Below are 111,690 nucleotides of genomic sequence, written 5' to 3' on the forward strand. Positions count from 1 at the left end.
CCAACTGCCGGATAAAGCGCAGAGTAGGAAATTAAGTTGTCACCAAGTCAAATCGCTTTATATCCGCTTTCACTCCAGACTTTCTCGACCTGGCTCCAATTTCGTTTACCCACCTCTTCCATTTCAATTATAAACACTCTGCAAATGGCTTACAGACTTAAGCTTTATGGCCAGAACGTGACGGGAATTGGCGACAAACGGATGTGGCTGCTTGACAGACCTGGCAATAAGAAAATGACAGTCAATTAAAGTGCCGCTTAGCGAAAGGATTTGGTTGCAAGCTCATTGTACTACTTTTACTGTAACCGTTTCTATCTCAACTAAATCTAAACTTTCTGTAAGAATAATATAAGCTTTTTAGTAACTTATAAATAATACGAAGAGGTGATTGCAATAAGTATCTAACGCATTTAAGAAACTATTCAATTGGTCCTTTGTAGTACAAAGGTATTGGTTTTCCTGAAGAAACACGCCTTGCTTTATTTCGTTGAAGCAAGCAGTGCCTTCTTATCACAGAGAAATTTCCTGGCTTTTCCTCCTTCTCTGTTTGTTTGCTCTGCCACTGCTGCTTGTGGATTTTTCCAAGGATAAGAGAGAGGGGAAAAGTCTCCTGCCAACTGAGCAACAACTTTGGCCTTCCTGGCATGTATATGCTTGCTATTCGCCAAGGAAAGTAAAGGTTTTTTTAGCAGGACTAACATTGCAGCAGCATCGACACCGTTGTAATCCTGTTACGTTTTATGCGAGGCGCACTAACCCCATTGCCCTGAATAAGTGTTAACAGCCTCACTTATCTAGGCTGCAGCTCATTTTCCACTTTCACGTGCTGTATTTCCCGCCGTTCCTTCGTCAGCACCTTTTTGCAAAATATATTACTTCGCTCCATTTTGACTTTCCCGTTTGTCCTCTGGTCCGACAAATTGAATTGATGTCCTGCATGTACAATTTTACGCCCTTCGGCGAGGCTATGGCCCAGAAAACGGGTCCGCTTCATATCTCTGAGATACAAAACAAACAAGCAGATATGCTAAAGGCAAGTGCCACGAATATCAGATACCCGTTACATCCTACCATATCGTACAAGTAAAGGGTAGAAATACGGATATATGTATCTTTTCCAACTGCCTATCTTCCAAAAAGGAGCAAATATTGACCGGCCTTGGATTAGCATACTTCTATCTGAGTTTCGGCTTCCCCATTTGGGTCCACTTAATAGTCACATGTGATCTTATTAGCCGTCTCTAGAGTGTTTCCATTAGGCAAACATTGTGTCAGTAGTTGGACAGAAAACAATGGACTAGGCATTCAATGGCAAAAACCATCGATTAACCCAGAACAACGCGTACTTAGTTTTTATTGTATTGGACGCCCGAGAGAAAAGTCGCAAAGGGGAGAAAATGCCTTGGGGGTAGACAAGAAAAGAAGAAAATCTATTAACAAAGCAAACAGTGTCAACGAAATGTTCAGATGGGAAACCTATGGCTGCACAGAAAAATTAAGAGAAAAGATAAAGCAGATAATTTATTGTACATCGCTAAAATGGGTTGTGTTGATTCGTTTAAGTTAAGTCTTACATTAAATTCTGCACATGGTAATGGCAATTTAAGCCAAGAAAAAAAGATTCTTTAAATAATGCACTACTTGGACTATAAATGGAATTTTGGAGTTCTTTACTGCATTCGCGCATTGACAAACGATTCGTGACTCTGTAGTTGCCTTTGAAGTGTTGCCATATTTCTTGGCCCCTGCATGCTGGCCATGTCAATTGCGTCATTAATAATGGCAATGTGCCAGATGGACTTCTGGCATCTGGCCCACTTGATGGCCAGCAGCTGTAATTCCAAGGCCTTGTCTCCGGTCATATATTTCAATACGTGACGGACAAGAAGACAGGATTCCTATTGCAGAGTGTCTAAGCTCTTGAGTAATGGCCCGTTCATATTGACTTCCGAAAGATTTGCAGACAATGAACTCAACATACAATTGTATTCCGAGTATGGAATTTCAAATTTTTCCTGCTGAGTGCAGGTATTTAATACATGTTAATATTTTCAAGATATCTTGTATACTGAGGATGTGCCTTAAATAACTACTTTTAACATATACAGTACTTTAAAATTCCAAGCAGCTGAGCGAAGCCCTAACTATCGAGACTTCTGCTGGGCTATAAAATAGTTGTGGCCTACTTCTTGACGTTCCCATTAACGTGGATCTATTTAAATATTTAAAATACCATTTACCATGGGGAGCAAACGAGCCGAGGCGTCTGAATAATTCATCATGCGACAATAACAATGGCAGGGATGTGCCCGGGGTATCCTGTCGGCTAAAGTGCTTTGCATATTCCTTGAGCGAGCACATCGAAGGAAAGGTCCTGAGCCACACCAGGAGTACAAGAATATAGCGAGATGTGCCGGGATCACTATAAGGCGCCATCACATATGTAAATTAAAGTGCAGCTGGGCGGATTCGGGCAGCCAGTGAATGCTAATTTTCGGTTCGCCCACCAGCTTAAGGCGCCGCAATGTATGCACACATTTTCATACATTTTCATCAAACGGATAAATCGCTTGTGTTGCGCATACGCCGCGTGGTCCCAAAGAAGCGTAACCGCCGACTGCGGCTTCTCTTACTAGGTGAGTGTACCAGGCAAAGCCATAAATTTTCCCAAGCCCAGCACAACGAAATTCTAATTTACTTCCTCCGCAAAAAGAAATCGTGGGCAGAAGTGAAATGAGGCAAGAAAAGCCTTTGCAGGAAAATAACTAGAAAAAACATCCACATTCCACTGACTGTTGCTGCTTTAAAGAAATTTGAATTTGGCTTAAAAGCTGGAAAAAATAAAATTGAATAGGTGAAACATATACCTGTCGAGCTTATGAAACCTTCAAAAAATATAGTAGGTTCCTAAAAATTTGATACCTTAGTATATAAGTTCAAATCGTGACTCAAATACACAACGTAATTTAAGAAGCGTACGAAACCGTCACAACCTGTTGTATCCATTTGACTTAGCATCTGTCATTCCCAATATAAAAGCGGCACAAATAAATCAATTGCAATGCTTTGTGATAAGAAAACCACTAGAAATCCCATCTATACAATTCAATTTGTTTTGTGGCAGTCCCAAAAGGCTTTCATATTCAATCTGACGCCGATCAATGATGTCAATTTCTCACCTGAGTGGCGCAAACAATGTGGAAACATGGAAATCCAATTGCTGCCAAGACACAAACTCGCACATTCAGCATGAAAATCCTTTTTAAGGACGAGGCGGGCGAAATGCGGAATCCGTCAGCCTCACCTGCCATTTGCCCTCAGCCTGGTTTTTCTTTGCGTTTCGTTTCAATTTCGAAATCTATTTTGTTTCGTAAGCGAGGAGAATGGTGGGGGAAAAGCTGGAAAATTGTTTTGCACTTTGAAGCGCTTGCCATCAATCCTCAAATGGCTGGCTGTTAAAATGATAAACACGTTTTTGGTCTGGTTGGTAATACCTGGCAAGGCGATGCCTGTAGTTGTGGCAAGTCCAATGAAACTTTGCGAATGCGGCAAGGGCTTTGTGGTTAAATGGGCTGCAATGTTTCTATTTTCAAATTAAATGAACCCATTTAATTGAAAACCCCAAATTCAGCCCAAAGCTCTGCTCTCTGTTTGAACAGTAAACCCATGCCACAACCGATTCAAAAACAGTAGATGTAACTCAGACTAATGCCATATTAGGTTATTTTTTTCCGGCAAGTATTAGAAATTTCAGAAATGGAGCTTCAGCATTTATATTGTATTTCGCAGCGCATGGCACTGCAGTCAAGTCAAAGATAAAGAAAAGTCAAATCAGATGACATGGCAGAACACAAACAGGATGCGTAAACCAAGTGCCACAGCCGGGCCCAAAGAAACTGGCCAGACGGAGAGACTGGCAGACTGACACAGTGGCAGACTGACGCAATGAGAGCCGCACAGAACAACAAACATTCTCTGCATTCCTTCAAGCCATCTTGACACTGAGAAATGTGGCATTGTGGGTGCACCGTGCTTTCTACCCAGGCTGCGTGACTCCTCGCCTTGCTTTTTCAGGCAGCAACATCATCATTACGGCACAGAAAAAAGCCACAGCTGTTCCGTGGCACAAGGATCCGCGGGCTAGGAGCCACAAGCCATCGTGGCAGGAACTGGAGCTCCTTGTGCCGGAGCGATTGAGCTGAAATGTGGCAAATCAGCGCTGCTCCCTGCCACACCTTCTGCAGGTTCCCGTGGTTAATGATGATGAGGGCGACAGGTAGTGGCGCTGATGGTAATGTTTGTCGGGTTGTCACCAGCTAGTTGGCATTTTCCGAGCCATGAAATAAATGGGGTTTCGGGTGACAAAAGTCTGCGAATCATTCATGAAATTTCGTCCATTAAAACAATCCGATTTAAAAGCATATTTGAACACCTTTTTTAAATTTTCCTTAAATTATATACATAAAATGTCCTTTCATTTTGGACATGCGTTGATGGCTCCAATCATGCACCCAATCAGTCGGAAAAGTCGGAGCCTTAATTTGTTGCATTGTTTAACCAGCTGTGATGACCGTACAAAAATAAATAAGGTTTGTAATGCTGTCGAAACATTTATAGATTTTAGTGGACATTTCCGACATTTCATGCCGTGGTTTGCGGCAACATTTTTTGCTGCCGTTAGTTGCATCAAATATGCATGGAAAATAACGATACGGTGTTGAACTGAAATCATGCAAATTTAATTGCAAATAGAAACCAGAGAAAATCCAGTCCCGAATCGGAAATCAAAATCATGTGGATGATGGCAATCAAAATGCACATCATGTTGTCATTTGAAAAACATTTCAGCAAATTTGCTTGTCATGACAGCTAAGTGTGCAAGTAATTACTTTCATAAATATACATTTTCAACTTGGTCGTTTCGTTAATTGAACTCAAAAAATAGTATATAAATGTATACCTCATGCATTTCTTTTGTTACATGAACTACACAATTTATATTAATCAACTTAATTTTATTTATTACTATTGAGGCACATTAAAATAAAAACTATTAGATAAATTATTTGGGTTTCTTTATTAAACTAATTTAAATCATTTTATTATCCATAACTCCTTTATTTTTATTACGCATACATAAAATAAAATCAAAAATGAATGATGTGGTCACTCCCACTTGTCAACTCGTAAAATGGCAGATAATTTGTTTGGGTGAGTGTCTTCACGTAGTGATTCCTTAGAAAGCCGCATAAATACTAAGAGTCTCATCGGGTCTATGGATTCTATGGTCTGTTGCTTCGCTCGCAGCGCTGCCGACTGAATCGAATCCTGAGTTTGCGCAGAAAATGCAAAAATAAACCATAACACCTTTAACCCGATTACGGTGCCTAAAATTTCAATATAAATAATAAGTACGTAAGTTTGAAAGTAATACTATAGGAAACATATTGTATTATTTTTGTAGTACCTTATCGTACCTTAAATACGTCATAGTACCTTACTAGAACTAGATAACTTGAACTAGATAAATTCAGAAATCACATATAATCACAAATAATTAACTTCCAGTTGTATTCAATTCAGCTTGCTACCAAAAATTAGTGTTATGTGGCCACAGGAATATGTTATTCCCAGCCCGTGACTGGCATGTGTCGCCACATCCGTATCCAAGGACAAGTGTGACTTCAGACGTGGACTGACATATGTCTGTGGCATTACGACCACGGACAGTACGAGGACAAAGCGGGCTCTGAACATGTCAAGTGGATGGTGACAGGAGCACAACCAACTTTGGTTGTCATCATCATTAACAACAGGCGACGACCGACGACCGACAACCGACAACCAAACAACCAAACAACCCGACAAAGGTGGGGCTTTCGGCTGGGAGCCACACAGATTTCAGGAGATAGTGTTCTGGAATGTCTATCGTCCCGATCCATAGCAGCTGCCTTTGCTGCGGGTGCTCCCTGAATGGCAAATGCTCCAATGCCCCAAGGACCCTGCTCCCCCGACGATAATGTCCTTGTTTCTTGGGCCGGCACTTGCTCACATTGCTCAGTGTCAAGACGGCTCGAAGGAATGCACATTGTACATGATGGGGCCTGTTTGCTGCGCTCTGTGACTGTCGACTGAATCCTTAAATTTATGCCAGCTTGTACGGAAATTTCAACAATTTAGCTCTCAGCCTTCACAAATGTTAGTGCTGTTAATTGTCCAAAACATCATATAATGTAACAACATTCGAACAGCTGGCAAGTGAGTTATGCTTGCCCAGATAAAGCAAACAAATGTCGAAACTTGGTAAATTTATTTGGGTCAGGCTTCTACAACAAGTGCTATCTTCATCTAAAATGTATTGCTTTGCTATAATTAATCAATACTTGATTACTATATCAAATATATAATACTGAAAAAGATTGTACACATAATCGTATACAATTTTTTTCTCATTCTTTTCGAGTTATTTTACGAGAAATGCGTGTTTTCACCTCTCTGCTATCGCGCAGGTGAGAAATCGTCATCATTGATCAGTGTCAGATTGAATATGAGAACCTTTTGCTCCTGACACATAACAAATTGGGTTTCACTTTAACCTACAGGTAGACTCAGGTTGCAGGTGATTGAACATCCTTGTTGGCCTCATTTTAATGTTTTTAAAGTCCTTTATCATCGGCAATTAAGTGGCTGAAGATGTAAGCCGAGTAAACTGGCGATGAGGAAAAATCTAAATAGGATGGGATCCAGTCCATTACAAATCAAAATCACAATGCCCGAAAATGACGACTGGAGTGGGACTGGAATGTCCTTTGCTGTCTGGAGGAGCTCTTTGTCATCAGCCTCGTGGGACTTAACGAGCACGTCCCTGCTCTTTGAGGTCAGGGACCCTAATCTGCTTTATGCTCAGCGGCAATCTCAAGTTTGTTCTTCCTCCGCGGAGGTTAACAACGTGAAAATTAATTTAGCTTATTTTCATGCGGTTCCAGCTTGTCTTTTGGCTCCGGACCGAGTTTTTCTTTTTTATTGTTGTCCCGGGACAATGAGTTTATAAAATTGAATGAATAATTAATGAAGTTCTGATAAATTAATCTGTGCTCGTACGATAAAAATATAATAAATCATCGACTTCAGACTATGGTTTTTACCAAAAATTAAAATATCTTTAAAATCCTCGCCGACTAGACAGACGCTAAAGAACTTAAGGAATATCCCATTTGTCGAACTGAATTATTCAGTTGAGCAACTCCACCCAACTGGACTTTGCCGAAAGGTAAACGATATTTTAAATATTAAAATGGTTGAATGCTAGTTCCAATGAAAAGACCCATCGTTTGCATTTGCTGTTGCCAGCTGGATTTAAGCCAAGAGCGACAGAACATATTTCCATTTCCATTCAACCGTTTCTGCCACAATTACAGGCACATTGTGCGATGTCTTTTGGCCAGATGTTACCACAATCACGAGGCACAATAAAAGTCCCGACCAGACTGTACTCAGAATAATGAGGCATTACAATGGATTCACTTTTTTGAAGGGCTTCGCCTTATTGGCTGCTAACAGGATATTTGCTGAAGGACGCTGTTTGGCGCTTCATTTGTATTCCAGACAGTGAGAAGTTTGACAATTTCGCAGAAAATCAGGCTCAGATTATGTTCGCATCCAATTTAAATCAATTCATGTCAGTTTTTGTGGCAACAATTGTCAGTATATGCAAGGCAAAGCTTTTGATAACGGCCACGGATTTCTTGTATTCGGGAGTTTTGGTCTAAGAACTGATAATTCCATTAAAGTTATACCATTAAATGAGAAATTAATTTATGCGCAATCTGTAAATAGACGACATGTGCTGGCTGCAAATATAAGAAAAATATAAACGGACTTTGTGAACCCTTGTCAAGAAAGTGAAAGCGAAGGAGGCGGCTCAGCTGATGCCATCCATTGTTTAGTGCTTAATCATTGTGCCTCTTGTCGAGAGGGAAAAATCGTATAATGTGCAGATTATCACAGTCGAGTCACTAATAAATCAATTCAAGACGCTCGAAAAGAGCCCCATTGACAGTCAATGTAAATACTTGCACTTGAAAAAACGTACTACAAAAAATAAGAGTAGATATCAAGGGAAATAAAAATGACTAAAATAATACAATACAATTAACGATAATCAAGATATTCTCATGCCTAATCTGAAATTATAGTCCTGCAACAAGCAAAGCTGAACATTTCCGCAGGGGCAGAAGAGCTATTCAATTATGTTTCTGATTTTGACAAATATTTATGCGACCTCTTGCAGGAATATTTTTCGCCCATATTAAACCTCCAATCCCGCATAGCTCCCAGATAGCCCAGCCAGAAATTCCAGCACCCGCAGTGCGCCAGTTTTCCTCGGAGGCCCGAGGCACTCGGTTGTTGACAGCGGCGTCTGTTTGAACATCCAAGTGGAGTGGGTCAGACAACGGACTCCAAAGGATGTTACTTTGCTTTGGCTAAGAGTTGGCCAAAATGAACGTAGAGAACGCAGCGTCATCGCATTTGGGCCCAACTTGAATTCCAAACTTAAATCCCATGTACTCTTACATTTTTCAATATTTAAGTAAATTGAAAATTATGCACATCTGACCAATTTACGCTTATTTGCTTTTATTTCTGTCGCTTTTAAAATAAATCCCCTTTCTGGGCAAATTAAACATAATACGTGTATGCAAACAACATCTCAACCACTCTCATCGCTCCAATTTTCAATTGCTGCAGGCCAAAAGAAATTGAAACATAAACAGGGTCCAACGGAGTACTTTTTTCATTTTCTAGAAAAGCACGCTTTATTACGTGTCACAAATATTTATAAACATATACCCAAGACTTAAAAGAGAAACTCTGCTAAAGGAAAATTATGTTCTACAGTATGTTTGCCACTTCCACACTCGACGTCGCGCACGTTAAAAATATTTTCCACGCAACAAAATGGAAAATGCTGCCTCTTGATGAAACTGTGGTTACACCTTAGGGTTGGTTGGTCACATCTTACGGAAGGGCAATTTGCATTAAGCGACGGCCTTCTCGCGAATTGTTTCAACTTTATTTTGCATATTTAATTACAGCCTGCAGGTAAATGATGTTCATTTATTCGCGCAGAAACTTAACAAATTTCAACACGGAATCACTTTCAGCCTTCTGTTGAGACAGTGTCAAGCACTCGGAACTAATTCCGGAGAATTCGCTTTCATCTCGGGGGATTTATACTTGCACCTCATTTGTATGCGAGTTGAATAAAGGTTCATAATTTAACAGCACTTTGCTTTTACTTTCCCTTAGTGATCGATTTAATCCTTAACTCAGGACTCACTTTGCTTTATTGATTGTCAAGTCCTGTGAATGGAGATGGGCAAAGCTTATAGTTAGTTCTAATAGCTTTGACACTTTCGATGCGCAAATAGCCACGTTACCTATCTCGAAGGTTTGCCAAAAAAAATTTGCCATGACACATCATTATCGTAAGAGCGCATAAGGACCTCTTTACCGGTTCGCATAAAATTTGCCAAATGTCGTGGCATTAAAATGTAATTAGGATGCCAGCAGCACAATCACAAAGTGCCAGTAAGTGCCTCAAAATATTTATGGCTGATGCGTGTTCAAAGCAGACTCAAGGGTTCACTAAACTGGAGTGAAATATCCTTACTCCTAAACCATTATTAACGACCACATAAGCTGCTTCACATAGCAGCAGGCAGTTGATGTCGCATTTACCTGTCGGGAACAACTGCCTCCGACTGCCTAATTGGCCAAATTAAATGCTAAATCAGTTAAATACCCGTAATTAAAACATTTAATTATAACTTCGGCGCAATAATATGCAGTAAGTATCATAACGCTGCCGACGCTATTTATCACTTATCACTTAAACAATTTTTCTAACACTGTATACTCTTTTCCATCGAATGCTGCGAAGGTGAAACCGATTTACAAACAAATTAGGCTCTGCACCTAGTTTGTTTACCCCCAGCACTGTCCAATTTCATTTTCAATCAAACCGCTTATCTGCTGGTCGCTTTTCCTGATTTTCCATTTCCTCAAATGCTCGTTGCTAATTTCCTGAATGCGCTTTTCACCCGTCTAATTTTGCGTGGAAAAGTCAATAGGCAAAGCCCGCAATAAAAGAGCCTAAAACAGACACTGAACCTATTGACCCATTGATAATACAACAGATAATGGCAGCACAATGGGATGGTAGGAAAATCGGAGTACACAATGGTAATTTTTTTGTAATTTAATATCATACAAGCTTAAACGATAGCTAATCTGATTATTTCTCCAATAAAATAGGTTTCTTCTTTTAATTAAAGACTTGACCAAGTAGAGTGTTAGGCAAATACATCTCAATGTCTTTCCTCCAGCTTTCAGACCTGTCAGCAACCGCACTTTGCTGATGAAAGGCTTAAAAGGTTTGAATGTTGGTCCTGTTTCGGGCAAAGCCCCTCAAAAAAAGGCTGCATTTGCATCGGGAAATTAATGAAAAGAAGCCGAGCGACGAGTCAACAAAGGACCTACAAGGGTTAACGCCACCTGGGCCCAAATGAAAACAGGACGGATTTGGGCACGTGTTCGTGAGTTGTGGCTACCGTAAACATGCAGCCGAAATCCCTAATTTAGAATACGGCAGGTAAATATTAGCTTTGGGCCTTCATGTCAGCAATCCGGGTCGAAAAAATGGAGGCAGAGTTTCGGATTCGAAGGCTTTAAGCTTTTACCTAAGCTAAATGCTTAATCACGGTATATTCAGCAGTAGGATTATTAAATTTGAATTGATTATTAATCAAGTGTCGGTAGAAACGTTTAATAAATAAATTCTCTTTAATTCTCTTTAACATTGTAGTGATTATTAGAGCTTAAGCAATATTTATAATATCTAATATTATTTCCACTTATATTGTATTCAAAAGCAACAGGCTCCTATCCTTACGCATCTCGATAAGAGAAGGCTATAACCATGAATTAGCCATAAATTAATTCGAGCAGCAACACTGCACGGCCCATGTCCAAATGGCAACAGTCGATATGGCAAATATGGACACCCGGGACGAATTAAAATAGGAAATTACCATTTATATTGCATTATGTCCACACCAGAAGCCAAGCGTCCAAACGGATAGCAAATTTTGTTGATTGCCCCAGAGTCCGACGATGGTATTGACCAATTTTCCACACGTCCGCCTATTAATTTAGTCAAATGTTCGCCAATTAGACAAACGAGTGAGATTGGATATGCTGTTAATCACCCAAAATCTCGTCAAGCAAATCATATGGGTATTGTCGTGTGCTCACTGAGCTTTGGCATTTATTAGCCAGCACAACAGGCAGTCATAAATAATTCAAAAGTAATCCCAGACACGCATTTTTTATGGAGTTAATAAATATAACCATTAAAAGCACCAAAAATATGCGTACGTGTCTGCGGAAAATCCCTTTCCGAGGGCGACAAAATACTCAACGGAGTCTCTGCATTAGCCGAGTTTAAAACTCAACAATAAAAAGAAACCAATATCCGCAGAGGGCATCAGAATGCTTTGGTTTTGATTTATGGCCTTGGAGTCTGATGGCGCAATTTGCTGACTCTGCTTAAATGTGTTATCCTAAAAGCATGAATTTCGTTTCGCCAACAAGATAAAAGCCACATGCTTCTCGCAAAATCTTAAAAGGTTTTTGTTCATAAATTAGATTAAATGTGGTGACAACCCCTTTTGCAACTTCCTTAATTTGCACACAATTTTAATTAGTTAATGGCTGTTTTTTAGGATTATAGGAGCTGGGCTTGCAGTCTTCAATTATATTTTTGTTTTTAAGGCAAAATCAATGTCATAGTAGAGTGGCAAGCTTATGCCAATCACTCAATCAGCCAGTTTGCCTAAGCCAAACAGTGCGCCTTTTTTGTTGGCCTCTCAATCAAAGTTTTTGTGGAACAAAATGTTCTTTGATGTGGCCGTCAGTGACAAAAACTTTCTCCCAACGCATCTACAAAATGTTTGTCATACCTTTGAACTTCTGACAGGTGACTGTCATTTGGACAGCTGAAAGGGTAAGATTGTTTGCAAAAAGTCGAATTTAATTTGAGGTACAATGTTCCAGTCTAATATCTAGGCCAGTCCTAATCAGTGAAGAACCATATGTTAGTATTTCAATCATGTACGATACTGTTCGCAACGTGGGGACAAATTTCGTTAAACTTTATTCGAAATCGATACAAGCAGCAGTGTTCTCATCTAATATTTTATTTATTTCAAACCTTTCACACAGTCTCGATACTGAAGGAGGCCTCCTTCAACTTTGACTTTCTCTGCCACAGCTCTCTTCGCCGTTTTATGGCTCCGTTTTTTATTGCCAGCCATTACTTGAATATTCCGGTAGCCTGGTTAGTGCCAGCTCCGATTTCACTTCGATTCCCTGACGAAGAAATCGATGAAGGAGCCAGCGAGTTGCCTGTTGTTTCAGCCAGACAAGGACATTTCTGGGCCAGGCTTTGGGCTTTGGGCTCTTGGCTCAGGGTTCAATGCTCGCCATTAACCGCTGCCAGTCTCAGGCGGCATGGCATTAATGTTTTTCAATTATTTTTATTGGCTTATCATAAATTATAACGCCCTCCTGGCCTAGGAGGCCATATTTTGCGAGCACTTACCGCCTTGACGTGTACTTTGCCAAGTGAGTTTGACTTGAAATGCCTCGTAAACTCGCCAAAATTCAGCAGACATTGACGCCAACATATGTTTGGCCAATTTCCCGAAATCAGGAGAAAACTTTCTGCGAAAGTGTGCAAAGTTTCAGTTTTGTGCGGCCCATTTATAATAATGGAACGTAGGACTTACTGTGATTTGGTTATGCAGAAACGCTTTGAAATAATTTACCCATTTAGTCACTGTGACAAATTGAAAAGTCTTTCCTTATCCATTACACTTTAATGCAATTAGTCGCAACATACCGCAACTTGGGTGAAAAAGTTTCGCTTCTTGTGCGCATTTAATTATCGCGCCAGAATCCCTTTGGATTCTTTTCAAGGACTTCTCCTGTTGCAAGTGCAATTTCCGTGCTAAATATTTGCACACAAAAGCAGGAAACTTTCTTCCAACTTTTCTGCTCCCTTTGCTGTTTTTTTACAGGCGCAAGTTTTTCCTTTCCTGTAAGCGAAACATTTTTAAAGTAACTACTAAGCCGGAACGCCTTACTCCTTTCATTAAACCTTTGACTGGTCAGTTTCTGAGACCTTACTGGCCGCTTTTAATTTTTTTTTTACCAAGTTTACAACTTCTCAGGCTTTGTTGCATTCTTCGAGGGCTTCGAGCACTTTTGCAAATAAGCCATGCAAACAATGCAAAAAAGAACAAGCTATTGGAAGAAAAAGTTTAACAACTATAGGAGAAATAGTTTTGCTGCTGAGTTTTTCTATACAAATATTCATAATTCGTTGTATGGGGCTCTCAATAAGTTTCGGATATACATATACTAGTAATTGCTTAAGTAGCATACAATATCCCTCCTAATAAAAGACAAAACGGAAACATAGTGTTACCCGCAATTTAGCTGATTTTATTTTATTTAAACATCTTGCCTGCCCTTCAAAAGAAATCGTCGATGGTCAACGCAGCATGTGTAGAAAAAATGATTCCCTACATAGAAAAAATTGCAATGTAAAATAGCTGGCCCTGATTGCACAGTTCATGGAGCATGGCATTATATGAGCCATTCACTCGGCGTCGCCTTCTCACGTCATGAGATTCCTAATTAGATCAGCTGTGGAAGATAGGGCAGAAACTCAGTGAGCTGCTTTGCATGCAATGAAAAGATACAGACGTTTACCCCTCCGCTTTTAAGTGCAACATTTCCAGTCTTATCTTTAAGTTACTCCACTTGAGTGACATCCGTTTTACCAGCTTTTTACAGCAGCAACAGAGAAAAAGCAGGTATGAAACGTGGGCTAGAAGAAGGTTTAAGAAAGACTTGAAAAGCTCCGTGTGAAATGCAATGCCTTTAAATTGACTTTATTTTTTGTTTTTTACTAATTCTCCAATAATTTACCAATTCACCTGCTCTTTTTCATTGGGTTCCGTTTCATTATTTTGGTATTTTCGAAAACAATTAGCTCGAAAATTGCAGGCACCAAGCGCGTAATTGGATTGTTTTGTGGCTGACAGCGTGTATTGCGAATTCGAGCTCCAAAATGTCGCATTGTTGACCTATGACCACAGGCACGGGCAACGCCGTAATTTGAATAGGTGGGCGAATGGCATCAACAGACATCCCGGTCCGCACCCGCAGAAATATTTCACCGCAAATACGCCAAATCTTGCCCACACCTGCTCTCTACAATTCCGGTCTGTTAAGGTTGGCTTAAATATTTAAGCAATGCCAATCAGTCGAAAGAAGGTAAAGTTGAAGCTGAAGGCAAAGTTTTTGCTTTTGAATATTTCTTATATAAAGTATGCATTTATCAAATAATTCCGTTAAAAGGGCCAGCTATTTTACATTAAAAGTTCTGCTGGCAATTGTAAATCTCCAATGATAGAATACCACGAGCCTGTAATGACAAGCATTAGCTCCCGCCTACGATTTAAATATTTAATTAAGCTTATTCCACATACGCCACGTGGCCATGGCGCGCACATACAAATGCGTACGAGCATGTGACCAGACAAAGTGGGTTAACTTTATGGCCGGGTTAAGGAACCTCTAAAACGCAACGGTTGCTAGGCGGGAGCTTTGTCTATGCTTCTATTTTCCCAAGGGGGGAGGTCAGCAATTACCCGGCCAGCGGTCATTAAAAACAATCCTCAGCGGAGCACGCAAAGCCATTGGTATTAGCCTCTTGCTGGGTCTCGTTTCCCATGTGAACTAAAATATGCCTCTGCGTGACATTGCTTGTTTCGGTAACAGAAGAAGCTACATTTCGGGTTAGCCTTAGCTAGCGGATATTCAAGTATTCGATATTATGATTTAAGGTGGAATTTTGCAAGCATTGCCTTACGCCGTCCGTTAGACAACGCAAAGCTAAAAACGTTAAGCACGCCATCTCTTACGTTTTCAGCAGTAGCGCCACTGTTCTCTACATGTAAAAAACGTCTAGTCTCGAGTAAAATTGAATATGGTTATGTCGAGCTAGTCAATATTTACATACAAATAAAATTGTATAAAAAAAGAAAATAACGTCATGACTGTATTAATATAACAACTTGCAAAATAGTCCTGTCAATTTCGTTTCCGCCAAAAAGCTTCAAATCCCAGGGTACAGAAGTTGGTTGATATGAAAGGCTTTCAAAAGCTTTTTAGTCTGGCGCAAAATTTAAAATACCGAAATACACAACAGTCACAAATGGTCAACCAAATTAAATTTATTTTAAAGAAGAATCTTATTTTTTAACTTCTTCGCTTAATTAATTGTTTAAAAGATAACCCATTGAGACAATAAGGAACGCCTTAGCTGCATTATAAGCTATCACATGAGAACTTAACCTAATGGCTTGTGCGACAACTAAATAATAAATAACAATCTTAATGGTACACTTATGAGCTCAAGGGAGTGATGGGCATGCGCCAAGCATCCTTGATCATATCCGCCGCCTTTTCGGCGACCATGATCACAATGGCATTGGTGTGACCAGCTGGTACATTGGGTAGCACAGAAGCATCCACAACCCGCAATCCACCGATGCCGTGGAGCCGCAGTTGGGCATCCACCACTGAAGTATTATCCGTTGCAGGACCCATTTTGCAGGTGCCAGATTGATGCTGCAAGCTGGAACCATATCTTCTTAAGCAGCACTTCCAGTACTCCTCGCTGGCGGGTTTCAGGTGTCCACAGCCCGGAAATGGGCGGTCATGGAAACGTGTACCCATCTTCACCATGGGCTTCGATCTAGAAAGCTTGAGAATCTGGAAGTGAGACAAAAATTAAATATGTTTCGGATTAAAGCTGATTAATTCTACCATTTCGATTCCCTCGATCATGGCCCTCACATCATCGGGATGCTGCATGAAATTGGGCTCCATTCGGGGCCAGTGGAAGGGATTGCGACTACGCAGCGATATTCTGCCCCGACTTTTGGGACGCAGGAGCACTGGCACCAGGCCGAAGGTCTCCTTGTTCTGCAGATCTGCAAACATGTAGTCGTAGAACTCGTCGGTGATGCCCAGCAAATTTCGCATGGTGCCAAGTCTATCTCCACTCAAGGATCCGGCTCCTAGGACAAGTTCCATATCCGGATAGTCCTTCGCTTTTGGGTTAAATATATGGAAATTAAAAAAAATTCAAGCAAATGTTTACATTATGGTCATGCTTAATACTTACCAAATTTGGAACTGGGAGTCCGCACAAAAGCGAAAGCCTCAGCTCCACCTGGAATGGTATATGGTCCCTGTCCTGCAAAGATGTACCTGAATATGTCCGTGGGATTCAGCAGTCGAGCATCGTTAACCGTCGAATCATTGACCACAAACACAAGACCATTGAGTGTTATGTGATCCTGTAAGTTGTAACCCACTGGCAGATCCTGCATTACTGTTATATTGTGCTCCCTAAGATGCTCCGCTGGACCGATTCCCGATAACATAAGGACCTGGGGACTGGCAATGGTGCCAGCCGAGAGGATCACCTCTTTTCTGGCCCGCACAATGTAACGCTGGCGTTGCTTCACGAACTCCACTCCAGTGGCGGTTTTAGTGATCGGATCGATAATCAGTCGCGTGACCCAACTTTTCATGGAGATATGGAGGTTCTTTCGATGCACAACTGGCTGTATAAAAGCCTTGCTCGTACTGCACCGCCTGCCATTCCGGATGGTGGCCTGCGACCTTGCAAATCCCATGAGGTGCTCTCCATTTGGATCCGTAATTTCGTAACCCATTTCCCTGCCCGATTTCAGAAAAGCTTTCAGCAGTTGTGACCTATAGTCCGTGTACTGCACATCCAACTGGCCATTGCGTCCATGATAGGGGGATTTGTACAGCTCCGGGATCCCAATCCTCTCCGATTTTCGAAAGTAGGGCAGCAATTCGTCGTAGGACCAACCGGAGTTGTTGGCCGCCGCCCACTCATCATAGTCCCTCCGATGACCACGTGTATATAACATAAAGTTGATCAGACTGGTGCCACCCACGCCACGCCCCTTGGGCCAGTTGCAAACGCCTCCTTTTAATCCTTGACAGGCGTGCTCCGTGGGCTCCGCCTTGTAGCCCCAATTGTATCGAGTCATTTGGGTGAGAGCCGCTGTCAGCGGGACGTCGCTGATGAAGGTCTCCTGATCACCGGCCTCCAGGAGCAGAACGCTCGCCGAGGATATCTCGCTCAGCCGATTGGCCATCACGCATCCAGCACTTCCTGCTCCCACGATGATGAAGTCATATTCCGGCAGGAATCGATTGGTGTCCGGGATCCTATTGTTCAGCAAGGAGGTCTCAAAATCACGAGCCAAATCCACAAGTAGTTGGGACCTGCTGACTTGTAAAGACCACAGGCAGAAAACCAGCACTTCACAGACTCTCATCTTGGCTTAATCTGCAAGGTTGGATATGGCGTTAAAAATGAAAAATAAAAACATTTTTTACGATTGCATGTGGGTAATCTATATTATTCTTCAGTGAAACGAATTATGGTGACAGTCTTGTTAAAAATCAACGCATTTTCTTGTCTGTTGTTAAAGTGTCAAAAGCGCAGTTTTTAAAAACTTTTTGCATGGCTGCGAAATGAATTATTTTACAACATAGTTTATGACTTTTTTAATAAAAAGTAAAGCTGCCTACTAAAAACACTTCTACTAGCGTTCAGAAAAAAGAAAGTCAGAATATTCTGAGATAATTAGCATTCCCATGCGAGTGGCGGCGACCTTGAGAACGATTTCACTTTTTTCTTTTCATGTTCTGAGCCCTATTCATAACCGATGCACTCCGATTCATCCTGAACGTGTTTTGAGCTCAAGTTCAACAGGTTTTGGGGCTGCAAGACAACGAAATCAAAAGTGCCAATAAAAATAATGACTTGCCAAAAGGAGCGAAATTAAGTTAATGCTAGCCAACCGGTTCGTGGTCAAAACAAAACTAAAATGAAGAAGAAACCAAATCAAAGCACACATTGCAAATAAAATCAAAATAAATCGATCGCGAAGACGCTGCAAATATTTAAGCGTTGACCCATAAACCGCACGCGGATGTTCATAAAAAACAATGTTGCACAAAAAATCTTCAAAAAAAGCTTGAAATTAAATTACTTAAAGTTGTGGGCGCCAAATGTTTTTTTATGCAAATTAACTCAATTTGGGAATTTTCGAAGCGCTGACCGAAATGGCACAAATGCTAATAAATCATTTCAATTAACCTCAATAAAGCCGGCAAGTAGTTGAACAAGACGAAACAGTAGCCAAGTTGAAAACTGGTTCATCGATCGTTTAACATAAACCACAATAATGAGATTCCACGGCTTTGTCTTTGTTCAGTGAAGTTCTATATCTTGGCCATGGCCTTGGGGTCGGATTCACTCGATCGGTTACGACGATTAGAGGACTACTTAAAGCCGGTTTCACTTTAGACACACCTTCCGAAGGGCGTTGTATTCATTAAGGTTCTGGCTATCAACACCAAGCCAACCAATGTGGGTCATTAAGCCGAACTTAATTGGCTGAGACGAACAGGCTAAAGATCTTGATAACTGTTACATGAAATTTGTTAAATCTGATTTGGAAAATAATGATGGTTGTGAGTAATTTAGTTGACCAATAGGAGGGATTAGCACATTGTGGTTGGGTTGCCCATAACAATATCTCAAAACAAAATCACCAAGCTAATTAAGATGATATTGTAACACAAGACATTTTAAATTTAACTTCACTTAAGAAAGTTTGAGTAATGAAATGAAATTAATTAATTAATTAGATATTTGAGAAACTGAAACTAAAACTAAAACCAAAGGTGCGCCATATTTTGCACAGCACTGATGCATTTCATTAGCCAAAAACCGCAAACTACATTTTTGGTCGATCTAGCAACTTGACAAGTTCTCAGTAAAAACCACTGCTAAATGCTTATAGAGTTTACATCAGGAGACCAGATTTAAACACACACACACGCCACAGCACAGATTGTCACAGATTCTGTTATGAAATTCTAAACACGTTTGCCAACGCAAAATCCATGCAAATCGATTGGCGATAGAATGCACTTACGAAATGCTCTGTATATAGAAATGGGCCACTAAAATTCACAGATACTCCGGATCGATTCACCAATTCACTTGACGACTGCGCATGCGCGCCCGCTGATGTCCGGCGCCTAAATGAAACGTTGCTGGCCGGCCTGCAACGTTGAAGCCTATGCGAGATCAAAAAGTAAAAAAAAGTTTCAAAAATTCAGTTAACAACACAGGTAGCTGCCGGGCTAGTCGGTCAATGCGCTACGTTCGAGCGATCACGAAAGAAAGATACAAGATACATATGAGCGCGGGATTTACGATGGACCATTTGTTTTCAAGTTCATCGGGTGAACTTGCAAATTTTTTCGTCCATTTTAGGGCTATTTTTTGGGAATTTGCTGCATGTTGATTAGCACCACGCTGATCGCAGATGATGATCGCAAACCTAATCAAACTGGACAAGTCGATGATCAGCGATTTGTCGCCGACTTTTTAGCGCGGAGGTGCGAAAGATCAAGTAGGTGAATTGAAGTGCTTCCGCTGTTTACGGTTTTCGATCTTTGATTTAATATAGGAACCACAATAATGGCACGAGTCATTGGACTGCCCGTGGTGAAGTTCAATGTCAAGATTTGAATCGGTGATACGCTTTTCCGGCTGCGCTAACGACCTTACCAGATCGTCTTGGTTACATGGGTCTGCTGATCATTAAGATGGCATTCAGCGGATTACAAACGCTTGACCCAGACTCATTTGCATACAAACAACAGCCAAATCGTTTCCCTAATGGGCAACTGAACACATTTTTGGCTCTAGCTCGCCCGATTTCGCAGTTACTTTCACAATACATTTTTTTATCTTATTTTTGGCGATTTTGGTGAATCGTAAAATCAGTGACCTTGAGTACAATACTCGTACATGTGTTTCTTTTTATAGCTACAATCTCAGCACAACGGCTTGAATGCATTTTGCATTGCTTTATTTGGTATTTGCCCAGCTTTTATGCATATTCATTTGGCATGACTTGGCAAGTGTAAAATAGCCAGGCTCATTCACTTCTATGGAGTTCAAACACGTACTCCACAAAGCGCTCAACCACTCAATTGGTGACCTGATAATTGATTATGGATCAGAAAATAATGCGTCTTGCTAATTAAATTTTAACAGCTAAACAAAGGTATACATGGGTAATCGCTTAGCTGGAGTTTCCAAAAAATAATTGCTTAGGGCAGAAAGTGAGACCGCAAGTTTTTAGATTTTTATAAAAGATATTTTATAAATTGAAATCAAACTACCTGCCTGGACTGCTGCTTATGTGTTGCACTATTCTCAAAAGAACCTTCCCATAATTAACACAGAATATATGAAATGTTTGCTAACGAATTCACATTCTACATACTTGATTTGCAAATTAGCAAACTCAAATAGCTTTCAATGCCAACGTTTAGTGTAAAAATTGGCTCAAACAAACAAGTAACTCAAATGCATTATTCCCAGCTAAACTGATGCCAGTGCGAAAGTTATTTATAGGCCAGCTACTTCAAGTGACTCACTACTAATATTATAAAGTTTAATCACTTGGACAAACACTCCCCAAACGCACTTGAGAAACGACCTTGCCATGGCAACCAGCTCAGAAATCTGAGTTCATACAAAAACGCTGACGATTTAACACTCGGCAGCCAAAGACAACAAACGGTGGCTGCTCAGACGGATATCAAATAATACAAATTACCAAATACGAGTCCGAATCACGGCATCAAAATAAACCAAATCAACAGTTTCTGCCCCGCTTGCCGGGTGGGCAATGAAAACTCTTCAGTGTCAAGTGGGCCGGGTCGCCCAGCACTTGGGCCTCATAAATCACGTGTCTCAAACAGATGAAGACGTGACCGGAGTGCGTAAAAAACCCAATAAAACAATATAATGCCTGTAAACTAACAATAATAATAGCCCCGATGATGGAGCACCCACAATGCCATAAACGCAGCTCGATGATTGACCAACGTCAGCTGCGCTTTGGTAAAATTATGATTTCGCATCTGAGGGCTGAAATTGAGCCAAGTGCTTTGAGTGTCAAGAGTGCGGTTAAAAATAAAATTTAAATGCTGAGTGGAGACTTGGTCGACGTGCAGACAAGGGTGTACCACCATCATCAAAATCTAAACCCAAAATGACACTCAAAAGGTCTTAGCCAGGCTTAAGAGGACCGGCTTAATTGAATGAACTTGAAACAATTGCTGAATAATTTTTTGTCTACTGAGTGGATATGCATTACAACCAACAATTGATGGGGAGTTCCGAAATTCTTTGATTTATATTACTAACATGTTATCCCGAAAATGTATACAACTTTTATAAAGCGAAAAAATATATATATTTTGTGCCTTTTTAAGTTTTCAGTAATGCTAAAGCTTATGAGCCTAGTAGTAAATTTTGTTGTATCTAAGTACTTCTTAATCTTTTTCCGAAGGTTCAATAAACTTTCTTAATATAACCTCAGCCTTTTTCAACGGTTTTCAGAACATCCATGCCTTCGTGACCGACTCGATGACAGACTCCATGTCAAATCTGTGCAGCCGAGACGGTCTTTGAACGCTTTGATTGGGTGCTATTGACACGACCAAAGTACACACATAGCCATGACTTGTTTACTTTACGAATATGTCGGGCTTCGTGTGAGCCAAGAAACCCCAAAAAGAAATAAGATAAAATATGTTTAATTGGTCGCTAATTTTATTGATGAATTATTTTGTTGTGAGATGGATGATTTGTTCCTTTAAGTAGGTGGAATATGCCAGAGAGGTTTATTAAAAGTTTTAGAATTGGAAAGATTTGCTTTTAGTTGGTATTTTGGTTTTGCTTTGATTTGTGTTGCTTTGCAGCGTTTTGATAGTTTTGATATACTTAGGCATATTCATTGAAATATATCGGTAAGTTTAATAATACCGAAAATAATTTACGTATTTTTGTTCAAACCAATTGCTTTGCACATCAATTAATTCTTACTAGATCTATTTGTTGTAAAAAGCGAAAAGCGTCGTAGGATTCCATTGATTATGCTGGGGTTTTCTAGATATATGTATTAGATAGATTTATTATAAATTAATTCTTGAGTGTAGAAACTGTAAAACATAAATTTTTCTTACTGACTACAGATACACTTTTGGACTTTTTGGATTCGTATAAATATTATCTTTTTTGTAAATGTTAGCATAGCGATTTCTTTATTATTTGTATATTTAACTTGTTAAACTTTGATGAATATGTTTGTAAATTTAATCAGTACGAATTTCTCAAAACTAAGCCCACTAAAAATGGGATTTCTGGACGCGTAAAAAATAAATTGTGGTAAAATTTAAAAATACATTTAAAAAAGGAACTTATTCGATTATGTTAATAATAAATTAAAGTATAAGTATAATAATTTATATTCTTTTTGCAAGCCCCATATAAACGCCAAAATTGGTAACAAGGAATTTCGAAATTATAGGCAGAGAAGCATTTACAACTTAATACACGATTTTCATCTATTCGGATTTGACATACATTTTCCAGTAATTTACATGCTCAGCCCATAAGCTAGCAATATATTTTTCATGTTGCCCAGAATGTTGCAGCAACATTCCAAGCAACGCTAATAAATACGAAAAATCTGTAGGCGACGGATTACAAAATCCCTGAGCGCATATATAAAAAATCAAATACAATTCGCTATGGCTTAAAATAGGTTTTTAAATAAAATTCTTATCACGTCCAGAAATGGGGCTATATTGTTTTGATTTTTCCAGATCAATTTAGTGGCGCAGCAGCATGCTGCTGACCTTGGCATCGGCCTTTGGCGACATTTTATCCCGGAATTGGCGGTTTTCCGGATTGGCCAGCACCGAGGCAATGAACTCCGAGGTCTCCAGCTGCAGTTCGGCCAATCGCTTTTGCAGCAGCTGGTTGCGTTGCACCAGCTTAATAGTCTTGATGGCAATGGACAACAGGCCCTCGCTATTCCGGTGGTACAAGTGCTGCTCCTTCACGGGATCCTGGCTGTACTCGTACCCACTGTCGCCATCACGGTCATCCTCCACCTGGAGCGGCACCTCCCGATCACACTTTTTGGCTCTAACCGATCGGTTCTGCTTGCTACTAAAGCCGCTAGCCGTCGTCGGCTGTAATACTGTCTTGATGTTGTCGCTGCTGGAATGTGGCTTTTGCTTCAGATCCTGGATCCTGTCCTCCGAGTAGCGCTCCTCCTCCAGCTGCATCCTCTGCTCGGAATCCATCTCCACCTCCGTTTCCACGCCGCTGCTCGTATCCGTGGAGAAGGAGGCCACGCGGGCAAGGATGTTAGGCATCCTGCGCTGCATTCGCGCCTGGCGACGGCGACTCATCGAGTTCATCGAACCTTTGGCCACTGCAAGTATAAAACAGTGCAAAAAAGAAACTTAATTAATTTGTAAAACAAAAAAAGGCCAGATAGCTGTACAGTGAATAGAAACTTAGCTAATGCTAAACTTTAATTAGAAAATCATTTGAGTGTGTAATTCGTAGCTCAAAGCTCGTAAACAAGTTTAAGTAATTCCAAACCTCGATTTAGAACATTGTATCGAAATACAATGATTGTAACCCATTTCATAAAATTTAAAATTAAAATCAATTCCAAATTTAGAAAAAAAAAAAACCGAAAAGCAGTTGTGGTGGTCAAGTGCTAAGTTAATCAGTCGATGTCTATAACTTTGTCTGCGCGCCAGTGGGCAAGTGTCTTTGTGTAGGTTTCTGGCATGTAAATGTGTTTATCGCGTGTGGGCAAAAAACGTGACCAGCACCAGGGTTAAGCGTTCCAGCGACAACAACGCTTTTCGCACCAATTAGCAGTCGCAACGCCTTGCAAGGCTCATTGCAAACATCAGCTGTTGGAAATCACGAAAAACGAAACACAACCAAAAATTTAGAGCTATATGTGCCCTACATTCAGAAAACGCACTTAGAGAAAGAAATGTAGGTCAAATGAAAATCATAAAATTATAAATAAAGTAATTTAACGCGCGAAGAATAGCTTAATGTATTCATTAGCTGGCTTTACACAACTAAATCATTCATCTTTAAAGATAAAGCTACACCTCTCTTATGAATAGGTCAAGGACTTATTCTCAGCTTTAAGCTTATTTCTCCACGTGTAGCCATATCTTTATGTAAGCTCATTTTTCCTGCGCACAACGATAGGAATTAGACTGTGTCTATGGTCAGGGTCATGACGCATCCCCCAGAAGTTAACGCTGCACATGGCACTGCAGCCGAGGAATCATTCAAATGGCAACGGAGTCGTTTTCCGGTTGGCAAAATAGAGCTTACGTGATAACGACATCTTGCCCCAGTGCAACGAAACGTGAGAGTTGCTCCGTAAAGGTGGCACTCAACTAATGACGCCGTCGTGAAAGGTGAAAGTAAATGGGGATAATGGGTTAAGACATCCTCAGACACTTCCTGCGCGTGAATTAATTACTTCCAGCCATTTATAATTAATTTGTATTATTTTTATTACCAATAACTCTTAACTCTTATATGTGTATTCAACAAAATTGATTTGAAATTTTGTACTTAACAATAATTTTTTTCTCATTTTTCATTTCCCTCCTACTTAATAATTTTTTTTTCATTTCTTTCTTACTTAACAATAATTTTTTTCATTTGTCTTCAAATTTCTTCAAACATGTATATTACTTTCTTGATGAGCAAATCCTAATCGACGCCGTCTTCAAGTTTTATTCCTGAATTCCGGAACTCATCGGAGAGTCTGACTGTCGCAGCCATGGAAGATAGAAACTCGGCTGGATTATCCAGCGATTTCGTGCGTGGTATTTCGAAAAAAGCCATCTTCCTATCCAGTTCCTTGTGCAGCTCAGCCATTAGAGTCTCAAGATCCTCCACCTCGTCAACGAACTCATCGATATCGCGTTTTACACGAGCTTTGGTAAGATAGGCAGCATTATATTTGAGGAATCGGGTGGAATGAATGAGCTCGGTTTTCATTGCCTCTCTTTTGGACATCTTGGCTTCAACTAGGTAATTGTAGCGTTCCTGGCACACTTTCATTTCCTTGGCAACTTCGCCGGACCAGGCTACATACTTTTCGGCTTTCGAATTTAAATCTATGAGATTGCCCTCCATGCAGCGAATCCTTTTCCGCATTTGGTATATAAACTCGCGGAGCTTATTATACCTGCAGATCACTTCGTCTATTTGCTGTTGAATGCGATTGTGGGCCTGACGAAGACTCCTTGCTTCGAGTAACTCATTGCCGCTCAGCGGTTGGTTTTTCGGGCATACGGCTGCAGATTTCTCTGGGATTTTAATGTCATTTCCCTGATTTTCCCACTGCTTGCACATAACTGAGGACTCGGTCAGGGTTTCCATCTCTTGGGCTGCGGATTCTTCGCTGATCTGTTCGCTACACTTCTTAACTTGACGTTTCCTGATCGCAATTTGCATACGCTCAATCTGTCGGATCAGACAGTCAATATCGTGTGCTATTTTCACTGGTCTATCATCAGACTGCTCTGAACGATCAAGAATTTCCATTTCCTCCTCACCTCCAACAGATGAGAAACTGACCTTCTCGTCCACGTCGAAAATCTCTAAAACACTTTTTCCACATTTCGATGTGCGGGATATGAGATCGATTTCGTTTAATGGCAACTTGGCACATGCAGCAATTTCGCCTACACTTGTAACGTTTTCGAGTTCCATGACCAAGCAAGAATCTTGATTCTGTTTTGTACTTTAATTTTTCTGTGAGTGAATTCAAAAGCCTATTAACCTACTATGCCTGAAAGTTAGTTAAACAAAATCCCTTAGATAAACAAAATTTGGTCTCGTATAATACTTCGATTCTTAGAATGAATTGCCAGAAAGGCAAAAATAAAAATAAAAACCTCTGCTTCAGTGGAATTTCTAATTTTACTGATAGCCAGTAATCTATTCGAAAACTACAACTTTTAGGCTGTAGCAAACAGCTATCGCTACACTTTAAAAGTACTGGAGTTCTCGCCGCGCATTTGCACGTGCCTCGCTTCGTTCTCGGTGAATTAGTCACCGGCGATGCTTGAAAATAAAATTTTAAATACCTTCGGTGAAGGCAGAGGGCGAGGGCATTGGCCAACATTCCAACCCTCTGGCGGCCACGCCCATTTCGAGGGCCGCCTCCCCGGGGAAGGCAGACGAGATGGGGGGTTTCGAATTTGTAGCGTCATGAGGCTTGCACGTGGCCTCGTCACACCCATTTTTATTTAAGGCTTGTGTCGGTGTATTTCTTTCGGTTTATTTTTGTGTTTTTTATGTGTTGCTGCAAATTAGCAGGCAGCAACGAGCAGAAATAAAAAGACAGCAACAACAGCGCTGCTTTCAATGAATTCACTTTGGAAATGGCACCAATAAAGTCAGCAGCAAAGAGCAAGGAAAAAATAGCAAACTTGGCTAAAAGCAGGCGGAGTGAATGTGCAAAACATGTAAATAAAGCCCCGGCAAAAGTGGCACAGCGGCAAAAACAACACTGGAGGTTATGACACACACTTATGTGGAAGCCCCCTATGCCGACGCCCCTGGCTACGTGTACTTGTGAAATATTTCTTGGAAAATATCTAGGTAAGTGTTCGGGCAATTTCACTTGGCTAATGAGTAATCAGTGGGCTTCATTTGACTGGGATGTGCAAAATGTTGTAAGAAAATCTTCTAAGAAAGTAGTAATTGCACATCCAAAAGAGACTAAACTAATTAACTGGGCAATTTCGTGGTCAGGTTAAGATACTGGACACTTGGGCCTTGACAGTGTTGGTGTGTCTAATTAAGTCTCGAATAAATCTTGATTATAATCCATAAATTCACAATCGGCTTGAGCTGAAACTTTCCATTTGAAGATACTTGTTAAGCAGTATGGCCTACTCGGCTGCTACTCGAAATCCATCCCATGCCACTGAGCCCATATCTATTTCGGTGGCAGTCATGCGGCCTTAGATCGCTTATATAAATGTGGCAGCCAGATTTGCGAGCAGAGTCTGTCTTACCCAACGACCAACGACGGCGGAAGAGCAGCTGGAGCCAATTGCTGACGCAAATTGTTGTGGCATAACACCGAACTCGCGTGCCTTCCATGGAACAACATTGGCAGTATCAGCATCAATGAAACACCGGAGACCAACACGTGAAGAACCCGATGCACACCCAATTGCGAACCCATCGCCAAACGCCCATTGCCCATGGCACGTGCATTCTCTAGTCGAGCCACACACATGCATGGTTATATGGCAATGAGGAAGTGGGAAACGAGGACAGAGCACTGAGGACGGGCCGAGTTTACATAAATTAATTAAACATGACCGAGTAACGTGAGCAGCTCGGCAACTGGCAACTGGCAACTTGTAACAGTCCCAACACCAACGACATCAGCAAATCAGCAGGGGATTCTGACTATAAGGGGTGTACCAAAAAAAAAACAATAATAAAGTAGAACAGATAAAAGACAAGGCGGATATTGCAATGAATGTGTAAGGCTGTGTTACGTATACGCCGCGTGCGCCCACCGCAAGCTATTGACACTGAGCCAAATTGGTTTAAGCTTTCACATGTGATTACTTACAAATTAAAGGATTTGAGTGCGCTCAAAGTAGTTGAAATTGAAATGTAATTCAGTTATATGAAACTTATGAAACAAGTCTAATAAGTCTAGCCCAAACTACGAGTATTTCCCTCACCGCCTTTTACTGAGCAATCCCAGTGTTTACTCACCATGGTTGAGCACCGAAGTGGCTTGTGTGGCAGCAGCTGCAGATGTCGATCCCGCGGACAAGGACGTCGACGAGGAGGAGGATGAGGACGAGGATGTGGTTGATGTGGTGGATGCGGTTGTGGATGCTGATGAAATGGCGGCTGTGGCCACGCCATGATGTCGCCGCGTTTCGCGCAGCTGCTTCTTCTCCGAGCATATGGTGGGCGCCATCTTCTTGAGTCCTCTTTTATTTGGCTGCGTGTATTCACACTGAAAGCAAATGTAAGTAAACGCGCAAATTAATTAGCCGTCGCATTGATTAATTGATAAAACGTTATTAGCGCGTAATTAAGCTGCCGATCTGCATGCGCCGTACAGTAAACAAATTAAATGCAGAGAAACGAATTCCCTCGGGTTCGTTTAACTTTGAGCAATCTGAATTGTATCTGTCGCAGTGCAGTGCGATACTGAGAGCATTTTGTGTATATTGAAGCAAAGGCAGGATATGACGTGGTCATTAATTCGTTTATACTTCGCGGTCGATAAGAAGTGGAACCGAAAACATGCTGGCACCATAAAGTTTAAATTTAACAACGCGTGCGTAGGGAATTCCAAGAGATAAGGAGAACGCTCAGTCTTCTTAAGAATCCGTTGATGATTTTTACATTTTTTAAATCAAAAATCCACACTTCTTCTACGCATTTCTATTAAGCACCAACAATTGTTTATTCAATCCTCACTAAATCCAGTTCAACAAATAATCGTTTTCGGCCAGATCAGATTTACTAATACATTAAAACTACATAAATCACCCAAGTCAAACAGAGGTTCAAGGCTCAGAACCCAAGTCCACGTCGTTCCCATCTCCAAATTAACATTTTGAAGCAGTCTGGATATAGAAGCTGACTTTAAGACGAAGCACCCGCTTCAGCCCAGCTGAAGCTCATTAGGTGGGCTCAAAATCCTGGCTAAAGACCAGCCATCGGCAAAGGTAAACAAACTCACTTGAAGTGGGTTTGCGGGGGTGGCCGGGCCGGAATATTGATGGGCTGGCATTCCGGCGGGCACGCAAATTTGCTCAAGTGCCGGGAGATGAGTGGAGATGCGTGGAGATGAGCCCCGCCTGTCGGCAGTCAAATTCAAATTGAAAAACGCCCCAAAAACGAGCGGCTGTTGGCGGCACGTGTATCTCTTGAGTGTAATTACATTTGGTAAAAGCGCTCGCGACGATGATGAAATGTTTGTGGCCCATGATGGCATTTTACCAACCTGTCTCCAAGCCCATTTGCCCCTGTCCGCGATGCAAAATACTTGTGGGCGGCTAAGACGATTTCCAGATCACCCACCCACCTCTTACGAAACCGACTGTCGCTTTCAGGTCGATGTCAATGCGCCAATATGCGCTGAAATTGCTTTTCATTATTTATGCCTTATGCGTCATTCGATAGTTAAAGTGCTCAGTGCACTAGGAGAAAAATCTTAAGAACCAGAATAAGATTTTATTTTCGAATTGAAATCAGTTGAGTGCGCGCCTAGAAGTATGCTATTTCAGAATATTTAGATACCTCTTTCCTTTTCTATATATCAAATGTATTATTTACTTATTACATGTTATATTGAACAAGGCTGAACCACTTGGCTATCATTTTTTGAGTCGAACGCATACTAATTATTAGCTAATATTCAAGACTCAATTAAAGATTGTCATTTAGATCCGAGATACCCTCGGTAAATTTATTTTCTCGGTGCCCATTTGTCCCTTAAGCGGAGCCCGGAAAATGTCTGTAACAAAGGACCGAAATGTGCGTAACAAATACTAAGCCTCAACGAATTGCCCCAGTGGCAAATTTAATGCGGCGCGTGCGGGCCTGAAGCGAAAACTAGGAAGGCAAAATGGTGAGGAGGAGCCAGAGAAAAAAGACATCTTCCTGTGGGAAGCGCCAGGAGGCAGGAAAATGTACAGGGCTTAAAGCTTAGACAAGATTTAAGGCTTAAAGGCAGATTGAGCATAAATTTCAGACACGTTTCTCCAGAAACACCTGTAGCTCTGCCACCTGCAAGCTGGAGGTCAAGTCAATCAAGCAACTTTGATGAGACTCACGGCTGCGTGCCTACAAATTAGCCAATAATTGTTCAACATGACACGCCACAAAAAAATGCGACAGGAAAACCAAAAACAAAAAATAAATACCAAAACACACGCACAGTTTGTCAGCTGCCAAAGCACGAGAAGTAAAGACAAAACAATGGAATCTGCGTATGGCAATGACTTTCCACACGCCACCAGAACGGAAGGGAAATTTGATTTTCTCTGTTCAGTGGAGTATCTTTTTGTTCCTTTATGTTTTGGAAATTGTCGTGGCTTTGTTGTGACCGCCGGCTACATCTCAGACACATGAGGCAGCCAAATATTGTCAACGTGTAGCAGACATAAAATTAGAGTTCAAGGCACTCGTTTTTTTTCATATATGTATTTCACAGGAACGTGTGCGCCCGTCTGCCAAGGCGTTGCCATTTTGAAATTTATTTGTCATGCGTAACGCTCAACGCTGCGGGCTCTACAATGCCCTCATTGTTCGTTTACATAGGACGCAGCACTCCCTCAGACATCAGCACCATGCACACATGGGTACACAGACAAAAATATTTCAGCTTGGCAATGAAAATAGAAAATCTATCGCTCCAAGTAGCAAAACAAACCAATTTGCTGTTAGTAATGGCTTATAAGCTCAAAGCGTTAAATACAAGTTCTAAAGCTAATGAAACTCATTTTTTCCTGTACATGAATACTTATAAGCCCCTATACATATGTGGTTGGCTTTTGTGTGCTGGCTAAGCGGTTTAAGTTGCACTGGGGTCTCGTTTTGCTAAATGTTCAGTTCCTTCATCTTCCAATGGCTGCATTAGCCGTTAGTCTTCAAATATTGATAACCCAAATGATCCGGCTTTTATTTACGAGGAAGGTGCTCAAGGCAGCTTAGATTAAAAACGCACGCTGTTGCAGATAATATTTGTAATGTGGCACTCGGGGCGTATACTTAATATTATGCAGTGCTGGTATCTGGCATTTCATTTCGCTTTCTTTTCTAATTGCAAGCCCGCACGTGTATTTCTGTTGTTCTAATCTCTAATGGGGAATTCCGTACATTTTTGACCCTATCTCACAACTTTACACGCGCGGCACATTTAAAGACGCCGCGAACAAACAGAAATCTCATCTATATACACGAATAAAACTTTCCGCAGCATGTTTACTTTATGACTGTGTCTTACATTTATTGTTTACACGAACCACGTTTGTTTAAGTTTGGCGTATTTATTATCTTATACTCTTCCTCTATTTTTCAAAGGGGTACAATCAGTATTTTATGATAATATAAGACAATAGTGAGTAGCCCAAAAGCTTAGGAAATAATAAAATAATAAATGTAATTCAGAGCCTCTTGGTTCACAAATTTCAAATAATAAAATTAAAGTTTCTAAGAGTATTTCCCGTTCAGTAAGCTTCAGATTTATTACCAGTGCAAAAGCGCTCATGTTTGCCCATTGGCAAGTCATCAAAGTGCTAATTTTTCCTTCTTATCTCAGCACATGCGCCTAAAAGCCAGACAGCAACAGTCACAACAGAAACTAAGCAAACTAAAAATGAGCCAAAAAGACTATCAAAATGCGTCATAATTGTATTTAGATATTGTTGGAGTTGTGATAAACATGCCAACTGTAGGCATGCGCCTTTTAAGAGGGAAATAAGTGACAGGTTTTGTTCACACTTCTTCTGCATTTCGTTAACGTGGCCTAGACGAACAACAACAAATGCGTTCTCAATAAGTAGATGAGATGATGAAATTTCGGTAACCCAATTGACGCCGGCGAAAATGGCAGTAAAAAGTGCCGATGGCCAACAACTAAATGAGGCACACGTGTGCCAAATTATGACTTCTCGATAACAAAAATTCAATAACACGCAAAAATGGCAGACATAAAACAACGACCCGGAACTACTCGAACACATTGGACCCAGAATTAAAGACGGACAGTATCTGGCTCCCATTCGCAATCCTGAGTAAAGTTCTACTCAAGACCAACAAATAATCATTCGCAAATCTTCAGCTAATCTCATCGCATTTATTCTAAGAACCATCCATCATTGGGCAATGTGTGTTTTTAAAAATTCCGGCTAGTGATGAAATCTTATTGGAATTTAAAATACAGATTCGGTAGCCGTTAAATAAACCTATAAACAAACTCTAAATTTCGATTATGTATGGAGCACAAAGTCTTATATCATTACTAAAAAACAAGAGTTTCACATAAAAATTGATCGAGTTTTTAAACCCATTTGGCGCAGAATGGACATTAATGTCTTTTGTTTTCTGTTCCGCTTTGGAGACCGACTTAAATTAATCAAGAACCTTATTAGCTAAACGTCTGACTGCCTAGAGCATTAATAAAATTTTTATTGTTAAGCCCACATGGCAAAACAAGATATCCCGAAGACATAAAACATGAATGTGATTGATACAGGTCGCGTCATTTCTCACTAAATAATAGAACGCCATGGATTTTTGCATATCGAAAACCCGGAATGATGATTCAAATTTTCGATGTCTATCGGAATATTTTCGATTTTATTGGACTCCATTGTGACGGCTAATTGGATCGTTGGTAAAGCACAGACACAAAGCTCGTTCATTGTATTATTAGGTTTGGCTCGAATTAATGATTTGCGGACATAAATTTCGCCTTTCAAGAGTGTTTGAGGGTTTGACATTTGGTCAGCAATAATAATGTTTGGCTCGTTTCATTGGCACGTCATAAAAATGTTAAGCGTGGCAATTAACATTAATTAATGACTTATGGGGGCACGTGTGGTTTATTCTGCCAGGCAACAGGACGTATACTTGTTGTCGCAAAAAAACTGAATTAAAATATATTTGTTGATGAATAACTTTACAATTCAATTATGCTTTAGCTCAGTCACACTCTACTCTAAAGTATTTATTAAACCAACTCAATTTACTTTGTGAATAACAAATCATATTTTGCAGGGAAGCCGCAGCCTGGTTTCTTTATTTCTGACAACAAAATAAATCGAATTAAATATAATACTCATATTGGCGCAATAAATTATTATCTGACAATAAATCATTTTGGATCTTTAATTAAACTATTTAGTTATCAAATGTTATAACATAATTGTGTGATACATGATAGTGATAAAATTCAAAAATCAAATAACATTACTTGATTACTCATTCCAGGAAACTTGAATAGCACGAGCATGAGATTGTGATCAAAACAAATGTAGCGCTCGTGGCGCACAATCTTTTTCGGTAGTGAGTCAGTCAGAAATCAACATTTTTTTAAGATAAGTGACTGGCATGACCCCAAGTTGGCCCAACAAGAGTGCCCGAAACAGTTCACTGACAGTAGTCGCCAGAAGGGGCATCCCCAAGAAACAATAAACAAGGGACCAGCAGAAGCGGCGCGTGTTGGCCCACTCCTACCGAAACTTTTGGCCAGGCTTTGTTTAATTTATGTTTGCCTAGTCTCTGCCTTTACGCTTTGAATGGCAGTGAAATATAATTCGCTAATGTGGTCATAAAACGACCGAAAAATATATGGCGGAACGGGAGAGGTAAAGACAATAGATACCAACAGACATTGAGCGCATATTGCTTGTCTCAGCCGCACGTGTGGCTCATTTATTGGATATATATGTATATATAAATACATATACGTAGTATATTGGGGATGGGCAGCGTCGGTTTACTTTTCCCGAATCGAGTGCTTCCTCATACAAATAGTGGCGCGTGCACTCATTTACGTTAACATTTATATTTATTAAGGCGTCGTATGTCTGTCGTTATTGGGTCAGCAATTAGTTATATCGCCGGTAACGAATCAAGTGTTTGCCATTGAGTTGGCCAAGTGCAAACAGCTGTTGTAGGGCATTTCAAGAGTCCACTTTGTTTGATAGCTACCACATGAATATGTAAAGCACTACACTTAATTAAACTATTGAATTAAGAAGTTCACAGTCGGTCATTCTAGTAACTGAATGGCTGAAATATCAGAGCTACGAATTCGGTTGGTAACCAAAAATATTTATACAAACTGGAGATTTAAATATTAAGCACTTAGTCAAACAAACTGATATGTCTCACTCTATATATTTGCGCCGCAGAATCCCAACAAAATCGCTTGGTCTATAAAAAAACATTAAGTTCCGACCGGAAGAGGGTAATTTATGGCGTGGGATTCGAATAAATCTCTATGGATCCCACAGTGTGATCCTCTTAATTAGCCATTAGCCGAATTAATTATAAGATAGGAAATTAGGCAATTAGGCAATTTTTATTGCTATACCTCCGTCTCATGTTTCACTTTTGGCATTCATGAGCGCCGTCCGAAGCCTATAGTATTTTCAGATGATACACTTTAAAATAATGCCCCGCACACGTGCGACCAAAAAACACAGACAGACGCCTAACGACTTGACCAAAAGCCAAGCGAAAAGAGAAATAATATTGTAGTTGCCTGCATAAATTAAAACCCCAAGCACACTGGAAAACAAAGAAGACTTTGTCATTCAGTCGCAGTCGGCGGCGACCGAGAAGCCGGCAGCGGTAGCCCACTTCGCGATAATTTCACAGACACGAGCCCCACGACAAGGCGAAACTCACACAAAAAAAACTCACACAATGCCACAAACTTGAGATCCGCACGGAAAAAAGGGAATATTTAAGATTAATAAATATTGCATTTTAATCGGTTTTGGCATTTATTGAATGACAACCAATCTATAAATTCAAATTGTGTTTTTTTCTGCACGAAATTAATAAAATAAAAAACAAGACTTTGTGGTAAGACATGTTTATGGTAAGATTTTAATTCATAATGAACAAATACTTCATTAGTGCATCCAAATATAGCCGTATTTCTTACTTGCGTCGGCACTTTAGGTCGCATTTTGCCTGAGTGTATTTGAACTAGTGTGCGGAAGAGAGATAAAGCCGCTCTCCCGTTAATCGGAGACACAAGCCACGAGAGAGCGGCATAAAAACAATGGACACAGACAGCACACCAACACAAGCAGACGGAGGAAAGCTCACATGCTGTTAATGAACTTTTATGCTATATCACTATCTCCCTCCCTCCCACACGCCCAGTGGCCTAGAGAAAACGCTCGAGTGGCCGTGCATGTGTGTGCATGCATATGTGTGTGTGTGTGTGTGTTGCTCTTGTTCTTCTGCTTTTTTTGCTGCTATTATTTATTATTTTTTTGTGTATATTTTTTTATTGAATTAACGACGCACGTGTTGCGCCGACCGAGCTGCGCGCGCTCTCCTTTCTCCTCATTTGGGGCCAAAGCTGACGATCCGCATGCCAGCTTTACATATACATTTTGTTGTATTTTTTATTTTGTTGGCTCTACCCGGGTTGCTGCTTGTTTATATTTATACATCGGATGGGACTAATATTTTTCCAATTTTTTACTGCTTCGTTTGTTGCTGTAATGCGGAGCGCGCGCGCTCGAGCAAAAATGATAAATCTACGATTATGGGCGTCATGGGGTGTCATGAATGGAGCGGCGCCCCCAAAACACGCGCAAGAGTTACCTATCAGATATATATGTAGATATGCTCGCTACCTGTCTAATGTCCACAACTGCCAACAGCAATTTCCGCTTAGCAATACGCCCTGAATGTCTAGGTTCAATAGTGCCAATGAACCGAAGGTTTAATACCCAGAACAAAACTTCTCTTTGTTGCACTATTTGTAAAGGACAAGTAAACGAAATCAAACTTAAATAAACCAACAGACTACTCCCAAGTGGTACGTATGATTTCGTATACAATCGTAGTAAAGCAAATGCAACGATTTCAAAGTGAGTAAAAAAATAAATAAACACACAGCTGTCGGTTGTAGAAGCCACAGCTTGATTCACTTTAGCTGAGCCATCGCTTCTCTTTAGTACGCCGTAAAAAAGCAGCTGCAAAAGTGGCCCAGAAATGCCCCCCTACTTTTCTATTCTTCCAAATCGCAGACAAAGGTCTATGATTACTTTGTGTTCATTTTAAGAATATTTCACACGACTTGACCGTTGTCTTAATGGCTGAAGTAAAACCGAAAACACATTTACGTAAAGGAAGGAAGTACTTTTTTATCTCAGTTCTTGGAATTTGCCAGTACAGAAACAAACAAAGGGCTAACACATCTACATGTTAAAGTTTTGTTTTCTTGAGGTTACACTTTGTTGCCCTTGCGAAAATTGAGTTTGTCTGGCAATATATGTAAACATTGAAGGTCCCTGAAGTCCAAAACATTCGAACTTTACGCATTTTTTTTCCCACGAGTATTTGGGGTATAAAATAAGACAGACATAAAAGGAGCGTTAATTTTGTATTGAAACATTTAGGATATGAGCGGTATTTAAATCTGGTTAACATAAGGTTGTTTCGTAATTTGTAAAATACTTTAAGGTCGAACTTTAAAGGTCGCAGTTAGTGAGCTTAAGAAATCAATATTGCGCATACGCCATGTGGCCCGCCGAAATGCAGATGCAAGCGCAGCAAGGCTAACCCAAATGCCAAAGGACACGCCATGAGTCATGTGATAGAGCCCACGGATCCTGACCTAAATTCGTCCTTCAGAAGGTGAGGCACGAAGCTCAAAAAAATCTCGCCTATACGGGGAAAGGCAGGCCAAGGGGGATGCAAAACCAACACGATGAACAGGAGGACAGCCACTCTAGTTGGCAGGAGAGCTTTCAGCATCGGAAGTCGGCTGTCAAATGCAATTTTCTTCTTTTTTTTTTGTTGTATTATTATTTAGCACCGCACGTGTGGCACACAAAAAGCAAATGATAATGCCGGGAGATTTATGGCAAACCTTTTCGCGACCTGCCGACTTACCCAGACTCCGAGGGAATGATGTTGATGTCGTGTTTCTTCCGCTCTAGATACCCTTAATTTAATGCACCCTCATTGGGAATAATGAACATTATCTCTTCTTTGTATTTTCTGTATTTTTTCTTATTTGTTTTCACACGCTTTTAATCTATTCTAGGTAAGGGAACGTGTGTGTGCAAATTCGCAGACGCCAATGGCAACACGCGCGCCAAACAAAACTTTCGCTTTCGTTGCGCGTGTGGCGGTCACACCACCACAGTTACACTCCACTCACACACACTGTGGCACACACGCGCGCTGGCAAACAACAAACGCGGATATGCGAAATACGTAAATGCTCGTGTTCAGCGCGAATTACAAAGCTCCCGTAGCTTTTCCAGTTTTCTGACCAAACTGCGAGACGAACACCTCGACCGCCCAAAGCAGAATGAACGCGGTCCGACGAACGAGCGTCGTTTTAATGGCAGCTCAGCAGGCGCTCACTGCGCACCCCACAAAAGTTGCAAAGTGATTTAGTAAAATATTATTGAAATTGCCAAAAAATTTAATAAATTATTAAATTATTTTCGGTTATATAATACCTCGATTTTGTGACATTTTAGAAACTATATTTGAAATGAAATGAGTCTTAGAAGTTTAAGCAGCAAGTAAATAAAAGGTTGACTTTGCTCGCAGAGTAATCACCAAATTACCATCGCTGACCTTATCGGCAGTAAGCGGTTCAAATCATTTATTTGCACACACTCATGCTCGAGCATCCATCAAAGTAAAATTATTTATAGACCCTGTGTAAAACTGTTGACACACATTCGCATTCAAAAGTCGCCAAAGCATCTCAATCAATCGAAATTTGTTGCCGCAACAAATGTTGCCAGCAACACGACCCGAAAATGGGGATTCCCAGGGGGAGGGCTTTGTGTTTGGTTCGGGTTTGTTTTGGTCGTGCCTTTCTGGTTGCCTAAATCCGGACCCTCGGGCCAGGCCCCACCACCTCCCACCACCTCCCACTTCCGCACCATACGCCACACCCCATACCCCACCCCATCCCAATAGAAGGCAATTTTGTCGCACGTGTCGGAAATTTTGTTACGGCCGATTGCTTTTGCTTCCTCTCCCTCTGCGATGCCTGTTTCAATGAGTTGTGTTTGCGCTGACGGGTTGCTATATATATAGTACACAGATACAGGAGAGATTCCTAAGCCATATAAAATAGATGTATACAAAATTTTAATTTAAGTTGTCATTTAATATATAAAACCCAATTGGGGGGTGTCTTGACAATAATATGACTCTAGAATAAGCAAAACGCTGTTGGTATTATTTTTAATGCCGGAAATGAAAGCATTCCATACGTACAAACTTAACAATACTAAAGACCTCGATTTAACGAGGTCCTGCTGTACAGCTATGCATATATTTTTGCCGCTCGAGGACCCACTGTCTGTGGGATTCATTTTCCGAGCGACCTTTCTCGCTGCTTTCGTAATGAAAAGGCAATTCAATGGCCTTTGGCTGTTGGCGGCGCCGCCGCCTGCGACACTAACGGTAAACGGGTAGTGATGGCTGACTTCCGGTTTGGCTTTAATCGTCTGCCGCCGTCGTAAATGGCAGCAAAATCCGAGCAGCGAACAATAAAAGAGAAATTAGCATAACACATGAGACAACGAAAACGCTCGTTGGGGCTCCCTTGCGGAACCTCTCTTTTTCCCCCAATTTCATCATGTTCTTTATGTGTGATTTTAATGGGCTCGTGGGTGTCTGGGCCATGGTCGCATTTCTATTTCAATTGCCGACACGTGTACGCCGCGTAAAACAAAGGGAACAAGACCATAAAGGCATCACGCACATGTCTGGCCATTTGCATTTTTCCCGCCCCTGAATTTCTGCACCCAAAGTGCCATTTAATTGCCATAAAGTGTGGGGGCGTGGTCAGTCTCTTGCGTCAATGCAAGAGTTCCATAAACGCGCTCGTTATTCTGCGGGCTGTCCACCCTATCACGATGGCCGTTAAATACAAGTGCGTAATCAAATCTAACGAATTTAGCCCGAGCAACACGCGTCGCTCACACGGCATTTCCACTGATAAGGAATAGACGAAAATAAACGATACCAAAATAGCCTAAACATCAAAAACAATACCATCTAAAGTCCACAAATATGTTATTTCTTTTATTGATAATGGCATGTTTATTTCACAAACACATAGTTGTTCACTTTAATGCAATGCCCACTTTTATATGTATCTCACTTATAGTTCTCATAGATTTCCTTTTGTATACTACTCTAAAAATATATACATAGATTGAAATCCAATACTGCGGTTAAAAGGCGCGATGTAAACACATTTATTTGTCAACACTTTTACGTTCAGTGTAAGCATCTGGTTCTGCCAAAAATAATACCTACATACGTATTTGTTTTGTTTTTGACTGGGAATTTCTTAGGACCACAATTACTAGGCAGCAAAGCGGTTATCAATTGATACGGCGGTCAGCAATGAGATCTTTTATTTTTAGACATTTCAGAGAATCGAATTTGCAAATGCCTTGACCGTGAATGTGTGTGGGTTGTGTGTGTGTGTGTGTGTGCGTGTGTGTGTATGCAAGCGTGTTCGCTGCGGTTGTGTGGGTAACAATAACAATAACAGTAACATGCGCCGACCGCTCGGTACTCATGGTGTTTGGTTTTTTATTTGGTTTTTTCCGTTTTTTTCTCCCGGCATGTGTCAGATTTCCAATACCCTTTAAGAGAGTGTTCCAAATTTGTTACGGCAATTACAAAAAATTAATTTAATTATAAATTCATTTTTAAATCGATATACACAAGAATATCAATGAAAAAAGGTTTAGAGAGCTTAATATAGCTTAATGTGAATTAATATGATTAATAGATAACCTTTGTTACCGAATAGAGTATATAATAATCAGCGCTCCGAAAGTATTTTGCTTTGGAGTTATTTAACTCCCTGGTGCCTTTTATAATTATTTTTATACTCCGCAGTTGCCTTTTGTTGTTTCCCCACACATGCCCCATGTCTAGGCCTTTTCGATACAATCGCGAAAAGTCGCCAAAAATACGCCTGTGAGTAAATTTGCATACAAATATTTGCATTAAACATATATAGTCGCTGCTCCAAATGCAGGGTGGAAAATGGTGAACACAAAAGGCAGCCACGCGCCTTTTTATGGGGAGCAATACGTAGGAACACAAGCCGATGGCCCCCAGCGGATTAACACACAAAAATACACACATATAATACTTACTGATACCGACAATTTGATAACATTTTGGCAGCGAAAAACAAAGCACGCACCTGTCGCAAAACACCTGGCAACACAACCGGTTATTAGGAATATTAAATTATATTTTCATTCATATTTTTAGTTAACTGACATATTGCTGGCCACAAACTAATTACATAATTGCAGGAAACTGCAAAAGAATATGTGTGCAAGCGGAAACTATTTTATATTTGTATGTATATGTATAATTATTTTTTGGGTACGAATGTTATTTACAACGATGTCTTGATGTCTAATTTTAACTCCTTATTTGTTTAACACTGTTTTACTACTTAGGTATGATTATATTTATACAAGATGATAAAGCTGCAAATGCGTCAAAGGAAGCCATATATGTATAAAAAAAACTAAACAGCATTTAATAAAAGATCGTGTCAAAAGACTCATAGGCTTATCTTTCAGTACAAATATATGTATTTAGAAAAAGGAAACCATAAAACTATTGAATACATATAATTTGAATTTATTCTCCATTTAAAATTCGCGGGCACAAGCAGTTCGAAGGCAGTTTTATTTGAACATTTGGTAGCAAACTGCTTATACACAAGTTTCGACAAAAGCTTGGAACCAGAAAGCTTTATAGGCGAACACTACTGCCTCTGCTTGCAAGCAGTCTTGCGCGGGAAGTTTAAAATAGTTTCGAGGAATGTCTTATTCACAATAGAAGGAACCATATTTATCAATATGGCAATGTTATTCAGGTCAAATTTTATTTACATAAGGTTAAAACATTTCTACAAATGATAAATATATATAATACAAAATAACTTGAACTGTATACTGACAGTATCTGTTTATTACAAATTCAAGCAGATAATTTTGAAATGAAATGAAAACCTTGTTAAATTCTAATTACCAGAGCAGTATAACCACATGATTGTCGTCGCCGCCGGCCCGTATAAAAGTCAATTGCTAAATTAAAACATTTCAATAAGTAATGCTAACAACATGAAATCTGAGACCAGCTGAAGTCATTAAACTGCCTCATCGCCCTGGTGAAAATCCGAGTATCCAACCGCGTCTGAACACCCAACAAACATCAATTTCGCCGCCAGCGATGATCGAAGGAGGGCGGGATCAGAAAAGGTGGGGCATCCCAGGGAAGCAGATCCCAGACAACAGCAATGTGAAAAACTAATCAAAGCAGAACTCATTAAGCATAGTAAAAAATTATGCTATTGTAATAAAATGGTTAGGGCGAAGCCGAAATCGCGCTGGCAATCGAATTAAACGGCCGATGGCCAAAAGGCAAACAAATTGCAGGGAAATCCCGGCCCTGCGCATCGGGCTGCAAGTTAGTTTTCATCGATAGCGAATTTATTATGCAAAGCAGAAGCGGTGAAAGATCAAAGCGCAGCGATAGCAGATAACACGCTTAGCTGTCCGTTCGCCAGCCTCCAATGCACTGAAAGAAGTTTTCAATTTTGGCTTTGACTAAAGGAAAAGATTTTGCAAAAAGGTTCAAATTTAATAAATAGGTTTCATTCGTTTAAATACATCATGTTTTGTGTACCTTTATTTAAGCACATATTTAACTGGTAATAAATTGTCTTATAAACAAGTGATGAATTTAAAATGTGTGTGCGAATGGAGTTTTCAGTGCTGGGGAATGGGGGTGATACCCGCGATCGCCGTTCGACTAGGCAGGCGGCCCTTTTTGCCGCACAAATAGATTAGTTTCACATGGCCGTGGAGCTGGGGTTTCAGGGCGCCATAATGCACACAGAGGGCCGCCAGGCGCTGGCCGCCGCAGAAGTTATGAAAAATTAATAATAATGTCGAATCGATTGATTTCAGAGTGGGCCGGGGTCGGCACCACCGCACCACCGAGCCACCAAGCCACCATGGCAAGAGCACCACCTAGACGGCTGGTCGTCGTCACCACCATCGTCTTCGTCGTCGTCGTCGTCGTCATCGTTGAAAGCCGGCCTCCGAGGATTGAGGATCTGAAGATTGTCTTGGCCAAGTCCCAAGATCCAGGCGACCCCGGGGCGTCTGCCCGGGTATCTTGTTCTCGCTCTCTTTGGGTGTGTGTGGAACTGTAACTAAATAAGAGGAATGAGATACTAGGTGTTCAGCGAATCCCTGCATGCCCTTTCCTTGCATTTACTTTATTTGACAACCAAAATGTTTGATTTCAGATAGGATGGCATGCTTATTCCAGAAATTAAAAATATTTCCTCCACGATCTCTACAAATCATTAGCATTTAAGTACCTATGGAATTTCGCAATCTTAAACTTTGAACCATGAAAACATTCAATAAAAATATACGACAAGCTTCTTGTTCATTAACTTACCACATGTATTAAATGTACTCTCCCGTTTTACTCATATTTTGAAATAGCCGTTTGTGCAATGAAGAGCAATACAATAATTGTTATAAGCAATTCGGTTTCATAAGCCAACAGCCAGCTCGAATAGCTTACTATACCCTTACCCGTCCGCATTGCCATAAAAAGTGAAATATTTTCTGTAAGCTCACTTAGCGCCTCGAGCGAAAGTCGTACATTTTCATCACCAGGCCGGGAACAGGATCAGTCTCCTGGGCGAAGACACAGGAAGGCAGTTCATAAGCCAGGTTGTGGCCAAGTTCTGGCCAAGTTGTCGTCGCCGTCGTCTGGCGGCTGCAAAACGTTTTATGGTCTGCGCCCTGGTCAAGTGATGCATTTTTCATGACCAGTTTGTACGATTTCCTTTCCGCAAACGCATCGAGCATTTTCATGTAATTCAATTCTGAATTTCCCGGCTTTGCGCTCCTTTGTTTTTATTTCCTTGTGGGGGCGATCATTGGCCCGATGTGTTTACAATTCTATTGGGATATTGGTTTCGAAATCCGAATCGGCTGTGGGGGATATTGAGGACCCAAGACACCGCTGCGTTAACATGACTTGAGTCTAATGAAATACGACATTTGACTCGTGCTGGGGTCTTGGTTACGTTTTATAGGCGTGGGACTGCTCTGGGCCACAATAATAAGGAAAAACAAAGGAAGGCTCTAATGGGATACGAGCAAAGTGGAGCAACAGTCCAGCACGGGAAGAAAATGCTTTAATTATCTATCTATATGAGATGTATCTCTTTAAAAGGAATATACTATATTTTCAGATTTAAAATTTGATTGTCAGCGATACACATTAGATACATAAGGAATTTGATGAAATGATTGAGCATTTTACTTCACCATTTACTTATCTAATGATGGAATAAATTGTACATATTTTTTTAAGTTGTTCTAGGGAAGGGGTGCCGGTACTTACAGCAATTATTTGGTCAGATCTTTTGCCGATCGATTGAATCCAAAGTCTCGAATGCAGCGCGTGCCTGACTGACTGACTTCCGCCATGTCGAGTATTTGACCCAAAACATTTCGATGCGGGATAGAACATTCTGTTACCTTTTCCCCTAGTTAATATTCAAGCCGTCTTCCGATAGTCCCGACGTGTTTGAGTCACCAAAAGTGCAACTGAATGACTCGTTCCTGAGCCACGCGACCGCCAAGAGTTCAAAGAGCAAGCCGAATGCCTTAACTACGAGTTGATATATGTCTACCCAATGACTCATCACAGCTGGTAAGTTTGGCTTTCTGTAAATCTCTATGGATTATACAAAATCATTTTACTTCCCAATATTTACTTTCCTTGGGAAAAATACCTGCAGGCAGTGCAATTACTTACGTTTTGAATTTTGCACCGAAGCACATATTCAAATATCAGCCATTAAAAGTAATGGACAAATTAAGGCAATAAATTATGCAAAATTATCAATAAACTGTTCCCAATTCAGCAGTGCTGGCAATTAATATAATAATTTGTATTCAATTGTTGGACTCTTGCTGCCTTACACCTCCACAAATCGATTGGACTGACAATTTTGGCTAATCGAATATTCACTGCATATAACGCACGACTTGTTTATGCTTCGATTGGTTAAATGGTAATTTCCCTACAAGTTCCATAGCTTAAATTCTTAGCCACCAGGTAAGAAAAGCAAAAAAGAAAGACACGAGTCCTGTTCCCAAGTCATTGACAGCAATTTGATGTTAAGTACGTCTGCCAATGATTTCGAAAGTCGTGATTTATTTGACTATTTAGGCCAGACATTTCAAGAAAAGACAAACAAAGTAACAAATTAAATGATTTTAAAACTTTTCGTATTTGAATTATTCATTTCAATGTTCTGGACGAGAAACTACCTAATAGATAATAGTATACGAGTATATAGAAACTAATAGCAAGATAAACTTATCAATATCTTTCACCAATCGTGATTAAGACGTTCTACATTTTCCACCATTATAATCAATCTAAATTTTCACATTGGAAGCCCAGATCAAAGTCGTTTAGCTAGTCGAATGCAATTAAGCGGGAAAGACTACAACTAAGTTGCACCCACACACACGCGCGTAAGAAATGAGAAACCAAGAAAAATCGGGTAAAATCTGATTGCGATTGGCTCGCACAGTTTAAGCCGCCTTTTGTGTTGACCAGAAACTACGAAAGTCAAGCCAAAGCAAAGCGAAAGAGGAAAAAAATTGTAAATAGTTTTTAAACAAGCATAGCCACAGGCAACCAATCAACGAGCACCTCAACACACACTCACGAACTCAAGTATGTGTTAGCCAAATAAATGAGCAGAGTTGCCAGCACATCTTAAAGTTCGCTTAAAATGTAGCCCAAGCTGACTAAGCCTCCGACTTAACTAGAAATTATGTAAAGTGTTCACAGATTTTATCTGTATTTCCCCCATGCGAGTCAAGTTTGGTTTGGTTTATTATAGTATTTATCGGCCTTAATTGATTTATGGCTAATTTGAATAGATTTACAGCTGAGTGGGCAACGAAAACCGGCAAGAGCGCCCCGCTGGGTGTTTGATTGTATACCTGTTGTTGGTGTTGAAAGAGGCGTCTACAAAATGATCGCTTCGCTGCTTGTATTGGTCAGTTGGCCAAATCGTTGAGAGTGTGCGTTAACTTGTTTGTGAGTAGCGGAGCATGGTGAGGCGCAGTACACTGACCAAAATTGGAGGCATTCATAAAACATAAATTGTTTAATCCCACCGGGTAGTGATTTCAACCTTTTTTCAACCCTTTTTGATATCAACCCTTGAAAATAGATTTTAAGTAATGTTATTTAGCAAACATATACTAGACATTACATTACATTACAAAAAATAAAAATTATTATTTAAAATGTTTATATAATATAACAAAAATACATCAAATTTATAATATTTTAGCTAAAATTCGACGTATCTAACATATTAAACTTATGAACCTGATGAAATGAAATCGTACACACCTATTCTAGCAGTGCATGATCAGCAATCTCATTGGGCGAGCACTCCGCTGGGCACCAACACACGAGCACTGCCAAACAGGGACATGCAGAGCCCGGCTTGGGATGTTGGCCAGATCGGCGGACTGGCTGAAACTGAACGAAAGCCACCTTACCTGTTTCGAAATCAAGTTTGCCGCTTCTGTGTCGCTCCGGTGATCCGCACAGAAAGGTGCACGCGCGCATTCAACACGGTTGTGTGGCCCTCGATCCGAGGTTCTTGTGTGATTTTGTGATTTTGTGGATTTATACGATCGGAAACGGAACGGATTCGCTTGAGCCCCAGAGACCCAGAGGTGCTGAGCCATAAAGCCGTCGGTATTTTATTAAATTGTGTTCGCCAATTGGCTCTGCTATCGTCGGGCCTTAAGTTGTTACTTAACGCGATATGTTGTGCGTCATTCGGTCCATTTGATTTGCAAATTATAGCCGAGTATTTTCTCGAAAAGAAACCCCATAAATCTTGATTTAATCAAAGTGATGAATATGCAATGATTCTATGAAATAGCTATGTATGTAAAGGCCAATGCAAAGATTAGGCAATAATCACAACAAATAGTGTGCAATAGAAACCCCACATAGCCCCATAATAATATAAGTAAATAGTCTTACACATACCTAAATAAAATAAATACAAGTTATTGATAAAGTGTCAAACATTGTGGCGGATCGCAGTGAATTATTAAATAATCATTTATGCCAAATGCTATTGGAGCTAGCTCTATAACCAAATGGATATCGCAAATTGAATCTTTCGAGCAGAGAGGTAAGTTGAGATCAAGGTCCATGCCCAAACCCCCCACCCGCACCCAAATTGTAATTTACCAATTTCATTATTAACTTTGATAGAAATCAATAACAACAAAATACTTAAAAAGCGAGCAGAGCAAAGCCGTTACCCCAAAAAATCAAATGCACACAGTCAAAGTCGCGCACAATGAGATATATCTGTGGAGTTCTTCATTTCATTCAATGACTTTTGGTGGTCCCTATTCAAACAACTCCAAACAAATTCAAGCATCGACTCGATGACACTCCAAACGTCAACTCGAACAAATTTTTTATCTCCGTCGTTTCTGCTTGTTTCCCTTCTCGGTGATAAGTTCACTTGACAATGAGTTGCAGCAAAGGCCCAAAAAGCCAGGCCAAGACGCCGGCCCGCAGACGGTAGTGAATACTCGAGATGGAAATTTGAAATTCACTCAACAAAACTAATTTCAATTGTTGCACTTTTCGGCCGGGGGCCAGCAGAACCCAGAAGAGATTTTTAAGATTTTTCTTGGCGCCATCACAAGTGCCCTGGAAATGGTCCGAGTTGGCTTTGAGTTGTAAGAAAAGTGATAGTGCCATGATTCGGTTTTAGCCAGATAATATTTGGCCAGGAAAAGTGGCACCAGTTGGAACCACAAATATTTGTTAAAATATGTAGGTCACAGCACTAAGCTGTTTTTAAAAAATTAAAGGATTTGCTGTTTAAAGCCATCTCAATATATTAGAAGTCAAATAAGAGTATTGGGCTTACATATAAAACATGAAAAAGTAATATATGGAATAGAAAATTTTCGACGCCAATGTATTTATTAATTTGTTCGATATGAAAAGTTTACCTTGATTATTGCAATGAAGTATTCAGTGAATTGAGACTGACACAAATTTGTTTCCACAAAGACATTCGGATTTCCCTTTTCATGAAAACATTTACAAGCCTCGGTCGCTTCTTAGAAAGCCAAATCTTAAATTGATTGATCATTATTTAAGACTTAACGAGTTTCAAATGTGATCAACACAGATCCTAGCCCATCGAGTGTTTAGTATTTGTGTTGTAAGACATTTCATTAACCCCTAGTTACTTATCCGCCATCGGAGAGCGAAACGCCAAGCAAATGCTATAAATCATTTTCAACTCCTTATGCAATCGAAGTGCCCAAATAAAAAATACGTCAAAAGCGCCAACTCATTGGAGGGCATTGGGGATACACAGGGCACAGCGAGCAATTGTTCGACTGGGCAATAACAATACAAATCAGTTCCTTCAAAATGTGCTTTTTGTGCCGCAGACAATTCAAACAATATCTTGAACTATTTTCAACGTATGAAAAATACAAACCTAATCAACAATTGTTGTTCCATTTCATTAGCAAATCGAAAAGGCAGAGTCTGCAGACTTTCATTAAGATCTACATATTGATTGATATTATCATTATTTCCCATTGTGATTCGCCTAAGTTTTTGGCCAAATAACCGTGACAATCCGAGACACAGTGCTGAAAACGTCTTGTCATTTCTGCTTTTAGAATTGGTAACAAATATTTGCAAACGTGCGATCGACGACATGTATGCGGATAATAAACGTGGCCTAGACAAGGTGACGGCAGTGACCCCGCCCACCCACGCCCTCCAGCCGCAGCAGCAGCAGCATCCCCACCAACAGCAGCAGCAACAGCATCTGCAGCACGTCCTGCAACTGCAGCAGCAACAGCAGCAACACCTTCAGCAGCAGCATCACTTGCAGCACCAGATGCATACGCATCATAACTTCCAGCAGCATGAAACGCCAGCAACACTGTCGCAGCAGCAGCACATGCAACAGCAGCAGCAGTCGCAGACGACACAGCAGCAACATGCAACGCAGCAGCAGCAGCAACAGCAACAGCAGCAGCAACAGACAGCCGGCATGTTTACAAGGTAAGTTCTTAGCGCCAACATTCAGTCTTATCTCCGTTTTCACACAGCCACGCATCACAAACAGCGCAAACATGCAAACTTTTAATTTCAATTTGTTTCGCACGCTTCGATATTTGTCAATTCGAATTTGAAATACGGGGCCAAGTTCGCATTTGGCGACAGCGACAACCTCCTTTCAGCCCATTTGCTCCCTGGGCCAAGATCCAGACTCCTTTCCATTTCTTCGTCGCTGTTTTCCTGCTGGATTTTCACTGCTTTTGTTTCTGGTTAGTTCTTCCTCTGCAAATGCACAGCAAGAAATTGAGCTTTCTTTTGCGGCAGTTAGTGGATTTTTACTAGGTTATGGCAATATGTTATTAGCTTTAAACCTTTACATAAAATGTATATTCACAGAGTGTTTTAGCTATTGAGGGTGCTTATTTAAATAGTAATTATTATTTATTGAAATTGTACTACTAAAAGTAGTTAGAATCAATAGATTAATAGAAGGCTACCTAATCGTTAGTTTTATAAATGGGATAAAGGATTGCCTCCAAAAAGATTCAATGCTATTAGACTTTGACTTAATTGGCAACCATTTGTAGAAGAATGCCTTTTTCTCGGTGTACTGATGCTGCTGCTCCTGCTGCCGCTTTTAATGGCCTCTTGTATTGGCAACTTGTAGTTCGCAGTTATCTGGTCCTCGTAATCTCTCCGGTCGCTCTGCGTACCCGTACCCGTACCCACAGCGCCAATTCGCGAAGAGTCGAAAAACGCGCAAAATTCACTGCCAGCTAAACTGAGCTGAGCTGGAGATGCTGTGCCATTTTATTTAGCTCCAATTAATTAGTGCTTCAAATGTTTTGCCATAAGTTAAACCCGCACAGTGCGATTGACATTACCACGTTGGCAATCGGACGTCCACGAAGACGACGACGATGGGGCACCAAAAAAAAGGCGTCTCCACACCAGGAGGAAGCACAGAATCCCATGGAATCGACGACAAAGTCGGGAAGATGCCACTAAAGTTAGCCACATCTCCTGGCTGCCGTTGCTTCTGAAAATGTGTAAAACTCACGTGTGATGTTGTTGATGGCTCGTTCTTTGTCTGTTGCGATTTCCCCTTTTTTCCCCTTTTTGTTCGGTTTTACTTGGGAAATATCCTGCCTTTGTGTGGGAGATTCTTGGTAGGTGTTGCCCTGCTCATCCATTTTTTTTCATCCTTTGGGTGGGTGTCATTTTGCAGACTGTGCCGGATGCGGTACCCCCATTGAAATTAGAGCATTTTGTAGTAGCAGCTCGGATGGACCATTAAACAGGCCAGGCCAGTTGAATAATTATTTTGAAGCCTTTTTTAAGGACCAACTAATTAGGGAAAATGTTGTGGTATTGGCCACATGCCACATGAATGTGATTTCTCTAAATAACAAATTGCTGCACTTCAATACTGGCTTAAATCAGTTCATTCATCTGAATTTTACGTGACCCATGGAACTATTAATTAGCACATGGATTGTTGGAATTCCCAGCCATCGAAAACTGAGCTTCAAACTTTTTTCAATCCAAAAAAAGTTCATTGTTCGCACGCCGCAGCACGCGCTTCTTCACATTCACAGGCACAGTTTGTAAAATCTGTGGTTTGGGAGTAGTAAAATCGGGCGGATTTCTATAAATATTTTCCATGCTCGAACGAGAAATGCCAACAACACGCCTCGCACTGAAACAAACAACCGTTAAACAACGAAAACTATATCAATATGCTCTAAATAATAAATGGCACTAATTAAAACGAAGAAAACCCGGCGTTTGTTGTTTTTAACACATCCAGCCGTAGAGTCAACAAACCTGGCTCCACTCAAGCCAGCACAAAAACTAAACTACAAAAAAAAATCTACAAATCGAAGAAAAGGTAAAGGAAGCCGAGGAAAAGTTCAGATTCACAGTCAAAGCCAAAGATACATTTGTGAAGTGCATTTGCCGGATGCTTCCTGAGTGAAACTAACCGAAACCGTTGCGTACGGATTCTGTTTGAGTTTGAGCTCGTATTTGCTTTCGGGCCTGCGCCGTTGGTGTTAATTTTGGTAATTAGCATGCCGCGGACATTTGGCTAAGATACAATTTCGTTCGGGTATCTGTAACACACTGCACGGGGTCTAGCTCTGGTAGCAATTTTATGCTGCTAATTTCATTAACACATTTCACGAGAAAAGCGATCAGCCGAGCGAACGGAGCTATTTGCCCAACTCGGCTGTCGGTGCAGTAAATGCTGCACTAGATCTCAGTATGGACTGCACTGCAAAAGATTCTTTGAAACTGGTCAGTAGCATGTAAGTCATACGTTTGGAAATCGCTGAATATTTGAATACTGCCAACTTACTGGTTCAACTTACTGGTATCATCTTAACTAATAATATTTGTGTATTTCCAAGCGAGTCTCCCCAAATTGGTTTTCTCGCAGTGCCCGACTTCCGTTATCGTCAAATTGTTTAGATCAATATTTGGTGACGCGAGTCAAAATCGATTTCGGTATGCACACCAATGACCAGGCATTATCTGTCGGATTTGAATCCAAAGCCGTACGAACGCTGAGCAAATAAGTGCGCCACCTTTGCCGCGGGTTCAGGCCAAGATCCATGGAGCTGCCCTGGGGCTTACCAAATTATTTAGTTGCGGCATCCCTGTGCTAATTGCCTGGCGGTAAAGTGCAACGGCAGCAAACCATCAACCATCAATCCCGAGAGTTCCAAGCCGATGAGCCATTCCATACCATTCCATACCATTCCATACCATGCCTTACCAGACCAGACCAGACCAGATCAGAGACCATACCATAGTTGGGGTAATTTCTGGCCAAGCCACCGCCGGGCACAAAGTATACAGAGTGCCAGCGATCGATCCAAGAACCAAGTCATGGGAAAATTTCCGTACACACACAATTTGGGGCTTGGCTTACGGGCGGAGGAAGAAAAAACTCAGTTTCGCACGCAAATTAAGATAATCGAAAGCAAATGCAGCAACGGTAGCCGCTCTCCATGGTTAGGCTCAGACTAAAAAAAACCTAAAGAAGAAAATCAGCAAAAAGAAACGGGTTTAGTACCCGGTAGCAACAAATCATAAAAATATGAAAAATTATGCGGCGGCGTCGGAGGAGATTCGCAACTCTCAACTCGCAGCTCCCGCAAATGACGATGTCCAAGAGCCAATCATCGAAGTGTGCTTTTGGCAGTCCATCATTAAATTGTGGCTAAGATTCCAATCAAACATACAAGAGCATCGAGCATCAGCATCAGCATCGAACGGCAGACGGTAGCAGCTTGATTTCATTTCTTTTCAGGCATTGAAATCTCAGCTGCGGTCGCTCTGTGGTTTATATTCGGTGTGGTTTGCTGCGGGACTGGTGCCGCATTGTGGGGCAGATAGTGGTGTGGCGTGGCTCGGTGCTCGGCGGTGGTGTGGCTCGCATTTTTGAAATATATGCGTCAAAATAAACACAGTAGCTGCCCGCCAGACTTCTTTATGAGCTTTTGAGAGCACTAAATTATATGGCCGCGATTTACGGACACACAAGCTCGTAAGTAAGCTAATTGATTGAGATAATTGAAGGATATATCTTTCTGTGCTTCATCCTTAAAGCAAACTGGCTTAATGGGAAGTGAAGTGAATTTTGAAATTACATTTTCTTGGCTTCCCATCACGTTTTATTTATACTTTTATCTAGCTCCCATCTGGCAGTATTACAATTTTGAATTGCATCACCTTTGACAAGCTTTACGGCGCAATTTTGAAACCATTTTATAAACATACTCGTAAAACCCGAGTGCAGGCCGTATAACACTTTATGCTCACCCGGGGCCACTTTTACCTATGGCCTGGCCATATAATTTGGCCAAAGGCCGCCGAGCTACCCATGGTTATTAGATGGCTGCCTTTTTGTCCAGCTCTTTTTTCTGTGCTAAACGTCGCCCCGATGCTAATCTGTAGGTGTGCGTTTGGCAAAAGGTATCGATTACTGCCACCGACTTACGCAGAACACAATGAGGCACCCGCAAAGCTCTGCAGACAAAACAAGTGTTTGCATCTGACTGAACAAAAAATTCCAAGAAATCCTCGAGAGCGAACCCAAATGGAAATCATTGTGCGGCGCCTGGGCAATTAATTTGCCTGGATCCCGAATACAACAACCAAAAAACAAAAAAATAACGCGGTGTGGGTTCAGTTTGGGGTTTAGGGTTACCCGAAGCTCCAGCTTTGGAGCTGCCCGGCGAACTGCCCATCAGTTTGAGAGGTCTGGCATTCATTATACGCCGTTTTGCACTATTTTTTTTAGTTGTGCGCGTCCAGAGATCTGGACAGAATGGCGAAAGGGCGGGACGGAGCGGAGCGGCCAGAAATCATTAGAGCTGCCCGCAAGCTCAATAGCCTGGCCGAACTATATCGTGGGAATATGGCAAATAAACTCGCCCAAATTACACACACACACACACACACACACAGCGCTAGAAAGCGGGGGAAAAAGGGGGGAGGTTTTCATAGGGAGTTATCTAGTCTGCGACCAGACAATTCGCACAAGTCAAGTCAGCGGAGGAGAAGACAAGACGCTCCGGGAAAAGTGCAATAAAAATTTGCGCAAATTTCGTGTTTCTCTTGGCCTGCAATTGGTATTGACTGACTGACTGGTTGGCTCTGGGACTCGATGGTCTGGCGAGTGGACTGCGCCGGGATCGGGATCGGGATCGGATTTGGAATCCTCCAACCCGACTGACGCCCCTGATGCATATTAAAACTCGACTTTGGATTGATACGTGCACGTGGAAAAAACTAGGCATGATTTTAGATCGATCTTTTATGATGCTTTTATCTCTTAATAGTCAGTTTATTATCACTTTAACTCGTTCTGCAATCCAGTTTGTAAAATAAGCTTTCTTACGATGTACTTAAATGTCGATATATATGTTACTAAAATTTAATATGAACTTGAAATTATTACCTTTTAATTCATTTGGAAAGCAAACTTGCACTCTTTTCTCTCTGTGCAGCCCTAGCGGGTGGAGTTCAGCTTGGGGTGGGTTGAGAAGTTCAGTGGTCTTGTGATTTATTCGCTGCCCACATTTTTACGATGGCGCTCTGTGGGCCCGGACCGTCCATAAAAATCCGTCGAAAGGGAAGGATCTGTGCCAGCCCCATAGATGCGCATTTAAAATCCATTTAAGTTAATAGTTTGGCATTATGTTACCCGGTCGGTTTATGTGCTAATTAGTGAGGGATGGCGATTGGCATTGAGATCACTGGAATCGGAATCGGAATCGGAAGAATCTGAGCCAACAAGATTTGTGCCTAATTTCTGTGGAGCACGTTAAGTTTTCCGTCGCCAGTCCAATGTATTTTTATCTAGTCAGAGAGGGCTGAGGACCTGAATTCAGGCTGGACCAGACTTGATTAAGATCTTTTCCACTGCGCCAAAGGATCCCCAGTGGCAGATTAAGCATGTGGCTCCAGGTTTCAGCCACCGAGATCCACCGATGAGAGCCACCAGCACAGTGGCCACTGGATGATCCCACAACGCCTCGCTAAGAATCGTGTTTATGCTTTTAATTAGCAACAACAACTTGTACAGTAGTTGCCACAACGGCGAACGGCCAACAAGTTGGTGCTACTTAGTGCAGATTTCAAGGTAGCGATAGATATATTAAGAAATGTTGACATGTCTCGCTCACTCAGATAAATTTTGATGTAGATTACAGCCGGCAGTTGGGCTCCCCATCCTCCAACCTCCAACCTCCATCCACCATCGTCCACCCGCAACAGCTTTATATATCTGATATATCTCTCCCTGGCCATTAACACGTTTTTTGGATTTTTATTTTCCTCACATTACATTTTTTTTTTTGGCGTTTCGGCCATGCATTACGAAAGGCTGATGGCATTATCATACTATCGCCTGCACCACTGGCATCTTGTTTATGATAAATATTTGAGAAACTTATTAATTATGCCACAAATAGCCAGCCAGATAGCAGATCGCAGAAGCCTTTGACATTTTTAAGTAGCTAATTGGGAGAGGAACCTTACCAACTGGATGTGTGGGAGGATCTGTGTGGGTTAGCCGGGGCGAAATGACCAAAGTTGGTCTTCACCAGATACCAATCAACAGGGGTCAAGAAAACAGCAGCAGAAAAAAAATGGTAGACTTGTTATATGTTTTATGGTATAATATAAACTCTTGGTATAAACGTTGACATATTAAGTTTGGCAATTAATCACACGGACTATACTTATCTAGATTTATTATAAACGAATGCTATTTGCTCAAAGAAATAGAGTTTTGGAATTTTTTAGACAGTTCATTCTCTGGTTGACCCTTCACCGCAGCCCACACAATCTGACCGCCCAGTTAAAAGGCCAAAACATATATGTCAGTTGGAGCACAAGTGAGCGACTCGCAATCGCAGCATTTAAATCAATATTCATTTTAATTGTACAAATCACCTTGACTTAAATGCGCGCCAGTTGGCCGGTGAGTGAGTGCGAGCCACTCGACCACTCAATTTCGATTCTGGGCCCTGGCTAAAACTGTTCTATTATGGTCTACTCCGATTGCGAGTGGTCAAGAGTGAATAGGCCTGAAGCATGAATATATTTCAAAGCCAGAAGGCGAACGAAGCGTTCGATTTGGTCTCGGATTCTGTTTCTGTTTCTGTTTCTTTTTGAGATCTTTTTATTTTTATTTTTGCTTTGTCGGTTTGTTTTATTGCATGCCTCTGAAGCGGCGGTTGCATGCAACTCACAGTCACACGGACGCAGTGAGATTGTTTTAAATGTTAACATGGCCATTTAGAGGCAATAACAGCGGCAAAATGGCAGACAGTCGAGCGAGGAAAGCGAATAAGGCGCGGGCACTTGCTGTTATTACAACAATATTACCAATATTTATCATAAAAAAGGCTTGCAAAATAATCGCCAACAACAACAGCAACAATGGGCCGGCAAAGAAAACGTCAGCATAAATAAAAAATACTCATACGCCGCATGCGCCGCAGCCGCAGCCGCCGACGCCGACTGCATAAAAAGACAAATTTATGATTTATGATTTCAACCTTGTAAATAATATGCTCACAAAAGTACACACGGACAGTTTCTGTTTCTCAGTTTCTGCTAAACGCTTTTGCCGCTTGTGCCCAAAAGCAGCAACAACAATTGTGCTGACCAACCTACTTGCACAATTTTTCCGCACAAGGCATGTGGCAAGTGTGCCCCACATCAACCACCGGCCAGCCAGCCAGCCAACCACTGCACCACCATCGCTGCAGCCAAACCACCGCGGTGCACCGCTGAACCACAGCCACATACCGCTGCTCGTATGATTTTTAAATGCGCGATGAGTTATTTATGCGCCGGGCATCGCGCGGCGGTATGTGCGAGCCATCCTTAACCCATTGTGGTCAGCGGATCGAAAGGCAAATAAAGTGGTCTTGACTGAATAAGTACTGATTGGGATTGGGATTGAAATTGCGTAAGATGTTGTGATCTTATGACGATTAATATGGTAAACTTTGGGCAGAATGAAATTCAGCTTAATGTATTTAAATTCCGTAACATTTGAAACGCTCTGCCTTAACCGATTATATTTCTAATCTCCTAATTACATTTTTACTATCCACGTTTTCTAAGACACCTAATCAAGTTCCGTATAATAAAAAATATTATAGATAAAATGTTAGCTAGCTTATTTATGTTGGTAGCAAGTGTTGCCTGCCACTTCGTGCTAGGCAATAAAATGCGAATAATGTTGGAATTCCCAAATGGCCATAACCACTGCGCAATGGGTTAATAAGCCCAAGAGCGATACGGAGACACACTTGGCATGGAAACACGCCCGAGTGTTGGGCTGTGAAAACACATGCCCCCAGTGGTGGCTAGTTGTGCCCCATTCGGTGTGTCCACTCTGCACACTTATTAAGCCATAGCTGTGAACGAGCCCATATATTCTAATTGCTTAACCATATCCATTTCCACTTAACCATTGCAGATTCGATGCAAACAAATCGACGAAGGGCGCCTCGAAGATGCGACGCGATCTCATAAATGCGGAGATAGCCAATCTGAGGGATCTCCTGCCGCTGCCCCAATCGACGCGCCAGCGCCTCTCGCAACTGCAACTGATGGCCCTCGTTTGTGTCTATGTGCGGAAAGCCAACTACTTCCAGCAAGGTAAGTTGCAGCCATTGCCTCCCCGCATCCAAAAACCATACAAAAAATGCATATATGCATGCTGATAATTGGCTGCACGCTGATTGAATATGCATGAGTCATGAGCAGATGGAGATTGCGGCTGTGATTGTGACTTGGCGCAGCCGCGAAGATTGAGACTGCCGAGTGCAGGACCCACCGCCGTTGCACTTCAAAACTGCAAAACTGCAATTGCCCAAAATGTGCCAAAATGCACTTGGCGAAAATATCTTGTGGGCTCTGTGTGTTCCGTGTGTCTACAAAGTAACTGCCTGAAATTTCGGGATCGGGTAGTAATTGATTAGCACATTAGCACGTATCTCTTACACTCTTTCATATGATTTCGATTTGCACAAATAAAATGTAAACGTTATTTAAACACTGTTTGGACTGTTAGACTAGAGATATTAATCAAGGGTACCACGTTAATCCGCAATCCATTTGGAATTCATTTGAGATGTCACCACCGTTTTGGTGCAGTGCACCGCCGACTTTCATTTAAGTCGGAATGAAAAACCGCTAGGCGCATGGCTGCGCTTCGGTTTAACCAACATCATTCATATGTCGAGTGTCCCTCTATCATGCCCCCAAATGCCCGGCTGAAATTGTTTTTGGCCAAGTAATTGCCGCACCGTCTAGGCACGCACCCAGTTCCAGGCGGGCCAAAATTGCTCGGGGGCCCCTTGGATCCGCTGATCCCCCGATCCCCCAATCCTCCGATCCCCGGAGCCTACGGACCCATTTCGATCGGTCCCCAGAGGTCCCATCCTCCTTTAATGCGCATGCGCGCAGGTCAACGCAAGCGCAACCGAACAAGATCGTTCGCTCTTTACTTAGCTATTTGCGCTGCTATTTTTTCATTTTGGTTTTGTTTCTGTTTTTTTTTGGTTTTTTGTTTTGTTTTTTTGTGGATAATTACGAAAATTGTTTTTCAAATTAGCGTTGTGCGGTACATAGGCCCATAGATAACACACCAGACTGGGGAACTCTTAACTCTCGGCTCGCATCTGAGTGCGCAGACAGAAACGAAACGGAGCGAAAAGTTGGAGGAAACCCATGTGAAACTGTTGCAGATCCGTGGCATACCAGCATCCTGGTACCACACTAAACTGCACTATACTATCTCATCGACGAACTCCTCCAACTGCAAACTGCAAGTCGAGCCAGGCAATTTCACAATTGCAATGGTAACAACGAGCCTCTCTGCCTGGCATTGCTATAAATATTGCGATAAATCAAAATGTGCGATTTATGTGTTCTACAAATTGCAAAAAATTAAACTTAAGTACTGCTCTTTTCTTTTCCAACCCCATCCATCGCACTCCTCCGCATCTCCACATTCCCGTAAGTGTGAGAAATAGTCGGCGTTCTGTGGATCTCGTATCTTTGGGTTATTTGGGTGTGCTTTCGCTGCTGTTGTTGTTCATTGTCATTGCACCGTTTAAAAGCATTTATAATCACAAATTGTGTTAATATTGGCACGCCATCGAAATCGCTTTGTATCTGTGTATCTTTGCATCGCCAAGTTCAATGGATTCGTTTGCTCTCCGTCTGAGCTGTGTAGATATGTGGGTGGGTGTGGCTGCTGAGATAGGCGCGATTAATGAAATACATATTTATAAAACGAAATTGAGTTTTCAATACAATGAGATTCTTTCCGTTCTTCGTTTGTATGCAAGATCTTGAGCCCGGCGGCTTCGATCTCAGATGGAAGACCGTATAATTGGCTAGCATTTAGTAGTGTCGTGTTTGCTAACAAATCCCGCAAAAAAGCCATAAAGCTGTGAAGTGGTCACTTACTAAAAATAGGTTTCAGTTGTAGTGCAATATAAGTATATATTAATATGTCCCAAATATGTTCAAGCCACTTTGCTGGCCTCTTTTCCTTATGACCTTACATTGAGTTCTGTTCAGCAAGGTAAATATCGCTTACAATAAAGCTACATTCCCTTGCCCTTGTATATTGTAGCAAAGTGGAAAATCATTGAGCTGGCTGCCACTCCCCTTTTATTTTTATTTTGGCTGATTCAGGTACGCTGACGACAGACTTCTTGGCAAAACGGATTTCTGAGTATTTTGCCCGGATAGTGGATAATATTAAGGCCCAGCGAAAATCTGACTGCATTCATGGCCTTTCCGTTCAAGTTCAATGAAATTACCAGTTGCGGTTGCTGCTGTTGCAGTTGCTGCTGCTGCTGCTGCCGCTGCTGCTGCAGTTGTTGGTGCGGCTGCTGCTGCTGCTGTTGCCGTGGTGATTGTAGCCTGATGCTGATTTTGTGGCTGTTTCTCTTCGGTTTTTGTTTTGTTTGCCAGGTGCGGGAGTATCTCGTAGTGTTTTAAAAATAATTGATCTTGATGCTGCAGTGCAGCTGCAAAACAGCAATTGCACTCGGCGATCGCAGCCTGATGTTGCTGTTGCCACTATCGTTGAAGTTGCTGCTGCCGCTGCTGCTTCTGTTGTTGTTGTTGCTGTTGCTATTCGCTCTTAGTGACAATGACACATTTTCCTTTTTGTGATTCACTTGTTTTTGTTAGGCGGCAAACATCGTTGCTCATTGTATGTAGAATATAATCAATGAATTAACAATCAAATGCATCTAACAATCGCCGTCACAAGTTAGAGAGGTATCGAGTCTATTATTAACAGATAGTTTTTTAATTAGCCAGGCTTTTGCATACAAATTACCGCCATGGGAAAATACTCATATCCACTTAGTGAATATTTTTCACCCGTACTCCATACGGATGTCTTGATCGGCAGGGCGCGCCTGCACAAGACACAAAAGGTCAATTAACTTAATTAGCATTATTTTCATGTATCCGTTTTCTCTGCCCCTCTCGTTGCAGTTTTCAAACGCCACAATGCGATGCATCATCTTCATCATCAGACAGCAACACCAAATATTGGCTTCTCAAAGGTAAGAATGAATATAATAATTGCATTTAGTAAAGTTTTCTGTGTTAAATTCACTGCTTTGCGAGTAGCTCACTTCCTAGGAAATATTCCACACAATTCATATTCAATCAGAGCGTAATTAGGAAACCGATCAGCGCGATCTGCGTTCATTTACCATATAGACTCGGCAATTTTCAATCCCGATGACATTTCGATTAGGCTCCCAGGGAACCGAGAGAAACAACTCAATTTAAGCCAATGCGGTGACAACTCAACCGAAAGTTCCCGGGAAAACAACTCTATTAATGGCACAAAAGCTGGCCATATCATAAGTCAGAAATCGTTTTGCTCGCCGCCACTTGCTGCGCGAGAAGAGGAAATCAGCCAAAAGCCAGCGGGCCAAACAATAAATGCCCGGAAAAAGCCACAGTTTTACAGGAGCAGCCACCAGGCAAAACCCAACAAAAAAAACCAAAACCAAACCAAAAAAATAAAAATAAAACAGAAGACAGAAGACAGTAGTCAGTCAAGCTGCCTGGCACTGACTGCTCCAGTCGGTCGAGATTGATCTACATACCTGTGCACACTCGTGACTGAATTAAATACTATAACCACAGTAGGAGTACTACTCATACTCCCCTTTTCGGCTCTCATCGGGAGCTTTGCTGCGGTTGTCAACGTGGGTTTAGGCCAGGCTTTTGGGCTAACAATTTATTAGTGCTCAGACGCGAAAATGAATTTGCATTTCCGACACAAGATTCAATTTATGCTTTTTCAAATAGGGGGTGTTAGAAAAGCGGTAGCTTGCACCACAATATGGTGTTTAAATAAGTGCATTTTCAAGTAGGTTGTTGGCATCCTTGTTATATCATAACTTAATATAGATTGCTTTCGATTAAGAACACTTTAATTTACTACCAATCACCCTGTATTCACACACGTATTTGTCTTACAGGCACTCTCCGGCTTTTTGATGATGCTCACACAAAATGGCAAATTGCTTTATATATCGGATAATGCAGCGGAGTACTTGGGCCATTCCATGGTAAGACTTTGCGAAAGTTGCGGATTGTTTTGGGCTGGTTTTCTGTTTCGGGGGCCGAAATTGTTACAATCGTTGATACAAATCTCTGACAAGCGACAACAGGCAAACGACGATGCCTGTCGTCGTCAGAGCATGTCATAGTCTCCTAACAGCAGCAGCAGCAGCAGCAGCAACATAAGCGCAGCAGCAGCAACATAAGTGCAGCAGCGGCAACAGCAAACATATTTGTTGCCGTTTTTGTGCTGTACTAGTTGCTGATGTTGTTGCTGCTCCCGTTGACAAGTTAGCAACTGTCTAAAGACCTAAAGAGACCCGATTCATTGAGCTTATATAAGTCTGTTGGTTCCTTAAAACAGCCACAGCTCGATGTTGGCCGTGTTGCCCGTGTTCCAAGCTTTGTTTATTGCACGTTTATGCCGCTTAAATAGCAAGGTTATACATGTGCATGCATATATATATATATACTCGCATATCTATGTACATGCGACTCTATTTACTTGGCCTTTCACTTTGCATTTGAACCGACGGTTTAAATAAATCTAGTCGACCGGGGCACATGTGACATATCTCCGTTCTACACATAACCGAACCGACATTGACAAAGGTACCAGAGATTAGGCGACCAGGTGATTGTCGGCTCTTCGAAGTCGGAGTTGGAGTCGAAGTCGAAGTCGTCGAGTGCCAGTGCAACGGGGCGTATGTGCAATGTCTGTGCCCCACCAAAATCTGCCATAAATCAGAGCCTGGCCTGTGATCCCAGAATTGGGATATGTTCGGGGCAGAAAAAAAACTTGATCAGCTTCATATCAAAAGGAAACGCTCCACTTGTTTTTCTCGGCCAGGCAACCTTTCATATCAACTAAATGTTGCACTTCCCCCACTCCGCCAGTCAAAATGTAGACAAGAACAAGCCAACGGCAAGACAGCAGAACGAAAAAAAAAAAAGAAAAGCAAAAAAGAATTGCAGGAAAACAACACAACTAAGCCAATTGGCAACCATGACATTTGACAGCCTTTTGGCCTTTGTGCCGAGCCTTATCAGGAGTTCGGAGGAGTTGAGGGAGTGGAGAACTAGGAGACACCCACCGGCAGCAACTAAATGGTCAGTGAAGTTCATAAATTCACTCGTATGCCATGTGTTGGCATAATTACGGGCACAATAAAAACGGAATTGGTGTGCACATGGACAGGCCCAAAAGTGGCTTGCCCAACCTTTTAATTTGTGGCAAGGCTCCGAGTTAGTTAGTGGCGGCAAAAACTGAGAAACGGCAGCGGCAGCGGCAGCAACAACTACCAACAGCCAAGTTAATTAACAAACTGCCAAAAATGTCAATAGATCTTGGCAACATTGTGGCTGTTGTTGCTGCTCCTGCTGCTGCTGCCGCTGCTGCAGTTGCTTTTAGCATTGCCGATGTTTCTGCTGTTGTTGGGCATCATAATTTGAATTCGATTTTTGCATATTCCCATAACAAGTTGCCATTGTCATGTGTCATGTAGCGACAGTGGCCATAAATAAATTACAACCACATCGGCCACATCTTGCCATTATAAATTGGTCGATCGCTCGATCGCTCTCTCCTTCGCTGTGGCCATAATTGTCAACAATAATAAAAGCTCATGACAAAAACGGCCAGCAGGCAACTGGCCAAAACGGCGATGAGCATGCCAATTCCTTCTGACACATCATTAACAAATTACAACAATAGGCTGACTAATTGAAACTGAGTTCGAACGTATGAAAACGGATTATATTCAATACAGAGCGTCCTATTTATTATTAGTTTTTAATTTGAGTTGAACGAATCACTTAAATAATTACCCTTGTCATGGTGGAATCTTGGTCAAGTACCAGTCGCTGTTATTTTCAGACCAGTGTAAACCCGTGTTAACCATGTCCCCTTTGCCGTTCTCGTTACAGGAGGATCTGCTGATACACGGTGACTCCGTTTACGATATCATTGACAAACAGGATCACGCAAACATCCAGGCCGAGCTGAATAGGAACGTGCCACCGCAGCCGGGTGGCTCGAGTCAGGCGAGCAGCGGTGGTGCCGGTGGTGCTGGTGGTGCTGGTGGTGCTGGCGGTGCCGGCGACTCAACGTCCAGCAATGGAAGTGCCGCTGGTGCCGGTGGTGCTGGTGGCGCCTCCAGTCTCGAGGGCGAGCATCGCATGTTCCTCTGTCGCATGAATGTTAGCCGCAACGCGCGACGGCAAATGCGTTTCGGCGATCAGAAGGTGAGTGTCAATGCACTGAAAAATAAAAATCCCACATAATTATTATATATTGAACTGCTGCTATTATTATATTTCCTTTTACAATATGGAGAAAATGGGTTCTGTCTCTCTACCCCTGTTTTCTTTATTTAATATCCCTTTTTCAATTGTGAATTTGGAACTAGCGAGGAGCTTCCGAGTTTTTCTCCGTGCATTCTTGCGTGGATGAGTAAGCGCGTGTAAGTCTCTGACAGAAATTGATGAATGAATCACCTGGGAAGCGTGTTGCGTGTAACACTTTACCACACTGCAGGCTCCTCCGCTCCAATCCGCCGCTCAACATCGACATCTTGCTCTGGCATGAATTATGCATGAGGGCAGGGAAATGGAGATGGAGATGGAGTTGCGAGCTGCGAGCTGCGAGTTTGGAGCAGAACTCGTACCATGCGTTTGAGCCGGCGGCCAACTGGTCATACATCTTGCCAACGAGCCGGGTTTTCTATAAGCTGACAAACGATGACAGTTGATGGGAAACGGGTGGGTGGGTGCTGGTGGCATTGCTGGCACTGGTGCTGCAGACCCCATCCCACCTGGTTTCTTGGCTGCTCTGATTGGCCGCCTCCCTGCGCGACGATGATGATGATGATGTGAATAAAACGAGGCGGCCATATGAAGTTGTCTTCCCAGCCATCTCAGCCGCAGGTTGAACAAGACAAGACCAAATCTGTCAACGTGTTGAGCGAAGCGTTGGCTGTGGCAGCAACTCTTACCCGTTTTGGTCATGGATGTTGGCTCTGTTGGAGCTGCTACTGTGCACCATGTGGTGGGCGGTCGCTTCACTTTTATTCATATCTCTGCCGATCCGGGCCGCGTCCATTTTTTTCCTCGCTTCTCGCAGATGTGCAGTGAGCAAAATTATGGAGATAAGCTCAGGCGTTGACAGTCGGCTGAAAACGTTTTTAATTAAGTTTAGTGTTGGCAGTTTAATGAGGTGCAGGAAGTGCTGGCTGTGAGATTTTCGCAGGCTTTTTTTTTTTTTTGTTGGCTCAGGAAATGCAATTCACAACAAGGAAGAAAGTTTAGAAGTTACAAAATTATACAAAAAGTGGAGAATACTACTGTATGCTCTATATCGTCCTGTTTAATGGTATAACCAGCACCTGGGAACTTAAGTAGAAAACTAAAACTTATGGAGGCAAAAGACAGCGATCACTGCGACTGCAAACCATTTAAGAATATCAAAGACCAGAATACTTGTATGTCAAGAGACCTGAGTGTTTTGAATGAGCAATCCATTCCCAGCCTTGCACAGAACATACATAAGTACCTAATCTAATCCTAAGCATACTCGACACTTAAGACCCACATGAACTGAACTGGCGATAACCCGCAAAGTCGAGCCCAGAGCCGCGGAAAATGCAAGCACATTCACTCCCAGGCCGGCACTCGTTAATATGCAATAAAAATGGACCAATAAATAATTATGAATGAGGTCAGGCATAGTTCAGAGCTAGTAACCAGTGTGCCAGACGGCCATACCCCATAGACAAAAGGCCCAAAAACAAAAAAATCGAAATATAAAAAAACAAAAGCCAGGGAAAAAGAGAAGAGACGACGCCGGCAGTGGCGCCTGGTCCCAGTCTAAGGTCGTCTCATTTACCAAAAACCCAAAAAAAACGAAAGAAAAGCAAACCCCGCAAAAGACTGTGGCGTCTGCGTCATCCGACGGGTTTTTGGGGGATCGGGAGGTTGTTTTTTTTTTTTGGTATCAGGATCGTTGGACTGGCTGCATTTGCATTTAAGCAGAAGAAGCTGCGACGGCGGCGGCGGCGGCGGCCCATAAGCCTCGAAAATGCAATTGCAGTTGGGTCGAAATAAATGCAGGCACGTTTTAATTGGGAGACAATGGCTCCAAGTCGACGAGCCTGAGACTGCCTGGTGGGTTTTTCTGTGGAGGAGTTGGCATACAAACATTTCTGTGATTGCCTTTTTTAAATTATGGAATCAGAGTAAAATGTCTATGAGAGAGACGACGGCATGCCGGTCCAAAAATGGCCAAAGTAGGTACACCCAGCTGCCCCACGTTGGGCGCCAATTTTCGTGGGAGCCGATGTCGCAACGAAACAAGGGGCAATCTCAGAACAAAGCTAAACGCGTTGCATCTCTGTACTTGCAGGTTGTCCTGGTCCAGGGTCACTATTTGTCATTCCTGCCGCTCTGCAGTCGCAACGAGCCCGTCTTTTTGGCCACCTGCACTCCAATTGCCATGCCCGAAACCAGGGAGTGTGTTGTCCAAGGTGCCACCAACGTCTTCACCACCATCCATTCGATGGACATGAAAATAGCCCATATCGATAAAAAGTGAGTAGCGGAGATAAATGTGAACTGATAGTTAGTATTAAAGTTAACTGATTTTTATCGTTATTTTATTACTTTCAGTGGCGAGTTTCATTTGGGCTATGAAAAGTCGGCTCTGCAGGGCACATCCTGGTACAATCTGATCCACAGCGATAATCTGACGGAGGCGCAAAAAAAACACAGTTTAAGTAAGTGCCTAATTAACACTATTATAGCTAATAACTCGACATTTCATTTGACAAGGCTCAAATATATTATTTTACTCGAAATAATTTAATGCAAATGGTGAAACAAACTGCCTATAGGCCATTAAAAACTTTAAAAGCAATATGGTTGCTATTAATGCAAAATACATATTTAATTAATACATAATACAGCTTAATTTATTCAAAGCAATTCATAAGATATAGGCTTCGGTAAAACCTTCCTATGGAATGGATTTTTCCAATGAAAGTCCAATAAGTGTATTTAAATGAATCTTACTTTAAACCAGTCAAACCACAAAACCTCCAAGACGACAAAGTCGATTACTATATATTATACCCAAATTCTGAACGTATATATTTGTTAACTTTCTCAGTTATCCAATCGGAACAAGATCGCAGTTGTATTCTTCTAGTACGAATGCAGAGATCCAGCGGAGAATACACGTGGGTACACGTGGTTTTACAAGTGCGAGATAGCCCCGATTCCACGCAACAACCTGTTATCGTGTGCACAAATCAAGTACTCAAGTAAGTATAAGTAACTTAAAACGAATTAAACTAAAATGTAAAACATCTGTTGAAACGTAAAAGTATAATTAGAAATGTGTATTAGAAGACAACCTATATTTGTTATATTTTTGCAGTGATCGAGAGGCCTCAATAATGCTGGCCAACTCCTGGCTGTATCACTACTATACCGTCCAGTCGAAGATCCAGTTCGGCATGCCGCTGGACAGTGGAATCCGTGTCCCACCGGGAACTCCCTCCAGCGGCTACTACAGTCCCCATTCAACCCATCCACCGGCCACTCCAGGAGGCGCAACGCCCAATCTGGGCATAGCCAGTAGCTTTGGCACCCACCATCATCCACACCACTCGCACCACCCGCACCACCACCATCATCATCACCATCCGGCAACAGCTTACCACCATCATCCGCATATGGGAACATATGGTGGAGTCTATCATGCGAAGGCAGCCATCGAGCTTAAGGAGGATCAACCGCTGTTTTGTTTTCAGGAGCCCGTGGACTACAGCCAAGTGAATAGCCACGTAAATCCTCCGAATGCCACAAGTACACCCAATCCGCCTACCTCCAAATCGTCCACGTCCCCACCGCCCAAGAAGCGGGCGCGCAAGCTAGAGCCACTTTACTTACATACCGAACGTTCTCCGGCGGCGGCGATAACTCCGGAACCGGATTGCTATGCCATCCATACTCATCCGGCTGCTGCGTATGCCACCTCATCGGTGGTCAGTAGCGATGCTTCAGTTATATATGCCACTATAGTGCCGACGAGGCCGAGATTACCCAATAAATCACTGCCTCCGGATCCCGCGGATTTTATAGAGCAATGGAACCCCAGTCCACCCTGGTCGGAATCGGCGCAAAAGGCTTCGTTGGATAGTTTTGGATCCTCCCACGAGCTGAGTCCCTGCATCACGACCACGCCCCCCACGCCCACGAGTGCCACACCGCATCAAAGTGGCTTGGGCAGCACCCAGACCATAGGACCTGCTTTCAGTTTTGAATGGATGTCGGATCCTTTGGTACCGGTCACGTACCAGCAGTGGCCACCAACTGGTGACCATCATCAGCATCTTTCGCAGCACTTGAGCCAGAGTCAGAACCACCAAAATCCCCTCCAGCAGCAGCAGCAGCAGCAGCACGAGCAGCTTCTACTTGGACAACAGCCGCATCTCCACCAGCAACACCAGCACTTAGCACTTCATCATGGACGTGGGGAGCACTCTCTGGAGGGGGAAAGTCAGGGGGTGGTGGTGGTGCCACCGATACCCATTTCGATACCGATACCAACGGCCACGGGCCATGGGGATGCCGGCGAACCGGTTGAGGATAGAGGTTAGTATTAAGTGTGTATTGCTTTTTTTTTCTAATTTTCTGGCACGATTTCCAAAAAAACTGCGGCCAATTGGCACTCGATCGCTAAGTAATTAAGGCCACCAAAACAAAGCCGAGAACTAGTAAGAGGCAGCTTAATTATTGATAAGCTATAGGCTTCCGCCAAGCACATGCCACGCTTATGCTAATGCCTCCTCCGCCCTTCATCACATACAAACATATATCTTGCAGATCCAAAAAATTAGTGACCGACCAGCTAGGCTTGGAAATACCCAGCGATCAGAGATCGGGTATCGGGGATCGGGGATCGGGGATCGGAGATGGGATATCTGCCATGGCGGCCAGGTGATAATCACACTTAAATTAATTGCCACTTGTCATCTTAGCGTTTAAATTATTTTTATCTAACGAAGGAAACACAAAACACATTCGTTTCTCGATATAACAGCTAATTTAAGCGATTCCCGCATAGCCCTTTTGTTTTTATCCCCAATTCCCATTCTGTATGTGCAATCTTGAAAAAAACAAATAAAAAATAAGTATGAGTCTATGAAAGTAGCGTTTGGAAATTAGTTTTTAGTTTTGCGATTGGCCCGCAAACTGTAGAAACAGAAGCGAAAATATATATAGGCCATGCCAAGAGAGCTCTATTAGTTGTAGCGTTTTTAATAGCGTCATTTTTATGGCGAGTGCTTAAAGTTTTTTACGATTATTTGTATTTCTGTATCGCGTGCAAGTAACTCTGCAGATACATATATGTGCATCTACATTTAAATCTAGGTTAATTATATTATTTTATTTTATTTATTAAACACCTATTTATACACCTATTTATTACTGTGCTTTCGTATTTTGCCTATTGAATAAACAAACTTGTAAAGTATATTCGTTTGAAGAAAATTCCAGAAGTTGTTTCTTTTTAGTGGGACGAATAAATTATGCCATCTAAGAGGGGGCTATAAAACCTGCACAAAATGAATGTTTGCTTAATGGGCAATTATACAATTTCTATTGCCAATAAACTTTTAGGCTCTATAAATTCCGATTAAGTCGTAAACGATTAGGTATTTTGCGACTTATTTAAATGAAATTTTGCAATTTGCATTTGTGCATTTTGAAGACAAAAGGCGCATACGAAAAATGAAGATTTTGTTAAAGTGCCAATATAAACCCATTAGGCTTTTAATGAGCCTGACTTGACCTAAATCCCCACACATATCACAAACAAGGCGAATATCTCAGCAATGTGTGTTTAGATCACTGATCATAACATGATTACCATAATAACGCGATGGGAAAATGTCATGATTTTCCTGGGTTGCTGGGTCCATTAAAGCCTTGCACTCTGAACTGCCAGCCAAATTCGAATCATTCGCTTTCGCCCAGAAACCAACGAATGGAAAAAATAGAAAATTTAAGCCTGAAAGCCACTCCCCCCACATCAATGCTCCAAGTTTGGGTAGCATTCATAGACATTTTCAATTTCAAAGTACTCGTACTGGAGGCACCACTTCATGGTGACGACGAACCGCCGATGAAACCCATGAAACCCATGAAACCCATGAAACCTCGATGAAACCTCGGCGACGACGCAGAACAGACGCCAGACAGTTGGATTTCACACACAGGCCCACTCGAGAGTCGCCCGTTGAGGAGGCTGGCTCCTTTTTTCGGCTGCGGCTGCTGTTGCCGAGATCTTTTGGTGATATCCAACAAATATTGTAAGTAGAATGGCCAACAAAATAAGCAACAAAAACAAAAATACAAAAAAAAAAAAAAGAGGAAAAATACAAAGCAAACAAAAAGGCGAGAGAGCAGTGAAAAACCTAAGCTAAACGGAACGGAACGGAACGCTGACGATGTAGACGCCGCAGCTGGCGCGATTGAATGACTCCTCGTCGTCGTCCGTTGTCGGTTGTCTGAGATACTGACTGGCTATGTGACTGGCTAGCTGGATGTGCAAGAAGGCACTTGGCGAAAGAGCCATCCCAATCGGACTATTAATTCAGAAAAATTACCCTCTAGGATACATTTTAGCATTTATAATGAGACTATAATCAGTACATAACTTAAGGCATTTAGCCTGGTTATATATCTTTCGGATTCTGCATAAGTTTTAAAAACGCGATATAGAGTATGTTTGTTCCCTAAGTAACAAGTACGTGTGTTACGCATGTTCCATAAATTTCTCACAGTGCACAAGTGAAGCTGCAGATGGAGACCTGGGACTGGACGACGACACACTTCCAGGCGACGACGTCGGCCAACAGCAGCATTCTCAGAAATATTGGTGTAGGTCACAGTCGCAGATAACATATAGCACTTGGGCGAGGGGCGAGTTGCCACGGGGGGTGGGGGAGGGTGTGTGCCGCAGTCCTGGCCTCATTGTATGCAAATGTGCCACGATCGCCACCCGCCCAGGCCGATTCGATGATCCTCCCGTCCGATGCTCCCCAAATCCATCGGCCACTACTGCTCTTCATGGGTGCCAGAATCGTTTTGTGTGCAAGTTACTCGAATTCGAATTCGCGTTCGCGTTTTCTGTATTTCAGCTTCGACTGTTTTATTTTTTATACGATTTTTTTGAGTTGTGCGATTTTTGGCATTTTTGCATTTCCTTTGTCCTAGCCAGAGATGCTTATGTAAGCGCGGCAATCGCCGAGGAGACGACGACTCCTGGCTGAGGCTGCAGGAGCAGCACGGGACTGTTACATATTTCCCTTAGGCCGTCATATTAGCAAAAGACCAAGTCACACAAAACCTATGGGAAAGTATAAAAGTATGCACTCTTTCTAAAATCTTGTAAATGATGTATTGCTTTCTCTTTATTACGCATGGAAAAATAATTAATTGAATTGTGGGCTTCTAAATAAATCTGAATTCTTTTAACATGTTTCCAAAACACACGCACCAGCTTCTTGGAATACAACCTCTGTTACCAAGCACCTGCATAAGAAAATAAAAAATCTCTGTTATGTTGTATTAACTTAGTTACCCGAATATGAAGAGTATTTGAAAAGGTAAACAACGCAAAGAAATTTATAAATAAACGTCGACGACAATGGGAATGCTGGGCGCACAAAACCAAACATTTCAACAGGAACAACATGTAATTTTTGTACCGTCCGACCCCCTCCGGCTACCCCTGCCCCTCCAGCTCCACCAAGCTCCTCCTGCTCTTTAAGCCTCCCACAATCCTGGCCATATGCAATGCCTTGGCCGGGGTCACGACACTTTTTGTGGCAGCAGCAGCAGCAGCAGCAACAGTCGCAGCAGCAACATAAACAGTCGCAGGAGCTCAGAGACCGAGTCAAATAGTGGGAGAAGTATGGCAAAAAGTCCCTCCCGAAGGCCCCAGGCTTTTGGCTTATTGTCTTGGGCCAAAACAGTTGGCCCGGCTGGATAGCTTGGACAATTCGAAGACCCTGGAACTGAACCCGAACCCGAACCGAAACCCAGTCCAAGTCTCAGTCTCAGTCCCAATCCAAAACTCAAAAGCCAAAAGCAAAACCCAAGGCGACTGCCTGGCGTCAAGAGAATGCGTCGAGCTTGTTGCCTTTTGGCTTTGATTTCGCATTGTGGAACTTTTCCTAGGAAAAAATGTTACATGAAATTAATAAATAGGCAAATAAATGTTAAACAGCTGCTGTTTTGTACGTGTTCTGTTGCACGCGCACGGTAGCCATTGTGCTGCACACAGGGTGGTGCCCAGAGTGGTGCTGGTGGTGCTGATGGTGCAGTCTGTGGTGCTGCTGATTCTGGTGGCGATGATGTTGCCCCAGGTATTTGCATAACACAACGGCAGGCTTAAGGATGTCCAAGCCTCAGACCCTCAAAGATCCATTTTCTATGGATCTTTCCCAGGCCCTAACCATTTACTTTCCGCAGACTTGAAACCACCTACTAAGCAGGCCCTCAAGGAGATTTCGGTGATTTCGGTGCTTTCGCTCTGCCACTGCATGCCAAATCATTTTTATGCAGTTCACAGCAATTGCCAGCGGAACTAATGGCCCAGCTCTTAAAAGCCAAACATATTCCACTCCGCCCTCACCAAGGGCTATGGATGAAAGTCGTAACTTAAGGAAAGAGCCAGGGAGAGGAGTTGACCATAAGGATGTCCTACAAAATTATTGCCATGTAGGCCGCAAAATAAAAAGAAATATTTTTTATATTTAGGTACGTTATTCACATCTTCAACTATCTTTTTTTATACAAAATGTAAGCCACACAATTGTATTTCAATGCAACTCGTACTGCAGCCATTCACTACACACTCTTACCATCGTTTGAATTTCAAATGTTAGGAGGCGGCTTTTGGTGCTATATTAATATGTAAGCCGCACCAAAGCCAAACAGCAAACATAATAAGTCGTCTATAATTTATACACAATTGCTGGTAAAATGTGTACAAGCATAATTTACACATAAACAAGCCACAAATCCAATCATCCAATGCACCAAACAAGGCTTAGAAGGGGAAAAAGAAGCAGCAGCAGTAGGAAACCAGCTAGAAAAAGAAGAGGACCAGGTGACTGAGAAATTGATCAACGCTGTGGCGGGACATAAACTAAAAGCTTATTTAACATTAATTTCGCCACGAAAATCACAGAGCAATTTTAAACATCGGTTACATGGGCTTGTCGGGCGCAGGGGGGACATCGTTTTTCCAGGGGGGGGATTTCAACGATCCGTTGGAAGCCGCAGCCAACATGCGAAGATCTGTTTTTCCCCATGCCCCACACACCTGCCCATCGGAGTCCAGTGTAATCTAAGCTGCCATTAAACAAAATACAAGAAAAAACTTACGAAAACATATGCTACATATTACCTCTGCGGGAAGGTGAGGCATCTGGAGATGGGGCGAGGTGACGGAAGTAGAGAAGCGAGCTGCACCATGGGCCTAATAAGATCACAAAGTGAGCACTTTTTTAAAAGAATATTTTGATAGCATTTTGAAGCTGAAAGTAAGCGAAGTAAGGGGTTATAAAAATAAGAAATAAGTGTATAATATTTAGGTTCTACTTTATAATCCCTAAAATATTTCACTGGTAGCACCCATTGTTCATCGACCTGCCGTGCAGTTTGGAGTTCGGCTCTTTGGCAGACAGCCGGGCCAGCCTTTAGTGGGAGACCCGTGCGCCGCAGAAACATCTCTCCAAGCTGAGCAATTGCACCTGCCTGGCGAGATCTCCTCTCCTTGGAACCAAACTGCTCTGGTTTGGTTTTGGTTTTAGTTTTGGATTTGGCTGGCTTTTGGGGCAGGCTCCAGTGGGATGGCTATGGAGGATGGCTGGCAAGCGTACCCCGGCAAGCGAGCTACAAAGATTTAGAGCGACATTAGAGCAGTCAATCCATCATGACTGAACATTACCATAAATTACACAGAAATAATTGATTATTACGAGGAGACGGAGCCGAAAGACGGGGCCAACTTTTGCACATGCAACGGCTCTCACCGCAGCCGCTCTATTCGCGTGTGTGTGTGTGGCTTCCCTGTCCGTGTTAGCCATTACACTGGGCCAGACCTCAACTGGGGATCTTTTGGAGCTCTACGCAGTTCGGCCAGCAAACCGATTTAGTTTAAATTACGCTGGGAAGATGCGCGCCGACCTGGTCAACGGAAAGGTAACTCCCCAGTCAAGTCCTCCACTCAGTGGCAAATTAGCGAACTCTGGGGAAGGCTAAAATGCCTGACTCTGCACCGAAAAAAATAGGCCAAAGTGCTTGCCATATTTATATTTTTGTGTATATAAATATGGCATTATGATATTATGATACTGATATTAAAGACTTATATTAAACTGCTTCTAACTGAAAAATCTAGTTTTCCTATTCCCAGTTCACCAATAATTAAAGAATATATAGTAATAATTCCAGGTTGTTCATAACGTGTCATATTATCTTATATCACCAAAACATATATTCTCTTCTTACTGTGTAGCTTAAGCTGCCATTCTTTTCGGAGTCTACTAAGCACTTTGAACTCGCAGAAATTGCAGTTAGCATGGAGGGTTTTTCAGACTTATTACGCTCGCTGAATAATTGCAGAATGAAAGCGCTTTAGACGGCGAAATTTAATCAAAGTAAACAAGCAAATATTTGCCAATACTTCAACTGAAGTGATCTATCAGCTGAAATATGAAAAAATGTTGGCTTCACCGTTTGCGAGCTTGGTTAGTTTCTTTTTGTGGACCTAGACAAATTACCAGCTATTTGCTTGATGTTTAAATGAAGTTTAAGGCTTCAAAGAGTTTCACATTTAATTGGTACGCCTTTTGAAAAGGTAATTGTCCCAAAATCAATAAGAGGTTTACAAACCTATATTAATATTTACACCCGTTACTCGTAGATTAAAAGGATTCACTAGATTCGTTGAAAAGTATGTAACAGGCAGAACGAAACCTTTCCGACCATATAAGGTATATATATTCTTGATCAGGATCAATAGCCGAGTCGATCTAGCCATGTCGCAGTTTCTATCGGTTTTCTAGAAAATGTTGAAAGTTCTTGTTTTGCACTTTCACTAGTTGAGTAAATACTATAGCATTCTATCCTGTTTTTTCTGGTGCTATGATGTTGTAATCTGAAAATCTAAAGTCCATTACTCAACTTATATTAATCGGATTTTGAAGTGGCATACCTCTAATTGTTTCTGGCGCAATTCTCTACCAATCTGCATTCAAATTTAAAAATGTATTTTTTTTTAATATTTTTGTAATTTTTCTGATGTTATGATGTTGAAAATTTAAGAAATGTCCCAAGGCTGAAGTTCTAAAAAGTGCATAACTTAGCTTATATTAATCGGATTTTGAAGCGGCATACCTTTAAATGTTTCTGGAGCAATTCTCTAAAAAGCTGCATTCAAATTTAGAAATTTATATTTTTTTAATTTTTTTTAATTTTTTTGATGTTATGATGTAGAAATTCAGAAATGTCCAAAGACTGAAGTTCTAAACTCCATAACTCAACATGTCCTAATCCGATTTCGAAGTGGCATACCTTTAAATGTTTCTGGAGCAATTCTCTAAAAAGCTGCATTCAAATTTAGAAATATATTTTTTTTTAATTTTTTGGTAATTTTTCTTATATTATGATATTGTAGAAATTCAAAAATGTCCCAAGGCTGAAGTTCTAAACTCCATAACTCAACTTATATTAATCGGATTTTTATGTGGCATACCTTTAAATGTTTCTGGAGCAATTCCCTACAAAGGTGCATTCAAATTTAGAAAAATAAATTTTTTTAATTTTTTGGTAATTTTTCTGATGTTATGATGGTAGAAATCAAAAGTGTCCAAAGACTGAAGTTCTAAAGTGCATAACTCAACTTATCCTAATCCGATTTTGAAGTGGCATACCTCTACAATCTGCATTCAAATTTAGAAATCTATTTTTTTTTAATTTTTTTGATGAGATGATATTGTAGCATGATATGTATGTATATGATATGTATAGCATTCTATCTTGTTACTATTTAAGGATAGAAATTTATGGGGCAAGTCCAGGAAATAACAATTCGAAACCCAACCGCAACACAAGGTTATTTACCCTTAACAACAAAGTGAAATTTCCCAATTTATACGAACGCCAATGCCACAGCTTTTTGTGTTGTGCCGCCTTATAAATAGCCACTCTATAATGAGCTTAACAATCGTATGCAAAACAAACCGATGATATCTGTAAGTGAAATCGGAAAAGGAAAAATAGAGATACGAGGACCATTGACGAAGCTACGATGAAACTTTGAATGATTTCGAAACGGCGATAATAGGAGTAAAAGGAAAAGGATATTCGGTCTGTCGACTTGTCAATCTGCGATCGCATTGACACTTGAAGTTTATTATCCGCTGACATTTCAATTCTGATTGAAAATGGTATTCGGACGAGTATGCGGATGGTTCGAAAACAAAAGCCCAACTTTCGATGGGAATCTGCTTTGCTTGATGGCTGATATTGATTGATCGTTGAATTTTTATTGAGTGATTGATACAAAAGAGATATATAAGTGAGCCAAGCCAAAACAATCGTTTCAATTACAAAGGCCCCAAGTGTAAGAACTGGATATGTAATTCGAAGAAGTTCAAAGCCCCAAAACTCCATCTAGATGAAGCAGCGCCCTCAAAAATATTATTAGGCAATGAAATATGGAGTTTCCAAGGTGTTTGCACGCTCGGCTTCAAATCGACTTCGACTTCGACTTCAACTTTGTCTGGAGTTCAACTTTGGCTCTCCTTCAGCTAAACAAAAAAAGTAATGTTCGCCTGCCGTTTCTCGGCTGCTTATCAAGATGCTTTCAATGTTTCGTTTAGGATTTTCATTTGTAGCATTTAGCTGCTCTATAAAAAAAGCCCAGGCGGCGACTCCTCTTCTGGCAATGTCAGTGCTATACGCCTGTGCACATAAAAATATATATACTTGTGGCCCGCTTTAGCCGACACTCGTAAATTACAATAAATTATGTTGAAACTGATTATTCCATACAATTTATGGGGCCCTTTTAAGTGGGCGTGTGCACTTTTATTTTATTGTGAATGATGATGTAAATGATGCTGGCATCGAACCGAGCTGAAACTTTGGATGCTTGGTAGTACGTTGGAGTTGAGCTCGGGTCAAATTGTTTTCGGGTGGCTGATGGGTTAATGAGGTTCAAGTTCTTGTTGAGCGGCCAAGTGCACGTAATGGCTCCTAAGATTGTGCAGCTAAAGAAGCTGATTTTGGTGGCCTTTTTTTGCTTCGATTCGATTTTTTTTTCTTTTGCCAAATTTGTGAATGCTTTTTTGGCGAAGGGAATGGTTGTGGGAGTGTGTTAAATGCGGCAACAACGAGCTCAGCCTATCAAGGGCCTCAAATCAGCGACTGAGCCAACAACATTCGACTTATAAAACACACACATCATCCCCACCCCCATTATCATCATCGGCAGGAGCCGGAGGATCGGCAATAGCCTTGGCAGCGGCGTAGCAAAAAATTTAATTAAGAAAATCAAGTCACAGGCCCACAAAAAAAAAAAAAACACAATAAAAAAACTTAAGTAAAGTAAAGCTGCGTTGCGACAACAACAGCGAAGACGCGCTCCAGCTTTCATATCTGATTGAAAAGCGCAAAGAGCAAGGAGGAGACCCGCAGACACAGCCAGCCAGCCACAAAAAATCGAGGGGAACAGCAAAACTGAGCTGAAAACGAGTGCAGCGAAAAATTTGATGCGATTTGGATCAGTGCGACACAATGAGGAGGCCAATGAGGCAGGGACCACCAAAAGAGGCAGGAGACACAGGGCCATGTAGCGCAGGCATCCCATTTTTTCTCCTCCACGCAGAAAAATCAGATCATTGGCCAGTTGGCACTAGTCACTCGAGTTAGTCAGAAAAAAAGGAGGCTATTGCAAGATGTTTTCTACTTAACTAACCTTTGATTTATAATATTATTTATAATTAAATTAATTATTATTAATTTAATAAATAATACCCAGAACTAACATATTAAAAAAACACCTGGGATATACAAATTACCGATACAATTTGCAAGATTTATTTCTCTTAGTGTCGCTTTGCTGTTGTTTGGTTTTGTCAACGAACGGATTTCAATGATTATTCATTGGGCATGGCAGCCACAAGCCCGCACACAAGCACACTTGTCTGTGGCAAACAATTTCAGCAATTAGAATATCAAGCTATGCAGATCTTTTTCTGTTGTCTCTGCGATCCGCGGGCGATGCCAGCAATTGACATTGGCTCAAAGGAGATCAAAATGCGCTTGCACACCCAGCCGCAACGAAGATCTGTGTGGCGCTTTAATGACATTTCTGGGGAACAACAGCAACAACAACAACAGCAACAGCGGCAACAACAGCAACCCCAAGCAGCCCCTCCCCTTTCCGCCCCCTTCGACTCCAATTTAGCCTGTGTGTGGCAAGCCGAAACGAAAGACTTAGGACACAAACTTGCAAATTAAAGAACATTAATTTTCGCCCAACTCGCGCACAGAGTGCAACAGAGAGATCCTTAACCGAAAACCAGACCGGGATCTCCACCATTCCGTAGCTCCTTCCGCTGATTGATTACACCGGCCAGCAGGGCACAAAAAAGCCAGTCAGCTCTCTACAGCCTTTTGGCCTGGGAAAAAATCATAATAATAATGATACATAATAAAAATGGAAAACTTCTAGACGCCATATAAATCAGAGCAAATATGAATTGCTGTTTGTGTCTGACTCTACTGACTGTTTATTTGTTTGTTACTCGCTTTTTGTTCTTTTCACTGCAGTGGTTGTTGTTTCTGTTGGTGCCGGAGTACTCGAGGCTTTTGTCAATTGCTATGGCACAGTGGCCAGCATTTGGTAACTCAGTGAAAGTTTACAGAATTTATTTCATATTTTCCATTATATTGATGTATTGTTCAATAAAATGTTATTCACATTGAGTCCAATACTTTTCTTGCATTTATTTCTAGTTCAAATGTCTACATTTATATATAAATTTTGATCTAAAAGAAATCCAACTGATCTAATTGAAATCAGAAATGGTTAAATTATCAAAGGGGTTGATTCGAATACATACACGATTATGTGACCCACTGTATTCAATTGAACTGCCTGCATTTCGGCATTGTTCCGCAGCCCTGCTCTTGTAATTCCGTCTGGCTCCTTGCGAGCTTTTGTGATCGCTGCTGCAGTTGCAGTTGCACAGGGAGTCGATTCTGCATCGCTCCTCATATTGCACACGATGCGGAGAGATCCGAGACACAAGGCTCAAGCCTCCAGACCAGACCAACCAGCCCAGACTCAGTTGTCGCCGTTTTGGCCCATTGTCTGTGTGGGAAAAAGCCCCCAACTCTACTGGCTGGCTAAAAAAAAAAAAAAATACAAAAAAATACAAAATAAAAGGAAAACCAAAAAGACAATGTATGCTAACCGATAGTTTTCAATGCCAAATGGTTTATGCATTCGACTGCTCATGGCAATCATAAAGCGAAAATACTTTGGCCGGACAATGCTTAAACGCCGCATAAATTCACTTTAAGCATCTCCCAGGAATCGGATAAGCATATGCGGCCAGTTTAACCCACATCTTGGAGTCCGATTTGGCCCCGTCTCCAGCTCCGAGGACTGCAACTCCATTGGTGCCAATCATTATATTTTAACAGCTTGTTTGCTCGCTTGTTTTACAAATTGAAATCGCCAACGAAAATGTTACAATAAATTTAAATAAACACAAGCATTTTGCCGACAACAGCGATTGGGGAATACTTGGTGCCGTTTGTTGCGCCTGCCCGTCCGTCCTGCCTGGTTTTATTTCACTCGATACAGACCGCTGTATCCCGAACCTAATCGCTGCGTTTAATTTACTTAAATTATACTAATGATCTTCAGCTGCCCCGGGTCCCAAGAGCAGAGCAGTTGCAGCCGCAGTCGCAGCCGCAGCCTCTCGTGGCAAGTCGGAGTCATTTGTTTTGGCTCGTTTATGGGGGAAGGCGGCTCAATTGATTTGGCCAAAGCAGCCGCCAAAGAGAGCCGACAACCGGAGACCGGAGTAACCAAGAGATGTCCAGCTCCAAGTACCAAGTACCAAAGACCAATCCGATACCCGGCTAGTGCGAATCCGAGTGTTGCGAGTGTCGCTAGATATGGCCTGACATTTAGATGAAGTGTCTGTGAATCTGAGCCGAGTCGGCGGCCTCTCGATTTCCAGCTGCGTTGGCCCGGCCAAGCTGCTCTTTTGGCCATCTAAATGTCGTCGTGTAATTCCATTCATAAACAAAACTTTAATTTTATTGGACACTGTTAGAAAAAGTCACATAAAATAAAGCTATACAACTGCTTACTATACAACTATATTAAACAAATTTATGAATGTAATTGAAGATTTTTTTTTAAATATGGCTTAATATGCATGCCCAATTTTTCTCAAATTTTAATCTTATATAGAACAAGAGCTGGCTGTGTAGCTCAAGTTGACATAGTCTGACTCTTGGATAATGTGAAGGCGTTGGCTTCGTTTGGTTGCCAGTTGAATTCAGCCGGCTGCTGCATCAAAAACGATTATCATAGACCTCGAAATGGCTCAATTAGTTCTCATGGAGCCACGAGAATTGAGAATTGAGCTGCCTGCGGCTTCTCTGTGCGAAAGTTTATTGATTGGCTTTGCATACCTGTTGAGTTGTAGTTTCTGCATAGCTCAAAGTTGTTTTCTTGCAGAGAAACTTATTGTGCATTTTTTCGATGTTTTGGGATTGAGCACAGAGGGAGCATTTTCCCCCACTCACTTTCGGCATTCCGAGGACACTAAAGACCCAATCCATGGGAGCCAAGTGTGCCACCTAGGCATGCCATTGACACCCATGCGATTGTTGTTAATTAATTAAAAAAGAAACACTCATAGGCGATTGCGTTGACAAGATAAAATGGTCGAGCCACACAGATTCAGGCAAATAAAATAATACACATAAAAATGGAAAACGCTCGACTCCAAGCCGAATGCAATAAATTGTGACAAAAAAAAAATCGGCTTCAAAATCTTTATATTGGCTGCAGCTTCAAGGTGCGACATTGACCCTGGTGCCACTATATTTGCTTTTGTGTTTTTCCTCTGACTGTGTGTGGCACAAATCTAAAAAAAAAAACACAGCTGAAAAAAATATAACGTTATCGGTGCAACTACAATAATGCATTGCATTTAAAAGTGCATAAAATGTTTATTGGAGTTGGAGTTTTTGGTTTTCCACGCCACGGCAAATGAACTACACTGAACTACAAAGATGTCGCACGTGTATGCAATGGAAGTTTCTTCAACTTTAAAGTTCAAATTTAACTTAACTTTAAATTTTGTAGGGTTCCTAATGGTTTTTAGTATGTATTTCATTTAAAACCCCCACTTTCACTAATTAAATGGTATTTTTAAGCACTACTAAACACTATTTATATAAAGTGCACTTTGTTGTCCACTGCAGTCAGGCAGTCAGGGCCAAACTTAACCTTGCTAAAGCAGTTATTCTTGCCGTTGCCGTTGCAGTTGCAGTTGTCTGTTGCTGCTGTTGTTGTTGCAGCTGCAGGCAATGGCACTTGCAACAACAGTAACTATATAGAACACAGCTGTGCAAAGCAAAATAATAAAAAAAAAAAAAGAAAAACAATAAAAGAACAAATTATAGCCAAGTATTGGTACTTGAGGTAAAAACAAAACGTAGAAACAATTATTGCCATTAGCAAATTGGAAATATTTTCCGCTGTTGTTCGACTTTGCTATATTTTTTTCTCACGGCTCGGGTAAAAGGCTTTCCTTTCACCAAAACCAAAGGCAAAGGCAAAGGCAAAGCCAAAGCAAAAATCATCTGTGGCATTGGCCAATTGGTTTGTCAATAAGCACAATTGAAATCAGCGATCATCTACGTAATTAGCCAGCAGCGGAATAAGAACCACCAAGTGGTGCTAAAACGCGAGAGGGCGAGAAGAAATGTAATTTGTTTTCACACAACATAATCAACATGATAACCCCGGCCGAAAACGTCTTTAGATTGAGTCTAATGATGATAAACGCTTTTACTGTGAGGTAACTACAGACTCCTGACACCGACGCAAGTCTCTCCTTTTGCTGGCCAACTCTGGATGGCAGACCCGCCAGATACTTTTGCTGGCAACACCACCACCAGCGGAAAGATACAGATACGGGCGGCCGAGGACGTTGCGGCGGGTGTACGAATGGCTGCCTGGGCCAATAATAAGTCAACATTCCAAGGCGTGTTAAGAGATGCTCGATTAAATGCCTCAATTGTGGCTCATATTGAACACCAACGGGCAACGGGCATCGGGCATCGGGCAATGGGCGATGGGCAACACACAGTCTGAGCCAAAAGTCGACGATCCGGGCAACATCGACACCACACACCACCTGTCCGCAAAAAAAATACAAAAAATAGCGGGGGGTAGACGGAGTGGAAGAAGCAGCGGCAGCAAATAGCACGCCCCCACCAACGGTCAACTCGCAAGTCGGTGGTGCAGTTGGTGGTGCTGGTGGTGGTGCAGGTATTGTCTGCCTGACTTTTAGCACTGCTGCACTGCTGCACCGCCGTCGCCGAGCGACTGGGCGAAATCGTTTAGTGTCGTACCTAACTAAGGAAACGTATTTTCAATATCGAAATTATTATTATTAGCTGACAGCAAATCGCAGTTTTCAACTGACTTTCCGCAGTTGTGGCCGTTTGCCGGCTCATGTTGTAATAAATGGACAGGACCCAGAACCGCCATACTCTCTGTATACACTTTGTATGCTGTGCGGAGTGCTAATCAAAACAAAAGGGTTCCCTAAATGCAGCCAGGTTTATCGGGTCAATTGCAAAATTGGGTAAATGGGCATTGCAATGCCTTGGCATCGATATGTTTTTAAATAGTCAAAAGAGTGAAGAGTGATTTCATATACCATGTTCGCACATTGAAATATGCACTTTCAAATATGGGGTATGATTGAAAAATTTACAAGTAGCAGCTCTTAAGTAGTAATTATTGTTAATTGCAGCCAATCAAATTATAAACATTTAAAAAGGCAGTTTCTGTTTTCAGTAACTCTTGCATATACACATAATACCATAAAATATATAAACAAATATTTGTTTTTACATTTATTAATTGTTAGGCCAATAATTAAGTTACTTGAGATAGAAAAACCTTTATTATTAACTGGAATACCCTTAAAGGGTATCCGCACAATCACTATACCCAGAACTCACCGAGCGGCACTCGCTGCCATCAATTTTGCGCTCGTCCCTCGCCATCGGAGACTTTGGGGCCGGCTTCTAAAGGTGAGAAACTGGCCATATTGCTGGCGGGCGTAAGGCTGCACCCTGGTAACACACACACTGCACACAGCACCCCGCACACACACCCATCAGAGCGGGACCACAGAGTCGGGCCGGCACAATTATATGGCATTTTGCGAGGAAACTTTCAATAAAAATAATCATAAGCAAATGAAATTTATGCACAACTAAGCAGGTGTTTAGTGACGAGTCAAGCGGCGCGGTCAAGCGATTGTGATTTCGATTTCGGCCAAAGGTGAAAAGCGGCGACCCACAAGACTCCCTCCGGAGTTGAATGGTGGAAATTCGTAACAGTTGTCGATTCATCAAACAAGATAATCCGACTTATAATGGCCCAGCGTCTAACAAGGTGAGCTGTGATAAGCAACACGTTGCCATTGTGGGTATCGCATTACCGATCTTCCAATTAACTTACCAATAATGCGGCGTGGGCCCTTTAATTTCCCCAAATACTGCCAACTCACGCACTACACACCGATTGGCCGCTGCAGTCGAGCACAATAGATACATTTTGTTAGCAACAACGGGGGGCTAATCAACTTCAAACGAGAACAATTGCGCCGAACTCGGTTTTTGACAGGATCGATGGGAATTGCAAGTGGTTGGATAGTTGGTTAACTTGGTTAACTTGGCTAGGGGCAAGGGGAAAAATAGTAGGAGCCCACCTCCGTGCAAAATGATTCAAGCTTATAATAAGTACAAAGAGCACTCGATCGGTTAACTGATATCTCTGTGGAAAATTCAAATTCGTTTCAATTGTTACAAAATATAAGGAATACATGCATATTTAATAAGAGAAACCAACAAGGCGTCAGTGTAACAATTATTGAATCCAAAAAAGCAAGCTAATTTAATGAAATTCATTTCAACCGCTTTCAAATCTAGTCTTAAACTGCGTGTCACAACACATTGGCATAATCTAAAATCTGAAAAATGTAAATTCAATTGAACGTAAAAGGTCATAAGGCAAGACTGTGATAATAAACAATGAATATTTATTATATACTAATTGGGTGCCGCCCAAATCAGCAAATGGGAGGAGTATATGTGCCTCATTGTTCTTGTTTTTCAGTTAATACCACATCGTTAGCTAATCAGCGAGGAGCAGCAACAAATTCCGGATTTCCAGATCAAAGCGAGCTGCGAGCACTTTGAAGATAGCAAAAACTGAATGACTACCGAGAACCCACTGCCATCGATGCAAAATGATTGAATTCAATATGGGGCTGGCACTTAACATCCATCAAAACACTAAACGAGGAGTATTTAGAACGGCGGCAGCAACGGCAACCAGTTGTTGCCGGTTGCATGTTGTTGCCGGTTGACATATGAGCAGCAGCAACATCAGTTGCAGCAGCAACAGCAGCAGCCACAGCAACAGCGGCTGCAACAGCGGCAGCAGCTACAAAGAAGAAAGGAACGTTTGCCGCCACACCAAAGTCCGGTGTTTTTCGATGAGAGCGGCTACTACACAGAAATACAGAAATCCTGGAGAACTGGCCGGACCTAACAAGCAGCAGAAGCGGTCCAGAATTATGTAACAACCACACTGGCAGTGGCCTGCAAATTTGCAAGTCAAGAGTCACTGGAGATGTCACTCTGCGCGGATGGACAACTCGGCGGACAGCTGAGCAAAGCGGCCGCCGCCTGGACTTCTTGGTTCATTTGGTTCCACCGTTTGGTTGTTGATCTTAATCCCAGCATGATGGTGCAACATTCGGCGAGGGTCCGTTGTCCTGGCAAGGTTGTTATGGCCGCACACCGACACTTGTTTGTTTGTTGTGGCAAACACAGCGGACTTCCACCGGATTAAACAGTAAGCAACCACTCACTAGCCCATCAACATCTGCCCTCCGAGAAGCCACCGAAAATGATCTCACGACGCGACAAATTGCTGCAGCAGCCGTGGGAGCAACTGCGGTACGCCCAGCACCGCGAGAAGGTCATGTCCGCCCGCCCAGCCATCGACACCCACTCGCCGCGCGCCCACGAGCACGTGCAGCGCAAGTGGAAGAAGCAGCAAGTGGAGCGGGAGCGCCAGCAGCAGATCGAGCGGGAGAACCTGAGACTCCTCCAGAAACTGGGCGACATAATGCGCACCAAGCGCATCAACAATCTCTGGCTGCAACCGCGGCCCAAGTGAGTAGTCTCTCTCTATTCTGCCTGAATACAAATGATTGGCATTCGTTTGTGTTTAAATACGGAAATGGATTTGAGAATGAATTTAAATGTTAACTGATTTTAATTATACTTAAAGTATTTATTACTGATTTATTAGTCGCTAGTCGCCAATAAACGAACCTATTCTCATTTCGCCTCAATCTTTCACCTTAGCAACATATTTATAATTCAAATTAGCAACAGCTTTTATGACCTATTGATCAAAGTAATATGCATTTCCAAGGAAAAATGCTTTTTCTCACTCTGCTCACCTGATTCTTTCAGTTTCCTCAACCGCGAGAAGCTCTTTGCCACCCGCCCGTACTCCAGCCTCCCCGAAGTGGTTACCATTTACGGAAAACAACCGCCGGGACCACTTATCTATGGCATGCTGCCCAAGCCGACGGTTGTGGGTCGTTGTCCTACCTGCAGCGGCAATCCGGAGCGCACCGAGGTGGCCATTCCCGAGCAGCGAACTCCCTGGGCGCCCGAGAGAAAGTCCTGGAACCGGAAGACGCAGGAGCAAGTGAAGCCGCATCGATGCTACCACTGCGGATCTGTAAAGACCAGCGAACGCAAGTACTTCGAGGAATTCTCGTACTCTTACTCCTACGACGAATGATGAAGCTCGTGGTTCGTGGGACAAATAAAAGTAAATTCAAGTTTATTCATCAGGCCTTGGGTATATTTGGCGGCAAAGTGGCGAAGGTGAGGAAGCCCGTGTGACCGGGCAGGGTTTGGGGATTACTGGAGGTCAGGTACTTCTTCACCTCCTTTGGCGCCTTGCTCTCCTCGGCATTTGCTGCCGTCGTCGTCTCATCGGTTTTGGGCAATTTAAGGAACTCAAGATCGATGACGGGCAGCGTGCGAGTCTTCACCACGTTCTCCTGCTGCAGCACCTCCAAGGAAACAATCTCGTTGAAGCCCAGCTTGGTTAGCTCTTGGATGCAGCGCTGCGACTGTTCAATGCAGGGCGAAAACGAACAGAAACGACCTCCTGTGAAAAGGGAAGGGGAAATCAGGTTTACTCATTGTTGGTGCCTTCTTTTGCGCCCTTAATAATAATTACTCTATTATAGCTTCTAAAGATTTGCATATATTGGTGGATAAGCTTTCCCTATTTTTTTTAGTATTTGATTTGCTGACATTATATTTGTGCCTCCAATACAGTAGCACCCTAGGTTTGGTGCAAGCCCGCTGTACAATCGAAGCTCCCATCCGCCTAATGACAAACTCGCCGGTCAGCCTGCCTTGGCCGCATCAAGTGTCAAAAGCGGGCTCATTCAATGTCAAACACGGTGAAATGGCAGCCGGACTGACTAGCTGACTGGATCTTTGGCTCACTGGATGGATAACTGACTGACCGGCCGACAGTGTTGGGATATACAAGGTGGTTTGGTACCTTTTTCCCAATTAGGTACAACCTAAGATCTCATTTCCCATTCTATGTAAATACCGGAGTAAGCCCCTGTTTCTTTAAAAATGTTTTTAAGAGGTTAGTAATATTGTGTAGCCATTTCACAAGAACTAAACTTCAAACTATAAAAAACTACGCGAGGTACAGCTTATTGTACACATTTTGCCCACTTAATGCATATGTAAATGTACCTGGCCATCCCAGTTAACCCAACATAACCGCCTGATTGCCGGATTGCCCGCAAAAGGGCGCTGACAACTAGTTGTCAACGCGATGTTGGCCACTCACCGGACAGCTTCAACGCCTTGAAGGCGTGCGGCACTGCGAGATCGGGCGCGGGCAGATCCAAGAAGACCGCATCGGCCTTTCCATCCAGTTCCGCGCCAAAGCCCAGATTGCAAACGTCCCGGTGATAGACGGTGACGAAGTCGGCGATACCATGTCGTCGGAACTCGTCGCGTGCCTGATCCGCTCGAGCTTCGTGGAAATCGAATGTGTGCAGGTGGCCAGTGGGTTTCAGTGCTCTTAGAAAGTAGTGCGACAGTGATCCCGATCCTGTGCCAGACTCAACCACCACGGCACCGGGTCGGACCTCCAACTGGTGGATAATCATACTGATATCCGGCGTATAAATAATCTGCGTGCGGTGGGGCAGCGTTTGTGTCCAGAGTTCCGGCGTTGGCTGCAGTACGTGGGCCCAGCCCTTGGAGAGCTCCACCTTACTTCCATACTCCACGCCGATGATATCTGGAATAGGGATTAGGGTTAGGACGATCCATGGAACCTATAACTTTAACTCACTTTCAACTTTTAGCGATCCATAATTGGTCTGAAAAATATGTGGTATTGTTTCGCCCTTTTTGTTGACTATTTCGGGCACCGCTTCGATGGCATGCATGGAACTGACACTCAAGTAAAGGATGACCACATCTCCCTTTTCTATGTGGGTCTTGGGTTTCAGAAAACTCATGTTTTTAGTTGAAAACTGAAAGAACTCTGTTTTTATTTACAAAACAGCCGCGTGTTTAAGCAATAGAGATGGGAGTTTGGTAATCAACAGGCTATCGATAAGTTTTAGTAGAGTGGCGGGTCAGGGCTGCACAAACTCTAATAATTCATCATTTTACTTTTTAAAATATAACAAATTAATAAGTCTAGTGCTAATAAATATCTGGTTTCAGTACCACATATTATATATATAACCAGGTTATTGATTTAAAGAAAAATGTTTTGAAGTAATCGATAGCAATTATAATCATCAATTTCTCTTCCAGCTCTAGCTGCTCTTCTTCCTTCTTTTGATTTCCGGAGAGGTTTGTGTTTTAATTTTAATGATTATTTTGATTGCAAAAACGCTTAAGTGGCGCCAGTAATGATGCAAAAATCGCCTACTATGTAATGGCAACGCACTTATGCTGTTCCGACTTTGTTCTGTGATATTTTCCATGAATTCCTGGGGAATGGTGTTTATTCCGGGTGGCCAATTGGATTCAGAAGCTTTAAAATGGTCCAACGCTTGACTCTGAGGCGACGTCTGTCGTACAACACCCGCTCCAACAAGAGGCGCATGTGAGTGACAGGTGTTATGCTGGATATCCAAGATTACTAAGGTGTTTTCCATTTGTTTACAGTGTGCGCACTCCCGGTGGCCGTCTGGTGTACCAGTACGTGAAGAAGAACCCCACTGTGCCACGCTGTGGTCAGTGCAAGGAGAAGCTCCACGGGATCACGCCCTCCCGGCCCAGCGAGCGTCCCAGGATGTCCAAGCGTTTGAAGACCGTATCCCGGACCTACGGAGGTGTCCTGTGCCACAGCTGTCTGCGGGAGAGGATTGTTCGTGCCTTCCTCATCGAGGAACAGAAGATCGTCAAGGCTCTGAAGAGCCAGCGGGAGGCTTTGGTCAAGCCCGTCAAGAAGGTTGTGGAAAAGAAGCCGGCGAAGGCCGCCGCCAAGAAGCCGGCGGGAAAGACAGCCGGAAAGCCAGGTGCCAAGGCCCTTGGCAAGAAGCCCGCACCCAGGGGCGCTCCTAAGGGAGTCGTCAAGTCCAAGAAGTAACCACTTAGCAGAAGGATTTGTTTGGCGCAATGATATTGGGACACCTTTTTGTAATAAAGAAACCAGAAATTGAAGAAGAACGTTTTAATTGGCAGTTGATATGCCATTATTGTTAGTTCCAAAAACGGAACAAACGCCTTCATATAAATGTGAAAATGAAGTAATCACATTTTTATACCCGTTACTCGTAGAGTAAAAGGGTAGACTAGATTCGTTGAAAGTATGTAACAGAAGGAAACGTTTCCGACCGTATAAAGTATTTATATTCTTGATCAAGATCTCAGGAACTACAAAAGCTAGAATATTGAGATTAAGCATGCAGCTTTCAGAGACATACGCAGCGCAAGTTAGTTTCCAAATGTTGCCACGCCCACAAGCCGCACAAAACTGCCACGGCCAAATTTTTGAAAAATGTGATATTTTTTCATTTTTGTCTATACTTTAAATTTTTACACATTTTCCCAAAAAAACTTTTTGCCACGCCCACAAACCGCAAAAAACTCTTACGCCCACACCTTTAAAAAATTTTTATAAATTTTTTTAATTTAATTATTTTTTCCCCAATTTCTATCGATACTCCAGAAAATGTTGAAATTTCTCGTTAGCACTTCCACTAGCTAAGTAACGGGTATCTAATAGTCGGAGAACTCGACAATAGCATTCTATCTTGTTAAATATTAGAATTCCTCAATCAGCTGTTCGCGAGATAAACAACCGGTAGTTGCTTCTTCTACACAAATTGCCATTCACTTTCTACACTGACATGTGAGCATTTCAGATTGGTTACAACTTTTATGATGCCACAAATTGCAATTAAACCAAATGAATCGTATGTTAACCATTTAATAAATAGCTCAATATAAAATTGGTAACATTCTCCTTACCAGCACAATAAGAGTGCCGTTCGAGACGCCACGGTTGGCCGAGATCGCCTACAAAGTGCTCAGTGTCGACCAGGAGCCGCGCCGGAATTTCGTGCAGAAAACTTTGAGCCTGGATGAGGATGTCCTGGTTGTGCGTTTCCAGGCGGATCAAGTGAAAAGCCTACGCACCGCCATCACCTCCTTCTTCGAGGGCCTGCTCCTCTGTCAGGACACCATCAAGCAGTTCGCAGACACTACGGAAGATAAACTAATCCCCGAGAGCAACGACAATGCCGGAACACACTCCGGCTCCGACTCCGCATAGGGCGGTCTATGGTTTCGCCTTCTATATGCTGTTCACCGTCCTCTTCCTGGTCTACGTGAGTTGGGCCCTGCTGCCAGTGGAGTTTGGTCTGCACTCGTATTTGCCGGACAAGTATTTCGCAGTATTTGTGCCCTTTCTGGTGCTGGTATTCGCCTGGTTCTTTGCCTTTCTCATCTACCCAGCCATAAATCTCTCCATGACAGTGGATGTTGATTCCATTCTCTCAGTGGTGGATCCCAAGCTAGCGCTGCCCAAGGGCACAGAGTTCACCTCCTGGTCACAGTTGCAAAATGGCAAGGAAAGCCAGGATTCCACGTCAAAGAAGGCTTCTCCAGTAAACTGCAACTTGTGCAGGACTTTCCACCAACCTGTGACGCGTGCACCTATTGCACCACTGCGTTTTCTGGACCTCCAGGAAGTAAATACAGCGTATTACAACTAAAAAAAACTAACAGGCTTTTTTTTAATGATCCCCACAAGTCACTTTCTTCGCACTGTGGTCCAGCCTTCTTCTGGTTCCACGAATTCCTCAGCCTGCTGCTTTCGTGCCTGCGATCGAGTCATCCGGCCACTGCCACTGGGAGTGTCCTCGTCTCCCTGGCCCATTTCATCATCGTCCTCCTCGTCACTGTCGTCCATGTCCTCATCGGAAGAGGAGTCCCCATCGATGGGCGTGTAGGTGATCTTTACATCCGGACGCAGCCACTCCTTGCCAGCGGGAAGTTTATTCAGTTCAGCCTCTATTTGTGGGTACTGATTCTGCTGGGCCAGCAACTTGTAACGCAGCAGATTCCGGCAGATTTCCGGAATGGAATCGTCGTCGCACAGGGTGTTAAACTCCTGGTCCATCAGCTCCTCCAGGACCTCCTGCAGTTCGCCCTGCGTGATATTTTCATTGGACACACAGTACTGGTAGGTGTAATCCATGATTTCTATGGCCACCTACAAATAGCACTCGGATTAGGTTAGAAATGAAGACTGTTTTGTGGTATTTGAGCAGCCACCTGTTGGCCATTGCGTCCGCCCATGCCATGCTCCACCGCCAGCCGGAGATCCTGCCAGTGATTGAAGATCTTCTCCACAATCACCCTAAAATTCTTTTGGAATTCAGTTTGTTGTGCGGCTGCCATCGCATGCTTTTATGATATCGATAACGATTAGACGTTGCCATTCACATGGAGTAAAAACAATTGAAACAGTGGTGGAAAACGTCAAAAGTAGTATTGCCGTGACATTCCCAAGGAATCGCAAAATTTGCGCCAAAATCTGCAAAATAAACAAATAAATAAAACCATGTCGGATGTAGAAGATGTGGCCGAAACCCAGCTGGAAATCGATGACACCGAAGGCGCAGGACTGGAGGATGATGATGATGATGACGATATGGAACAGATTACAGCGCAGAAGGTAAGGTAAATCCAAACTGTGCTCTTGAAAACACAACTATTCACCTGCTAAATTTGCCAGGTTCTCGAAACCCTAGAAACCGCTTGGATAAATGAAATGTGTGCGCCGGAGATTCTGCCAAGCCAGGCGGACATGCTGGAGCTGATGGTCTCACAGGTTGCCCACATGGAGGAGCAGATGCGCGACCTGGACAAGAACGATTTCCGAGCGGTGGTGCACTCCATGGAACTGGAGAGGGTGCGCTACATAATGGCCAGTTATCTGCGTTGCCGCCTGCAGAAGATCGAAACCTTCACACAACACATCCTCAACCAGGAGGCGAGCCGTGAGCCGGATGACAAACGTCTGTCTCCCGAGGAGACGAAGTTCGCCCAGGAGTTTGCGAGTAATGTGGATGAGTACTTCCACAAGGTAGCCACTCAGTACATGCCCAATCAGCAGAGAGGAGAGGCGGAGCAGAGGATTGTGACCCCGAATCTGATGAGCCATGTCTTCCTTAAGGCAAATGTGGCGGGTATAAACCTTTACCAACTAATTAAGATTACCGCTTAGCTCATGTTTTGCTTTTCAGTGCCCGCTGTGATCGTGGGCGTCGATGATGAGGAGGTGGACATGGCGGCCGGCTCCCAGCACATTATTCCCTACCAACTAGTGGCCGACTTGATACAAAACAACCAAGCGCAGCTCATTTAATAGACTTATTTAGCAGGTAGTATATACATATGGTAATAAAAAGAATGAAAATCCAACGCGGCAAGGCTATACCCCAGTTTGAGCGTATGGTTACAGCTTCACTCCTTAAAAGCGCAGTACAAAAATATAAGTAATTTAATTCTTCTGAAATGTTACCGGAAGTAAACTGCACAAAGTGCCATTCAAATTGGTACGCTTCGCGCTAAATGCGGCGCCAGTGTTGGTCAACGCACGCCCACGAACAGCTGCGCTTGTGCGTGACGTCACAGGGTGTTACGTTTCCAGTGGAAAACAGTGGTGTGGTGTACTGCAGGCGGCAGTCCATACACACACACACTCGCACACACCAACCACGCATCCAATTAGCCCAAGTTCAGTCGTCAATGTGGCGGGCTTTGGCACGAACGACGTGGAGAGCAGCTGCCAACGATTGCGGGTCACCAGGAGTCCGTTTCGCACCATCACCACTTACGCAGCAGCAATTGCGACATTCCAAGGCCAGCAAAAGGTTCACCACCACCTCCACAGCCGCACCACACAAAATCGGAATCGGAATCATGAGCGTGGAGAAGCCAAAGGTTGTCTTTGTTTTGGGCGGTCCCGGGGCCGGCAAAGGCACCCAGTGCTCCCGGATAGTGGATCGCTTCCAGTTCACCCACCTCTCGGCCGGAGATCTTCTGCGCGAGGAGCGTTCGCGTGAGGGCTCCGAATTTGGTAACCTCATCGAGGACTACATACGCAATGGCCAAATTGTGCCCGTTGCGGTCACGTGTTCGCTGCTGGAAAACGCCATGAAGGCGTCGGGCAAGTCGCGATTCCTCATCGACGGCTTCCCACGCAATCAGGATAATCTGGATGGATGGAACCGCCAGATGTCCGAGAAGGTGGACTTTCAGTTTGTGCTGTTCTTCGACTGCGGCGAGGATGTGTGCGTGAAACGGTGTCTGGGCCGCGGACAGAGTGGCTCCGGACGGACGGACGACAATCTGGACAGCCTGAAGAAGCGCATCTCGACCTACAACAATGACTCGCTGCCCATCATCAAGTACTTCGAGGGCGCCGGCCAGGTGAAGCGGATCGATGCCAGTCCGGATGCCGAACAGGTGTTTGGAGAGGTGGAGAAGATATTGGTGGCCAGTGGCTTCTAGATTTCGTGTTCATATTCCGGTTATGTGTGTAGTGCTATCCTTACCATTCAATTGTATCCCCCAAAAATATATACGCTTGTTAATAGTAATGCAATAGGTACTTTTTCTTCACCCCGATAAGATACAAGATACACACATGAAGTATACCCAATTAAGGAAAGAAGTGAGGCATACACATACTTTTTAATATCTGGTAGAAAATAGTTGTAGGCGAAAGTAATTCTGGAACTCTATGTTATCTAAAGCAAATGGATTGATTCTGAAGAGAGGTATTTTAAGTTGAACGTTGAAGCGCAATAAACAATAAATGGAAAACACCTGTTCACATTATGAAATTTAAAACAATTTCCTTATTTTTACAAGTGTTATGTTCACTTTTTAATTTAAGTATGGGTACCTAATAACTATAGTAAATGCAGAAAAAACTTCCTTTATCCAAGTAAACACAATTTTCATATATTCAGCAGAATATATGTATATGCTAATTAGCTATTGATTTTGGAAACTCCTTTTGCTTAATTTTATTGAAGGCATGAAATGTATAAATCTGTTAAAATACCGAATTTTGCATAGAATAAATATTGCGAATTTGTTATAAATAGACTGTGCGATTGCAGCACTAACTAGTTGTTCCCATTGTAGCTTGTAAATGGTAATTACTCATCGATTTTTCAAACACGCAGGGAACGAAAATCACAAGCATTCTCTTTAATATAACATTCGCTTCTGGGAGATACAAACGGATAGTGGATCTTACATAAAATGGACAGGCAGTGGTTCTTGGGATCGCCTCAATCCTTGCGCAGCTTATCCAGGCGCGCCTGCAGGTCCGCATCGGCATCGGACATGGGCGATGAGGCCCCACTGCCACCGGGAGCACCCGGTCCACCTGCGCCGCCTCCACCAGCTCCACCTCCGCCGGCGGCTCCACCGCCGCCAACGCCACCGGCTGCCACAGCCTGTGCTTTTTGGGCGCCAGCGCCGCCAGCTATGGAAAGGGAACCGGAGGCAGAAGGTAGGTCACCCAGCTGTTCACCCAATTGCAGACCCAGTTCGTCCAGCACCTGGGACACAACAGCATCTGTCTCTTCCTCGTCGCCCTCGTCCTCCATGGCGTCATCGATAGCATCGTTGATCATCTCCTCCTTCATGTCCATCATTTCCGACTGCTTTTCGAAGTCCTGCAGGATCTTCTGGATTTGCGGGAGATTCAGTTGGCGGTTCATGTTCTGCATGGCCTTCGTAACACCTGAAAAGCGAGCATAATCAGTTGATAAGCCAATGAATCAGCCGCATGTCCCATGTTTACCTTTCATGGCCTGTGCCATTGTGTTCTGGGACTTGAGCGTCTGGATTTTGAGGGACACCGCCTGGATGTTCGCCTTCATCAGCATGAACTTCTTGGCATACCGCCGTGTGCGCACCAGATCCTTGGCCATGATCTTCACGGCATCCATTTGGCCCTCCTTGGCCATCTTCTTGATATCCGCAATGATCTTCTTCTCCTGCTGCTCCATTTTCATCCGCTCGCGGTCCAGATCTCGCATTGCTTTGTTCAGCGCCCGCTGATTCTTGCGCAGCATCTCATCGGGGCTGATCTTCTTGCCGAATAACCAGTCCATGTTTAAGGATTTCTTAGCTTTAAGATTCAATTACGAAGAATGACGGAGTTTCTTAAAGATTACTCATCAACCAAAACAAAAAGCGCAGGGTGTGTGCGATTGTAAGGTGGCCAGGCGGGTTGGCGCTTGCATGAGAATAGTTTAAATGGGAAGAAGAAGTTTGCCGGTGCACTTATGTTGGAAGTGTTCACACTGCAATTAAGTGCATTAGCAACAGGTGGGAAACAAATTACTATTTTATTACAATAGACAATAGAATAGTAGATAAATCTTATTTGTGAATTTCTAAGAGATCTTTGTCGTAGTCGTATATATTTTAAAGTTGAATTTAATATTTACAGTTTTTAATACCTAATCATACTTACTATGCAAATCCTAATAGTAAACTCGAATAAATATAATTTGTTGATTCCTAAGAGCTTAGGTCTTTTTTATTTAGTCTTTTCTAGTCTATTTAGTCTTTTATATTTTAAATTGCGATTGAATTAAACTTTACAAGGTTTTATACCATACTGTAAAAATCCTAATACTAGATGCGAACAAATCCAATTTGTTGATTTCTAACATCTTCGTCATAGTATTTTATCTTAGAATTGCGTTGGAATAAAACTTTTTAAAGGTTTTGATACTTAATCTTAATAAATCCTAGTAGTAAAATACAGAAATCTGATTATTTTCTAAGAGATCTTTATCATAATTATTTTCATTTTAAAGTTGAGTTCGCAAATTTCTAAAGGTTTTTATATTTAATCTTATTGTTTATGATTATTATTTGATTTAATGTAATTATTTGTAATCCGCAGTGAAAACATGTCATATTCTAATGCATCAGCAACCTTACAATCGACGCCTTATGATGCCGCGGTTCGTCGTGAATGGCTCTGCGTCAGCTGCAGTTTACATTCCAACCAAAATCATGAAGGAGTTCGACGATTTTAACTTTAGCGTTGAGAAATGTAAGTTTTCCCATGTCTACGTAGCCTTAATCGGCATATTAATAAGTGCATCTTTCCCAGATACCAAGGACCTGACACGAGAATGTGTGGGTGGCAGCGATTTGCAGCAGCGAAAAAAGGAAATCGAGGCCTACAACGAAACTACGGCCGCAACGCTCAAGCAAACATGCAAAAAGAACTATATGGAGTTTATACAGACGGCCAAGGAGATATCACGTAATTTACGCCCACCAATATACCTCTATATACCTTTGTTAATATGTTCCCACCGCAGATCTCGAGTCGGAAATGTACCAACTGTCGCACATTCTGATTGAACAGCGCAATATTCTGGCCACCATGACGGATGGCAAGACCTCCAGTCACCTGAAGGCAGAGAGCTTGGAGGCGGAGAGCACTGCGGCGACGGAGGATCTGGAGAATAGTCATGCCACGCGGGCGGTCAAGGAAATGGTACAGGGCTTCAATGGCAATCTGGAGGGAAAGACCTTCCTCAACGAGGGAGCCCTGATCGAGTTGGACAGCAATGATTACCGACCCATCCAGAGGGTCTTCTTTTTCCTCTTCAACGATGTACTGATTGTCTGCAAAGTGAAGCATGATAAGTTGGGTTATTCTAAACTGAAGCTACAGCAAACACTAATGAGTAATCTTTTCCAGGCGCTTAGATTTTCTCACCGAGTACGACCCCAAAAAAATAGCCGTGATCAACATCAAGGACTTGGATGGCGTCAAGAATGCCATTAATATTATCACTCCAGATGGTTCCAAGATCTACCAAAGCATCACAGCTGCTGGGAAGACGGAGTGGATCGAGAAGCTGGAAGAGGCCTTTCGCTTTGACCAGCAGAAGAAACCAAAAAAGGGTCAGGCGCCACAGCCTCCAACTCGGGCCAAACAGCAGTCAAAAGCTTCGACGCCGGAGAAGGAAGCCACACCACAAAGTCCTGGGGAGCCGAAATCCCTGGAGGATGAGACCCCCGAGTGGCTAAGCACGGCCAGTGAAGAGATTCAGACCCTGGTAGCCCAGCGGCATTTCGAGGATGCCCAGGAGCTGATCAAGCGAACACAGGAATTTTTGCGAAACGAGAACAGGAAAAAGTTCCCACACGCGGACGCCATCGAAACCAAGGTGAAACAGCAGGAGCTGAAGCTGATCAATGTGCTGCTCAAGGAGTTGTCCAACAGTCACAATCGGAATCTGCAGATCGCTCTGAGAGCCGCCAAGCGGCCCCTGAAGATCCTTGTAGAGATGGGTCGCTATCGCCAGGCGAGTGCCACTCTGCTGAAGGTCTGTGCTGTCAGTTTGCGGGTGGCGCAACGGGAGGCGCGTAGGAATAATGCGGATATATCGGAACTCTTTTTCTGTGATCTGGCGCAGGTGGCATGTGATTTTCTCACCGCCTTTGAGAAGCAACCGGCGTGTGTGAGTGGTAAGCTACAGCCATATTCCTGTCTGGATTTGAGTATAACTAGAATCTAATTCTTGCAGCGCTCGTGGTTTGGTGCAATGCGGAGCTGCAGTACTTTGCCAGCCAACTGATCAAGCATTACCTGACCAAGGGAACATCCCTGGAGTCGGTGGCCAAATGTGTGGAGCGAGTGCGCAAGCCCTCGACGAAGCTTACAGAGATTGGGCTGGACATCAGTTATCATTTGGAAGGTCTGTTGCGCACTACACTGGAAGCGCTGATAGAGGAATCCAAGGAGCGACTGCTGGACTCCGTGGGTCGCACTGAGGAGAGCTGGCAGCCGTATAATTTGCAGACCAAGTCGAATCTGAAGCGTCTGCTCCTGGAGCTCGATGTCCTGGGTATCGATGTGCGAGCCCAGGCGACGGGCGACACCTGGATTAATCTCACCCAGTCGACAGTGGTCTTCATCAGACACTTCCTGCAGCTCACCGAGTACTGTGGTTGTCTGGCCAAGTGCGAAACCCTACTGCAAAGCCTGGAACTTCTTCTAAAAGAGCTGTTCATTGCCCAGCATTCGCTGAAACCGCCCAGCGACATGGCCGTGGATGTAAGTTAGACAACAGCTTAAACGAAAGCCTTTTTAAGCATGTCTTTTACAGCCCAACTTTGTGATGAAGAACAAGATTTTTCTGGTGGACAACCTGCTGCCCATCGCCATCGACAAGTTCCGACAGATTTCTGGGCGCCAGTGCGAAGGGTTGCGGGAGTTGCACACGAAAATGTCCCGCCAGCAAGGAGCACCACTGCCGCGCCAGCGAAGCGTCTACACCACAGATGTGTTTTAGATGCAATCCGAGGGGATTTACTTTCGATTACATATAATTTTTTATTTTTTCGTTTTGCTTCAATTATTTATAATATAATTATATACATATATAACCACAATAATAATAATATTTGTAAAATTAAAAATCGAAGCGTGTGCTGCACTCTATCTCTTGCTTATTACAATTTCGCCGCTTGCATTATATATATAATTGTAAATATATATAAATCGATTCGTTTTCTGTTGTTTTCATATATACTCTAAACACTAAACAATTTAGCTGTGTTCTACTTTTCGGTTTCGATTTTGTTGATGCGGCTCCGTTGGGCTTAGCTGCTCAAAATATAGGATTTTACACTTGGTTCTGAAGAGTTGAGTTTGATTCACACAAATAATTCCTCGATTTCCTCATTACACATTCCTCATTCAAATTACATACAAGCAAAGCCGTCTGCTCTGATCTCTAAACTGACCCCCAATGCGAGTGAGTGTTTCGAAAGTGGTTTCCGTGTTTAATTTATAATGTAAAACTCTTAACTAAAATGCTTACTAAGTATATTCATTTATAATTATATATATATATACCTTCTTTTATGCAAATGTGTTTTTCGTGTGTGTTTGTGGGTGTGGTGTGTGTGTGTGGAGGGGCGTTGGGAGGTAAGGAAACTGACAACTTAAAATTACATTTGTTGTTGCATTCGCTGTCTGACTTGTCAGCTAAATTACAAAAACCGTTCACATAAAACAAACTAAAAGCACTCGCATCGTATTTAACTCCTTTTTTGCTCAGCTGGTAATCATAATCTCAACGCTCCTGCAATTGCAATGACTATTCCACTTATCCTCCTATTTGTTTTTCTTTTTATGTTTAGATGAACGTAGGTAGGTATCGCCGACTGTTTCTGTTAATGTTTATGTTTTTGTTTCTGGTTTCATTTTGTTAATTTTACAACATACTCGTTTCTGTTGCTCACATGCATTATCATTTTATTTCGCTCTGGTTCTCATTTTACTTGAATTCTTTTTACTTGCAATTTGTGTGTTGTTCAACTTGTTGGTTTGTTTTTATTTATTGGACTTAGCTTAGGCTTAGTAGCTACAAGTACGCTTAAAATTTTAGTTTTTCCTTTTTGTATATATATTATAGAATTTTCATTTTTGCTTCGCTTTTTGATGCGTTGCTACTGCCGCCTTTCTGCTTTTTTCTTTTTCTTTTTTTACTGCCGATGCTGCTGCTGTTGTTTTTCTGTTGTTATCTGCATGATTTCGAACATTTTGTTTGTTGTAGTTAATTGTTTTTTTGTTGTTGTTGTAATAAAAACTATACGAGCTTATTACAAAATGAAAAAACTGCATGGTTTTGTGGATTTAATAAATAACTTCGTAGACAGTAGCCTTCTTATCGCCCGAACCCGTCACAATGTATTTGTCGTCAGTTGATATGTCGCAGCTAAGTACGGATGATGTTTCCTTCGACTGAAAAATGGCCAGTATTTCAATAAGGATTTCTTTAAATATGCTGATATAAGCTCACCTGGAATATGCTGGCACCGTAGGGTGTTCGCCATGCGTTAAGCAGGTTGTCTTTGCCGGTGGAAACGAACCATTTGCCGCAGGCGGCAAAGCGCAGCGACAGAACGCAGCTCTCGTGCAGATGCAGTTGATACTTGTCCGGTTTCGATGCGTGCAGCACCTCCACATGCGAGTTCTCCATTCCCACAGCCAGCCAGTCGCCTTACGGATGATATAAAGTGTTATTTAGTTATTTCCAGATGATTATGTCATAGGGCAATTGCCTTACCTGTGGGACAGTAGCCGAGCGAGAATATTTGAGAGCTGAAGTCGTGCTGTTGCAGCTGGCGACCCTCGCGCAGATCCCAGGAGCGCACCGTGTTGTCTAAGCCGCCCGTCCACAGCCTGGAGCCATCCGGACTGATGTCGATGCATGAGGCGCCGTCGGTATGGCCCTGGAACTGGCGCACCAGGATCTCGTTGTGCAGGTCCCACACGGCGATGTTGCCATCGCTGCAGCACGAGAAGCACACCTTCGAGTCAGGGCTAATTGCCAGAGCGTAGCAGGCGGGCGCCGCCGATGTTAGCTCCGCCTTTATGCGAGGCGTCGGACTGGCCAGGTCCCAAATGGACAGGTTAGATGCCTCACCGCCCACGATCAGCGTACGGCCGTCGGGCAGCAGCTTCACCGAGCGGATGTAGTTATCGCGCTGCAGACAATCCAGCTGGCTGACTGGATTCTTGTTGCCCGGTTGCGAGATGTCCCATACCTTGACGCAGCCCTTGCCGCCCGTGTACACATACTTTGTGGGATTGGAGATGGTTACCGCACAGACGACCTCTCCATGCGACAGCGTATTGATCTGACGGGCGTGCCGCGGAATTCCAACGCCCACCAACGCATCTGGCGGGAACGGCACCGGTTGTAGACTACCCTCGCCGTTCATATGGAAAGAGTATGCACTGCAACGGGCAAGAGGTGTTTATTATATTAATGTAACCATTTATTGTCGAGTAACTTGTCTCTATTATTCTTTATCTACGTTGAAAGTAGCTCATTGAAACCCCACTTTATTTACTTCTTCTTTTGCTGTGATGGCTGATCCGTTTTTAAATACTTTCTTTTCATTTCGTGTCGAATTGAAAAGGAACTATTAGTAATCAATCGCGCCACGTTCGTGCAAAGAAAGATGGAAAGGAACTGACCCACGATCAGCCATACAGCGAAATGATAAGCTCTTATCAGTGCCAATTTATACATTTTACATCTACAACCGACTACATAGCACTTTGCAATTGCATCGATTGCATTGGATTACTTTAAATGCTGAATAACAATAAACGTAGCAATTCCTATAGTCTACTTTTCGGACCATACATTCCGAGGTAAAGTAAATGACTTACGGCTTTCCACCCGTTAGGGCCGAGGGATGTGGAATGCCATTGGTTCGCACATGGGCGTGCGGATCGTACGGCATTGGTGGCGGTCGTCCATAGGCTGGATCTGACGGTGGACGCTGGTAGGGATCGGCCGGCCTCTGATACGGTGCACCCGGATATCCGGCTGGCGGTGGTCCCTGCGGCATCATTTGTTTAGGATTAACGCCTGGCGCCGGTGCAGCGGCGTTCGGTGTCGGTGTGCGTGCCTTGGCGCCCGGTGTGCCCGGCTTTTCCATCTAAATGAACGAGATTCAATTAGCATCTACACTTTCTGGGTTTGGTAATTGTAATTGGGCTCACATCTTTTGTCTTGAGGCTGGGTGTGGAACGTGAAGAACTGGAGCCGGAGCGTGAGGGCGGCCGTTCCTGCTTGATGCCACTACTGCTTGGCTTTTCCAGGCGCTCGCCATTCAAGCTTTCCCGATCGCGCACCTCCATTGACACGTGCTCGCCGTTGGGACGCGGTGAGTGGGATTCCTGCAAGGCACATGTATGCATTTAGTATTGTTTTCGCATTTGATGATAAATGTAATAGCAAAGGTGTGGTTTTCTTTCTTTTCTTTTTTTTCATTTTTTTTTTTTGGGAAATTTGGGAATGGTTGCATTGAATCTGGGCCGACACTCAACTCACCATTTCATTTGCAACATCTACGACTAAATCTTGATCGCTTTTCTCGCCTTCATCCTCCTGGAAATAATTTTGAAAAAAACACAAAAACAATATAAATCAAAATTCATACAAAAACCCACAACGAACAACAGCAATAACAACAACCACAATAGAAATAGTTAATAGCTAAATTTTAGGCCCTGTTCTGGTTTTCACATAATTTTATATGGTAAAGTAAAAACAATTTACGATTAGGGATCCTATTTAAAGTTAGTCAATAAAATAAGGAAATAAAACTAGTGAAAATGATATTTGAAGCATAGAAAATGTAATTAGTTAATACATATTCCACGCTACTATTGAAATATAAAATCTAAAAAAAAAAGTAAACCAGTAGATCTTTAGAGCATTTTTAATTTACATTTCCACATTTAATAATTATTAGTTCTTGCTACAAATGTTGTTAGTTTTGTAGACTATTAAAAACATCTGTTTTAAATAAAAATCTAAAAGTTGAGATACACCTCAAACCGACTACGATAAATTGAAAACCGGAACAGGCACCATTGAAACGTGATGTTTTTTTGTCTCTTATAAATTAGCAATTTAGGTTTTGTTTAGCATGATTTTGGGGTAGAGTGTTAGCAGAATTAGACAACAATGGATAAACTACGGAATTGATTTTCTGGTGAGTTGAGAGACAGCAACAGCTCAGATGAGATGAGATGACAGTAATCGGTTATGGCAATATAACCGCACACGCGGTATAATGTATGATACTACCAGTGTATAATGCTAACACCGAAAAAAGCTCGATACTCACTTGCAGTTTCTCATCTTTTCGACGCTTCGAGTCGTTCTCGATGTCCAGCGGCGAGCGTGTGCGATACTTCTCACGATCGGCCGGCGAAACCGAATTGCGCTGCAACATCAGCATGAAAATGAGCTTCAAATATGCAGAATTATGATCTAGCGGCTGGTACTCACCAATCGCTCCTCGGCGGCTGCTGGCCCCTCTAGACCCGTGGGCTTGATGTCCGGCCTGTGGTGTTCGGGCGGTTTGTTCAGCAGACCTTGGGGTCCGTGTGGCAGGCCCATGGTGGCGCCCAGGGCGCCAAATGGATTCAGTGCGCCCATCGGCTGAGGAGGTCCGCCTGGCACCTGCTGGGCGTGGATCTGTTGCTGCAATGGAACCATGAGATCGTATGAAATCGGGCGTGGGCGTTGCTGGGTTTCGGAATGAACATCGTGCTCAGTGGGTAAATGAAAGCATTGAAATGTGTGTATGTGTGTAAACACAACAACAACATTAACACTAGATGGTATTTGCCTAAACGTATTTTATTTCGCATTAAAATAGTAATCAGTGGACTAAATTAAATCGTTTTCTTATCATCAGGAATCGAATTTCAGATTTAGCATTTGCTAATTATAGTATGTATTAATGCAATTTGGGAAATCCACGCAGATAGTAAATCTCTATTTCAGTTCAAGCGTGGAGTTCCGTTAATTCGATGATTTCCTCAATTTTTAAATAATTTAAATAGATTCATTCTCAGTAATGTATGACAGAAAAAGTTTGCATCTTGTCTATTTTAATATTTCGATTCATAAGCAAAGACCATGTGGGGTTAATAAAAACAGCAACAACAATTGGCGGCGTTTGAAGCGTTATTGAAATAATACGAACGTTGACAGACAATCAGAAAAGGAAAAGGAGGTAGTGAGGCACTGGAGCAGTAGTTGCAGTTGTGGCAGTGGCACATTCGGCGGATGCAGCGGCAGACGGCAACAGTAAACAAACAATAAGAAATTAACTTGCAACGAAACAAACTTACTAAAAGTTGCTGAATTCCATGTTGCTGCTGATGCTGCACAACGTTGTTTAGATTGGATTGGTCGAATGCGAAATCATAACAAATTAGGAAGTAGAAAAACAAACTCAAATCAAATGTTGCCCAATGAACAAACTAAGCCGATATGAAATCCTCTCTAAACGGCTGCCACTTTTAGGAAAGATCTTCAGTATAATTACTCTTAGGATGAGCCCCCAAATATTCTGTGTACAAATACTGTTTAATATATACGTTCGATTCTTTAGGTTTTATACAAGTTGTAGGAGTTTTGAAAGTACCCTGCAAACTAATTATGGTTTACATTTCTCCCCTGTTCAATGTGGCAACCGCGTTTCCAATCGACCATGCCCCTATTCGTGTCTAGCTGAGAATGGGTTAGCCGAATTGCTGCTGCCGCGGAATCCATCATCCGTCCTCGATCGACTTACCCCAATGATCAGGTTGAGCTCCTGCATGGTCACCTGCTTCGCCCGCTCCACCGCCTGCAGCACTTGCTGCTGGTGGTCGGCCTGAAGGAATGGAAGTAGCTGGTTGATCAGTGTGTTCAGCCGCTTGGCGATCTCCGTCTGCTTGTGCATCTCCACGTTAAGGCCATAGGACATCTCGTAGTACTGAAAAGGTGAAGGGCAAGACGGGGCATTAGCTGGGGGATCTCGATAATTTGCGGATCATGACGACTTACCATAACATAATGGCGCTGCATCTCCGTCTTCTCGTTCGACAGCTTCTCGCACTCCAATTTGATGCTGGAATTCACAGGAAAAGTGATCAACGGGCAAATTAGTTGGGCGACGGAAGCGAACTGAATTCAAGAACGCAAGGAAGCGGCGATTGTGGAGCATGGAGTTGCGGCTGAGGCGGCGCAGGTTAATCCTATGACAGCGGCGCATATGGCGCGCCAAACCGGTTTGCTCAGCTTTTTGTTTTACTTTTCGCAAAACGCAGACGCAGCATCCACATCCACACTCACACTCGCACAGTTCCGTACGATGGCGGTTAAGGCGAAGGCTTAAAATGTGATTTCTTTGGGGCATGTTATTGTAGAAGGTTCTAATAGGTTTAACCTCAACTTGGTTCTGGCGACTAGTGTCTCTGAATGGCTATTGCTTAACCCATTAAAACTGTGCCATTGGGTTATTCGAAAGTGTGAACAAATTTACTTTTATCTGAGTTAAATTTTTCGTACTACGGATCATACATTTTTAGCTCTAATATCACACATCGTTTAGTGCGATGTTGTTGCGATGTGTTGTTTTAAATTAGATACGTTGTTTGATTAAGTATTCAAAGATTGTTGGTCGTTTTTTGTGTAATAGCAATTACAAAGTTGGCAAATATTTATATGCGTATCTTGACTATCTTTTGAATGTCTTTACAATGATTTGCCTAGTATTTACAATTTGATAAGCCTTGTATTATCCTTTGCAAATATGATTCGAGTAATGTTTACATGGCAAACATTTTAGAGTATTCCATCAGATACTTGCCTGTGGTACTGCGCCTGCAGGAAGTTGAACTCCTCCTTGATGCGCTCCAGTGTGTCGGCGATGGTGAACTTGATTGGACCCTGAGGTGGTGGTCCCTATTTCGACGTGAATAGTGAATAGGTGGTTGGTGTTCCATGCGTGGGCGGCACATGTGGCACGGGTCGGGGAGAGAGAGACATAAACACAATTAGCACGGATTCGGGGGTCAGAGGTAGAACCCACTGGCGGGTGAACTTACCCCGGCGGCGGGGTGGCGCACCGGTGAGGGATACATGTTGTTGTTAGGCTGGTATGTTGCCGGCTAGAGCAAGAGCGATAGTTCCGAGGTGGACACCGATTACCCGGAACGGAAGTCCTGCTGCTCCTCCTGCTGCGTTCGCCGCTTCCTTCCGGTTATCCCTGAGCACTCCACTCCTGCACAGAAACTCCTCGCAAAACGTGGATTAATATCTACTGCCCAGCGTTTTATGGCTCTTGTTTTTTCTTTGCTATTCCTTTTCTTCTATTTTTTGTATTTTTTTTTTATAATATTTTTTCGATGGCAGTTGATCTGCTAATTGGTTTTCCCGCAGACGGAACCGGCACTTAGTGGCACTCCATGTCCGGGCTACTTCGCATTTTGCATATCCTGCGAATGGAATTTTACAACAACATACATATTTGCTTAGTTATGCTTTTTCATATTTTTGCACCATTTTTTTCGATACGTTCGCACGCACGTACATACACGCACACACACAGGCGCGCGGAGCCAGCGAGACACACGCACACTGGCGCAGGAAACGGGAGCGAGGGTACGAGTGTGAGTGTTTACCGCCGAAAAATCAAGCGCACAGTTGCATGTGGCCCCTGAAATTGTTACGCAAAATCACTGTTCGATTTTCGGGGGCCGCTGTACGCACTAAGCCGATTGTTCCGTTAAGCGGGGCGGTATTAATCCAATGAAAATAAAACACTTTTCGTTCGTAAAGGCAGCACACTCCGCACAAACAACATGCGAACATATACAGACAGACTGCAATTAAACAGGGTTGCCATGCTGTGTCAAACGCGCACAGCAGCAGAAGCACTGTTCGCACTTTTCATTGATGTACATTGTTTGCTATTTTTCAGCTTATCTGCATAGAATTCACTTGCTTAGCCCTTTTCAATATTTTTCAGTTGTACAGCCAATATATTTTTTATGATTTGCTCTGGAGGCGGCAACTCTGTTCGGCGATACGGGCACATACATAGAAACCAGCGAGTGGCCAAATCACACACACACACTCACACAATCACACGCGCGCAGCGCAAAAGAAAAATTATACTGTGTCCTATACAAAAAATAAACAAAAGCAATTAAAAAAAAGCGAGATAATGGCAGTACCAGTTTTATGCCCCGGATAAGCACGTTTTATGGCAAGATATTTCTATGTTTTGCACTTAAATTTCTGATACATTTTTTACAGTTTCTTCGTTTTCGCCACCGAAAAGTGGGTAAATTATTTTGTGTAACTTTTCGCCCGTATAAAATTGCCTGTTTCTGCCGACCGACCGCGAAGTGTCTGACATTCGTGTATGTGTTGGGCAGCTTTGGCGGCGGCGCTCTCTCGCTCTCTCACACGCACACACACACACATTCACAAACACGGCAGCGGCTCTCTCTCTCCGGCTCTACTACACGCGCACTCGCTGTACAAACGCGGCTTGTAAATGGCGTTCTCGCCTCAAATATTTTTGCAACAATTTCTGCACGCCGATTTTCACCTCGGTAGCACTTGGTATCCTCGCCGATTGGGGCAGCTGGCAATTGGGTGGCTTTTGGGGCATCGGCACGGCCCGTTTCTATTTATAATTTCCTATTTTCCTATCCGCGACACACAGACCGCGTCGGTCTCAGGTATGCAATTTGCGCTATCGCCTATCGATGTGTCGAGGGGCTGTTATCGCGGGCCACTCGCTTCGGCGGCGCAGTGTTGCAAGGCCCAGTGTTGGAAAGTGCGGGCGTTGCACGTGTAATCGAACTAGTTACACTCTGCGAAATAATTAGGTTAATTTTTTATGCACATATATTTTTAAATCTTAATATTTACAATAAGGAACGATGGCAAAAATAATAAATTAATAGTTTTGGTGATAGAAGTCATTTTAAGTCATGATATAGAATAAAGAAGTGGAATAAAATTCCGCAATAAATAATAAACTTAGTTCTATATATGTTATTTTAGTGTAGTTGGCGCGCATTTTAAAATAAATAAATCATTATCATGTAATTTAGGCCGATTTGCTGATTTTAATCTTGTAACCGTTAAGGATATTTTCATTTTAAATAATTTATTATTATTAAATAATTTTATTTCAAATTTAAATAAATGAATGATATTAAAATTATTATTTTTAGTAAACTAAAATTAATTTCATTTAATTCATTGCCAATTAATTCATGGCCAAAATAAATAGGATTGTAAATGGCCATTTTAAAAGTGGATCTTTTTTACTTGTAATTTCCTAATTGGTATTATCAACAAGGTATTTCAGTAAACTAAAATAAATTTCAATTAATTCATCACCAAATTAAATGGGATTTTAAATGGCCATTTTAAAAGTGGATCTTTATTAATTGATATTTCCTAATTGGTATCAAGGATTCCAATTGCCACCAACTAAGGTACTTAAATGCTTCCCAAAATACCAATAAATAAATTGTGGTGATGTTCGCTTAAATTGGTTTATATATGTTTTAATTGTTTTGCTAATTGCTTTTTTTAATTTTGCTATTTTGTTGCCATCACAGTTGGGCTATCACAGATGCGTTGTTGGTTGGTTCTTCCATTACCACTCCACCTTCACCTTCCTGCCACTTAACCCCTTCTTTTTACCAAGGGCGCCACACGGGCTGCTGCATGGGCTGTGGTGAGGGGGCGGGGCTGTCGCAGTCGCTGTGATATCCGGATGAGGCGGGGCTGAGCGGAGCCTTGTCCATTGAGGAGCAGTCCATCGTGTTCTGGATGAAGTCGGTGGCGGACTGTGCTTCGTGGAACTGCTGCAAGTTCTTGTAGACGCGTCCCAGGTGAGTCATCACCGATTTGCCCAGGTCGACGCTCATGCCAGGTGTGGAGGCCATGACACGTGACACCTCGTTGACGGCATTCATGTAGCCATTCTTGAAGCTGTCCAGGGGGAGGGATTGCTCTTCCTGAGACACCTTCTTTGTTGTCTTTTGCTGGCGCATGAAGATCACAGCTGACTCGAGCATCTCGGCCTTGTCCATGCGCAGGATGCCATCATCACCTCGCAGCTCGGCGACAAGTGTTTTCAGATTGTCCAGGCACTTGTTCATGCGGGCACGTCGCTGGCGCTCCAGCATTGGCTTCTTCACCTTCTGGTAGATCTGGGTCTTGGTGGTGTATTCCATTTTTGTTTTGGTAGTAGGTTACGTAGTTTCAAAAAATTTGTTGAAAAATTTTGTAATCGGCTTGTTGTTGCCTGCTCGACGGCGTAATCGTGAGTGATATTCTGCTCGCCGAGGTCCCGTCCTTTTATACCGCTCCCTGGTCCCTGAAATCCACCCTCTGATACGCACCTTTCCTGCCCTCTCTTTCGCTCGCACGGCTGAGTGCCGCTGGTGCCGTCTCTTTCACAAGGAACAGCTGCAACTTCGTAGGACGGAGGACAATCCTTGTGGCTCGTGGCGTGGGAACCGAGCTGAAAGTAAGTTTCTCACACAATTTTTTCTCGTTTGTTTTCCCTTTTGGCCACATGCTTCGCTCCGCTCCGCTTCTCATTTTTTTTCGAGTTTAAGGATCAGGGCACATTTTTGCAGCTGTCGCTGTTTTTGGCTGCTCGCATTGCTTTCTGGGCCGGTGTTATTATCCTTAATGCATACTTCACTGCCTCATCCTGTCGTGTTTGGAATGGGAACGTTCATATATGGGTACATGGCATCGAAGGATGATGAGCAGGGGCAGGGGAGCCGATCTGGTTGTGCGTGGGCTGCTCTGGCATTGTTATCCTGCCGTGCCATCTACTCGCTTATTGTTTCATCAATGCCAGCAGACGATGATTGTATAAGCCCCTACTCCTGCTCCGACCTCCGAACTGCGAACTCCGAGATCTCCTCTTTCCGTTCCCACACTGCCCCGTCGACGAGTGTTTATTGGACACAATTAGTGGATGTGGCATATTGGCTCCGTGCCGGGTCGCCTTGGTTGTTCGATCGTTCCATCGTTTGGGCTGTCTGATCTCGGTTTTGGGTGGTTGGCAGGGGGACGTGGGTCAAACGGGCGCAGAAAGTGTGCCCCGCGTGCCACTCTCGTGGCTGAGGTTGAGTACTCAATGCCCAGGGTGAGGTGAAGTGGGCCTTGTGCCGGAATGCCTACCTATGGGATGCACAGACTTGACTCCCTGCAACCCCCTAATTGGTAATTAGTAATTTTTCACCGTTTAATTGATGTTCACTTTTCGAATAGCTTGTTGTCAAACCTTATATGCTAGTGATGTTGGTTGATTGAATGTGTGAGTCAGCCTAATAAGAAGTAATATTTTATTGATTGTTGAAGTTATCCAAGGATTCAAAGGTTCTTTGATTTGAATGGCCCACAATACAAAAGTTTTATTTAGTTATTCAATGGGAACTTATAATGTGTTGACATATTTTTCTAAGCTCATTATTAATTAGCTAATTAGACATTTTAATAATCTTGGGTTAAGCATGCACTTAAGTGAAAGCGTAATGGGATTTTCTTGAGTAAGTTTCACTTTCAAATTAACTTTTTATTACAGAAAAAAGTTATGTTTATGTCTAATAGGAAACTAATTGAACTCTGACTTCAATGCCTACCTATGGGATTTGTGTCCCTAACCTTGCAATCGCCTAGGATATGGTACTTCCTCACTTACTAATTGAGATGGATTTGTATATCTCCCTAACAAATCTTGAGGGGTCTTAATATTGACATTTAATGGGTGGAAAATAACGTCATTGATTATTGTAATGGGTAGGGATGCTTTCACTTCTTACAGTATTTTGGGTCATAGGTCAATATTGTAATAGGAGGTATTGAATGCTTATGATGTCACGTACTGCTCTTGCAACCCCCAATAGGTGATGCAATTTGATTGATTAATTGTAAAAGGAATCACTTAGAGGTATTAAAAATAACAGCGTTTATTGTACGATAAGTAATCCAGATGTGTGCTGGACCTCATATCTTTCTTGACCATTCTTATTGACCTTTTATTGGTAGATATCTTATAATGCGGCATTTGGGGTTTCTAACAATGTATTGTATTATGATGTAGGGTGTCAAATACATCACAATATATTGATTTGCCTTTAATAGAATATTAATAAATACATTGTGCGATTGCAAAGTAACATTCCTGTTAAAAATATAATATAGTTTCGTATTATATTATTAAATGCACGTTTAGCAACTGAGTGCACATTAGGGGTTCATGTTTTACTATTATATTTAACTTGTTATTGAAACTTGTTATTAATATATCTCGTTTAAGGTAATAATGGGCTTTAAGATAATGAACATAATTAATGGGAAGCCCATTCTTTTACACGTGTACTTAACTTGCTAGTGCACACGATAATTTTATAAAATTGGGCATTAAAATTCATTTATTCAAGAGGAATTATAGAAACTTCCTCCTATTGGAATTTAAAGGCATAAATTCAAGTTAAATATCCTTTATTGGATAGGGCTGTAAAATTGGAATTCCCCAAAAATTAGGACGATTGTTTAATTTCGTTTCATATTTTGATTTGTATTTAAGTTTTTTTTAATTTGTATCTTTTCATGTTGTGTTCTTGAGATCTCTTAGCTGGTAAACATTTGTATATATGTAGAGTAAAAAACAGACTTCTGCTCGATTGATTTAAGACAAAAGTTAATAAAGCGTGCCCTATCACAGACTTAACTTAGAAACCTAAAACTTGGTAACGTAACAAATAAATGAGGATCATTGTAAAGCATTTTTTCTAAAGCTGCGGTTCCAATTGCGTGATTGCCCGTCGGGAATTCAGTCCCTCGAACTGGATCTCTAGTTTACCAGGGGCGCCACACCTGTCCGGGGCTACTGATCTGGAGCAGGGACTCGTTATCGCTGGCATATCCACTGGAAACGGGACTGATCGAGGAGCAGGAGCTGGCACTGGAGTAGGAGCTGGAGCTCAAGCTGGATCCGCAGACGATACTGAGCGGAGTGTTGACTGCCTGCCGTTGTTCCATGGGCTGCTCCAGTTGGTTGAGACGCATGCCCAGATGGGTCATCAGTGTGGTTCCAAAAGCTACATCCACACGGGGAAGGGAGGCCAGGGCGCGGGACACTTCGTTGGCTGCACGGATGTATCCAGCACGGAAACTTTGCTCGGGATTGGCCGGCACTTGCTTCTTAGACTCTTTCAGCTTGCGGAGATGCTGCACGGTGACTTCCAGGATGTCGGCCTTCTCGAATTTGGCATCGCCAGTCTGGGCAACGCACTCGGCCATCAGATCCTTGAGCTCGTCCAGGCACTTGTTGATCCTGGCACGACGCTTCCGCTCCAGCAAAGGCTTCATCACCTTGCGGTACTGATAAGTTTTGGACATCTCGTATTTGGTGGCCATTTCGTTTGGTTTTGTTTATATTGTGTGTGTGTGTATCGGTAACTTGAAGAATGACCTGTTGAAGAACTTCTTCGATCTTTCGAGGAGGCTATCCTGAGATGTTGACTGCACGACGATTGCGTTGGAAATGTTGCATTCGTCTCCGGTTACCGCTGCTTTTATAGCTGCACGTGCCGTTGTGAGAGCGTCTCGTGCTCAGCGCACGCTGTTTGGAGAAAGAGAGAAGAGAGAGCTGTTTAGTCTCCGAAGAACCACCACCTGCGGAGCAAACTACTTTTACTCAGTCACTGGGACACGATCCTCTCGCCTGCATTTTCGGTGGTGGGTTTTTCTCCACAAACAAGTTTGGAACACACCTGGGGTGAAAACAGTATGAACTATTTTATTATTGCACCTTCACTTCTTTATGTTAATATTAAATTCTTTTACGGTTTTAGTGACTTACATTTAATAGCCTAGCAAAAGGTATTTTCTATATACCTTGAAAAGTACATTATATATACATATATCCAACATTATTTTAAATAATCTTCTTTTCAAGTATTTTGTTTTGTGAGCATTGTTGATCTAAAGAAATTAGCTAAGTTCACGTCTGAGTTTTTGAATATCCAAAAATTTTCTAGAACTTCAAAAATATTCTCTGTGCTATTGCTGTGACCCCAGGTGTTTGGTGTAAGTGAGTCTCGGCAGGGGATGAAGATGCGATGGTGCAGTGGTGGTGGTGCGACGGTGGTTGCACATGCTGCTTCTCTGTTTTCCTTTCCACCGACATTCGAATCGTGGGAAACACTTTGCCCTCAAGTTTCCCACAAGATTTTTCTCGCTTGTTGGTGTTATAAGTTATAATCGGAGGTAGCCCGTGTGCGAGTCCCGAGTCCGAGCTCCGAGTTCCGAGCCCTTATGCACATGGCACAGTGGGCCAAGCCGATGAAACACATGCGGGAATTTCGAGGGTGCCTTTTACTTGAATGAAGTCTTCAAGGCTTTTCCAACTAGGTGAAATTGAAGGTTTACGGATTTTACGCATCCTGTTATCTACTTGCTAGGCAAAGTTTTAGAAATTTTGTGTAGAGATCGTGAGAATGCGAAGTTGTGGGATGTCGGATATGGGGTTTTCCACGACGAAGATGTGTGCAATTTTGGGACTCGCAGGTTTGGAAAGCAGTACCTTACGGATTTTTGTTTGCCTGTTCTCAACTTGCTACGGTTAATTTCAGAACCTCTATTAAAAGTCGTGGGAATGTGAATTTTAGAATGCGATTCTTGGGGTTTTACCAAACGGAAGATGCGTGCAATTTTACGACTTGCGGGTTTTAGAGTAAGTGTTTATGGATTTTTCGATGTCTTCCTACTTGTAAAGAAATTTTTCCAAAACTATCTTCTGCATGGGAAAGGTACATTTGTTCCTAGGGGTTTTTCTAGGCGTATATGGTCGAAATATACGGACTTTTGTGGAAGGTGTTTTCTACTTGCTACGGATAATTTTGTGAGTTGTGACGGTGTGTGGGAACCTGAGTCTTGGAAAAAATTAAGGTTCGTGAAGGTTGCATT

The 111,690-nt window shown here is 42.5% G+C and overlaps 17 protein-coding genes across 21 annotated transcripts; 8 read left to right on the forward strand and 9 right to left on the reverse strand.

Moving 5' to 3' along the window:
- Positions 1-15,359: 15,359 nt before the first annotated feature.
- LOC6554398 (glucose dehydrogenase [FAD, quinone]) lies at positions 15,360-19,299 on the reverse strand. Of its 2 annotated transcripts, XM_001981658.3 has the most exons (4): positions 19,191-19,299; positions 16,325-17,530; positions 15,964-16,250; positions 15,360-15,909 (listed from the first exon to the last, which is right to left on the reverse strand). In XM_001981658.3, exons 2-4 carry the CDS (start codon positions 17,517-17,519, stop codon positions 15,541-15,543), a joined length of 1,851 nt encoding a protein of 616 aa, XP_001981694.1. In that variant the 5' UTR covers positions 17,520-17,530; positions 19,191-19,299; the 3' UTR covers positions 15,360-15,540. The 2 variants fall into 2 exon arrangements, with proteins under 2 accessions (XP_001981694.1, XP_026839734.1); XM_026983933.1 differs by lacking the exon at positions 19,191-19,299 and having other exon boundaries at positions 15,407-15,909; positions 16,325-17,561.
- A 2,589-nt stretch (positions 19,300-21,888) lies between these two features.
- Positions 21,889-37,262, reverse strand: LOC6554399 (suppressor protein SRP40). The gene is made up of 3 exons (XM_001981659.3): positions 36,830-37,262; positions 27,932-28,181; positions 21,889-23,564 (listed from the first exon to the last, which is right to left on the reverse strand). The coding sequence occupies exons 2-3, from the start codon at positions 28,140-28,142 to the stop codon at positions 22,954-22,956; spliced, it is 822 nt and encodes a 273-aa protein (XP_001981695.1). The 5' UTR covers positions 28,143-28,181; positions 36,830-37,262; the 3' UTR covers positions 21,889-22,953.
- LOC26526806 lies at positions 24,849-26,049 on the reverse strand. Its single transcript, XM_015153922.2, has one exon. It carries the CDS (start codon positions 25,895-25,897, stop codon positions 24,890-24,892), a length of 1,008 nt encoding a protein of 335 aa, XP_015009408.1. The 5' UTR covers positions 25,898-26,049; the 3' UTR covers positions 24,849-24,889.
- Positions 37,263-45,546: 8,284 nt separating the features above from the next.
- LOC6554400 lies at positions 45,547-67,833 on the forward strand. The gene is made up of 11 exons (XM_026975677.1): positions 45,547-46,229; positions 47,758-48,148; positions 56,154-56,335; positions 59,201-59,271; positions 60,205-60,294; positions 62,213-62,530; positions 64,686-64,870; positions 64,949-65,055; positions 65,448-65,601; positions 65,718-66,937; positions 67,169-67,833. Exons 1-11 carry the CDS (start codon positions 46,160-46,162, stop codon positions 67,180-67,182), a joined length of 2,802 nt encoding a protein of 933 aa, XP_026831478.1. The 5' UTR covers positions 45,547-46,159; the 3' UTR covers positions 67,183-67,833.
- A 15,706-nt stretch (positions 67,834-83,539) lies between these two features.
- On the forward strand, positions 83,540-84,566 carry LOC6554401. The gene is made up of 2 exons (XM_001981661.3): positions 83,540-83,884; positions 84,191-84,566. Exons 1-2 carry the CDS (start codon positions 83,616-83,618, stop codon positions 84,525-84,527), a joined length of 606 nt encoding a protein of 201 aa, XP_001981697.1. The 5' UTR covers positions 83,540-83,615; the 3' UTR covers positions 84,528-84,566.
- Positions 84,540-86,400, reverse strand: LOC6554402 (tRNA (adenine(58)-N(1))-methyltransferase catalytic subunit TRMT61A). Its single transcript, XM_001981662.3, has 3 exons — positions 86,124-86,400; positions 85,611-86,069; positions 84,540-84,902 (listed from the first exon to the last, which is right to left on the reverse strand). Exons 1-3 carry the CDS (start codon positions 86,290-86,292, stop codon positions 84,577-84,579), a joined length of 954 nt encoding a protein of 317 aa, XP_001981698.1. The 5' UTR covers positions 86,293-86,400; the 3' UTR covers positions 84,540-84,576.
- A 173-nt stretch (positions 86,401-86,573) lies between these two features.
- Positions 86,574-87,451, forward strand: LOC6554403 (60S ribosomal protein L34). Of its 2 annotated transcripts, none has more exons than XM_015153767.2 (3): positions 86,574-86,635; positions 86,817-86,891; positions 86,954-87,451. In XM_015153767.2, the coding sequence occupies exons 2-3, from the start codon at positions 86,827-86,829 to the stop codon at positions 87,375-87,377; spliced, it is 489 nt and encodes a 162-aa protein (XP_015009253.1). In that variant the 5' UTR covers positions 86,574-86,635; positions 86,817-86,826; the 3' UTR covers positions 87,378-87,451. The 2 variants fall into 2 exon arrangements, with proteins under 2 accessions (XP_015009253.1, XP_001981699.1); XM_001981663.3 differs by having other exon boundaries at positions 86,820-86,891.
- Positions 87,452-88,115: 664 nt separating this feature from the next.
- Positions 88,116-88,750, forward strand: LOC6554404. Its single transcript, XM_001981664.3, has 2 exons — positions 88,116-88,206; positions 88,265-88,750. The coding sequence occupies exons 1-2, from the start codon at positions 88,172-88,174 to the stop codon at positions 88,563-88,565; spliced, it is 336 nt and encodes a 111-aa protein (XP_001981700.3). The 5' UTR covers positions 88,116-88,171; the 3' UTR covers positions 88,566-88,750.
- On the forward strand, positions 88,591-89,007 carry LOC113563732. Its single transcript, XM_026975848.1, has one exon. It carries the CDS (start codon positions 88,591-88,593, stop codon positions 89,005-89,007), a length of 417 nt encoding a protein of 138 aa, XP_026831649.1.
- On the reverse strand, positions 88,998-89,752 carry LOC6554405 (pre-rRNA-processing protein TSR2 homolog). Its single transcript, XM_001981665.3, has 2 exons — positions 89,570-89,752; positions 88,998-89,507 (listed from the first exon to the last, which is right to left on the reverse strand). The coding sequence occupies exons 1-2, from the start codon at positions 89,693-89,695 to the stop codon at positions 89,046-89,048; spliced, it is 588 nt and encodes a 195-aa protein (XP_001981701.1). The 5' UTR covers positions 89,696-89,752; the 3' UTR covers positions 88,998-89,045.
- LOC6554406 (DNA replication complex GINS protein SLD5) lies at positions 89,743-90,721 on the forward strand. Its single transcript, XM_001981666.3, has 3 exons — positions 89,743-89,972; positions 90,033-90,486; positions 90,544-90,721. The coding sequence occupies exons 1-3, from the start codon at positions 89,859-89,861 to the stop codon at positions 90,663-90,665; spliced, it is 690 nt and encodes a 229-aa protein (XP_001981702.1). The 5' UTR covers positions 89,743-89,858; the 3' UTR covers positions 90,666-90,721.
- Positions 90,722-90,860: 139 nt separating this feature from the next.
- LOC6554407 (UMP-CMP kinase) lies at positions 90,861-92,155 on the forward strand. Its single transcript, XM_001981667.3, has one exon. It carries the CDS (start codon positions 90,872-90,874, stop codon positions 91,811-91,813), a length of 942 nt encoding a protein of 313 aa, XP_001981703.2. The 5' UTR covers positions 90,861-90,871; the 3' UTR covers positions 91,814-92,155.
- A 325-nt stretch (positions 92,156-92,480) lies between these two features.
- Positions 92,481-93,569, reverse strand: LOC6554408 (charged multivesicular body protein 2a). Its single transcript, XM_001981668.3, has 2 exons — positions 93,123-93,569; positions 92,481-93,062 (listed from the first exon to the last, which is right to left on the reverse strand). Exons 1-2 carry the CDS (start codon positions 93,433-93,435, stop codon positions 92,605-92,607), a joined length of 771 nt encoding a protein of 256 aa, XP_001981704.1. The 5' UTR covers positions 93,436-93,569; the 3' UTR covers positions 92,481-92,604.
- A 708-nt stretch (positions 93,570-94,277) lies between these two features.
- Positions 94,278-96,881, forward strand: LOC6554409 (exocyst complex component 8). Its single transcript, XM_001981669.3, has 6 exons — positions 94,278-94,391; positions 94,452-94,607; positions 94,666-94,996; positions 95,052-95,824; positions 95,884-96,413; positions 96,466-96,881. The coding sequence occupies exons 1-6, from the start codon at positions 94,289-94,291 to the stop codon at positions 96,649-96,651; spliced, it is 2,079 nt and encodes a 692-aa protein (XP_001981705.2). The 5' UTR covers positions 94,278-94,288; the 3' UTR covers positions 96,652-96,881.
- A 1,029-nt stretch (positions 96,882-97,910) lies between these two features.
- Positions 97,911-105,501, reverse strand: LOC6554410 (protein groucho). Of its 3 annotated transcripts, none has more exons than XM_015153503.2 (13): positions 105,287-105,501; positions 103,776-104,165; positions 103,538-103,632; positions 102,733-102,796; positions 102,479-102,661; positions 101,182-101,370; positions 101,018-101,116; positions 100,216-100,272; positions 99,885-100,061; positions 99,549-99,820; positions 98,434-99,107; positions 98,167-98,366; positions 97,911-98,108 (listed from the first exon to the last, which is right to left on the reverse strand). In XM_015153503.2, exons 2-13 carry the CDS (start codon positions 103,809-103,811, stop codon positions 98,001-98,003), a joined length of 2,154 nt encoding a protein of 717 aa, XP_015008989.1. In that variant the 5' UTR covers positions 103,812-104,165; positions 105,287-105,501; the 3' UTR covers positions 97,911-98,000. The 3 variants fall into 3 exon arrangements, with proteins under 3 accessions (XP_015008989.1, XP_001981706.2, XP_026838513.1); XM_001981670.3 differs by having other exon boundaries at positions 101,182-101,376; XM_026982712.1 differs by lacking the exon at positions 105,287-105,501 and adding an exon at positions 104,907-105,279 and having other exon boundaries at positions 101,182-101,376.
- Positions 105,502-106,233: 732 nt separating this feature from the next.
- LOC6554411 (enhancer of split m8 protein) lies at positions 106,234-107,035 on the reverse strand. Its single transcript, XM_001981671.3, has one exon. The coding sequence runs from the start codon at positions 106,932-106,934 to the stop codon at positions 106,395-106,397; it is 540 nt and encodes a 179-aa protein (XP_001981707.1). The 5' UTR covers positions 106,935-107,035; the 3' UTR covers positions 106,234-106,394.
- Positions 107,036-109,430: 2,395 nt separating this feature from the next.
- On the reverse strand, positions 109,431-110,297 carry LOC6554412 (enhancer of split m7 protein). Its single transcript, XM_001981672.3, has one exon. The coding sequence runs from the start codon at positions 110,137-110,139 to the stop codon at positions 109,579-109,581; it is 561 nt and encodes a 186-aa protein (XP_001981708.1). The 5' UTR covers positions 110,140-110,297; the 3' UTR covers positions 109,431-109,578.
- Between the last annotated feature and the right edge of the window lie 1,393 nt (positions 110,298-111,690).

The sequence above is a fragment of the Drosophila erecta genome, unplaced genomic scaffold (genome assembly GCF_003286155.1).
Source record: "Drosophila erecta strain 14021-0224.00,06,07 unplaced genomic scaffold, DereRS2 tig00000000-arrow-pilon, whole genome shotgun sequence".
NCBI lineage: Eukaryota > Metazoa > Arthropoda > Insecta > Diptera > Drosophilidae > Drosophila > Drosophila erecta.

What these genes read in the sequence shown, in the direction of transcription:
- LOC6554398 (XM_001981658.3), bottom strand. Translation starts at nt 17,519, where the DNA reads ATGAGAGTCTGTGAAGTGCTGGTTTTCTGCCTGTGGTCTTTACAAGTC. An exon ending in GACTCCCAGTTCCAAATTTG is followed by an intron (nt 16,251 to 16,324) that starts GTAAGTATTAAG and finishes TTAACCCAAAAG; the next exon opens with CGAAGGACTATCCGGATATG. An exon ending in TGATCGAGGGAATCGAAATG is followed by an intron (nt 15,910 to 15,963) that starts GTAGAATTAATC and finishes TCTCACTTCCAG; the next exon opens with ATTCTCAAGCTTTCTAGATC.
- LOC26526806 (XM_015153922.2), bottom strand. Translation starts at nt 25,897, where the DNA reads ATGGAACTCGAAAACGTTACAAGTGTAGGCGAAATTGCTGCATGTGCC.
- LOC6554399 (XM_001981659.3), bottom strand. Translation starts at nt 28,142, where the DNA reads ATGGCGCCCACCATATGCTCGGAGAAGAAGCAGCTGCGCGAAACGCGG. An exon ending in CACTTCGGTGCTCAACCATG is followed by an intron (nt 23,565 to 27,931) that starts GTGAGTAAACAC and finishes TTATACTTGCAG; the next exon opens with TGGCCAAAGGTTCGATGAAC.
- LOC6554400 (XM_026975677.1), top strand. Translation starts at nt 46,160, where the DNA reads ATGCCAAATGCTATTGGAGCTAGCTCTATAACCAAATGGATATCGCAA. An exon ending in TGAATCTTTCGAGCAGAGAG is followed by an intron (nt 46,230 to 47,757) that starts GTAAGTTGAGAT and finishes TTCTGCTTTTAG; the next exon opens with AATTGGTAACAAATATTTGC. An exon ending in TGCACAAATCAAGTACTCAA is followed by an intron (nt 65,602 to 65,717) that starts GTAAGTATAAGT and finishes ATATTTTTGCAG; the next exon opens with TGATCGAGAGGCCTCAATAA.
- LOC6554401 (XM_001981661.3), top strand. Translation starts at nt 83,616, where the DNA reads ATGATCTCACGACGCGACAAATTGCTGCAGCAGCCGTGGGAGCAACTG. An exon ending in TGGCTGCAACCGCGGCCCAA is followed by an intron (nt 83,885 to 84,190) that starts GTGAGTAGTCTC and finishes TGATTCTTTCAG; the next exon opens with TTTCCTCAACCGCGAGAAGC.
- LOC6554402 (XM_001981662.3), bottom strand. Translation starts at nt 86,292, where the DNA reads ATGAGTTTTCTGAAACCCAAGACCCACATAGAAAAGGGAGATGTGGTC. An exon ending in TGGATCGCTAAAAGTTGAAA is followed by an intron (nt 86,070 to 86,123) that starts GTGAGTTAAAGT and finishes TCCCTATTCCAG; the next exon opens with ATATCATCGGCGTGGAGTAT. An exon ending in CAAGGCGTTGAAGCTGTCCG is followed by an intron (nt 84,903 to 85,610) that starts GTGAGTGGCCAA and finishes CCCTTTTCACAG; the next exon opens with GAGGTCGTTTCTGTTCGTTT.
- LOC6554403 (XM_015153767.2), top strand. Translation starts at nt 86,827, where the DNA reads ATGGTCCAACGCTTGACTCTGAGGCGACGTCTGTCGTACAACACCCGC. An exon ending in CGCTCCAACAAGAGGCGCAT is followed by an intron (nt 86,892 to 86,953) that starts GTGAGTGACAGG and finishes ATTTGTTTACAG; the next exon opens with TGTGCGCACTCCCGGTGGCC.
- LOC6554404 (XM_001981664.3), top strand. Translation starts at nt 88,172, where the DNA reads ATGATGCCACAAATTGCAATTAAACCAAATGAATC. An exon ending in GCAATTAAACCAAATGAATC is followed by an intron (nt 88,207 to 88,264) that starts GTATGTTAACCA and finishes TCTCCTTACCAG; the next exon opens with CACAATAAGAGTGCCGTTCG.
- LOC113563732 (XM_026975848.1), top strand. Translation starts at nt 88,591, where the DNA reads ATGCTGTTCACCGTCCTCTTCCTGGTCTACGTGAGTTGGGCCCTGCTG.
- LOC6554405 (XM_001981665.3), bottom strand. Translation starts at nt 89,695, where the DNA reads ATGGCAGCCGCACAACAAACTGAATTCCAAAAGAATTTTAGGGTGATT. An exon ending in GCGGACGCAATGGCCAACAG is followed by an intron (nt 89,508 to 89,569) that starts GTGGCTGCTCAA and finishes TGCTATTTGTAG; the next exon opens with GTGGCCATAGAAATCATGGA.
- LOC6554406 (XM_001981666.3), top strand. Translation starts at nt 89,859, where the DNA reads ATGTCGGATGTAGAAGATGTGGCCGAAACCCAGCTGGAAATCGATGAC. An exon ending in AACAGATTACAGCGCAGAAG is followed by an intron (nt 89,973 to 90,032) that starts GTAAGGTAAATC and finishes TAAATTTGCCAG; the next exon opens with GTTCTCGAAACCCTAGAAAC. An exon ending in CCTTAAGGCAAATGTGGCGG is followed by an intron (nt 90,487 to 90,543) that starts GTATAAACCTTT and finishes TTTGCTTTTCAG; the next exon opens with TGCCCGCTGTGATCGTGGGC.
- LOC6554407 (XM_001981667.3), top strand. Translation starts at nt 90,872, where the DNA reads ATGCGGCGCCAGTGTTGGTCAACGCACGCCCACGAACAGCTGCGCTTG.
- LOC6554408 (XM_001981668.3), bottom strand. Translation starts at nt 93,435, where the DNA reads ATGGACTGGTTATTCGGCAAGAAGATCAGCCCCGATGAGATGCTGCGC. An exon ending in AATGGCACAGGCCATGAAAG is followed by an intron (nt 93,063 to 93,122) that starts GTAAACATGGGA and finishes CTCGCTTTTCAG; the next exon opens with GTGTTACGAAGGCCATGCAG.
- LOC6554409 (XM_001981669.3), top strand. Translation starts at nt 94,289, where the DNA reads ATGATGCCGCGGTTCGTCGTGAATGGCTCTGCGTCAGCTGCAGTTTAC. An exon ending in TGCAAAGTGAAGCATGATAA is followed by an intron (nt 94,997 to 95,051) that starts GTTGGGTTATTC and finishes AATCTTTTCCAG; the next exon opens with GCGCTTAGATTTTCTCACCG. An exon ending in GCAACCGGCGTGTGTGAGTG is followed by an intron (nt 95,825 to 95,883) that starts GTAAGCTACAGC and finishes TAATTCTTGCAG; the next exon opens with CGCTCGTGGTTTGGTGCAAT.
- LOC6554410 (XM_001981670.3), bottom strand. Translation starts at nt 103,811, where the DNA reads ATGTATCCCTCACCGGTGCGCCACCCCGCCGCCGGG. An exon ending in GAAAAGATGAGAAACTGCAA is followed by an intron (nt 100,273 to 101,017) that starts GTGAGTATCGAG and finishes AATTATTTCCAG; the next exon opens with GAGGATGAAGGCGAGAAAAG. An exon ending in ACGGTGCCAGCATATTCCAG is followed by an intron (nt 98,109 to 98,166) that starts GTGAGCTTATAT and finishes GCCATTTTTCAG; the next exon opens with TCGAAGGAAACATCATCCGT.
- LOC6554411 (XM_001981671.3), bottom strand. Translation starts at nt 106,934, where the DNA reads ATGGAATACACCACCAAGACCCAGATCTACCAGAAGGTGAAGAAGCCA.
- LOC6554412 (XM_001981672.3), bottom strand. Translation starts at nt 110,139, where the DNA reads ATGGCCACCAAATACGAGATGTCCAAAACTTATCAGTACCGCAAGGTG.